Raw genomic sequence first — 144179 nt, 5'->3', positions numbered from 1 at the left:
GTAAAAGTCACTTGTGGCATTTAAACAAGCCTCTTCACATCTCTTTCTTCACGCAGCATCGGGGGAAAAAGTAATCACTGATTTATTCAGTCAACTCTTTTCTGTTGATTACATTTCTTGTCATTAATGTCTTCTGGAGGTTGTTGGCTCAGGTGAATTGCGGATATTGTGGCAGCTGTTATCTGATTACAAACTGAATTTATTAGACTCGTGCTTATTTTGCTGTGGCATGTAAATGGTAAATGGCGCACTTATATAGCGCTTTTATCCAAAGCGCTTTACACTGTCTCATTCACCCATTCACACACACACACACACACACTCACACACCAATGGTAGTAGAGCTGCCATGCAAGGTGGTAACTTGCCATTGGGAGAAACTTGTCGTTCAGTGTCTTGCCCAAGAATACTTTGGTATGTGGAGTCATGCGGGCCGGGAATCAATACGCCAACCCTACGATTAGTGGACAACCCACTCTACCATCTGAGCCACGGCCGCCGCATGTAACTATTCAAAACCTTGAACAAGGTTTTACACATCTTTTGGCAGACTGATTGCATTTACTAATGTTTGTTATCGGTGGTTCCTTACCAAACATGATTTGCAGGTAAGGCAAGGTTAGAAAGCAGCCTATATAAAATCAGTTCCCCATAGTTTTGGTGAAATTATACTACTGACATAAAAATACAGTTTGAAGTCAAAACCTGATTTTTATCATTTGTGGCGGTTTCCCAGAATGCTGTAGCGACTTCTGATGTTTTTTCCGAGCTTATATTTTCCTGTGAAATGTTTGGATTACTGTCTTAGGGCCACTTTACACCTGGTCACTTCATGCGTTCTCTGGTCAGACAGCTATCCGACTGTGAAAAGACCAGGGTGTAAATGCCTTACCAAAAGTATTTGAGATGGATATAATTCAGATCGCTCAAACCACATCAGGAGATGGTCTGGGACGCATTCCAGACAAAACTGGACAAGTCTAAATGCATCTGGTTGTAGAAACAACATACATCAGCGCTTTTCTCCTCCCAAACGGAAGTACGGACCGGAATAGCCTGACAGAGATGAGTGTGCCTCCTCATAAATTACTTTGCAGGCTGACACAAAGATAATTGAAGGTCCAGCTGGGCCTAGCCAGTCTTGTTCTGTAAAAGAAGCCAGCACTATATTTTCCCACCAGCGTTGACTCTGAGCTTTCATCCAGGTATCTCACTGGGTTTCAAAGTTTAATACTGCCGACAGCGAAAACACTGCCTTTTCTTGTGTAAGCGTTGTAGCAAGCATTTTCGTTTTCTTTTCGACTGCATTCGCAAACCCAAATAGAACAAAGATCGGATTCATATCCATTTAGCTAAAACGTGTTATGTGGCCAAGTGTAAACGGAACCGTTTTAACAAATCAGATAGCTATCCGATCAGATAAAACGCATGAAGTGACCAGCTGTAAACAGGCCCTTAGATCAATGCAGCAAAAGAGCTGCATTGACCATTTTCACACTTTAGCTAAGTTTTCTCATTTCAGTTAATATCCCTGAAAGTATTTAATTATGTAGGTTAATTATGTATGTTTTATAAGTTTCAGGCTGTTTTCAACTTTTAAAATTACTAAGAGAAAAAGCCTTTGTTTAATTGTTTGTACAGTGATTGTATTCTAAGTTCTGTGTACATTTCGGAAAGTGTGACTTAATGTGGAGTAAACAAAAGAGAAGAAGTGAGATCGGAATGAAAACATAATTACACTGAACTCCACCTAAAGCTTACTCAATCTGACAAGAGCACTTAAACACACAAAAGTGTACACACACACACACACACACACACACATACACACACAAACAATGAAGGCTGCTAACTAAACACTCCTAACGCAGCCCAAACGGAAGTTGCTGGTAGATCTCAAACACATGTGAATAATAAGCACTGTTAACATTCAAATGTGGCTTGCCTTTCTAATGCTATTTTGCCTTCAGGTTGTGGTGGGGTTTTTTGCTCAAAAGCTACCAGAGCAAAAAGAAGCTAATAACTTTTGAGCATCGTGCAAACTGCATGACTATACCACAGACTTGCCTGAAACCACCTTGTTTAGTATCTCAGGCTTAATTTTGTAGTTTCTGACACGGTACAGAGCAAATGTGCAATGTAAAGGCAGTGGCAATACCAGGTGCAGTCTGTGGTACGCTGGTAAGAAACAGTTCAGATCCGTTCTGTGTCTGCTTTGTTGTGGAAAGTCCCTCATGTATACTCTAAAGATTTGGACTTCTCTCTCTCAAAAACTAGATCATTCATGCCCAAACCTCACCCTTGTTTCAGTAGATAATCTCACCTGAATACTGTAGACTTGAGTTAAAGAATTGGCACTGCAATCATAAAGAAAGGCAAAAAGTATGCTGCTCATACTGAACATCCATTCAACACAGTATTTGACATTATAGTATACAGTTAAGAGTAATGATTTCTATAATTCCACTATTTGGTGTCACTCAGAAGAGCATGGGTTCTCATTCTCTCAGGGAGTTGTTCCTTGCCATTGCCGATTCTGGCTTGCTCCTCTGGGATCTAACTGCTTTAAAGTCTATTGTTAAATCACTACATATGGAAAAACTGCTGGAGGAGAAAATTCAGACCAGGCTGAAATTGTATAGGCTATGCATATAAATACATTTCAAGGACACCGTTAGGTTTTTACAACACATCTGGATTTATTAAGCTAGCTAAGTACCAGTCTGTTTCTGCTTCTAATTCTAGCCAAAAAAAAAAATCTTCAGACACCAAAAACATGTCTTTTCGCCCAAATCTGTGTACTGTTTTGTGTATTTTTCCTTTAAAGCCTTGTTCGAGTGGTGTTTATGGGTTTATACGAACACATTCACACTTTTTTATGTCATTTGTACGTTAACCTGATGAGGAAGTTGAACCTGAATCTGACTCACCGATGGTGGTGACCAAAGTGTTGGAGAAGAACAAAGCAGACGCCAGGTCCCAGTTGGAGTTCTCGGAGGAGTTTTGCATTAGTGACACTCCGTATTTGTTAGCGTTTATGAGTACCTCTAAGAGTTGCTCAAGTGTGGATATGTTAATGCAGCTCATATTACTGATAAGCTGCTGTTTGAGAAGATTCAGCTCGGCCTGAACTTTCTCCTCCAGCGGCTTCTCCAGTGCCGAAAACACCAAAGCTCCGAGCACCAGGTACACCACATATATACACACCAGAGCCAGCACCACAAAACACGACCTGGACGAAGTGGACATCTTGGCAATATGACGCTCAGATGATACACACAAAGCGTATCCAGCCTCTTACTTCTACGTCTACGTCTACGTCTACTTCTTCCGCTTCTTTTTCTTCTTCTTCTTTGTACACGCACACGCAAACTTCTGATCTCTCGCCTTGTTGTGAAACTTAGCAACAGGGTTGCCAGATTGGAGAGTATCGTGTTGTTGTCTATTTTTTTAAAAGTGACTCAGAGCGAATCGGCTCACAATAAGATTTTTATTTTATTTTATTTTTATGTGTAACTCCACATTTAAAAATGTCCATCCTTGGCGTATAATTCTTGTGTGATAAAAACAAAACAAACAAAAAAAAAAAAAATCTGCTTCAACGATTCAAGAAAATCAACGATTCAAAACCACCCATTCTGATTCACTTAACTCGAATCAGTAAAGTGAATCTTAATGCCACAGCAAGGTTTAAAAGTTCACCACAGCAGAACGATCTTCACTCTTATGTTTATTATCACACTGTCGAACTATCATAGTATTTGTTTAAAAATATATATATATAGGAAAATACTACATTTTAACATATTTAAAGTGTGTTTTCACAGGAGTTCACCCCTTTTCTCAAAATTTTAAGAGAATAACCTCTCAGTGTTGAATTAACATTCACTGGATTGAATAGACTCGCACTGCTGAAAACAAACAAAATAAACTATCACAGTAATTCTAATGGTTTCCTCTACAAATACCACTACAAACCATCAACTAACCATTAAAACCATTATTGGTGCTTAATGGTATCAAGTGGACATAACATACCACCAATAGAAGGCAACAAATTACCAGTAAAGACCCAGAGGGTCTATTAGAGTTTCCATTAAAACCAATACAATTCCCATTATAACCATTAAAACCATTACATATTCTATGAGGGTTTCTATTGCTTTTTTGTTTGTATGTTTTTTCAGCAGGAGGAACTGACAGTTTTAGCCTTCATCACAGACAGGATTTGCTCTGGAGTACACCCTTGACAGGGTGCCAATCCATTGCAGGGCACAATCACATACACATTCACACACCGATTCACACACTACGGACACTCTGGACATGCCAATCAGCCTACCACGCATGTCTTTGGGCTGGGGGAGGAAACCCCCGCAGCACAGGGAGAAGATGCAAACCCCACACACAGGGTCGTGGCAGGAATTGAACCCCCAAGGTGTGAGGCGAATGTGCTAACCCCAATTTTTTTTTTTCCTGTCAGGATTTTGTAATTTTTCTACTTTTTCTTCTTCTTCTTCTTCTTACTACTACTACTACTACTACTACTACTACTACTACTACTAATAATAATAATAATAATAATAATAATAATAATGTTGTAGTTGTTATACTGTCTGTCTTAATTCAACACTGGGAGATTGTACAGTGTATAAAGTTAGCTTTTTATAATTATTATTTTTATACAAATCCCATCTCTAAGTCCAGGCCTTAAAACAGAACAACTGAAGAGGGTTTTCCACTGACTGCCAGCTTAAACCTGAAACTCCTTAAACCTTTCTCCATTTTGCAGAGACACTTTTGAGTTTTGAAGGATTTCCTTATTCTTGCCCTATCTATCTATCTATCTATCTATCTATCTATCTATCTATCTATCTGTCTATCTCTGCTTCTTTTGTTGCAGTAGCAACTGGAGCTCTATGTCTTTCCGATGATGTCACTGTGATCTAGAGGTTTGTTATTAGCTCATCCCTAGACCACCTTACATGTTTTTTTCCCCAGAATTTCACAGGAGGAAGTAAGTGCATGATCACATGTTTGTCTGAGGTTTATGCACTGTCATGGTTAGGAGGCTTTAGAGGTTAATCAGAACGAGTCAGTGTTATCATGGATTATGGAGATCAGAATTTCATAAATTGGATGCAAGGGTCCTTTTCACAAGAAACACAACTCACAATGATGATGCAAACAAGAACATGAAAATAGTGTAAATAGAATGGAGCAAAAATAAGAGAGGGAGCTTAAGTCACAAAGGCTGTTGAGTGTTTCAGTAGGAACAGTGACTAGAGTTACATCTGTATTTAGATGTATGGGAAGGAAATTCATAAATAGAGTGAGAAGCTTGTTGAAAGTGCACATTCAATGACTTTGATGTTCATGCGTTAGTGTGATATGTAAGGGAAAACAAGACAGAAGGATTTTTCAGGAGAATGAAAATGTCAATGCAGGACATGATCTAATTGTCAACAAGAACAGTCTGTCCACAACTACATAGAGATATATTATAATATGATTGCAGTGCGTAAATGCCTCGTTATGAGAATGAAGTGATTTAATTTGTGAAACCACAGGCCCTGGTCTACAGAGATGTGGGTGAGTAGGTGCTTTACCCCTACAGCAAGGGCCCACTTGTCCCCTTAGGCCTGGTTTATACTTCTGCGTCTGTGTATTTAACGAACAAATGAGGATGTTGTGTGTGGTTGTAACAGTTCCCAGGTTATGGTAGGGAATGAGGAAGCTGGAGGCAGGCTTGGAGGAACTCAAAAGGTGCTTTATTCTTTATCTTTTACTTTTGCTTTCCAGCTGTTTTATTTTATAAGCACATACACATATGCACAAACACACACGGCTCTGTGCTGGTTGGTTTGCTCTCTCTCACTCTCACTGTGGCTTCTATGGGAGGCAACTGAAAGCAAAAAGAAAGACAAACAAATTAACTTTCACTCATTACACACAGGTGAGAATCATTACCTGACCGTTCGACCTGCCTCCTCTCTGTCCACAGCCAACTCTCTGTGCGGGGGACAAGCCTTTCATACTTGTTCATAACAGTGAAGCTGTTCTAGCAGCCCAACACCTTAATTCCCAGTTAGTCAAAAACTTTATGGAACATTATGAAAGCATTGGTATTAACATTAGTTAAAATGTTGTAGTAACACTGAAGGAACATTTATGATACAAACATTACTTAAAATCTGCTCAGTACATCCAGAAAACATCACAGATTTAATATTTAAAAAACAAAGGTATTAAGAACCTGTTAGCTGGGATGACGCATCAGAAGCAGGGGGATAAATGTGTGAGATGGAGTGTAAGATGACTGATAGAGGCTAGGGAATCATCTGTCTTCTGATGACAAAAATGTGGATTTGTAGGAAGGTAAAGTCAATGTTGATGTTCTATAGAAGCATGAGATCTTGAGCAGTACAGCTACCAATCCATACCGTGATGCACCCAGTAATGCTACACTTTCTATAGTACAGCAAGAGAAGATGTAAAATTAATTCCAGAGTACAGGATTCTATAGTCTCCTCAGAAAGAACATACAATGCTGAGTCATTTTAGATACTGCTGGTGTTCAGAGACCAAGAGAGATAGAAACATTCAAGAGCTGAGCAATGTCCACAGGTAAGCAATCACCGTTAATAGAAATGTGAGCACCTCAAGTCCACAATGAGCTTGTTAGTCTAGGGACTGTTACGGCCCAGTCTACGTTAGGCCGCACAGAGTAACCAGCTCGGGAGTCAATGGAATTTGACCTTTAAAAATGAGGGAGCCAGGAATAAAAACACAACAAGGCTGTTAAAATAAAAAATTGTGGTATATTGTAAAACACAGAATTACATACATACAACTCTACAAAGAACTGAACCAGGCATAACTTCAAGGTGGGCCAAAGCCAAAATAATAAACAAAAGGATTCTATTGTTAGCTAGCTAGCTTACCTAAAAAGCAAATAACAAAGAAAATACAAATACTTTCCTAACTCCCTAAGCCAAAAACAGAGACAAAAGGACCATCTCCCAAAAGAAATGGCAGCCACACCCCTACCGCCAGTGAACCAAGCAAATGTGTATACACTGGTGAAGAGTATACACAACCAGATACAGGAACAACCAAAATCACAGTCCAAAGCCCAGAACAGCAGTCAGAATATAGAGTTGTGAATATAGAATATAGAATTTTGAATAAAGAATATTTCTTTATTTCTTTTTGTTTTTAATGGCGGTTGGCAAACCACTAAAGATGCATTACCACCACTTACTGGACTGGAGTGTGGGCAATAGATTGGCAGGAAAAAAATAAAAATATAATAATAATAGTTATAAAAAAATTAAATAAATAATAATAATAATAATAAAATAGGAATATAGAATATATCTTCTTCCTCTTCAGATATGGCCGCCGCTCAGTGATGTCGTGATGTCATGATGTCAGCAAGGCAGGCTAGGGCAGGCTGAAAACTCTGGGCGGGAGTCCGGACCTGCACACAAAATATGGCACACACACACACACACACACACACACACACACACACACACACACACACACAAACACACACACACACACACACACACACACACACACACACACACACACACACACACACACACACACACACACACACACACTTCCCATCCCAAAGCTAGTGGGCTGTAACAGGACATTCATGGCAAAGATCTGCCACACCACTGCAGAAGGGATGGTTGGAGCAAAGGCACAGAATACAGGTATATATTATACAGTCAGGTGAAAAAATAGGTATACCTGATGGAAATTGTTGGATTTTTTTGACATACTTGCAAAAGCAAACATTTGATCCTCTTTAAAACAGTGCTTATTAATGAGGTTGATACACTCTTATCAAATGACACATAAAACTGAAATTTTGTAAAACATACATTGTAAATTTCACGATCTCCCCTTTAGTCAGAGCTGCAGCCTGCCACACGCCTTGAGTGCCGGAGGGTGCGCACGTGCACGAGCAAGATTCGTGAGTGCTCAGCGAGCGCATGCTCATCGTATGTTGATAACGGAGACAGTGTTTATTATGGACACGTGCGTTTGTTTTGTTTCTGTTCTGTCTCCTGTCTGTTCTGTCATTGGTTGTTGTTCGAGGGTGTCTTCATTGTTTTCAGCTGCCAGCACTTAACGCTGATTATGTTTGGGATATATACCGGTCGCTTCCCTGTACACCTTGTGGAGTATTATGTTAGTTTAGTTCCCTTTGTTCATACTGGTGGTTTCCGCCCCCAGTTCTGTGCTTTTGACCTCGTTTTCTGTGACCTTGATTTTCAATTCCTGCCTAGCCCAGTATATGTCTGTTTGCCGAGTGCGCGACCCATTGCCTGTTTCATGTTTTGGATTTGTCTGCCTGCTGCCTTCTGAATAAAAGCTCTTAACTGCAATTGCTTCCGCCTCCATTCCCGATTCGTGACAGCAATTATCACAGTTTAAATTAGCACAAAAATCAGATCAGTCACATGGAAAAAGTAAGTATACCCCTATATTTATCACACCTTAAAATTAAATCCATAAAATTAGAATCAGGTGTTCAAGAATTGGTGTTGGTGATGAGAACCTGCTTAAGAAGTGCAGGTGGAACCTGTCTTATTTATACCCCTCTCATATCTAGTGTCTGGTGTTTCCTTTGCTATTGAGGTGTGTGGTGTCATCATGCCAAGATCTAAAGAGTTCTGTAAGGCTTTCATTAAAAAAAGGTTGTGGATTCCTATGAGTCTGGCAAGGGATTTAAAAAGAGCTCCAAATTATTTGAAATACATCATTCCACTGTAAGGAAAATCATTTACAAGTGGCACAGATTTTAAACAATGGCCACTTTGTCCAGGACTGGCTGTCCCAGCAAATTCAGCCCAAGAGCAGATCATCTGATGCAAAAAGAAGTCTCCAAGAACCCCCAAATTTAATCACAGGATCTGCTAGAAGGTTTTGTAACTGTTGGTGTCACAGTGCATGCTTCTGCAATCAGAAAGATATTGCACAAATTTGACTTGCATGGGAGACGTGCCAGGAAAAAGCCTTTGCTGTCTAAATAGAACATTAGACCAAGACAACAGTTTGCCAATGAGCATATAGGCAAAGACCAGTACTTAGGATACATTAGGAATAATGTGCTCTGGAAGGACGAATCAAAGATAGTTGTTTGGCCACAGTAACAGCAGACATGTTTGGTGCTGACCAAAGACAGCTTTTCAGGAGAAGTACCTCATACCAACTGTGAAGCACGGTGGTGGAAATGTTAAAGTTTGGGGTTGCTTTGCTGCCTCAGGGACCGGACAGCTTGCCTTAATTGCTTCAAATATGAATTCTGCATCATATGTGCTTCAAAGAGTTCTTAAAGATAATGTGTGGCCATCTGTTTGAAAAGTGAAGTTAAACCGAAAGTAGCAAATCCACCAATGAATGGCTCAAAAAGAAGAATCCCATTAAAATCTTGTAGGGGGATTTGAAACAGGCAGCACATGCAAGAAAACTCTAACATATTGCATGGAAGAGTGGTCAAAAATTCTAGCAAGCCGATGTCAGAGACTGGTGGACAATAATGCAAAACACCTACAAGATATTATTTCCGCTAAAGGGGGCAATACTGCCTTCTAAGGCCAAGGGTGTACTTACCTTTTCCGCAGAAGAATGACATCTATTGATATTTCTGTTGAATATATGATTGAAAAAGCAAATTTTCCTTGTGAACTTTACTAATAGTCACAGTTTCAAAGATGATCAAATGTTTGCTAGTCCAAATGTGTTTTATATATATATATATATATATATATATATATATTACACATTTGGACTAGCAAACATTTGATCATCTTTATATCATTTTATATATATATATATATATATATATATATATATATATATATATATATATATATATAATTTACATGCGGTGTAATTATTTTTTCATATGACTGTAAAGCAAAAGCTAATACACATGTACATAATCTGACAGATTGAACCACATAAAAAAAGCAAATGATTCATGAAAAAGAAAACAGTGTGAGTCCAGTGCCGTAGAATTAGCCCCCTATAGCAGGTGTAACTTAATTTATGTTAGAAGTTATTTGAAAAATAATTATTAGATTTGATTTGATTTACAATATTTAATATGGACTTCTGAGTGGCACAGTGGTGCAGTGGGTAGCGTTGTTGGCTCCCAGCTCCAGGGTCCACAGTTTGATCCTGAGCTGTTAATGTCTGTGTGGAGTTTTACACATTGTCACCATGTCCATGTAGGTTTACTCCCACAGGTTTGAGGTGAATCTGGATTGGCTATGCTAAATTGCCTGCAAGGTGTGAATGAATGTGTGCATGGTGCCCTATAATGGACTCACATCCTATCCAGGGTCTATTCCCACTGCACACAAGCTCCACATTCACACCAACCCTGACCACGATAAACTGGCTACTGAAGATAAATTAATAAATATTGACTTTTTCTGTTATTTTATGAACCTGTTTATATACAAATTACTGAGCTGTAAAATATGTCTTTTGACATGATCGTGTAAAATTAAATAAGCAAGCTTGAAACACCAAGCAGACATTTCAGGACCAACTGTTCCTTTAACTCTGTAACACTTTACTGGGAAAAATCAGTATGTGATAAATAACCATAGCGTTATGTGTCTTTGCAACCACAATCAGCCATTTGCAGAAACAAGCTCAAATCCAATGATTACTTTTTTTTATTATCATCATCATTATTATTAACATGTTGACAGGAGTACATGATCATCAAACTGAGAAAATAGTTTTTATTCTTCAGAATTTCACATTTGGTAAAAATGGCACATTGTAATTGTCTGTTTCAAATGAAAAATAAAGAAAATAAAAGCAGTTAGATTTTAATGGTCTGAAAAAAAATCCAAATATTCATCATTCATTTCATTGAACAGTGAGCTAGGATGATAATTTGGACAACAAACATTTAATCTGAAACAAATGTAATTTGAGAGACAAGAACCAGAACAATTGAAACGTCATTACAAAGAAGAAAATGTAAAGTGTAACAGTATGGATCACGTTTTGGCACAGGACTAGTAAATTTTGTTTCAGCTCAATGTTATATAATTTTAATGTCCAAATATCCTTATTGTCCACACTGGGAGTAATAATAGGTTAAGGTTCCTTATTGATTACTTGAAAGCTAAGTTCAGAGTGATGCTACTGAGCCCTTAAAAATTATTTAATAATTATTAATAATATTAAATATTAAATAATTAATAATTAATAATTATTGTTCTTATTGTTGTTGTTATTGTTGCTCTTGTTCTTCTTCTATATCTATGCTTGCAATTTACTACAGATAAACGTATCTGCTAAATGAGAAAATGAATCCCTGGGTCAATAAGGGAGTAATATGTGAAATTATCCCTAACCTGTGCTTTCAATTGTCCAGGCATAATGTAATGACATAATACAGCATTTGTTACTGTTTGTGTAGAGTTTCTGTTCTTCCTGTGTCCACATGGTTTTCCTCTGGGTTTTCCAGTTTCCTCCCACCTTCCAAAAACATGCTGGTAGGTGGATTGGATATGCTAAATTGCCCATAGGTGTGAATGAATGTTTGAATGTGTGTGCAAGGTGTCCGGTGATGGATTCTTACCCAGTGCCCAGTGTTCTTGGGATCGGCTCCAAATCCACCATGACACCGGATATAGATGAATGAATGAATGAATGAATGAATGAATGAATGAATGAAAGAAATAATATTAGTCTGGCAACGTTCGATAAGTTAACCAGCTAAGTAGTTGGCCTAACTAACATCAGTGCTCCCTCCCCAGCATTAGATATCTGATGTTAAGTACTAGCAAGCTAACATTAGGTAAATGCTTTTATTGTGTAATCAAAACCAGTAGCAAAGTTCACTATATAGTTAATTAGTCTCAGGTAAATGTGGTAATGTCATATGATCAAGCTGATCCTTGTTGACCCAGGAATGTCTTTTAGCAACATCAGGATGCATGTGATGTGTTTTGATTTTAAATAGATTGTTGGGAAATGGACAAAAATACTAACAGAGATAAATATACAACAACTAATCTTCCGTGTGACTGCAGCGGGAACAGAGGGCACAGGCTTAAGGGGGAAAAAATCTGCTTGTTTTCATCTGAAGTTATTCTTTCTCCAGCTGTTGAAGAATAGAGTGATTTAAAGTTGGGAGAAACTATGACATGATGTTTCTGTTGATGTCATAAGAGAGTCTTCTTTTAGCATTAGCTGCTAACTGCTGGTTGGACGTGGGAAGGTTCGGTGAAAACCTTGCCATGTTTTGTTTACGGCCGCCTGCATGCTCCTGAAGGATGAAATCACAATTATAGCATAAATCTCCATATGACAACTTCATGCTTTCAGACCAAAACACAAATATCTCCAAAGCTACGTGTACCATTGTAGTGATAATTTTAGTATAAGTTTTAGTACAAGTATTTCGTTAAAATATGTAATTGGAAAGATTGTGTGTGGAGTGTTTTTTCCACTGTGCTAAAAATAAACAACAACTAAACTTACAGGGTTCAGGGTCCTCAGGTTCAGTGACTGCAGGAGAAGCTTTCGGGACAGAGACTCTGCCACCTTGTATTTCACACCAATCATGCGGTCCAGATCCTGAAGGCTGTCCAATAGACTCTGCCTACTTAAAGATTAAATAATTAATGGCATTCAGTAACAGAGAGGCAATGTGTAACTATCAGACAGAGACATCGCTGAATCACACTTTATTCAGCGTGAAACAGTGCATTTTATAATTTTTTTTGAAGCGACAGTCTTCAATTCCTGTTTTTGGCTGACAGGAGTGGAATCTGAGCTGATTTCCTGTTGTTTAACCAGATTTTTTTTCCCAGTAATAATTTTCCAAGAGAATTTATTGTGTATATACTCGCTATACTGTACTAGTAACATGATGCAAAACTGCAATATTATGACTTGCCACAAGAGGGCATTAACAATGTCACTCTAGAATAACTGACAAAAGCCACAATAGCACAACATACACCCAGTGTTCCCAGGATAGGCTCCAGAGCCACGATGATCCTGAACAGGATAAAGCAGTTACTGAATATGAATGAATGAGTGAATAATATTATATATGCTCAGGTCAGTTTCTCAAATCCAATCATATTTTAGTTACAGTTTAGTTATTTTTTTAATATGATGTTCAAATGATTTTGATCGTAAGGTTGTTGGTAATGTCAGCGGGCAAGAAGGTTGTTTGGAGCTGGGTTTCTAAAAGCACTGTTTATATTAATCATTATTCAAACAAAGAGAAGATGGATATAAAGGATTCAGTTGTATTCTTGTAAAATCTAAAGAGCTTGAATATAATAAGTAGTGAATACTACAGACACAATCAAAGACTAAGCTTTAGCTGATGTTTGCAATACTCAAATACTCCATATTATAAAATTCTATGCCAATCAAACCTAAAATAATCAAATTTACTCAGACGTACCCATTTTTTTCAGGTCTGTTTTCTGCTGCAGATCCTTGCAGTAGCTCTGTCAATGTGGGAATGCAGTCAGAATCTCCACAGGAGGGTTTTAGATTGGGAAAGGCCTCTAAAAACACATTTGGCTGCATACACACACACACACAAACCACAGCCATTAATAATTAGTTTCATAATTATTAATAAATGTGTGTGTCATTCATCAATAAAAGACCAACAGAATGATTAAATACTGAAAAATACTAAATAGTCATGTATATAGGTGCCTATTGAATAGTGGGTGATTTTTTATTTTTGAGACCAAGCCTCTATGGTATGTGTATACGTGTGTTATCATTTGAAATAAATATAGTCATGGGAAAAAGAAAGTACACCCACCTTCAGTTCTGTGTTTTTATTTATCAGGGCCTAAATAACAATTGTGTGGTCTTTACCAACCTCTATAAACAAATAACCTCAGAAGACAACAGATATCAATACGTAGTAACCCCCCCCAATAAATAAATAAATACACCAGCATCCACAAACCAGGTTAGAAATCAGTACACCCTAAAATTCAGTATAATTCACCCTATAAACATGTTAACCCACCTTTAGCAACAATAACTTTCATTGATGTTTGAGAGCATTTGTGCATGATGACGAAACATCTCCACCTTGGTCTCATCAGTCCAAAGGATACTGTACTTTTGTGTTTTGTTCAGCTGCAATTTTGCATGCAAATCATGCTGCCATATTAACTTTTTCCCCGGCCACCCTTCCCTGAAAGCCATACTTGTTCAGTCTTTTTCTAATTGTGCAGTTATGAACTATGAAATATTTTATGTGCTTACAGAGGCCTGTAGGTCACATGATGTAGTGCTTGGTTTTTCTTCATATCTCAGAGCATTAAATGGTCTGACCTTGGACAGAATTTGCTGGGATGCCCACTCCTGGGAAGATTGACAAATGTCTTGAAGCTCTCCATTTGTAAACAATCCTTCTCACTGTAGAATGGTGAATTTTCAATTGTTTGGAGATGGCCTTATAACCCTTCCCAAATTGATGAGCAGCAGCAACAACTGTTTCTGTCATGGCTGATGTCCTTTCTTGGCATGATATAGACACACACCTGAGTGGTCCAGGACACCAAACTGCCAGAAGTTCCATTTTTATAGAGGTAGTCACACTTCTTGATGATTAACTAATCTTGTGCATTTCATTAGTAACACATGGCTGCTAATTACTCTCTTAATGATCAGATTAATTTTTCAGAACACAAAGTGCATCAAAGCTTGTTGCGTCTGGGGCTGCATAGCCGCAGACCGGTCAGAGTGCCCATACTGACCCCTGTCCACTGCCAAAAGCACCTACATTGGGCATGTGAGCCTCAGAACTAGCCCATGGAGCAATGGAAGATGAATCACATTGACTTGACCTCCAAATTCTCCAGATCTCAATCCAATTGAGCATCTGTGGGATGTGATTGAAAAACAAACCTATCGATGGAGGCCCCACCTTGCAACTTACAGGACTTCAAGGATCTGCTGCTAACGTCTTGGTGCCAGATACCACAGCACACCTTCAGAGGTCTTGTGGAGTCCATGCCTCACAGGTCAGAGCTGTTTTGGTGACACAAGGAGGACCTACACAATATTAGGCAGGTGGTTTTAATGTTACTGCTAGGGTAAAATTAAAGGAGGGTGTGCTTTCTTTTTCCCCATGACTGTATATGGCAAGTAGTTCAACAGATTCACACATACCACAGTAACAAGAGATGAGTGTGTGAGGTGCATTTTTTCCACAGCAGTCGAAAACCAGCACTCCTCTGTTTCTCTACTGACAACTTCCTGCTTGAAGGCAGTCCATGTATCCTCTGATTGCTTGATTGACAGGCCTCTGGTCCAGTCAGAGGTCCAGGATGGGGGTTTATTTGAAACAGAGGAGTTTCTAATGTCTGTTGAAATAAACACAGGTGTGTGCAAATTTCTAAATAAAATTTCACTTGCTTTAAGACCTTAAGTAAAACACAACATCTATTAAAACTGGATTGTCCAAAGGGAGTGTTAATGTTGTTGTAAAGGTTTAAAATAAAAATAAACCTCTTTTGTGCTATATTTCTGTGTTATATTCCTGTGTAAGCAAACAGCTTAATGCTTGTTATTATGCTATTCTGATGTGTGTTGATATCCAATATTATAAAGACTGAATTTTTTTTTTTTTGCCAGTGGCCCAATTTTAATAACTGATCTACTTTAATGACCTTATTTCGAAACTGAACAAATCAGCCTACTTTTGTTTACTGCCTGTACATACCACCTGCCATATCTGGATCAGACTAAAGTAGCAGTAGTAGCCTAAAACAAACTAACAAACAAACAACCAAATACAGTCCTCTTACCTTAAATGTCAATTAGCCAGGACAATTGCTGTCTGAACTTTGCTACTTTAATTTCGCACAAGACCCATGAGGCCTATGGAAACCCATGGAAACTTATAGCTGCCACTTTAGCATTGTGCAAACTGTATGCCTAAATCATTACACTCTTTACTAAGTAGTTCCTTGAGGTATCTTGAACACTTGCTTATGTGGTTTTTGTCATTGTATGACATACTGGGCTCTATCTTTTGCCAATGCAAGCATAATTTGCTGGTTAAAACACTGGTGTGCTACTATTTTGGTTGGCTGCAAGGCAATTTTTTACATTTGCTCTCTGTTGCTATTTAAATAGTCATAAAATAACGGATTGTGCTGATGCAGTCTGCTTGTGCAGTTTGCACAGCAAAAGCGGGATAATCAAACTTTTAATTCTGGTTTTAAAAAATGTGATTGTTACTGAGTCTCGAAACCTTGAAAAAGTCTTGTCCCATTTCTTACAAACCAGCTTTGTGTATGCTTACTATTTATATCACCCCACTTCAAAATAAATAGGCCACTTCACCCAAAAAGTAACAACAGACATATTTGCTTTATCTGTAGACACACTGTAAAAACCATGAACTCATTCTTTTTATCATGCACTTAAGTGAAGACTAGAATCCATCCAAATCCATTATAGCTCCAAAATAACATTACTAAAATAACACATTTATATATGCAACAGTCAGCAATATCAGTGGTTAGAATACCAACAGTATTATCGGTCAGCTCTCCTGATTTTTTTTCTTTTGCATGTTTAAGTAAGTTAGATGTCAAAAGTTGATTAAAAATATCACTGAAGGCAAGATTTCCCCCTGACTCTTTTGAGCTGCACCCAGTATAAGGCTAACAGGTTCAAGTTTTCAAGTTCAATTAAAGACAAGAAATTAAATACAATATTTTTATAAGTACAGTAGCAGCAAAAATGCAATAGAGTCAATTCAGAAATGTGCAAATATTACAATGGGAGTGGGATGGTGTTCAGTTCAGTGTGTGTGCGTGTGTGTGTGTGTGTGTGTGTGTGTGTGTGTGTGTGTCAGTCCAGATTCTGAGCACTGAAGTCCAGTCTCTGAGTATTGAGTGTGATCACATGGTATTGATCACATATTGATATTGAGTGAGTGATCACATGGAGTGTATGTGGTTTTGTGTGTGTGTGTGTGTGTGTGTGTGTGTGTGTGTGTGTGTGTGTGTGTGAGGGAGGGAGCGAGAGAGAGAGAGATAGATAGATAGATAGATAGATAGATAGATAGATAGATAGATATGCATTCCCAGTGAAATTATGAGAAGTGAGGGAGCCTGTAGGCATCAAGGGCAGTCCAGATTCATGTCTTAACCTCTCTCACTGATTTACATTTAGCATTTGGAGTATTTAGTCTTATTGTGACTCAAAGCTTTGTCAGTTCAGGATAATAATATTTAAAATGTTATTAAACTATTTTACTTTTTCCCACTAAATGTATTAAATAATTATGCTAACCACAAATTATTAGCATACAGTCTTATTTAAGGTCACTGTTGTTTATACTGATTATCATTGGTATGGACAGCTTACAAATGCATTGCTATAAAATATTAAAGACAACCTAAAGCAGTGGGACAGAACAATTGTATCAGACAGACCAAGTAATGAACACTACAGGAGCTAGCCTACAATAAATTTGTTATACTCACTCACCAATGCCAGCATGCTTCTCACAAGGCACTTTTTTGAGTTTGTTGAATCCTTCATTCCAGACCTGCTCATCTCCTGCCTTCATAAAGACTCCAAACTCATCCCCATCTTCCTCATCCACCACATCAGGCCCATCGTCAGCCACTTTGTCCACTTCCTGGTCTCTCTCCTGCTTTTCTAACAGCTCCAATGCTGGTTTTAGTGCTAATCTCCTACCCTTGGTCCCCTCCTGTTGCTGCCTACTTATGGATCTGAGGGCAGCTGTGTTTGTGGTGGGGGCCGGATTAGGCAGGGATGTAATAGCATTAGCAACATTGAAAGAGCCAGAACCTTGTGATAAAGAATTAGCAAGCTCTTCAAAAGTCTCATTTGTGGAGTTTAATTTTTTTCCATCCTCAAATGTAATATTTTCTTCCATGATTATTTCCTCCTTATGATGAGAAGAACACGCAGGTGACCTCCAGTGCTCCTCTGCTTGTTCACTTAAGTGACCCACATACTGATTGGAGGCACTATCCATGTCTTTCTTCATTTCACCAAAATGGACAATCTTCTCCATATCATGATTAAAGGAACTGTCAACTGTTCTCTTCTTTATCTCCTGTTCCACTTGCATAATCGTTAATAAAGTATCATCTGAATGGATGCTGGATGCAGGGGTTATGATAGTCTCCTCAAAGTGGCTGTGACTAATGGTTAACGAAGTTCCATTTGTCTTACTGGTGTCCTCTGAAAGTACTTCAGACTGTAGACCATGCTGTTTAAATTTCACCAAAGCAAATTCATTGGATTTATTCAGATTTCTATCTGCTAAAATTTCAATGTCATATTTAATGGTGTCTGTGGTGTTGCAGTGGCTATGGCTAATGGTGGATGAGATTCCATTTTTGTTATGCATAACTACTCTAGATCCTGGACAATGCTCTTCAGAGTTTGGCATAGCAATTTCCTTGGATTTCAAAACATAATTCAGATTCACATCAGCTGTAAGATCACTTTCATGTTTACTGATTTCTGTGGTCTTATCGGTACAGTCACTGGTAGAAATGGGTGTGTCTTGTCCCACAAAAATCTCACAACCACTGAGTTTAGGGCAAGAGGTTAGTGTTGTGTCTTCCTTCACTTCTGTACTAGAATCATATTTGGTAGAGAGGCTGCACATGGCTGGTTCACACAACTCATGCAGAGTAGAAAACTCTGACCTTATGAATCTTAGATGATCTTCATCATTGTTAATCGCTGTCAGGGCACTTTTTGCCTGTAGGCACTGTGTTATGGAACATTTGTCCAAAAGCTCCAGTTTTGTAGAGGCCTCCCGCTCTTTATTCTCGACTACTGAGATGTTCTCCATGGATTTAGGTCTCTTGCTAGACTTTCTCCACTTTCTGACAGGTTTGCCATCACAAATTCCCACACCCTGACTCCCTTTTCCAGATTTTCTTCCATCCACTCTGGTCCCCATAGCACAGAGGTAATTACATCCTTCGGCTTTGAGAAAGAGGCATCGAGTCTGGGTTTGCCTGCCTCCATCTGAGTCCTTCAATGTGGCCACAGTCACTAGGGCGCCAAGTCCTCCTTGCCTGACCCCAGGTGTATGAAATGAATGTGTCTTCCTATGGTTGGTCCCAATTCTGCTCTCATGAGCTGTGTCAGATGCTTGAGAAGCAGCTGCAGCTTTTCTCTTACTTCTTGAATATCCTCCACTTACTGCCCAAGCCCTAAGACCTTTAATTAGTGGGATTGCACCAAATCCAAGGGCACTGCTGAACGTAGTACCATTTCGCCTGCAACCATGGAGCAGCTCTCTATGAGCCACGTCCAGGCAAGGGTAGTTATTGTTGTTGTTGTGCTGTAGCATTCTGGTTGTTATTGTTCTGAGGGGTCGGTTAAATGCTGTGGAAGAAAAAAAAGGAAAACTTCTGACATGCCCAATCAAATGTTCATTCATAATTATAATAATTTATTGTCAGTAATTGCAGTTTTACTGTTTATTTAGTTTTGCGTTTATTTAGCACCACAAACATCTATATCTTAAATGCCTGACAAATTCCTCAGCTTTTTTTCTGCAATGTTGAATTAACACCTAGTTTTTCATTAAATTGTTTAATTTTAAAAAAGTGTTTAAAAAACACACACACACACACACACACACACACACACACACACACACACTGTTAAATGATCTCTTACTGTGTTAAATTGATTTTTATATTGTTCAATTATTAAAGATTATTAATACAAAATGACATGTATTGTAAAATCAACATCAAAATGAATAATGAACTGAGTGTTTGAGATGTTTATATTATTTAAGACCCTCCTGAAAAATATTTTGATCTGAAATTTTAATAAAACGAAATTGGATGAAACAAAAAAAAATGTAAAAAGCAAAAATCCAAAGATCCAGGTTCAGAAAGCAAGAATTTACACATACAACATTGCACTTGCAATGTGTAAAGTGCAACATGCACTTAGACTACCTACAATGTTTATATAAGTGCAGATGGGCACTAAGGGTTTTTTGTAATGTGGCGCACACAAAAATATGGCATATAATTGTATATTTTTGGAATCTTTCTGACGATAAGCGCAGGTGGTAACATGGCACAGAGTGGTGCAAATAAATTTTGGCTTTTTAATGAATATAGTATTAAGAAGTATGGTAAGGTATCCAATCAAATCAGGTTCTCTAATGAGCATTCATTGCAGCAAACTGGCATTTCTGTAATAAGATACAATTATATTTCACTTAGCATAGATATTTTTATATCTACCGTGCATCCGGAAAGTATTCACAGCGCTTCGCTTTCCACATTTTTCATGTTACAGCCTTATTCCAAAATGGATTAAATTCATTATTTTCCTCAAAATTCTACATACAATACCCCATAATGACAACGTGAAAGAAGTTTGTTTGAAATCTTTGCAAATTTATTAAAAATAAAAAACAAAAAAAGCACACGTACATAAGTATTCACAGCCTTTGCCGTGACACTCAAAATTGAGCTCAGGTGCATCCTGTTTCCACTGATCATCCTTGAGATGTTTCTACAACTTGATTGGAGTCCACCTGTGGTAAATTCAGTTGATAGGACATGATTTCGAAAGGCACACACCTGTCTATATAAGGTCCCACAGTTAACAATGCATGTCGGAGCACAAACCAAGCCATGAAGTCCAAGGAATTGTCTGTAGACCTCCGAGACAGGATTGTATCGAGGCACAGATCTGGGGAAGGGTACAGGAACATTTTTGCAGCATTGACGGTCCCAATGAGCATAGTGGCCTCCATCATCCGTAAATGGACGAAGTTTGGAACCACCAGGACTCTTCCTAGAGCTGGCCGCACGGCCAAACTGAGCGATCAGGGGAGAAGGGCCTTAGTCAGGGAGGTGACCAAAAACCCGATGGTCACTCTGACAGAGCTCCAGCGTGTCTCTGTGGTGAGAGGAGAACCTTCCAGAAGAACAACCATCTCTCTGCAGCATTCCACCAATCAGGCCTGTATGTAGGAAGCCACTCCTCAGTAAAAGGCACATGACAGCCTGCCTGGAGTTTGCCAAAAGGCACCTGAAGGTGCTCACTCTCACATCAAGACCAAGACAAAGATTGAACTCTTTGGCCTGAAAGGCAAGCGTCATGTCTGGAGGAAACCAGGCACCACTCATCACCTGGCCAATACCACCCCTACAGTGAATCATGGTGGTGTGGGGATGTTTTTCAGCGGCAGGAACTGGGAGACTAGTCAGGATTGAGGGAAAGATGAATGTACAGAGACATCCTTGATGAAAACCTGCTCCAGAGCGCTCTGGACCTCAGACTGGGACGGAGGTTCATCTTCCAACAGGACAATGACCCTAAGCACACAGCCAAGATAACAAAGGAGTGGCTACAGGACAACTCTGTGAATGTCCTTGAGTGGCCCAGCCAGAGACCAGACTTGAACCCTATTTAACATCTCTGGAGTGATCTGAAAATGGCTGTGCACCGACACTCCCCATCCAACCTGATGGAGCTTGAGAAGTCCTGCAAAGAAGAATGGGAGAAACTGCCCAAAAATAGGTGTGCCAAGCTTGTAGCATCATACTCAAAAAGACTTGAGGCTGTAATTGGTGCCAAAGGTGCTTCAACAAAGTATTGAGCAAAGGCTGTGAATACTTATTACTTATCTGCATTTTTTGTTTTTTATTTTTAATAAATTTGCAAATATTTCAAACAAACGTCTTTCACATTGTCATTATGGGGTATTGTTTGTAGAATTTTGAGGAAAATAATGAATTTAATCCATTTTGGAATAACGCTGTAACATAACACAATGTGGAAAAAGTGAAGCGCTGTGAATACTTTCCGGATGCACTGTATGTCGAGAAATTGAAATGACTTGTCTCTGAGTCTGTCTCTGTCACTAGATTTTATGTAGATATTTAATTGGTGTAGTACACACAGGAGGTTTTAATCTAAATGTCCAGAGTTCAAAACAGTTTTCCGCTGTAAGAAACCCTATACAATATTCATGTTATACTCTGTAGTCTAACATTATATGTAAGGAATTGTTTGCAAAATATGGAAATGGCAAACTCTACATTTATGTTTTTATCAATGGTACTTAAAGCTCATGGGTGTCTGCATACTAATTATATGTGATCTCAATACAAGCAAACATGTTCAATAGACAAAAAAAATGTTTTGTGAAAGATTTTTAAAAAAAAAAGTTAAATATCTGGAAAGAATTTCATACTTTTACAGGTTTATATATGTAAATGTACACTGTATAAATTTGATCTGAATATTATGTAAATAAACTGGTTATTTTTACGCGTGCATGCTTTGATGGTGTGTTTCACAGCTGGATTTAAAGACTGGTTAAAACAAAAGCTTGTGCATGACTAAAAGATACACCATAAAAGCTTCAGGTGTGAACTGGTCTTTAGCAGTGACAGCTGTTTGTTCTAGTTAGTATTATAGTATTTGTGTAAAGTAGCCTATTTATGTTAAAACAAAGTGATATAAATAGTGAACATCTACAAGACTGCGTTGTTGTGAAATGTGCTTGAAATTAGGAAAATAACGTCTTATGTCAGGGTGCAATATGGCTTAGTGGTTAGCACGTTTGCCTCACACCTCCAGGGTTGAGGGTTCGATTCCCACCATGCCCCTGTGTGTGCGGAGTTTGCATGTTCTCCCCGTGCTGCAGGGGTTTCCTCCCCCAGTCCAAAGACGTGCATGGTAGGCTGATTGGCATGTCCAAAGTGTTCATGGTGTGTGAATGTGTATGTGATTGTGCCCTGTGATGGAGTGGCACCCTGTCCAGGGTGTACCCTGCCTTGTGCCTGGTGCTCCCTGGGATAATCTCCAGGTTCCCCCGTGACCCTGAAGAAGGATAAGTGGTATAGAAGATGGATGGATGGAAGTCTTATGTCTGCATTTGTGATTAAAGGGTCCCTTTAACAGGTGAGAACACATGAAAATAAGTTTGTAAATCTCATTAGATCCACTGATTTTAGAATGCCATGTCAGTTTTTGCGTCAATCCACCCACAACAGCACAGGACAAAATAGAAATCGCATAAAAAGCAAAAAAATAAAATATGTGCACCAAACCAAAATAGTATCCAATAAACATGCTGACATATATAAGGCCAGTGAGGGCAGAATATAGGCATTCACATTAGCCCATCTTGGGCAGCCCACATCGGGGAAAACCCCCATGGAGGATTTGCATAGCGGCACGACATTGGCTCCACAACAAAAGCCAGATATGGGCAACCTACAGTGGTCCTACGTGGGATTCATGTGGGCATGCCAAAGTGTGGGATGTCCACAGAAAACCCAAGTTGGACCATTTGGGGACTTGCATGGGTTAACCCTTGCCCATACAACCCACAACTTCATGTAAAGGGACAGGTAACACTGAACTTGACCACCAAATTAAGCTTGCTCTGGCATGAAAATAGTGCTCTGGTTAATTCAACACTACAGATGTTAATTCAAAAGATTTCCAGACTTTGAATCCCCAAACTTTTAAACACTGAAGGATTTAATTCAATTTAGCTTAATGGAATCCAACACGGTAAGATTTTATTTAATAGCATATTACTTTATTTAATATAGGCTAATAAGTATTAATTCAACACTGTGTATTTTATCTCAAGTTCATTAAAATGGCAGGTGTGTTAACTCAGCATCATAACAGTTCATTTAAAGATATATTGAACATGAATATGTTGCATTCTCATTCATCCATTGAAATAGCTTTCGAAATGAGTTAAATGAAACTGTAACCGTTAATTCACTGGGGATTTTGCTGCTTAACCTAGACCTAATTTTCCTCCCATACACAGAAATAATAATAGGATAACGCCTATTATGCGACATAGTTTTTGCTTTTGGGGTTTTGACATGTAAACTCCAATAAATAACGTTGTAAATAATAATAGAAATGAAACTGGCTTCAATGTGCAATTCAGACAATGGATTACTATTCCGTGTCTCACACACACGATGCCACATGATGATGAGAGAGGATGCTGCATCAGGATACAATAGGTGATGAAAGATTTCCCAGATATGCGCATCAGCATAAATCAAACCTAGGCACCCTGAGCTCAATATGAAAATCAACACAAATAATCGATTTATTTACGGATTTCGATGTCTTACCTCGATGCCGTGGCCATATATAATATATATTTATAGATATATATTTTTTTTCCTCCAGCAGAATCCGTGTCACGAATCCCTGTGATGATTCAGATTGCCGGGCGCGATGGACGGACGTCTACTCTGTCTGATCTACATCTTATTATTCGACACGTCCTAGTATTTAAACGATGACATATTAAAAGGCACATGTCCAAAAGCATAATCGTGTATAATCACGTCTTGATCAAGCAACACTGTCAAACCACCATCAGGTCTCGGTAGTAAGAGCCCTTGAGTCTCTATAGCGGCTGTCTGTAGCGCAGTATCGCCCCCTCTCTGATAAGGAGACACAAAGCTATCCTACTGCAACACACACACACACGCACACACACACACACACGCGCGCGCGCGCGCACGCGCAGAGTATATTCAAATATCCACCATGTGAGGGCCCACTGGTGGTGAATCCGTATTATATAAACCCTATGTGATTATATAGGAACCAATAATATGCACCGATGTTAATCGCCAACATGATGGTCAGTAGCCTAGTTTCAGGTTTTTAAATTTTTTTTTTTTTACAAAAAATACCTCTCACGTATTTAACATCCTGATATGTATGTATGTATGTATGTGTGTGTGTGTATATATATATATATATATATATATATATATATATATATATACTGTATACACTGTATGTACACTCACCTTCACATTTATGCAGTTAGCTAATGAACCAATCATGTGGCAGCAGCACAATGCATAAAATTATACAGATACAGGTCAAGAGCTTCAGCTAATGTTCACATCAAACATCAGATTGAGGAAAAAGTGTGATCTCTGTGACTTTGACTATGGCATGAATGTTGGTACCAGAAGGGCTGGTTTGAGTATTTCATAAACTGCTGATTTCCTGGGAATTTCCCCACACAGAAAGGTGTGGGGAAAAAACATTGAGTGAGCAGCAGTTCTGTGGATGGAAATGCCTTGTGGATAAGAGAGGTCAGAGGAAAATGGCCAGATTGGTTTGAGCTGCCAGGAAGGATATAGTAACTCATAGTGTATAATCACTCTTTACAACCCCGGTGAGCAGAAAAGCATCTTTCTGCATGTACAAAACATAGAACCTTGAGGTGGATGGGCTACAAATGCAGAAGACCACATTGGGTTCCACTTGGGTTCAGCCAAGAACAGGAGTCTGAGGCTATGACAGGCACAGTCTCACCCAAACTGGACAGTTGAGGATTTCTTTTAAAAAAAAAAAATCATGTTGTCTTTTTCCAGTCTTCAACTTTCCTGTTTCAGTGAGTCTCTGCCCATGATAGCTTCCGATTCTTGTTCTTGGTTTACAGGAGTGGAACCTGCCATGCTTTACTGCTCACCACAACTGTGCACCAGAGTGCTTATTTAAGCTATTATAGTCTTCTTGTCAGCTCAGACCAGTCTGGTCATTCTCCTCTGATCTCTCTCATCAAGAAGGTGTTTCAGCTCAGACCAGTCTGGTCATTCTCCTCTGATCTCTCTCATCAAGAAGGTGTTTCAAGAAGTGTCTCTCATCAAGAAGGTGTTTCAGACCCTGTGCTCACAGGATGTTTTTTTGTTTGTTTTTTTGCGCCATTCTGTGTATACTGTAGATACTGTTGTGTGTGAACATCCCAGAAGATCAGCAGTTTCTTAAAAACTAAAACCAGCCCATCTGGTACCAACAACCATGACATGGTTAAAGACAGAATAATCACACGATCTTTCTGTCTTTAACCATGATAGAATTGTGTCAGAACACACAGTGCATCGCAGCTTGCTGCATATGCGGCTGTGTGACCGCATACCGGTCCGAGTGACTATGCTGATTCCTGTCCACCTCCAAAAGCACCTGCAATGGGCATGTGAGCTTCAGAATTGGACCATGGAGTAATGGAATAAGGTGGCCTGGTCTGAAGAATCATGTTTTTTTTTTTCATCATGTGGACAGCCAGGTGTGTGTGAGTTGCTTACCTGATGAAGAGATGGCACCAGGATGCCCTATGGGAAGAAGGCAAGCTGGCAGAGTAAGTGTGATGCTCTGGCAAATGCTCTGCTTTGAAACCTTGGGTTCAAACTTTTGTGTGGATGTTACTTTGACACGTACCACCTACCTAAACATTATTGCAGACTGAGTAAACCTCTTTTTATTCCCCAATGGCAGTGGCCTCTTTCAGCAGGATAGTGTGCCCTGCAACACTGCAAAAACTGTTCAGGAATGGTTTGAGAAAAAGGGGAAAGAGTTCAAGGTGTTGACTTGGCCTCCAAATTCCCCAAAGCTCAGTCCAATTGAGCATCTGTGGGATGTGCTGGGCAAAATAAGTCTGATCCATGGAGGCCCCAGCTCGCTATTTACAGAATTTACAGGATCTGATGCTAACATCTTGGTGCCAGATACCACAGCACACCTTCAGAGGTCTTCTGCAGTCCATGCCTCGATGGGTCAGAGCTGGTTTGGTGGCACAAGGGGGACCTACACAATATTAGGGAGGTGAATTGAACATTATGGCTGATTGGTGTATATAGTTGTGCTCATAAATTTACATACCCATTGCAGAATCTGCAAAATGTTAATAAATTGAAAAAAGAGGGATCATAAAAATTGCATTTTGTTTTTTATTTAGTTCTGCCCTGAATGAGCTATTTCAAATAACAGATGTTTACATATAGTTCACAAGACACAATAATAACTGAATTTACACAAATGACTCAGATCAGCATTCTTGTAATTTGTTTCTATTTTATGTAAACCATTTGTGAGTTTGTTTCATAAATTAATTTGCCATTTCTATTATATATTAAATATTCAGTGGTTCTTCTGTAAGAAAGTATGTCGCATTAAAAGTGCAAGACTGTATTTATATTGTTATTAGAAATAGTTTCCTAAGCTAAAGTTGTTGTATGTTAGACGTTAAAATCGACCTCTGACAAGTTAATATAAAAGACTAATACTTGCAAGTTTAAATGACACCTCTGACAAGTAAATAGGAAAGGCCTAGGCTTGCACGTTGATATAAACCTCTGAGCTAACAAAAATAATTGTTTATTATAGGCTATATAAAAGCCTCTGAACATCATTTTATAATGAAGGCTTAGCTTGAAACTGTTTTAGACTAAATATAATCAGAACACTGAGATATAATACTTGGAGCACTAACTAGAAGATTACCTTTTGGAGTCAGATAATTAATTAAATGGAGTCAGAAATATAAATCATAAATGTAAACACGCATTTCCTTCGACTGCACCCATTTCTGTCTTTGGTCATAGGAGAGCAGTGGGCTAAGTAACTGACCCTTAATATTTTTGCCCTATATACTGTATTATGAATGAATGAATGAATGAATGAATGAATGCCTTTTATTGTCACTATACATATGTACAATGAAATTAAGTGCCACTCCTTTTTGTTCCATGCAAACATGTACATTCAATAAACAAGAAGAATAAACAGATAATACACAGATAAATAAACAAGATAAATAAACAAGATATACAAGATATGCAAGATAGATATGCAAGATAGATATTGGGGTGGATGGGGAGGTACTATGAAATGCACAGTTTTGAGACACTATATACATATGCTGTGGACTCAGTACATGTGTTTATTTATCATGGTAATAGCTTTCGGGAAGAAACTATTCTTAAATCTACTAGTCCTTGTTTTGATGCACCTGTAACGTCTCCCTGAGGGCAACAGATTGAACAGATCAAAGCCAGGGTGAGAACTGTCCTTAATGATGGTTTTTCCTCTGCTGAGGCAACGGGAAGTGTAAATATCCATCAGGGAGGGGAGAGGGCAGCCAATGATCTTCTGTGCTGCTCTTACTACTCTCTGAAGCCTCTCCCTGTCTGCTGCGCTGCAGCTACCGTACCACACCGTGATACAGTATGTTAGCAGGCTCTCGACGGACGAGCGGTAGAAGGTCAGCAGCAGATTGGAATTACAAAATTCCAATCCTGTACCTTATTACAAAAGGTACAGGGTGTAAACCTTTGAACAGGATGCTCATTGTAAATTGTTATTATTTTGTTTAAAGCTCTTATTTTTTTTCATTTAGTACTGCACTTCAGAGGCTACATATTTACATGTTTCCCAGAAGGCAAAATAATCACAATTCTAGAGCTGCAACAACTAATCAGTAAAATCGATAATAATCGCTTATGAAAATTGTTGTCAATGAATCTCATTATCGATTAGTTGATCTACGCACGGCATGGGGTACATTTACTCACTGCGTTACTTCTGTTCCAAAAACTTGCATCGGAGAATACAGACTAAAGTTGTGCCCCAAATGATGTACTATGCACTTACATATGCACGATGTACTCTAGTGTCTGGTGTGTGAATTTTAGAAAGTATCATCTCATCTCTCTAGCTCAATCAGTTTTGGATGGGGAGCATCTCTGAAGTTCCATCATCAAGTCTCTCCACAGATTTTCTTTGGAGTTCAAGTCTGGGCTTTGGTCGGGCTTGAAGCCACTCCAGCTCATCCTGGCTATATACTTTGGGTCATTGTCATGCTGAAACGAGAACCTTCACTCCAGTCTGAGGTCATGTGCACTCTGGAGGTTTCCTTCAAGGACCTCTCTGTATTTGGCTCAAATAGTGGGAAGCAACCTCATAGCATGATGCTGCCATCATGCTTCCCTGTAAGAACGGCATTAACAGTTGATGAGCAGTATTTGGTTTTGCCAGATGAAGTGCTTTGGGTTCAGCCCAAAGAGAAAATGTTTTGTCTGCTCAGACCAGATAATCTTTTTCCTCATGCTTTCACAGTCCTTTAAATGCCGGCCATATGCCTTTTACTCAGGAGTGAGTTCCGTCTAGTCACTATACCATAAAGCCCAGGAGAAGACTTCTTAATTTCTGTTAGAGTGACTACTTGGTTCTTGGTCACCTCTCTGACCATGGCCCTTCTAGCATGGTTAACGGGTTTGGCTTGATGGCCAGCTTTAGTAAGAGTCTTGGTCGTTCCAAACTTCTATTGCACTGTGATGGCCCACTGTGCACCTAGGAACATTCAAAACTTCAGAACAACTTTTGGCTTTGGTTTCTTGGACTTCATAGCTTGTTTATAGGTCTGACATGCACCATGAGGACCACATGCACACAAGTGCATGCCTTTTTTAAATCATATTCAATCAACTGAATTTACAGTAAATGTGCAATTGTGTGCAAATAGATCAATGACTTCCCACGCTTTGTTGTTATGGCTCCCATAGCTTGGACCTGCTCATAATGTTGCTGTGTCCATTGAATCTCCTGTTGTGGTAATTGTCTCCTTGAGGGCAAAATGTACCATGGTGTTTGATGTACACTGTCAAAGATATCATATGCTTTGCAAACCAGTGTGTCAGGTCTTTTATTTTTTAAATGTGTTCAGCTTGGATTTCAGCATAGTCTTTAGTTTGCTTGTACCACTAGAGAGGTCATCTGTCTCTTCACGGGTGGCACTGACTTTAGGTTTATAGTTTATACATCTGCAATTGTAGCCATTATGTGTGCTCTTATACCAGGTTGTGATTTCCATGTGCTCTCGACCTCATATGAGAGCTCAGGGTGGGTCCCAAGCTTAGAAAATGAGATGCAGCAACTGAAAGTATATCAGGGTCTGTCTCTGTGAGGAAGCTCCACCAAGATCTGCACTTCATGGTGAAGTTGCATTGCTGCTAACAGATGTTGCAATTGGCCCATGTCTGTGTTGTAACACAGTAAGGGCACTCCTTCTCTTCTCTCCACAGGGCTGAGCAGTTGAACCCCCCGTCAGCTGCCATTCTTCTTTTGATTGCACTACAGAGCAGCTCAAGTTTCATTTTCTAATGGGTCCTGTGGTTTCCCACTTCAATCCCTGCTACACTCCTGTATTGTTAGAGAGAACTTGCTGAATAGGCCACAGTTCTTCCATAGCCTGCAAGGTACACTTCCTGTGCCACAATTGGCATTATGCTGCATTTAGGGCAAGGCTGTATAAGTGATTGTTGAAGATAATCCAGTCTAGGTCTGTGCCATATCATATTGTCCATGATATACTGGTACAATTGGTCCCCATGATAAGAATTTGTCATCCTGTGATACTGACTATATAGTTGATGACTTGTTTACATGCCGCAGCATGGGCATCGTACATGTACAACGAGAGCAAGCATGGCGGAGGGCAGAGTTCAAACCCTAGACAAGGAAAATGAATTAATCCCCCCAAAAGGAGCTTCCGCCATAATACAGAAGTGGTTCAGATAAAGAAGATCAGATGTGAATCAAACGGCTGTGATTTGTAAAGTGTGTCAAAAACCCATATCAACAAAGGGTGGAAAACACATCAAATTTTTGCCACCACCTCAAGCAAAAACACAGACCACTGTGTGCTATATACATAGTGCTATATAGATAGTGTTGAATGTTACTATTTTCATATTGGAATTTATATCATGAAATATCATTGTCACAAATCGTGACGGAGCAGAGATAGGACGGATGCAAGTGCTGGATGAACAGTTGTTTATTAGAAAGAGAGACAGGCAGACAAATCCAAAACGTGATCCAAAACGTAATCCACAAACATGCAAGAGGTCAGGTGATTGGCAAACAGGCATACACGGGGCAAGGCAGGAATCTAGGTCGATAAACAAAACAAGAAACGAACTATGACGAGGGACTGGAAGCGGATAATCCAGCGCGAACTGACTCTGACTCTGACTCTGACTCTGACTCTGACTCTGACTCTGACTCTGACTCTGACTCTGACTCTGACTCTGACTCTGACTCTGACTCTGACTCTGACTCTGACTCTGACTCTGACTCTGACTCTGACTAAAGTATTAATCTTCCGCGTTGTGTGCTGGGAGGCGCGCGGTATATATGCGGACATGATCAGCGTCTAAACCGCTAGCAGCTGAGAGCAATTCAGACCCACGTGAAATCCCAGCCAATGACAGAACAGGGAGGAGACATGACAGAAACATAAACAAAACCCACGTGTCCAGATGTCATTACAGTCAACGGAAAAGCAGGTGCTCGCGCATTCGCGCTTAGAGCACGCTGCTTCAAGGGAGAATCGTGACAATCATGATATAGTTTTAAGTAAATCGGCCATCCCTACTCCAGTCCCAAGGAATTTAATCCAAGTCCTTCGAGGATATGAACTTTGTTAACTGACCTCAAGTAATTTATCACACTAATTAGTCTTGGTTCACAGCACCACATGCAGCAGGCATGCCAACACACCAATGATAAGCCACATTTTTTGCTCTCTGAGGCTACCTGAGACTCTCTTATTTTGACATGGTGTTATGACTGTAAATTATTTTAGTTTTCCCTCACATAATGGAATATTATGGAGCCCCTGAAGTGACCTGTGCAAAAAAAATAAAAAATCGCAGAGCCTTTCGCATGTGCACAAGAAACTGTTCGCATTACAGTTTCCGGTTATTCGGAGAGTTCAGTTCCCCTGTTTCCCAAATCATGATGTCTTCTAATGTTGCTGCATTAGTGTGGGCTTTATAATTGCGTGTGTTAGTTTATAGTGTTATTACCTACTTTCTATCAGCATAAGGTTCATTTCACATTGTTTGTTAGATAATTTGCATTTAAATACAGGCTTTAAAGTAGAGAAGGTATTGTTTTCAGAGGTTTTATTGCTAAGTCTAGCAGGTTTTACCTGCTAAGTCTAGTTTTCATCCTGTTTTCAGAGTCTCTATTTAACAGCTGACGTGTCAAGTTTAATTGACTAATATGTCACAAGTAGAACTGTAAATGCCATAATTAGACCTTCTGGAGTCCCCACTTGCATGTTGATAAAAATGTATTGATTTGAACTGAATACTGAATACTTTACAAAGGGATCTCTCCTCCTCATCTTATTCAAAGGTGTGCTGCAGGAATTCTGTGCTTAGCATCATCAGGCACTTACAGGGATAATGTTGCCTCTCAGTGGTGTGTAGGAAATAAACATGGCTGTATGATAGATGTTCAGTGGATATAAAAAGTACACACACCTCTGTTAAAATGGCAGGTTTCTGTGATGTTGAAAAATAAAGATAAATCATGTGATATCTTTTCCACCTTTATTGTGACATAGCAAACAACAAAATTCAAGTGAAAACAAATAGAAATATTTTACAAAAAAGAAAAAGAAAAAATGTGTTCACACCAGGTGTCTCACCCTTCACCAACTTATGATTGTTAAAAGCACATCACTGGAGATCAGTTTCCTACAGAAAATGCAAAGTCAATTACTATTCCTTTGTTGTACAGCCTACCTAAGTTAATGAAAAGTCCGTTTATAATAATATATTTCAAGTTGTTCCGGCTAGTGAATGTATGCAGTGCTGTGTCACGACACCAATCAATGGCAAACCACTTACGTTTCTATGGTAACCTCTCACCCTCAGAGTCAAGCATCTACCTAGCTAGTTTGTGGAGATGGCGAAAAGAAAGTATTCAGAGGAGCATCAAACATTTCAAAGTGGATGGACTGAAACATATGCTTTTATTGAAAGCTCTGGTGCTCTGCTGTGTCTGATTTACATAGAACGTATTGCCTCGTTTTAAAAAAATCAACTGTTAAGAGACATTTTGCATTTGCAGCAAAGTAGCCGGTGGGTGAAAGCCAAAGGAAGGTGCAGAGCTCCAGCGTAAACTGCAAGCCAGACAGCATCAGACATAAGCGGCAACTGGAAGCCCGAATGCTGTCAGCTTTGCTGGCTCATTGGCAATTGTAAGACAAGGAAAACCTTTTACTGACGGAGGATATGTGATAAGTTTACTGTGAACACTCTCTGCTCTCTGTTAGCTTGTTAACACTTTCTTTGTTCCTGTGTTAACACCTTTTTCTCTTTGTTCCTCTGTTAACTCTTCCCAACCATGTACAGAGAGATAAAGTCCCTCACCGTTTGCGAATTCCTTTGTCTCCCTGAATACCGTTGTACATTTACATACCTTCCTGAATAACATTTGCTCGTACTAATATGACTTCCTGAAAACCACATACAGTATGGAGTTGTTCCTGTCTTACATTGATATGCTTCCTATTTTATACATGTATACATGTTGATTATGTCAACTGAACTGTCTGTTGAATTGAACTGATTTCCAGAAGAAGGAGAAAATAAAAGACTGTTATTAAAATGCTCTAACCCCAAAAGAATGAGCACTGTATTACAAGCAAAAAGTGCTTCAAAAATATAAATAAATATGAGCACACTTGTGTATCCAAGTAATTATAAGTTTTTCACTTTTTTCCCTAAAAAGGTTATATTTATTTTTTACCTTTTTTATTTTTAATTTTATTGGTAGAAAAAGGTGAATGATGAATCTTGGTTTCGTTGTTTACATGACAAATACATGCAATTTTAACAAGGCGTGTGTAGAGTTATTATATCCATGGTGTTTATTGCAAATAATGCATCACACAGTATGTTACTACATTACTTTGATGGAAGTTCTTGACATGTCTGCATACATGCACATGGAGTTTTATAATTTCCTAGCATTATTTTGCATACGCATATATTTTACCTTTATCTACTATAGAAATTCAAAGATTCTTTTTTATATGGATTTAAAAAACAAACATTTATCATTTACTATCTTTTCACTTAGTTTCTTGAAGTTATTAATATAATATGTTATATAATACAAAATATACATATTTTGAACTGAAAGTATTCAGTTACACTTTCCCTTTAAATAGCCATATTATTGTTGCCTATAATTGTATGCTAATTTCCCTTCTGTTATGTCTGGACTTATGGTTAAAAGAATAACCATTCTATTGTTGCTTTAAGCTAGTCACTTTTATTTCTGAATATCTGAGCAGAAATTATAATGACTGTACAAAACATATATATATATATATATATATATATATATATATATATATATATATATATATATATATATATATATATATATATATGAAAAAGGGCACTGGAATGATAAAGAAACTTGGAACTCATTTGCTCATTTTCTTTCTTTCTTTTTTTGTATTTAATTTTTTTACAGTCAACTGAGCAGGAGAGTGGAGTGCATACAGTATGTGAGCTTTGGGCTTTACACTGGGTGGTGCAATTAATGTTTTTTTTTTTGTATGTGCATATGTATATATGCACTGAGACTATTAATTTTACATTAAATGCATATGGCATTGCTATTACTTTATTCCAGTTGTTAAACCACAAATAATGTAAAAACAAACAAACAAACAAAAAAACAAACAAAGAAACCCACAGCTTAAGTCCTCATTCAAATTCAGAAATGTTGATTTTCAATTCCACAAGGACCCAGTTAGACATTATTTATAATGTTATTTATGATTAATGTTTATTATTTGCATAATACTATATACACTACATGAACAGCAAAAGGCACTGTCTTATCTAACAGTAAAGACTGCAGAAATTCAGAGTAATGAAAGAGCAGGTAAAATATTTTATTTAATATTTCATCAAGCTGAGAAATTGTGCTTTAAAAATGAAATGTAAAGGACATGCTAAAAACTATACAGTAATAATGGTCTGCATTTTATATTAATTTCATACTCAGATCATGATTGAAATTATGAAAAATTATGCGCCAAAGAATTTCACAATGCACACTCAATCAAGACCAAAATCAAGAACACAAACCATTCCCACACAGACACATCAACATCATTGTACACATCATTGCATCACATTTTAATGCATTTAAATATTACTAAAAGTCATTATATTATATTATATTATATTATATTATATTATATTATATTATATTATATTATATTATATTATGTGTCTTTAAATTTTTTATTAATTTTCATGTTAAATCAATTCATGGCACTAAAAATAATTTTTATTTAAAAAATATTTAAATATATACAGTTCATTCTTCTACAGTTTAGGTGTTATTTATTAAAACAATATTCCTCTTATATAAGGGAAGAAACACATGTTCAGCTTCAATAATAATAATAATTAAAAAAAAAAAGTTAACACGAACATATGAAGCTTCAAAAACTATTATGTTTCCAATAAAAAAAAATTCTACCTCAAATTCCACTCACCTTGTGATTAATTTTCACCTATGTGTTTATACGATCTAATGCATGACTTGCAGGTATGAGAAGTAGTACTAATAATCTAATTGAAGAAAGTAATTATTTGCATAAAGAATAATATTGACTGGTCAGTGCAAGTATATGAAATAAAATGTGTGCTACATTATATAGTGACTGTATTTATGTAAATACATTCATTCTGTATAGCACCGAAAAAGCAACAACAATATAAAAATATTCCACTATACTTCGATTTACCCCTAATTTACTGATTCCATTGTGTACTTGAGCTGCTACTTGCTGATTCTGTTACCACAGTGAAAGTCCCTTCTTTTGTTGTGGTGACTGTGTGTTTTGGAGAAACATCCTGAGTAGAAAATTCAGTATTTGGCATCCTCCTGTAGAAACCTCCAGAAATCTCTTCACTGGAGTACTGTAAAGATGACTTGCTGTCCTTTGGAGATCCCTCTGGTGTGATCTGCAGGATGCCAGTGGAATGGGGCCTAAGAGTGACTTTGGGGATTTTAAACCAAGATATCTCCTCTTTTTCTTCCAACTCTTGACTGCTTCTAATATCTTCTATGGATCCAACCTCTTTTTGTGTTCTGTTCTTTCCTGAGGCAGATCCAATTGAAATATTTGGTACTGGAGACTCAGAGCCTTGCTTTTCTTTTAACATTTCCACCCTGGCTTTTGAGGACACTACACAGCCATTTTCACTCTCCTCATCACCTTTTACAGATTTCTTCTTGAAACCCGGAAATGATATTTTTCCTGATTTATCTTTAGTGCCTTTGCTAACTTCTGTGCTATTCTTATTCTCAGGTTCCATGCCCATCTCCAATTTCTCCTCTTCTCCCACATTTTTTGAGAATAGTGAAGAAAGCTCAGGTTTTGGCAACCTAAATTCTCCTGTTTTTAACTCTTCATCATTTTCCTCCTCCTCCCCAGAATTTGTTCCTTTACCCTTTGAATGTGACTTTTCAAAGCTTTGCTTCTTTATGATTTTTGGCACTTTAATTTTCTTATCTACAGTCTCAGCACTTGCTTTGCTAGTTATGGTAACATAGCTTTCTGTTTGGGAATTAACCAAAACAAAAACTGCTTTTGTTACTTTAGGGATATGAGGGCCCTCATACTGTATTTCAGGATTTGTGGTCAGGGAAGATCCTTTTGGTGATTTAATGTTGACTTTGGCTTCAGGTGAAGTTAAAGAACCAGCATCTGTAGGGGTACATTCTGTTGACACCAGTTTTCTTTGACATTTGCTTTTTACATTAGATTCAAAAATTTCTATTTCAGGCAGTTTGATATTAGACAACTTTGAGGATAAATGCTGACCTGCATTCACATTACTAGACTTACTTACATCTGTCTCCAATGTAGAAGTTTTTACTTTAGACATTCCAATATTGAACTTGGTACCTTTTACTTTTGGTCCCTTGACTTTCTCCTCTGAATACAAGGGGCTGAGGTCAATACTGGGAAGCTCAAACTTTTTTTCCTTTTTACCATCTTTTGATAATCCGATATCCAATTCAAGATGTTTCACTGGGCCCTGTGTATCTATTGTTGGAATCTTTAATTTTTGCCATCCTTCTGTGTCCATTTCTTGAACTTCATTCCCTTTTAGCAGGGATATATCCACAGTTGGCTGAGTAATATTTGGCAACTTTGCATTTTGTCCTTCTGTTTTCAAATCTGGAGATTCAATGTCTATTCTACCATGGGGTACTGAAACATCTATGTAGGGCACTTTGACATCAGATATCTTACATTTCCCACTGTGTAGGTTGATGTCCAAATCTGAAGAATACACAACCGTTTTTCGATGTGGTAATGATATTTCCACTGCTGGCATTCTAATTTTTGGCATCTTGAATTTCCCATATTTGCCTTTCAGTTCTACATCTGGTGTGTCAGTGCCAGCTGTTTTGTATTGAGGTAGTAATATATCAACTTTTGGCATTTTGATATGTGGTAACTTTAGGTTATCTCTTTCAAGGTTGAGGTTAGAAGAGCTGGGGTCAACTAATGCATCTTGCTTTACTTTTGGTAGGACAACATCCAAATCTACTTTTGGTACTGATATATCAACAGTTGGCATCTTTGGGATTTTTAAACCTCCCTCATAAGCGTTGATATCTGCCTCAGATACATCAATCTCAGATTTTGGCAGCAATGCCTCTCTCTCTGGTATGTATGGGGCTGTCAGGGCTATCTCCACTGAGGGCATTTTGACCTTTGCCTTTGTATCTAATGTTGGAGCCTTAAAATGCTCCTTGCTTTCTGCTCCCAAATCAAGCGAAGCATTCACATCTCCTTCAGGTTGTAGCTTCTTTATTTTGCCTTTTACTTTTCCATCAGCATTTATCCCTACAGATGGCATATTTTGTTCTATATCCAAATTAGCAGATGAGCTAAGTGCTTCTACTTGGGTGTCTTCACTTTTACATTTTCCCCCAAATTTAGGCAGTGGAATTTTAGGCATTTTTAGAGTCACATCTGGGATGTCAAAACTTGCTCCAGATGATGGCCTGCTGCCCTCAGCTTTGAGAAGTTCAATATCCTCTCTATCAGTGCCTTTACCTTTGGAAATACCAAAGTCAAGATCAACCTTAGGTGCTGATATATCAACACTTGGTAGCTTTACGGTTGACAATTTTAAATTACCACCTTTGCTTCCACAAACGCTGGCATCAGGCATATTTATATCATTTATGTCTGGTCTGTGAATTTTTGACTCACTATTTGGTGATTTAATTTTCGGTAATGAAAGTTCAAGGTCAGGCATATGTAGCTTTCCCCACATAGCAATATCACTTTCAAAATTACCAAATCCCTCAGCTTTTCCTTTTGGAAGTGATTGATCAATAGCTGGCATAGTGACTTTTCCACCATCAGGTCCCTCAATATTTGGAGATTTCAATTTCGGTATAGAAAAATCAACCTTGGGCATATGGAACTTTCCACCTTTATCAGCCTCACCATCAAGATCAACACCCCCTTTTCCTTTTGGCAAGGAGATATCAATACCAGGAATGTGAAACTGTCCATCCTTTATCTCAGGGCCTTTACCACTGTTATCAACCTTAGGCAGTGTTACTTTTGGTAAAGAAATGTCAATCTTTGGCAAATCAATATTTCCTCCTTTTCCAGAAGGTCCTTCAATGTCAATTTCTCCTTTAGCCTGTACTTTTGGTAATGATATATCAAGGGATGGCATGTCAACTTTTCCAACTTTGATATCAGGGAGGTTACTTTCCAAAGTAACCTTCCCCTCTGGCAATAACATTCCTGGTAGTGAAAGATCAACCATGGGCATTTGAAACATCTCCCCTTTATCAGGCATAACTTCAAAATTAGCACCCCCTTTTCCTTTTCCTTTTGGCAAGTGGATGTCAATATCTGGTATGTGAAACTTGCCACCTTTGATATCTGGACCCTCAACACTGACATTAAGCGTATGTGGTTTTACTTTTGGTAAGCAAATGTCAAGTTTTGGCAAGTCAAGCTTTGCTCTTTTTCCAGACAAACCTTCAATGTCAATTTCAACTTTAGCTTTCCCTTTTGGTAAAGAAATGTCAGTGTATGGCATGTAAACTTTCCCTTCTTTGATATCAGGACCTTCCACCTTAATCTTTCCCTTGGGTAACTTCACTCTTGGTAGAGAAAAATCAACATTGGGCATTTTAAACTTCCCCCCTTCACCATCCTCACCTTCATGATTGACACCCCCTTTTACTTTTACTTTTGGTAGTGAGAAGTCAATATCTGGCACATGAAACTTGCCACCCTTCATCTCTCCACCCTCAACACTGACATCAAGCTCAGCAGGTTTTACTTTTGGTAAGGAAAAGTCTATCTTTGGTAAGTCAATCTTTCCTCTTTTTCCAGACTGTCCTTCAATGTCAATTTCTCCTTTAGCCTTCCCTTTTGGTAATGAAACATCAATGGATGGCATGTCAACGTTCCCTTTAGGTAATGAAATGTCAATTGACGGCATGTCAAATTTCCCAACTTTGATATCAGGGTCTTCCACGTTAATATTACCCTCTGGTAACTTCATTCTTGGTAGTGACAGATCAACCTTTGGCATTTGAAACCTCCCTCCTTTATCTGTCTCAGCTTTGACATCAACACCCCCTTTTATTTTTCCTTTTGGCAGTGAGAAGTCAATATCTGGCATGTGAATCTTTCCACCTTTGATCTCGGGACCCTCCACTCTGACATCAAGGTCAGGGGGTTTTACTATTGGTAAGGAAATGTCCATCTTTGGTAAGTCAATCGTTCCTTGATTTCCAGACTGTCTTTCAATATCAATTTCTCCTTTAACCTTCCCTTTTGGTAATGAAATGTCAATTGATGGCATGTCAATTTTCCCAACTTTGATATCAGGGCCTTCGACATTAATCTTACCCTCTGGTAACTTCATTCTTGGTAGTGAAAGATCAACCTTTGGCATTTTAAACTTCCCCCCTTTACCACCCTCGCCTTCAAAATCGGCGCCTCCTTTTACATTTCCTTTTGGCATAGAGATGTCAATATCTGGCATGTGAAACTTTCTGCCCTTGATCTCAGGACCACCAACACTGATATCAACCATGGTTGGTTTTACATTTGGTAAGGAAATGTCAAGATTTGGCAAGTCTATCTTTCCTCCTTTTCCAGACAGTCCTTCAATGTCAATTTCTCCTTTACCAATCGCTGTTGGTAATGAAATGTCAATTGATGGCATGTCAATTTTCCCAACTTTGATATCAGGGCCTTCCACATTAATATTACTCTCTGGTAACTTCATTCTTGGTAGTGAAAGATCAACCTTTGGCAGTTGAAACCTCCCTCCTTTATCTCCCTCACCTTTGACATCAACACCCCCTTTTACTTTTCCTTTTGGCAGTGAGAAGTCAATATCTGGCATGTGAAACTTTCCACCTTTGATCTCGGGACCCTCCACTCTGACATCAAGGTCAGGGGGTTTTACTACTGGTAAGGAAATGTCCATCTTTGGTAAGTCTATCTTTCCTCCTTTTCCAGACAGTCCATCAATGTCAATTTCTCCTTTACCCATCCCTTTTGGTAATGAAATGTCAATTGATGGCATGTCAATTTTCCCAACTTTGATATCAGGGCCTTCGACATTAATCTTACCCTCTGGTAACTTCATTCTTGGTAGTGAAAGATCAACCTTTGGCAGTTGAAACCGTCCTCCTTTATCTGCCTCACCTTTGAGATCAACACCCCCTTTTATTTTTCCTTTTGGCAGTGAGAAGTCAATATCTGGCATGTGAAACTTTCCATCTTTGATCTCTGGAACCTCAACACTGATATCAAGGTAAGGGGGTTTTACTGTTGGTAAGGAAATGTCCATCTTTGGTAAATCAATCGTTCCTTGATTTCCAGATGGTCTTTCGATATCAATTTCTCCTTTAGCCTTCCCTGTTGGTAATGAAATGTCAATTGATGGCATGTAAACTTTCCTGACGTTGATATCAGGGCCTTCCACATTAATCTTGCCCTCTGGTAACTTCATTCCTGGTAGGGAAAAATCATCCTTTGGCATTTTAAACTCACCCCTGTTACCACACTCACCTTCAAGATTGACACCTCCTTTTACTTTTACTTTTGGCAGTGAGATGTCAATATCTGGCACATGAAATTTGCCACCCTTCATCTCTCGACCATCAACACTGACATCAAGCTCAGCAGGTTTTACTTTTGGTAAGGAAACGTCTATCTTTGGTAAGTCAATCTTTCCTCTTTTTCCAGACTGTCCTTCAATGTCAATTTCTCCTTTAGCCTTCCCTTTTGGTAATGAAACATCAATGGATGGCATGTCAACGTTCCCTTTTGGTAATGAAATGTCAATTGACGGCATGTCAAATTTCCCAACTTTGATATCAGGGCCTTCCAGGTTAATCTTACCCTCTGGTAACTTCATTCTTGGTAGTGAAAGATCAACCTTTGGCAGTTGAAACCTCCCTCCTTTATCTGCCTCACCTTTGACATCAACACCCCCTTTTACTTTTCCTTTTGGCAGTGAGAAGTCAAGATCTGGCATGTGAAACTTTCCACCTTTGATCTCGGGACCCTCCACTCTGACATCAAGGTCAGGGGGTTTTACTACTGGTAAGGAAATGTCCATCTTTGGTAAGTCAATCGTTCCTTGATTTCCAGACTGTCTTTCAATATCAATTTCTCCTTTAACCTTCCCTTTTGGTAATGAAATGTCAATTGCAGGCATGTCAATTTTCCCGACTTTGATATCAGCACCTTCCACATTAATCTTACCCTCTGGTAACTTCATTCTTGGTAGTGAAAGATCAACCTTTGGCATTTTAAACTTCCCCCCTTTACCACCCTCGCCTTCAAAATCGGCGCCTCCTTTTACATTTCCTTTTGGCATAGAGATGTCAATATCTGGCATGTGAAACTTTCTGCCCTTGATCTCAGGACCACCAACACTGATATCAACCATGGTTGGTTTTACATTTGGTAAGGAAATGTCAAGATTTGGCAAGTCTATCTTTCCTCCTTTTCCAGACAGTCCTTCAATGTCAATTTCTCCTTTACCCATCGCTGTTGGTAATGAAATGTCAATTGATGGCATGTCAATTTTCCCAACTTTGATATCAGGGCCTTCCACATTAATATTACCCTCTGGTAACTTCATTCTTGGTAGTGAAAGATCAACCTTTGGCAGTTGAAACCTCCCTCCTTTATCTCCCTCACCTTTGACATCAACACCCCCTTTTACTTTTCCTTTTGGCAGTGAGAAGTCAATATCTGGCATGTGAAACTTTCCACCTTTGATCTCGGGACCCTCCACTCTGACATCAAGGTCAGGGGGTTTTACTACTGGTAAGGAAATGTCCATCTTTGGTAAGTCTATCTTTCCTCCTTTTCCAGACAGTCCATCAATGTCAATTTCTCCTTTACCCATCCCTTTTGGTAATGAAATGTCAATTGATGGCATGTCAATTTTCCCAACTTTGATATCAGGGCCTTCGACATTAATCTTACCCTCTGGTAACTTCATTCTTGGTAGTGAAAGATCAACCTTTGGCAGTTGAAACCGTCCTCCTTTATCTGCCTCACCTTTGAGATCAACACCCCCTTTTATTTTTCCTTTTGGCAGTGAGAAGTCAATATCTGGCATGTGAAACTTTCCATCTTTGATCTCTGGAACCTCAACACTGATATCAAGGTAAGGGGGTTTTACTGTTGGTAAGGAAATGTCCATCTTTGGTAAATCAATCGTTCCTTGATTTCCAGATGGTCTTTCGATATCAATTTCTCCTTTAGCCTTCCCTGTTGGTAATGAAATGTCAATTGATGGCATGTAAACTTTCCTGATGTTGATATCAGGGCCTTCCACATTAATCTTGCCCTCTGGTAACTTCATTCCTGGTAGGGAAAAATCATCCTTTGGCATTTTAAACTCACCCCTGTTACCACACTCACCTTCAAGATTGACACCTCCTTTTACTTTTACTTTTGGCAGTGAGATGTCAATATCTGGCACATGAAATTTGCCACCCTTCATCTCTCGACCATCAACACTGACATCAAGCTCAGCAGGTTTTACTTTTGGTAAGGAAACGTCTATCTTTGGTAAGTCAATCTTTCCTCTTTTTCCAGACTGTCCTTCAATGTCAATTTCTCCTTTAGCCTTCCCTTTTGGTAATGAAACATCAATGGATGGCATGTCAACTTTCCCTTTTGGTAATGAAATGTCAATTGACGGCATGTCAAATTTCCCAACTTTGATATCAGGGCCTTCCAGGTTAATCTTACCCTCTGGTAACTTCATTCTTGGTAGTGAAAGATCAACCTTTGGCAGTTGAAACCTCCCTCCTTTATCTGCCTCACCTTTGACATCAACACCCCCTTTTACTTTTCCTTTTGGCAGTGAGAAGTCAAGATCTGGCATGTGAAACTTTCCACCTTTGATCTCGGGACCCTCCACTCTGACATCAAGGTCAGGGGGTTTTACTACTGGTAAGGAAATGTCCATCTTTGGTAAGTCTATCTTTCCTTGATTTCCAGACTGTCTTTCAATATCAATTTCTCCTTTAACCTTCCCTTTTGGTAATGAAATGTCAATTGCAGGCATGTCAATTTTCCCGACTTTGATATCAGCACCTTCCACATTAATCTTACCCTCTGGTAACTTCATTCTTGGTAGTGAAAGATCAACCTTTGGCATTTTAAACTTCCCCCCTTTACCACCCTCGCCTTCAAAATCGGCGCCTCCTTTTACATTTCCTTTTGGCATAGAGATGTCAATATCTGGCATGTGAAACTTTCTGCCCTTGATCTCAGGACCACCAACACTGATATCAACCATGGTTGGTTTTACATTTGGTAAGGAAATGTCAAGATTTGGCAAGTCTATCTTTCCTCCTTTTCCAGACAGTCCTTCAATATCAATTTCTCCTTTACCCATCGCTGTTGGTAATGAAATGTCAATTGATGGCATGTCAATTTTCCCAACTTTGATATCAGGGCCTTCCACATTAATATTACCCTCTGGTAACTTCATTCTTGGTAGTGAAAGATCAACCTTTGGCAGTTGAAACCTCCCTCCTTTATCTCCCTCACCTTTGACATCAACACCCCCTTTTACTTTTCCTTTTGGCAGTGAGAAGTCAATATCTGGCATGTGAAACTTTCCACCTTTGATCTCGGGACCCTCCACTCTGACATCAAGGTCAGGGGGTTTTACTACTGGTAAGGAAATGTCCATCTTTGGTAAGTCTATCTTTCCTCCTTTTCCAGACAGTCCATCAATGTCAATTTCTCCTTTACCCATCCCTTTTGGTAATGAAATGTCAATTGATGGCATGTCAATTTTCCCAACTTTGATATCAGGGCCTTCGACATTAATCTTACCCTCTGGTAACTTCATTCTTGGTAGTGAAAGATCAACCTTTGGCAGTTGAAACCGTCCTCCTTTATCTGCCTCACCTTTGAGATCAACACACCCTTTTATTTTTCCTTTTGGCAGTGAGAAGTCAATATCTGGCATGTGAAACTTTCCATCTTTGATCTCTGGAACCTCAACACTGATATCAAGGTAAGGGGGTTTTACTGTTGGTAAGGAAATGTCCATCTTTGGTAAATCAATCGTTCCTTGATTTCCAGATGGTCTTTCGATATCAATTTCTCCTTTAGCCTTCCCTGTTGGTAATGAAATGTCAATTGATGGCATGTAAACTTTCCTGACGTTGATATCAGGGCCTTCCACATTAATCTTGCCCTCTGGTAACTTCATTCTTGGTAGGGAAAAATCATCCTTTGGCATTTTAAACTCACCCCTGTTACCACACTCACCTTCAAGATTGACACCTCCTTTTACTTTTACTTTTGGCAGTGAGATGTCAATATCTGGCACATGAAATTTGCCACCCTTCATCTCTCGACCATCAACACTGACATCAAGCTCAGCAGGTTTTACTTTTGGTAAGGAAACGTCTATCTTTGGTAAGTCAATCTTTCCTCTTTTTCCAGACTGTCCTTCAATGTCAATTTCTCCTTTAGCCTTCCCTTTTGGTAATGAAACATCAATGGATGGCATGTCAACTTTCCCTTTTGGTAATGAAATGTCAATTGACGGCATGTCAAATTTCCCAACTTTGATATCAGGGCCTTCCAGGTTAATCTTACCCTCTGGTAACTTCATTCTTGGTAGTGAAAGATCAACCTTTGGCAGTTGAAACCTCCCTCCTTTATCTGCCTCACCTTTGACATCAACACCCCCTTTTATTTTTCCTTTTGGCAGTGAGAAGTCAATATCTGGCATGTGAAACTTTCCACCTTTGATCTCGGGACCCTCCACTCTGACATCAAGGTCAGGGGGTTTTACTACTGGTAAGGAAATGTCCATCTTTGGTAAGTCAGTCGTTCCTTGATTTCCAGACTGTCTTTCAATATCAATTCCTCCTTTAACCTTCCCTTTGGGTAATGAAATGTCAATTGACGGCATGTCAAATTTCCCAACTTTGATATCAGGGCCTTCCACGTTAATCTTACCCTCTGGTAACTTCATTCTTGGTAGTGAAAGATCAACCTTTGGCATTTTAAACTTCCCCCCTTTACCACCCTCGCCTTCAAGATTGGCGCCTCCTTTTACATTTCCTTTTGGCATAGCGATGTCAATATCTGGCATGTGAACCTTTATGCCCTTGATCTTAGGACCACCACCACTGATATCAACCATGGTTGGTTTTACATTTGGTAAGGAAATGTCAAGATTTGGCAAGTCTATCTTTCCTCCTTTTCCAGACAGTCCTTCAATGTCAATTTCTCCTTTACCCATCCCTTTTGGTAATGAAATGTCAGTGGATGACATATCAACTTTCCCTTTTGGTAATGAAATGTCCATTGCAGGCATGTCAATTTTCCCGACTTTGATATCAGGGCCTTCCGCATTAATCTTACCCTCTGGTAACTTCATTCTTGGTAGTGAAAGATCAACCTTTGGCAGTTGAAACCTCCCTCCTTTATCTGCCTCACCTTTGACATCAACACCCCCTTTTATTTTTCCTTTTGGCAGTGAGAAGTCAATATCTGGCATGTGAAACTTTCCACCTTTGATCTCGGGACCCTCCACTCTGACATCAAGGTCAGGGGGTTTTACTACTGGTAAGGAAATGTCCATCTTTGGTAAGTCTATCTTTCCTCCTTTTCCAGACAGTCCATCAATGTCAATTTCTCCTTTACCCATCCCTTTTGGTAATGAAATGTCAATTGACGGCATGTCAAATTTCCCAACTTCGATATCAGGGCCTTCCACGTTAATCTTACCCTCTGGTAACTTCATTCTTGGTAGTGAAAGATCAACCTTTGGCATTTTAAACTTCCCCCCTTTACCACCCTCGCCTTCAAGATTGGCGCCTCCTTTTACATTTCCTTTTGGCATAGAGATGTCAATATCTGGCATGTGAACCTTTATGCCCTTGATCTCAGGACCCTCAACACTGATGTCAACCTTGGGTGATGTTCCTTTTGGTAAGGAAATGTCAAGCTTTGACAAGTCACTTTTATCTGCTTTTCCAGAATGTCCTTCAAAGTCAATTTCTCCTTTAGCCATCCCTTTTGGTAATGATATGTCCATGGAATATATTCCAACATGACCTGTTTTCACATCAGGGCCTTGCACTTTAATATTCCCCTCGGGTAACTTCATTGTTGGTAAGGAAAGATCAGTCATAGGAATCTGATACTTCCCCCCTTTACTGTCCTCACCTTTAAGCTCAACATTTTTAACTTTTATTTTTGGCAGTGATATGTCAATATCTGGCACATGAAAATTGCCATTGTTGATCTCAGGCCCATGTATGTTAATATCAACTTCAGGTGATTTTATTTCTGGCATGGAAATGTCAATCTTAGGCATTTTAATCTTTTCTCCTTTTCCAGAATGTCTTTCTAGGACAATTTCTCTTTCATCTTTACTTTTTACTAATGATATCTCAGTGGATGGCATCCTAATGTCCCCACATTTGACACCAGTGCCTTCAAAGTTAATAAACAGCACATTTGCCCCTTTAGCCATGAATCCATCAGCTTCATCTTCAGGTCTTTGTTTTGTGTCTAGATTTAGATTTGGTACTGATATGTCAGTTGCCATGCTGATTTTCTTTCCTTGCACACATTCATTAATATCTTTCATTTGCGAATTTGGGCTTTTTCCTTTGTCCTTTTGCATCTCTATTTCTCCTTTTGGTGTTGAAAGTTGTGTACCTTCTATGGATGATTTTATTTTACTCTTTGGAAATTTAATATTTCTTGTCTCCTCATCATTAAGCTTCATACTTTCTAAATGTCCCGAACGCTCTGCAGTGACTTTTCCATGTTTTTTTTTCAGTTTAAACTTTGGAAGTGCAAACTCCACATCAACTGGAGTAAAGTCCAATCTACCTGATGGTCCCTCAATGTCCATTTCTGCTTCAGCGCTTGTTCTCTTTTTTAGCCTTTTCAATCCAAATCTTCCTCCTCTTTTCTTCTTGGCTTTGAATTGTTTCACACTTCTCACACTCTGAAAGGAAACATAATGTTTTAACAGGTGCCCTTATGGCTGTATATTAGGTAGAAGTTCTATAAGTAAAATATACAAGTAACATTGAAAAAAAAAAACTGTTTTCTTAGAACATTTTGCCATTTACCATTTTTTGCATCTTAGCCTTAGGTCCTCTTTGCTCAATATGCGGTGCATCTAGATGACCAGTCACTTCAGTTTGAGCCACAGTCCTCTTCAAGAAGAATGACACTTTATAAGGTTCTGCACACTGGAGGATCTTCAGAGCATCTTCATATTTCACATTATCAAAATACACTCTGGCACTAAGCAGCTGATCTCCTATAGAAGCACATCATTATTCAAACACTCAGAGATCAATCAAAATGCAGCCAAACTCCTTAAATCTGTAAGTAAACAAACAAACAAATAAGGATTTCGGCAGTGCATAAATGCACAAACATAACAGAAGTCATTTTAGGATATGATGTATGGGATATTTTATGAAAATGATAAAGAAACATCTTGAAGAGATGAGGAAGTGCTACTACAAATTGTGGAACTGAATATTAAGGTCTCACCTTTCTGGAGGCTGAGATGTTTTGCTGCAGGTGAGTCTTTCAAGACATCTTTGATAAAGATCCCCTTTGTTCCTCCACCCGTGACACTGTAACCACTGGCTCCTACCTCAGCGTCTGTCTCTACCACCACCTCCACTACCTCTGATAGATGGCTCTTCTCCTGCTTCTGTAAAGATTTTTAAAACTCATTACACAACTTATGTACACACAGACATGTGAAAAAGCACACCCCTTAGAAATGGTTGGCTTTTTTGACATATTTGGAGAAACAAACATTTGATCATCTTTGAAACAGTATCTATTAGAGATACTAAATTTCTCAGCCGATACAATAACCGATTATTCAGAGTGATATCGGCCGATACGATGACCAATACCGATAGTTTTGCCTTTCATGCATTCTTTTAAATTAATAATAATTAATTCCACAACTCTGAAAGAAATGCAAATAAAAACTTTATTCTCTCCATTTCAACAGGTTGTTTCACAGTTACTGCTCTCATAAACAGAAAACACATTACTCAAATTAACATTAACACATTTCTAAATTCTGAAGATTAAACTAAGATTTTTAATTTATTGAATGTTATTAATTCATATTAACAGAAGTAATTGACTTAATTTTAAAATACCTCCTGTTAGTCTCACATTCAATCACGACAAACAAAAGCATTTCAACTTCATCACTGACACCAAACTGGTAATATAAAGGTCTAATACAAACTTTTTTTGATGATATTAACTCATATTAACATTAACTGCATATGAAATATACTACTCTACAAATATTTTTCTGTGAAATATATACATTTTTTTTGTCACTCACTTAAATCTACGGTGTATTGCCCCTTTAAATTCTATGGTGAACTGGCCCTTTAGTTCAGTGCGAGGTTGGGAGGGAATCTCGTAAAATGTTAGCAGTGCAGAGATTACAGAGCTTACAAACTGCAGTTTTGTCATCATTCCACACAAGAGACATCTTCTTTACTCACAGCATGAAATCGATGTGTTTTCCCGCCCTCTTTTGATTTACAGGATAGAATCGGCCCTGATCATTGGATGTTTTTAAATTATCGGCCAATAGCCCATAGCGGGAAAAATAGCCTTTATCAGCCGATACCGTTTATTGGCCGATACATCAGTGCATCTCTAATATCTATTAATGAAATTGAACAAAACCACAACCAAAATGAACTTTTTCAATCATTTATTCAACAGAAATATCAATAGATATAATATTTGTCTGTGTAAAAAGTAAGTACACCTTTGGCCTCAGAAACTAGTATTGCCCCCAGAAATAACTTCTTATAGGCATGCAATATTCTTTCAGTTGCAAGATGTTTGTGGGTTTTCTTGCACGTACTGCCCGTTTCGAATCCCCCACAACATTGCACTGGTATTCAAAGCTGGGCTTTGACTTGGCCATTCCAAACATCCATTTCTTCTTTTTGAGACATTCCTTGGTGGATTTGCTATTGTGCTTAGGATCATTATCCTGTTGAAAGGTCCAGTTTAAGTTTTACTTCAACAGATGGCCTCACATTATCTTCAAGCACTCTTTGATATGATGCAGAATTCATAGTTGAATCAATGAATGCAAGCTGTCCAGTCCCTGAGGGAGTGAAGCAACCCCAAACCATAACATTTCCACCACTGTGCTTCACAGTTGGTATGAGGTGCTTCTCCTGAAAAGCTGTCTTTGGTCAGCACCAAACATGTCTTCTGTTACTGTGGCCAAACAACTCTATCTTTGATTCGTCTGTCCAGAGCACATTATTCCAGAAGGCCTGGTCTTTGTCTATATGCTCAGTGATTAACTGTAGTCTTGCAAAGGCTTTTTCCAGGCACACCTCACATGGAGGTCAAATTTGTGCAACCTCTTTCTGATTGTAGAAGCATGCACTTTGACACCAACAGTTGCAAGAATTACTAGCAGATCCTGTGATGAAATGACTTATTTTTGCATCAGATGGTCTGCTCTTGGGCTGAATTACTTGGGACGGCCAGTCCTGGACAAATTGGCAGTCATTTGAAATCATTTGAAAAACATGACAAATTGTATCATGAATGCTTTTTAAGACATTAGCCCCTGATGTTTTCAAATCCTACAAAATGCCCCTGACTGAAGTGTAGACTTTCAGCTTTAATTCAAGGGGTTTAACAAAAATATTGCATTAACCTTTTAGGAATTACAGCCATTTTTTACAGAGGCCCTGCATTTTCACAGGCTCAAAAGTAATCGGACAATTGCTTGATAAACAGTTTCATGGCCAGGTGTGGCCTGTTTCCTCATTATATCATGACAAATTAAGGAGATACAAGGTCTGGAGTTGATTCTAAGCATTGAATTTTCATTTGGTAAGTGTTTATGGGAACTCTCAATATGTGGTCCAAAGAGGTGTCGATGTAACTGAAGGAGGCCATCATTAGACTAAAAAAAACAAAAAAGACCTATCAGAGAGATAGAAGAAACTTGTGGCAAAATCACCAATTTGGTACATTCGTAAAAAGAAGGAATGCACTAGTGAGCTCAGCAATACCCACAGGTCTGAAGTCCACAGAAGAGAACTAAAGTGGTTGATTGCAGAATTCTTTCCTTGTTGAAGAAAAACCCCTTCACAACATCTAGCCAAGTCAAGAACACTCTGGAGGAGGTAGGCATACAATCAAGTCTACATTCAAGAGACACATTCATGAATGTAAATACAGATGGTGTACCTCAAGATACAAACCACTGGTAACACTCAAGAAGAGAAAGGCCAAATTTGACTTTGCTAACAAACCTCTAAAAAATGCCTGAGCAGTTCTGATGCAAGATTAACCTGTACCAGAATGATGGGGAAAGTATGGAAAAGGAAAGGAAGGGCCCATGATCTAAAGCATTCGACATCACCTGTCAAACATGTCTAGGCAGTGTTATGGTATGGGCATGCATGGCTGCCAATGGAACTGGGTCACTGGCGTTTATTGATGATGTGACTGCTAATAGAAGTAGCAGGGTGAATTCTGAATGTATAGAGCTGTAGTTTCTGCTTAGATTCAGTCAAATGCTGCAAAACTGATAGGACAGCGCTTCACATTACAGATGGATAATGACTAGAGATGCACAGATGAGAGATGCACTGAGAGAATAAAATTTTTACTTGCATTTCTTTCAGAATTGTGGAATTAATTGTTATTAATTTAAAAGACGGCATAAAAGGCAGAACTATCGCTTATTGGTATCGGCCAATAAAGGCTATTTTTCATGCTATCGGCTATCGGCCAATAGTTTAAAAACATCTGATGATCAGCGCCGATTATATCCTGTCAATCAAAAGAGGGCGGGAAAACACATTGATTTCGTGCTATGTGTAAAGAAGATGTCTCTTGTGTGGAATGATGACAAAACTGCAGTTTGTAAGCCCTGTTATCTCTGCATTGCTAACATTTTACACCGGAAGTGAGCAGCAGCGAAACGGGAAACGGGAGTTTTAGCATCAAGTATAATTCCCCCAGCGCTAATCGCGCACTGTTTCCGTGCTGCATTAAAGTGCCAGTACACCGTTGAAAGATTTAAATAAAGATGAGTTGACAAAAAAGTATATATTGCACAGAAAAATATTTGTAGAGTAGTATATTTCATGTCCAATTAATGTTATTGTTACAGTTAATTGTAACCCGCAATGAATTATCAAAAATAAATAATTTATAAAATGCATAAATAAGCTAATCAGTTAAAACACATACATGTAAGAAACAATTAAGAATGGTTAAAAACAGTTTGACAGTGATTTAATGTAAACAAATAGAAGTATGGCTGTAAGGAATTGTGGTGACGCTTCCCCTTTAAGAGGGGCCTTGGCCCATTTTGAAGCAGCACTGAGCAGTGAGTGGAGAGGAGAAGCAGACAGACTAACAAGCTAAAAAGTTAAAAGCTTTTGTGAAATGTTGATTTAGAAGCTCAAAAACAATACTTACCTGTTTGGGCATTTATGAAGATTAAATACAAGAAAACCACAACGTTTTTGGTGAATTTCAACCCCTTTTACTTGAAGTGTTGTGAATGCTGTTGTGAAGTGAATGCTGTAAACGCGAGCAAAGAGCTAACAATGTAACTCTGGAGAAAGCTGCAAACACTACTTACCAGTAATAACTTTGAGTTAGTTAAAGAAGTAAAGTGTGAATTTATATTGTGTTAAGTGATTAAATGTGAGTTTTAGCTTATGTAAAGGAAAAAGATGTTATGGCCTGACGGCAGGAGAGAGGTACTTAGTAGCTATTCTGAGGCCTAATTAAACATGTACAGTAATGTAGCAATAATGTTACGTTTCACAGAAATTGTAAAGGGGTATTTGCATTATTCAAGTGGTTAGAATAATTTATGTCTTTTATGGCCTGGTTCAGTTTTTTTTTTGGTTATTTTTTTATGTTTCTGTTTGAAATTGGACTTTGGTCTGCTGCGTATGGGGACTACGCGCGCGCGCGCACACACAAACACAGACACGGGATACAAGATGGCGAGCCAAACCCATGGACAAAGTTTCTAGAGACAACTTGGCTTCTTCGTGCCAGAGAGGATCTGCTGTGTACGATGGGACTCCGGTAAACTCGCTGCCAGAGCGGTAGGAGTGTTTGGACTAATTTTTTCCCTTGGAACTGAACTGAACTTTTCTGATCTTAATTGAATTTGAAGGTATAAGTGAAACTGAACTTGAGCTGGATCTGAAGTGTTACTTCACATTGTATTCTGTTTCATCATTGTGAATATTATGATTCAAGGTTTAAGAGTGTTTTACTTGCATTGACTTTGATTTGGAAACCACATAAATGTTTCCTCACCTGTAAGGAAAGAAAAAAAGTTAATTCAAGGGATAAAAAAAGAGAGAGAAAATAGGGACACCCTGTTAACCTAAAACAAGATACTTAGACCGGTCTAATCTAATAAAACAAGCTAGGTAAACCAAATTATTTGTGACCTACATGAAGGAAAGGGAAAGAGGGGAAAAAAGGATTAAAGTGGGTTCTACCTACCTTTTGCTACTTGCAGGACAATTCATTGGTTCTGATGTCTGTTTAATATATTGTCTTTGTTGACCTTCAGTAAACTGCCGGCTTTTGTATTTAAAGTACCTGGTGTCTGGTCTAATTCTTTCACCGTTACCCCACTCCATCTGAACCTAGAACTGGCCCAGTAGCTCAATAAAGTTGTATCAGAGCATATGAGTGCTACATAATGTTAAAAAAAGAAGTTCATATTAGGCCTATACATTACCATTTTGATGTTCACTGATGAAGTAGAAATGCTTTTGTTTGTGGTGAGTGAATGTGAGTCTAACAGGAGGTTTTTTAGAATTCACTTAATGTTAATAAGTAATTAATAATGAATTAATAACATTCAATAAGTTAAGAAATCTTTAATCTTCAGAATTTAGTTCATGTGTTAATGTTAATTTGAGTAATGTGTTTTCTGTTTATGAGACCAGTTACTGTGAAACACCTTATTGAAATGGAGAGAATAAAGTTTTTATTTGCATTTTTTCAGAATTGTGGTTATTACAAATTTATAAGAAGGTTTAAAAGGCAGAACTATCGGTATTGGCCCGATATCACTCTGAATAATCGGTTATCGGTATCAGCTCAGAAATTTAGTATCGGTGCATCTCTAATAATGACCCAAAATGTACACTTCAGTGACATCTTAATTGCTTAATTTAAAATCCATTGTGGTGGTGTAAAAAAGGGAAAATTACAAAAATTGTGTCCCTGTCCAAATGCTTATGGACCAGACTGTATGTGATGTAGTGGGGGCCTTTTATATGCTACATTCATCTAAGAAAACCAGCACACAACTCCCCTAGTTCTGGATGAAAATTGCTCTGATGGTCCTCCACTCTAATAACCTTTAACCCTATTCAAAATCTCTAATGAAATACTTTTCAAAATTAATCTAAAGAAAAGTTTTTGATACATTTCTTATACTTAAAGTATCTTGTTTTGTCCTAAATATGAACAACTGAGTACACTCACCTTAGGTATTTAGTATATCTAGTTGTGTCTTTAATGGTATAACAATTATACTACTTGCAACTCACTTCCCGTGTGAGCTCAGCCTCAATTTAACTGTACTTGTACTATACCAGGCTGAACTACCTACTACAATGTTGACGTCAATCTCTCTTATTGGATAATTCTGACCCTTTTGCATTTAGTCTTCCAACAAGCTGCACTGTTGTGAGAAATTAATCATGCACTAACTTTGATTATTATGGTTCTAGCTTACCACAGACTCACTCCTCTCCTTTGAAGGATCCATGCTTGTGAGATTTGAGTGACTCTGTTTCAGGTGTCTTCTTTTTCTACTTAGAACTTGTTTTAGTTCTGCATGTAGTTTCTCCTTCTGAACCTGAAAAAAGTTGTGCAGTATTCTAAGTGCTCTCGTGTCAACTTGTAAGTCTTGGGCCTGGTCCACACTGACACAGGAAATTGTGAAAGTGTTATGCTTTGCTTAAACTAGCATTTTCAGTCCGTTTCCCATAGCATTCACTTCTACAAAGAATTAAAAAGAGATGCTGGGCATAAGCAGTATGTGCCTATGACCTTAACATAATATCTGCCATTTTTATTTGTTTTGACAACTTTAAAAATGCTTTCTTGCACACCCCAATGACTATGTTTACACAGACAGCAATAATCTAATTATTGACCGTATTCTGAATAAGACAATATTGTGATTTAAGGTGTTTACATGAGTCGCTTTTAGAATATTCCTTTCATGTTTCCGTTTTACATGTTATAGAACATAAAGCGATTAACAGCACACGTCATTACGTCCCCTCGCCACGCCGTCCAATGTTCCCTCCAGAATTTCACGTATCTACATACAGTTTTGGATGTTTCATTTTTAATTTTACAAAAGCTTCAAGTGCAGTTAATTATTTGTCATGCTAAATGTGCAAATAGACGATTGCTTGAAGTTGTGGGCTGCATCAGAAACCGCATACTTACCTAATATACAGTGTCTCACAAAAGTGAGTACACCCCTCACATTTTTGTAAATATTTGATTACATCTTTTCATGTGACAACACTGAAGAAATGACACTTTGTTACAATGTAAAGTAGTGAGTGTACAGCTTGTATAACAGTGTAAATACAGTGAGGGAAAAAAGTATTTGATCCCCTGCTGATTTTGTACGTTTGCCCACTGACAAAGAAATGATCAGTCTACAATTTTAATGGCAGGTTTATTTGAACAGTGAGAGACAGAATAACAACAAAAAAAATCCAGAAAAACGCATGTCAAAAATGTTATAAATTGATTTGCATTTTAATGAGGGAAATAAGTATTTGACCCCCTCTCAATCAGAAAGATTTCTGGCTCCCAGGTGTCTTTTATACAGGTAATGAGCTGAGATTAGGAGCACACTCTTAAAGGAAGTGCTCCTAATCTCAGCTTGTTACCTGTATAAAAGACACCTGTCCACAGAAGCAGTCAATCAATCAGATTCCAAACTCTCCACCATGGCCAAGACCAAAGAGCTCTCCAAGGATGTCAGGGACAAGATTGTAGACCTACATAAGTCTGGAATGGGCTACAAGACCATTGCCAAGCAGCTTGGTGAGAAGGTGACAACAGTTGGTGCGATTATTCGCAAATGGAAGAAACACAAAAGAACTGTCAATCTTCCTCGGCCTGGGGCTCCATGCAAGATCTCACCTCGTGGAGTTGCAACGATCATGAGAACAGTGAGGAATCAGCCCAGAACTACACGGGAGGATCTTGTCAATGATCTCAAGGCAGCTGGGACCATAGTCACCACGAAAACAATTGGTAACACACTACGCCGTGAAGGACTGAAATCCTGCAGCGCCCGCAAGTCCCCCTGCTCAAGAAAGCACATATACATGCCCGTCTGAAGTTTGCCAATGAACATCTGAATGATTCAGAGGACAACTGGGTGAAAGTGTTGTGGTCAGATGAGACCAAAATGGAGCTCTTTGGCATCAACTCAACTCGCCGTGTTTGGAGGAGGAGGAATGCTGCCTATGACCCCAAGAACACCATCCCCACCGTCAAACATGGAGGTGGAAACATTATGCTTTGGGGGTGTTTTCCTGCTAAGGGGACAGGACAACTTCACCGTATCAAAGGGACGATGGACGGGGCCATGTACCGTAAAAATCTTGGGTGAAAACCTCCTTCCCTCAGCCAGGGCTTTGAAAATGGGTCGTGGATGGGTATTCCAGCATGACAATGACCCAAAACACTCGGCCAAGGCAACAAAAGAGTGGCTCAAGAAGAAGCACATTAAGGTCCTGGAGTGGCCTAGCCAGTCTCCAGACCTTAATCCCATAGAAAATCTGTGGAGGGTGCTGAAGGTTCGAGTTGGCAAACGTCAGTCTCGAAACCTTAATGACTTGGAGAAGATCTGCAAAGAGGAGTGGGACAAAATCCCTCCTGAGATGTGTGCAAACCTGGTGGCCAACTACAAGAAACGTCTGACCTCTGTGACTGCCAACAAGGGTTTTGCCACCAAGTACTAAGTCATGTTTTGCAGAGGGGTCAAATACATATTTCCCTCATTAAAATGCAAATCAATTTATAACTTTTTTGACATGCGTTTTTCTGGATTTTCTTGTTGTTATTCTGTCTCTCACTGTTCAAATAAATCTACCATTAAAATTATAGACTGATCATTTCTTTGTCAGTGGGCAAACGTACAAAATCAGCAGGGGATCAAATACTTTTTTCCCTCACTGTATGCTGTCCCCTCAAAATAACTCAACACACATCCATTAATGTCTAAACCGCTGGCAACAAAAGTGAGTACACCCCCAAGTGAAAATGTCCAAATTGGGCCCAAAGTGTCTATTTTGTGTGGCCACCATTATTTTCCAGCACTGCCTTAACCCTCTTGGGCATGGAGTTCACCAGAGCTTCACAGCTTGCCACTGGAGTCCTCTTCCACTCCTCCATGACAGCATCACGGAGCTGGTGGATGTTAGAGACCTTGTGCTCCTCCACTTTCCGTTTGAGGATGCCCCACAGATGCTCAATAGGGTTTAGGTCTTGAGACATGCTTGGCCAGTCCATCACCTTCACCCTCAGCTTCTTTAGCAAAGCATTGGTCGTCTTGGAGGTGTGTTTGGGGTCGTTATCATGCTGGAATACTGCATACTGATCATGCTCTGCTTCAGTATGTCACAGTACATGTTGGCATTCATGGTTCCCTCAATGAACTGTAGCTCCCCAGTGCCGGCAGCACTCATGCAGCCCCAGACCATGACACTCCCACCACCATGCTTGAGTGTAGGCAAGACACACTTGTCTTTGTACTCCTCACCTGGTTGCCGCCACACATGCTTGACACCATCTGAACCAAATAAGCTTATCTTGGTCTCATCAGACCACAGGACATGGTTCCAGTAATCCATGTCCTTAGTCTGCTTGTCTTCAGCAAATTGTGCAGGCTTTCTTGTGCATCATCTTTAGAAGAGGCTTCCTTTTGGGATGACAGCCATGCAGACCAATTTGATGCAGTGTGCGGCGTATGGTCTGAGCACTGACAGGCTGACCCCCCCCCCCCCACCCCTTCAACCTCTGCAGCAATGCTGGCAGCACTCATATGTCTATTTGCCAAAGACAACCTCTGGATATGACACTGAGCAGGTGCACTCAACTTCTTTGGTCGACCATGGCGAGGCCTGTTCTGAGTGGAACCTGTCCTGTTAAACCGCTGTATGGTCTTGGCCACCGTGCTGCAGCTCAGTGTCAGGGTCTTGGCAATCTTCTTATAGCCTAGGCCATCTTTATGTAGAGCAACAATTCTTTTTTTTCAGATCCTCAGAGAGTTCTTTGCCATGAGGTGCCATGTTGAACTTCCAGTGACCAGTATGGAGTGTGAGAGCAATGACACCAAATTTAACACACCTGCTCCCCATTCACACCTGAGACCTTGTAACACTAACAAGTCACATGACACCGGGGAGGGAAAATGGCTAATTGGGCCCAATTTGGACATTTTCACTTAGGGGTGTACTCACTTTTGTTGCCAGCGGTTTAGACATTAAAGGCTGTGTGTGAGTTATTTTGAGGGGACAGCAAATTTACACTGTAACACAAGCTGTACACTCACTACCTTACATTGTAGCAAATTGTCATTTCTTCAGTGTTGTCACATGAAAAGATATAATCAAATATTTACAAAAATGTGAGGGGTGTACTCACTTTTGTGAGATACTGTATATTAGCTGAAGTACATGTATTACACCTACTATATAGCAGGTAAGTACACGGTTTCGGATGCAGCCGTGCTCTCTTGTTGGCCATCAACCAGTTGAGCACTGCCATGAGTGTATGTGTCCTGTCTCACAATGCGTTGAAAACTCCCACACAACGTTAACAGTGTGATTAAGGTGTGTACATGTTTTAATTCGATTTGTGTTTACTTCGAGTATGACTTTAGTCGGATTAAGGTAATCAGAAATTTCTGTTTACATGGTAGTTTCTTAATCAGAGTATTGTCTTCATCGGGTTATTATCGGATTATTGTTGTCCATGTAAACGTACTGAGTGTCACTCATATTCTATACAAAGCAGTCAAATGTGAAATTAAAATTTTATTAAAATGCAATACTGAAAACTGTCTCCAAATATGTTGAGCAGTCTTCAAATTATGGAGATCACATGACAATCATACATCAGCTAAAAAAAAAAAAAAGCTACGTTTTCTCTTATTCTCATTACATTGTTAAAATGGCATTTTCTAATTTATGCACTTTTGAAGAGTGGTTTTGAGGAGATGCATAGTTGGTGGTCAAAATCTGTTTTAGTGAGGATGAAAAGGCAACGTGTAAATTTACCTGTACTAGTGTGGACTACGCCTTTTTACTAATTAAAAAATTACAGAATTTGCTGACATAACCATTATACCTTTTAATAACTTAAACATTTGTCACTAATTTGCTCAATTTCTTATCTATTAAAATGCTGTGGAAATATTTAGTTATAGTAGAATTTGAGACTCTTATAACTGACACTCACAACTCTTTCTGGGCTGTCCTGATCTTCTGTGGAGATGCAGAGGCGCTGCCTGATTTGAGGAACAGAGTGAGGCCTGTCCAGTGGAGGTGACTGTCTTCTGTCTTTTACCTGCTCACACAAAGACGTAACAAAGAATAGATGTTCTTGTATAATACTTGTGGATCACAAACCAGACAGTATTTTTGTTCTATTCCAGTTTCTAAACAAGACAGAATACTCAATGTTGCTCAGCCATGTTAGGTACAAGAGTGGAACCAAAATATTCCTAATAGCCGAATTCCTAATAGCTGACTTGAGTACAGAATACTTGAGTACTGATTATTGTATATGGATTATATGTAGCATATACCTTTTGAGTTGTGGCATGACAGGTAAAGCAAATAATAGTTATTGTGTATTTATTATGATGACACTTTACTAGCAGTATGGTGCAACAAATGTGACATAATGGCTAATAAAAATAATAGGTGTGTGAACTCACAGGTGGATTAGATTGGCTGTCCTCCAATTCTCTGTCGGAGTCTGAAAACAAATCAAGTCATATAAAGATATGCAGTATAATCATCAGGAAATAATCAGTTCTACAGAGCCACAAGAAAAAATGTTATTGACCAATTTCAACTAATTTTAATTGTGTAATTTTGCTTGCACACTCTAGTGCAAAAAACACATATTACTACTCCTTGACCAAGAGCTCCCTCTGTTCCATTAAAATCTCAGTGAAAACTTTGTCATTTAAGTCAGACTCCATTTCAAACACAGTTCTCTGAGACACATGATGGCACCAAATCTTCTACAAGTACTATAATATAAAACGGAAACATGCCTGAAATAACTGTTCCTTTTATTAAACTTCAAATTTGACTTTTATAAAGACCAACTTATGTATGACTTGAAGTATAGCTCTGCCACAAGATTTATTAAGGATCACCATTCATTTTCTATTATCCAATGGTTGTTTAGATATTGTTCACATTTTTCCAAACAAGAGAGAGGTATCAAAGCTGTCATGGGTGATCTCAGGGGTTATGTTTCTCTATATGATTATGAAATATGGTTTCTTGTGGTTCCTCATGGTTGAGTTCCAGTGTTGGGTTACTAAGTTACTCAAAAAAAGTAATCCACTACAGACTACTAATTATTACTTTAAAATTATAATTGGATTACATTTCTGATTGCTACATGTAAAAAGTAATCAGATTTCTAATTAGTTTATGTTCACGTTACTTTTAAATCCTAGCAAATCTATAAAATACACTACAAAGTGAAACTTGGTTCTTTCAGTAATTTTAGTGCATGTCCATGTGTGACATGATCAGAAAAAGTTGGATTTATAATAAAACTTGCCTCGGGTGTTACTGTTTGTAGGATTACCACACCGATAAAATATAAAACTTTTCTAACTAGTTTGGTGTTGCTAGCTAAGGAGAGGCACAACTAAGCTATCCCTGTATGGTTTTAGCTGCTACAGAGCCATGGAAAGTACATTATCTTTCCTTATGACATTTGTTGGTTTCCTGGCCCTGACTCAACTTTTAAGCACAGTCCAGAAATTTTCGATATGGTTGAGATCAGGACTTTGGGAAGGCCATTTCATAAGGTTAATGTTAGCCTGCTTTTTCCATTCCACAACCAGCTTTGATGTGTGTTCGGGTTTATTTTCCTGCTGCAACACCCAATTGTGTCCAAGTTTCATCCGTCTGGCTGATGGTTTTTGCTTAATGATTCTAAGGTAATCCTCCTTCATTATTCCATCCACTGGCAGCAAAACAGCCCCAGAGCATAATGTTACTACCACCATGCTTAACAGTTGGTACAGTGTTCTTGGGAACGCCTCACTTTTATTCCTCCAAACATACCTCTGGTCATTTTGGCCAAACAACTCAATCTTTGTCTCATCTGACCATAAAGCTTTCCTCCAGAAGGCTTCTTCTTTGTTCATATGGTCAATTTCCATGCAGCTGAGGGTGACAGTTTGGGTCTTCTTCCAGACCTTTACAAAGTGGCCACACTTCCCAATAACTTGTACAATTGTTTGAACTGATGATCTTGGAATCTGCAATTGGTTAGAAATGGCTCCAAGAGACATTCCTGACTTGTGTAAATCCACCATCCTCTTTTTCAGATCTGCACTGTGCTCCTTGGACTTCCCATAGTACTGTGTGTTGGTCAATCATCCAATGAGTGCTGTCAAACAAACCTTTTTTATGTTGGCACAGAGAAGCTGCCAGCTGTAGTCAATGTAGTCATGATCACTAACAAGAAATAAAGAGGCCTTGGTCTTGGCAAATTAAAGAAAATTTTGGAACTTTCAGCACCACTGAAGTAATAATCTTTGATTACAGAAAACCCCAAATGAATAAAAATTTGTCAACCAAATTCATTTTATTTTTATTAAAGATGTTTGTTGTGCAGTCACAAACCTACATATAAATAATGACATATTTTTAATGGAGCAATATGTTTACTTACTAATAATAGCTGTACAGAAATGAAAATGTTAGGCTTGTTGACTTGACTATTTAATTTATCATGACAGACATTGCTATAGTTAACGGACACCATTCAGATTCTTTCCGTGGTGCTTTTTACTCTCAGCAGTAAGTAAGTATGCAGTGCCACACCCTTCTCTGGTTGCTATCAAGCATTCCAATGGTGTTCACCTTCAAACTGCTTATTTCTCATTCCTCTTCAAGAGGCAGAGCCAAGTGGCTATCCCACTTATATAAAGTCATTATTCTGTTAACCACAATGTGGGCCAGACACTAGTACAGTGAGTATTTTAATTACAGTTACACACCAGGTAACCTGTCACTGAAGCTAGTCAAACATTGTATAAAGATAAATACCAGTAACGGATAGCAATATATGAGTGCAAATATACATTAAAACCATGGCCATGACTAGCTATGAGGGCACTGATACCTGGACCTTTGTAATTTTGCATGGTTTTGTACTTTGGTTCTTTTGTTCTTCATACTGTATACAGTGTTCAAAAGTAACATCTTATTTTCTAGAATCGAATGCATTGCATTTTGCATAAGTTTGTCATCTTTATGTAAATAGTCTATAATATGAAAAAAATTATAATTTCAGTTATCTAATTTGTAATAATTTGATAAATTAGACAATTTATTAATTTTAAGAGTTCCACACTATTGTTCTTTAATAGTAAATCACAGTGACAATTGTTAAAAATATGTAAGGGAAAATACAGAACATACACTGTAAGAAATACTGATATGTCTTTGTCTTAGATCTTATGGCTGACAAAATGTTACATTTGAATAAGTAGACAAAATTAATCGTATGCTCATGCTAATATACCATTCACTGTATAATTTTTAATGAAATATGAATTAAGAATTGTGAAATTTCCTATATTTGGAGGCTGAAATAAATAGGCTGTCTTGTAAATAAAAACATTTCAATCAATAAAAATTAAATGGTCCGATTGGAGTCAGAGCAGTTTATGGATTATGGAAGTATAACATAACGGAGATTTTTAAAATAGCAGTTGATGTACAATAGTACACATTCTGCATTGTGCTGCAGTATATTAACTGATGCATTTCCATAATGAGGACCTAACTAAAATTTTTATTTTGATTATAGAAATTTTTAGAATGGACATTGTCTCAAAGCAGCTTTACAGAAATATATAAACACAGGATACAGATTTTAAGTGTGTGAATTTATCCCTATTGAGTGAGCCGGTGGTGACAGTGGTGAGGAAGAAACCTTGAGAGAAACCAGACTCAGAACGGAACCCGTCCTCATCTGTGTAACAACAAATAGTATGAAAGTAAAAGAAAGTTCATTACGGTTTGCACATGAAGTCTTTGTTGAACTAGTCCACTGTTCACTAAAGGAGACCCGAGTGCAAATCTACATGTAAGATATATGGTTAAAAATGTAAATCCCAGTGCTATTTACAGAATGTTATTAGGTTTGTTTACGTGCACAAATTAACTAAACTACATGAGCCAATGTGTCTTTGAGTGGGACTGGTGGGCCCTTCATGATTTGTGAGTGGGTACATGGCACTCAAATATTCTCATAGATATCCTGTTCTGTTAACTAGCTAGCTAGCATTAGCTGTGAAGATTATAAATGAGTAAGACTTAAAATCCTCTAAAGCTTGTTATCTCATGTTAGCTAGTGAGACTATAAATACATGTATATGTATAAATGTGTATCTATAAATGTATAAAAGTCCTTCTCGACCCCATCCCCACACCCAGAGCTGTTCTATGGACTCAACATAATATAGTGATCAATCTGCAGATAGCAGACATAATATACTGTTGCAGAAAGTCAGACTGAAGGTGGAGGATTTGAATGGTCAGCTGTCTGACTGCACTATTTTAATTTAGAGTAATATTTAACAATTGGAATGCATGCAAAAGAGGACAGGAGTTGTAGTCACAGGGTTGAACATTAGTTTGTTAGCATTGAACATTAGTTTGTTAGCAGAAGTTTGTCCAGTGGAGTGACTGCCTGCATTCTGCTGTATATGTGTATGCATATGTGTGTGTTATATAACTAATTGACTGAAATAAGCAGCTGCACTCATGTGATGCTATACCCCTAGGAGCGGTCTGCAGGAATGTTGTTGCTCAAACTTGATCTTTATTTAGATGCACAATGCTGTGACACATCTGCCTCCATAATCAACAGATTAGCATCTGGTTGTGTAAACAGGCTGAGTGTGTCTATTGCGCACACTCAAAGTAGACTGACTGACAGATAAAACTGCACTAGCTTGGGTACATTTAGTATATAATGTCCTGTAACAATTATGTGACAAATTACTTTTGTCACATTATTTAATGAGTTGCAGTAAATTTGTTTATGTTTATAAGGCTATAAATAACAATTTTTTTTGTGTGTAGGGCAGTACTACTGGCCAATGTAACATCCTGTTACACTGCTGGATTCTTTTCTGGGTATCTTAATTATTTTGGCAAGAGCCTTTCCACTCATTGTATTCTCATAAACAGTGAATTGACAACAGCCAACACTGACCTTTAGTCTAAGACTGATGTGAGATTTTTCCACTTAAAGCTATGCAATACACCTCCTATGCACCTCTTTAATTTTTCTTCTGCCAGTGTGGGACAGCAGCTTTTGTTTATAGTCTGCTGTGTCTGGTGACATACACTGTATGGTTTTGTATGTTTTAGGTAGGATGCATTATGATGCATTTTCACATAAGCAGTATTAAAAGGTGCTATTTCTCACTGGTCTGATGACTGTACTGAGATGGTGAGAAAACATCTGTCTGTCTGTCTGTCTGTCTGTCTATCTATCTCTCTCCCTCTCTCTCTCTCAACTCTCCCTGCTGGAAGTGACATCTCACCCATTCTCCTGAATGGAAACAGGAAATGGTGCATTGTAAACAAAAAACTGAAATGTTTCTGGAAATACATGATACAGGCAAACTATCCTTTTTCGCTGAAGGTTTAGTTTCAAAGTGAATAAAAATTGATCCAAAGATGTATTTCTCCAACACAACTCTATTACTCTTCATTATCAGTTGAGTACAGGGTATACTTATTGAGTGAAAGCATAGGTCTGATGATGCACAACACATTGACAGCTCTAACTGAGTCACACTCTAAAAAACACTGGGTTAAAAACAACCCCAATTGGGTTATTTTTAGTCCAACAGCTGGGTAAATATAGGACAGAACACATTTTGGGCTAAACTAACCATCAAGTTGGGTTGTTGATTTTAACCCAGCATATAGGCTAATGTAAAGGCTAGGTTAATGTTTTCAGGGTTATTTTTACCATTAAGAAAATGCCAAATATACAGTCATTATAAACAAATATGTCAGCATGGTATCTCCTTTATTTATACACAAGAAGGTGTTCAGAAATGTAATGCTAGAGCTGCTAAAGTTGTGTTTATATGTAGACTTTGTAGTATATGACTCAAATAAGTCATATTTAAGAGGAAAACATCAGACTCTGATCAAAGGAGACATTTAAAACATCCACACACACACACACAAAAAAAACCCCTGAGTAACCAACTTACGATCCAGTGGGCATTACAAACAAGATAGTGGTGCATTAAATGTCATGTAAACTGGACTGTTGTCACACATTTTTGCTTTTTCTAGCGTACAATAATAGTTTTATGGAAAATATATTGATACAAATATTATTTATCCAAATAAATCTAACAGTCTCTGTGTAAACCGTTACCTCCACCTGAGGTGAAGTCAAAGTTGATTTGACCCAAGGAGCTGGGCTGTTGTGTTGGGGTGGGGGACTTAGAAAATAACCCAATGTAACCCAATAAATGACCCATATTCCCAACACAGTGTTTGGATAGAAAAAATAACCCAGCATTTTTGGAATGCAGGAGCAGGTATTATGGTACATTCCAATAAAGTTGTGTTCACCACATTTACAAAAATATTTGAATAAAAGTGTGGCTAAACTTACTATTGTTCAAATGACACAATCTATAAATTCGCATGCAAAAGAGTACTACAAAAGCGTTAACATCACTGCTCTCAATACTCTTTGGTCAAATGGTCCTCCCTACATACTTGTCCTGATATTCATTGGTTAATTTTAATTTACACGACTCCCCCCAGTGAATTTTCTCTAAATTTATGTCACTTGCTACAGCCAATGTCTGTTAAAGTATAACAGCAGGTATCTCTCCATATTCAATTAAATACCACTTTAGTTTCCTAATCATTTCAGACTGTTGCTGCAAAGGAGTAGTTCTGTAGAAGAACGTCTTACAAAAACATCAAAGCTGGATAAATGAACCCCATTTCTGTTTATAAGTAATATATTTATAAGGACCGTTTTACTGAAACAGGTTCCTGTTGTCTCTCTAAGTAAGCACTTTTATAAATGAAAACATTTCTGTGTGTTGTGTTGTTATGAGTGTGTGTGTGTGTGTGTGTGTGTGTGTGTTAGCATTTGAATGACGTATGTGTGTGAATCAAATGCTAAACACTGGATCTCTCTCAGTGTTAAATTATGTACCGTTAAATAATAAAGAGCTGAGAGAATGCGAGTTTAGTTCATTACAGCTAACGAAATTAAAACATCCTTGGAATGAAATAAATAGTTGTATTTTTTAGCACAAAATAAATGGAAGACCATTGATTTTCAGACTGCTTTGTGGAGAAACAAAAGATTTATTCATTATTTTAAAAGGTAGGGATCACTATGAGGCATTCCTACACTGCATTGAGACCTATCTTTAGACTGTCAACATGTTTCACACGCATTTCTTACTCTCACTGCTGGAGACACTCTGCAGTATTGCACCATTAAAAGGAATACCTTCATTTTACCTAAGTAAACAAGTTGGCTAAAGTAAAAGTAAAATATTTGTATGATATTTCATGCAAGGTATGCTGTTATTTCAACATTTCAAAATAGTCTCCTGTTTTGTGTAGTGGGGCTTCTTTTACGTGATGTACTTTTATTTTGAAAAAGCATTTGTTTCAATTTCTGCCCAGTTAATCAGAAATCTATTTCTACTCACTAAATCTGGATGGATTAAATAGACTAGTTTTCACAGCTATCTCCAAATTAGGTACACTGATCTGCATATAAATGAGCTCTGCCACACGGTGAGCTGTATTTCACCAAGGTACAAGTGGTAACTGAGCCCATAAGTCATACAGTGCTCTAAAGCTCACCGCCAAGACTGCATGACACAACCGAAGAACTGGATGCCGTTTGAGGCAGATATTTATGGACAAAAAATGTGGGTGTGATAGATTATCATTACTCATTACCTACGTAAGCCTTATAGCAAAACTAAAAAAACAAGCTTTGCACATGTCTCACTGTTATATACTACATTTACCTGTAGTGTGTGTGTGTGTGTGTGTGTGTGTGAGAAAGAGAGAGAGAGAGAGAGAGTTTTTACAATCAATTTAAAAAATCCCAATCAGCAACACACAAACAACTATGCTGTTTTTATAATCAATATTCTGTTTACTCACTTTGTCCTCCACTAGGAATCAGATTTTAGTCTGCATTTCCATTCTACACTGACACTTTGAATAAAAACCAGTGTATAAGACCAAATTGAAAACAAAGAGCTCCTATTATGTGTGTTCAAAAATAATAAACACCACCAAGATTTCACTACACAGTGCTATCTAAGTTATGGCATGCAGAGACTTGGGTCTTATGACTGGAGACTGCAGCTGTTGCCTCTCTGTAAAACTAATTTAGAGACAGCTCCAACACACACGGACACACACACGGACACACAAACACACACGCCTGCATACTTCATAGCTCAGGTCAAGTGTATATGGCAGTACCAGTCTACAAATAAATCTCACATGCTCATGAGGACCACCGGCTGCAAATTATATCAACAATGCACTGCATAAAGAAAGTAGCACACACACATAAAGTTGTTTAATTATAATTAATAACAAACTGAACACAGATAAATGTTTATTTAGCATCAGTTTGCAAACACAGGTCATGCAGTGCAGCTAAAATAACTCTGGCCATTGTACATTTGTTCCCAGAGTTCTGTTTCTGTGCCTATAGGACCTGACTGATTGCACAGATAAATATGTTTTTAAGGAGTTTAGAATAAAAAATATAAATAAATAAAAACTTTTCAGGTTTTAAGCAGGAAAGCAGCAACCTTTTTAAGATAGATAGCATTGCTGAATTGCATCATGCTAGGAGAGTGTTTTTAAGTGAAGCTTTCCAACAAACCACCCCTTATTCTGCTTCATGCGACACAAGCGTTTATTTATACAGTACCTTTTAAAGGCCTTAGAAAATAGAGAACTGTCAACACTAAATCATTTACACTTTGGCCCTCACTAATACAAATGTAATCTCTAACTAACAGACAAAAAGCAGTTACATAGTATTACATCTGGAAATAATACCAAATCCAAATTCGAGATTGTGAAAACACAAGACTGTACACAACTTTAAATTACAGCTTAACAATTTTAAAAGCTTTTTCACTTTTGCTATAGATAGTTTATGGGTTTATACTTCCATAACACAGTTATTACACATTTGTTTACTTAATATAATGCAATTTCAAAGACTACACTGTTATATATATATATATATATATATATATATATATATATATATATATATATATATAAAATATACACACACACACACATATATATCACCAGCACACTGGTAGAAGGTTTTGAGTCACATACACATTTTTATATTGCATTATAAAACTGCTTTCTGCATGTTTTCATTATTTATTGAGTGTACTCTGTATAAACGTTCATTGCTGACGTTCGCAAATAGATATCAATATATCTGCTGTTGCATCTATTCAGCACCCTAAAGAGCACACTTTGGTGACCAGTTTAAGGAGAGAGAAAGAGCCTTGTACCTACCGTAATCAATGACTCCTTTTGAAACTGTGCATGACTAAAAATCTCAAATGATTATTAATACCAACACAGACAGACACATTCACTCACTGCCCTCTGACAGCCAGCCTTCTGCCCTGACTGAGCTTGGCTAATTTAGAAAATGGGACTACATTTGTAGAAAAGCAGTTGGGTGAAGCCCACAGGATGGCCCATGTAGGGAGGGAGTAAGGGCAACAGGCCGAAGCCCAAGGGATGGCCCATGTAGGGAGCGAGGAAGGGAGGGAGGAAGGGAGGGAGGAAGGGAGGGAGGAAGAGGTGGATGGCAACTGGACAAAGCCCAAGGGATGCTCATTGTAGGGTGGTAGGAAGAAAGCAAGGAACAGTAAGGTAGATATGGTTGATTTGTACTAGTAGTTTCCCCAGCATGATGCAAATATTCATCTATGTTCACAATGCTAATGTGCTATAAAGTTAATAATGCATTCTTTAAATATTTTCTTCTGTACACGTTTAAACCAGACACACTGAGTTACATTCAATAATAGGGCATGTTTAATTAGGTCTCAGATCTGTCATCCTGAAACCAGGACCAAATGAATAACAGACAGATATTATTTGAGTTGTTTTGCATGACATGTGTTGGTGATCCAGTACTAATTAACAATTAGTCTGTGTGAGCTGCGCAAAGGCCTACATTGTTGTGAGTTATAACAGTTGGATTTAGGCATGGAGTTAAGTGTCAGCAGAATGAAGTTCCGATACCATTCAAGTGTAGGGAGTAGACCGGGAGACAGTGTCACATGACTTGGCAAATTGGTTGGAGCACATACCTTAAAGCACACTCATACTAGTATAATGTGATTTATTTTTTTGAGATTACTACTTAGTTTTACACACACACATACACACGATAAGCAACTCAGATAGCATTAGATATAACATTAAAAATAGCAATTTTATCATAAACTAGTGATTGTATCTGATGTGAATCTCTTCCATGGGCACATTCAGGAAGTCTGTGCTACACCCAAGCAGATAAACACACTTGTACACATAATTCCTTCTCAGATAAAACAAGTGTGGCAGCAGAACAATGCAGACGGCCTTCCCTGTTCACCTCGACCACCACATTTAACATTATTTACAAAAAGGAAAGACAGCTCAGGAAACAGGCTAGAGACAACCTAAATAGACACTTAACCTTCCTGTAGTGTTTAATTCTTAACATTGTTGGGTCCCATTGCCAATTTTAATTTTACTATCTGTTGTGTTATAAAATACCTAATATATCTGATATGACATATGTGGAATGAGAGCCTTCTAGGTTCTACATTCTACAACCATAAAAGTGAACCATAACAGTGTCTATTTTTATATTAAATTTTTCATAATATTGTACCATGATAATAAAATTCAAAATAGTTATAGTTAATGTTATGCTATACAGTAACATTATAATAACATATAGCCCTGATTACAGAGCTGAAAGTGGAAAAAATGCAAGAAGTCTGCTTAAAACAATGTTATAACTTCAGATGAACATACGTACTCACCTGTGCTGGAAGATGGTGTCCAGTTGACACAAAAAATCCCTCTCAGACACTCACACATAATTGATAGTGATACAAAACACACTCTCAAACACTGCACACACAAACTAAACAGAAATAGGGGTGCACTTAGCCCTGTTCTTCTCAGGTTGCTGGATTAGTCTGCTGGACAGGGTCAGAGAGAAGATCTGTGCTAGACCCCAATATATATGCTGTCTTCAAACATTATAGTCCAGTCAGGGTATTCCATATCCATCAGGGTACATCAACTGGATGCTATCCTGTTGTGGTGCATTGTGGAACTTCATGAGTGCAGGATATTATAATGCTAAGTAACATTAAAAAGGCTGCAGTCATGAAATTGGGAACTATATAGTGAACAGGGTGTGGTTAGAGAGAGAGAGAGAGAGAGAGAGAGAGAGAGAGAGAGAGAGAGAGAGAGAGAGAGAGAGAGAGAGAGGGGGGGAATCGTGGATGGAGAGAACCAGGCCTAGAGTGATAGAAGATGAGGGTGAACAACACAGAATGGAGCGTTAGCGGTTTGAGTCAGCAGAATGTGGTGTGCTGAAGCCACCAGCCTTTTGTTCCCTATGTTAACTTGGATTAGTGAAATAAACAGCCCTCAATGTCAGACAGAGATCAACATTAGTGATAAAAACAGAGCAAAGAAAAACATTCAACCATGCACACGGGCAAAAACAAATCCACATTTTTACCTCATTGTATTAGTTGTAGTTCAAAATGATTCTGAACATGTCTAGAAAATACTTTAAAATAAAATCTGACTTTACAAAAAGAGTAGAAAAAAATTATCCTTAGCAAAACAAAGCCACCAAAAAAACTTAATATTATTTCAATTGTAATAAAAATTTCAAATAGGACCAAAAAACAATAGAATACAATGAAAATATTGCATGTTTTCAGCATTTCTTATTAATATTTTACACACAAAATAAACCAATATATCAGCTTTGCTTAAAGGTGTTTGTGTGCTATCCAAAGCTATTCAGACCAGCTTAATTCCTGACACTTCTTTCATTAATTTCAGCACATGATTTCATGATGTAACCAACTCTAAATAAACATATTTTTCATACGAATCCAAAGGGAAAACTGTAAGCAGATATTTTGTGATATACTAAAATACTATACTGTATATATCAGAAATGGATCATAACTCAGGAATGTGTTTGTCACAGCTCTAACAGCAACGTGGTTCACTTATATATTCTATAATCCTACAACATAATAAGTTATTACACAAACTAAAGAGTTACACTGAAACTGCAAAGACAAAAGAATAATGTCATTACTACAGATGCAATTATATACAGAGGTGTGAGAAACGGAAAACACCTATGGGAGACTTTAGACAGTGCTCTCTACCACAATCATCAAAACATCAATTAAGGGAATATCTTTTGGAAGAATGGTGTACAAGATCAAAAATCTTATAGAATCAATGGCAAGGCACAGTCTGTGTCACCTGTCTGTGTGTATACATTTCTATAAAAACTAAACAGGTAGGTAGATAGGTAGGGTAAGTAGATTTTGTCTCACCTTAAAATTAAAGTGAAAAACAAATAAAAATATTTTAGGGAAACATGGATTATAAATTATGGCTGCATAAGTGTGCATGCCCTTTTATAATGAGGCAAGTGACTATGTTCAGAATTAACCAATCACATTTCAACTCATGCTCAAAAGTAAATAAATAAATCTCTCATCAATTACATGATTCTGATTAAAGATCACCTGTTTCTGTAGGGTTTTCTTGACATCTTCTTGGTTTCATCTGTCATAGACCACAAAGAGCTTACAAAGCATGCACTTGATCTCAGTGTTGAAAGCTATCAATCATGAGTGTGGTACAAAAAAAAATCCAAAAAAATTAGATGTACCATGGACCACCGTGAAGGCCATCATCATATGGAGAAAATGAGAAGCCACAGTGACATTACCAAGAACAGGACGTCCCTCCAAAACTGATGAAAGGGGGAAAAACTATCACGGAGGCTGCCAAGAGACCTACAGCAACATTAAAGGAGCTTCAGCAATATCTGTGCTGGTCACTCCCTGCACATGACAGCAAACTACTGTATTCTTCAAATGTCTGGGCTATAAGGTAGGGTGGCCAGACAAAAGCCCATTCTTGTGAAAAAGCCCACCTAAGCCATCCTACATTTTGATAAACCATGAAGGGAAATGTGTTATGGTCTGATAAGACCAAGGTAAAACTCTTTTGGTATAATTCTAAAAGATATATTTGGCACAAAAACAAGCGAGCTTATCAACCAGAGAACACCATGCCAATGGTGAAGCATGGTGGTGGCAACATTATACTATGGGGCTGCTTCTCTTCAGCTGGAACTAGGGCACTAGTCAAGATAGAAGGTAACTTTATACTAGATGATAGAAGATAATTATTTCACAAAACTGGCAAGCCTCTGTTGGACATGTGAAGAAAAATCCAAATCAACAAAGGAATAGCTTCAGAAGAAGAAAATTGATGTTTTGGAATGGTCCAGTCAGAGCCCAGATTGAAGTCCTATCAAAAGCCTATGTAATGGCTATGCACAAGAGAACTCCTCACAATTTGATAGATCTGGAGTATTTCTGCAAGAAGCAGTGGAATAAGACTCTTAACCAAAATATATTACAGAGGTGTTTACACTTATGCAACCAGGTTATTGTAAGTTTTTTTTTTTCTTGGTTGCTATAAGGTGGAAAAAGATGACGATTTATTTTAGCATCATTATTTACATAAAAAAAGCACATTTTCGTGGGGTTTGCAATATTGTGGCAAATCAGAGCTCATCATCTTAATATTCTTAAAAATTCATATACCCAACATTAATATAAACACAATCCAGGAATAAAAAAAAACAAGTAGGGGAAAAATATTTTATGATTTGAGGTACATTTGTAAAGAATATAGGACTACATCTTTCTCATTTTGTAATAAATTAACCAACCATCAACTATTTTTTATAACTAATTTTATTTGTTTCAGCACACAATTCAACAAATTACAAAGAAATTTGACACATTTAAATAATAGCACAAGAAGCTCAGAGTGTGACAAAATCAAATGCAATGGCTAAAGGCCTGTTCACACCGGGAAGTTTTTCCCAATGGCCGTCAATGGGAGTGTTCACACCCACGCATAAAACACGTGGTGTTAAGGCGTCAAATTCTTTTAATGTTGAGGGGTTAATTTTTTTATGTGCCGCATTAAAAACTGGCCAACCAATGAGATTCGCACTTTTGTTCACGTGCCTGGAGCTGCTGAAGTTACATAAAACTACGACTTGGTGCTGCTCAAGTACAAAACTGTCTTGCAGACAAAGAAGAAGACGAAAAAAAAGATGCAAGCAAGTAGCTTGCATCTTGAATGTTGAGAAAGAATGTTGAGCTGCTGGTGTCTTTATGATAAACACCACATTGGCTATAAGAATAAAGAGAGAAAGAGGAGCGAAGAGATCAATGAAGAGAGCAATAGAGAAAGTTAAAGAAAGATGACATTTACTTTTTTGTTCATGGCTTGGTATCTGCAGTAAAGAGATTGTCCCCACCCCAGCTATCTTCAGTCAAACTTACAACAACAACTATTGCATGATGCTGAGTTTGGTCAGTTCTCCTTTTCTCAGTTTCACCAATTGCCTGTCCTACCAGCAAGTCACCCCGCAGACCTCTACAAATTGTGAGTGCCACAACATTCGCTATTGGCAACTGTATATATATTGTGTGCTCCGCCCTTCCCTGGGCTAATTCCCTTACAATATATATACAGTATATATATGCAACCTTGTTGTTGCAAAACATATTGATGGAATCGGATACAGACATATTTCAAAACTTCTGAATCTTCCAGTAATCACCATTGGGGCCATTATCCGCAAGTGGAAGCAACATCACTCCATCATCAACCGGGCATGCACAGGAGCTCCTCACAAGATTTCTGACCAGGGAGTCAGAAGAATAGTCAGAAGAGTAGCTCAAGAGCCAAGGACCACTCGGAAAGAGCTCCAGAAACACTTGGAGGCAGCAGGTGCCTTCGACACAGAGAAAACAATAGGCATTGCACTCCACTGCTCATAACCCCCCCCCCCCCCCCCCCCCCCAAAGACAAGAGCTAAATTGAACATTTTGGCTGTAATACTACACACCATGTTTGGAGAAAAAATGGCACTGCACATCACGCTAAAAACAATATACCACCAGTGAAGTTTGGAGGTGGAAACATCATGGTGTGGGGCTGTTTGTCATTGCATGATAATGGCATACTTCATATAACTGAAGGAACAATGAATGGAGCCCTTTACCGGGAGATTCTTCAGAAGAATCTGCTGCCATCCACCATGATGATGAAGATGAGACGTGGATGGACCTTCCAGCAGGACAACGATCCAAAACATACAGCAAAAGAAACTCTCAATTGATTTCATAGGGAAAACAAACAAAGGTGTTAGAATGGCCCAGTCAATCACCTGACATGAATCCAATTAAACAAGATTTAAAGACAATATGTTTAAAAGAATGGGCCAAAATCACACCTGAATACTGCTGTCCATTAATTTCTTCATACAGGATGCATATTGAAGCCGTCATTACAAACAAAGGCTTCTCCACTAAGTACATGTCTATTTTTTGACGACACTGAAATGCAAGCATATATTCCAAGTGATCCATTTAATTCTTTGAGTGTTGCTTTCTACACTTAATAGCATTGTTTGTTTCTTTGTCTCTTCCCTGCAGATATGCAAATGTTAACCCGCTTATTGATAGTCCATTGTATTTATTTTGCACCTGGCATATATATATATATATATATATATATATATATATATATATATATATATATATGCCAGGTGCAAAATAAATACAATGGACTATATATATATATATATATATATATATATATATATATATATATATATATATATATAAAGTATTCTTGACCTCTTATTCAAATAGCTAGCTGCCCCATTATTGCATCATTGTATTAACATATTGACCACAAAAAAAGACTATTCATATTCAACACTTCAACAATTTGCAGGAACATTAACATTTTTGGGCACAACAATATTTGCCTTATACCCAACCCCTCCTCCCAAAAAAAATAAAAAAAAAATAATAATAATCTGGGTCCTCCCATAAGTATGAATGCGATTGCTGTGACTTTGATATAATTCAAATCATTACTTATTTATAGAGAGTATACTGTTTAAAATGATAACTTTAAGGATTTAGCTTTAAAGAAGTGAACGGGCCTTAAGCTGTACATCACATGTTTTCACAAACCAGTCAAATTCCAATGGATAAAACCAATGCTCCAGAGGGTCTCCCCTTAGCCAGAAAAGCACTCTCCGCAGATATCCAACAGCAGCTGGTCTGAATTAAATACAAAAGAGAGAGAGAGAGAGAGAGAGAGAGAGAGAGAGACAGACAGAGACAGACAGACAGACACTACACTCATACTATCACACTTTGCATTAACATTAAATTTTAAAATACTTGATAACCAATCAACAAGTTCTCTTTTGGTTTAGAACACAAGATTTCTTTATGTGAAATTGTACTAAGAATTATCTCCAGAGTGAAATCAAGGGTGGGTTACAAATTGGACCACATTGAGATATAATCTTATTGAATGTAATTTGCATGTAGTTTAACAAAACAACACTTCCAGTCTCAACTCATATGGGTGGTTATTCCTGCAACACTTGGATTATTCCTGCACCACCTCTGGGATTATTCCTGCACCACCTCTGCACTGTCAGTAATTAATTTCACGGGAGAAGAGGCGACGGAGCTCCAGGAGGAAGAGCCTCAGCCTGGATGGAGTGGACTGTACGACCCCTGGAACAGTGAGTTAGTGTGTTTTCTCGTTTTCAGTTAAACAAGTGTTTAAACACCGCATTATTACAATAAAGTGTCACATTCACACTAAACAGGCGGAAACATGATCAGGAATATCATTAACAGTGATAAGAGAGTTTTGGTAAAAGCGATGTGTATGTTATTGTTCGGCTAATCGGTTCACACCCATGATAATTATCCTAAAGTTAGCGGGTTTTTCAGAAAGTTTGGATAAAGTGAAATAATTATGCTGAGGAATACCTCTAGCTAAGCTAACTAGCTGTTAGCATTAGCACATAGCTGTTTGAGTATTATAGCTATAATGGGCACAAAACTGCAGACAGTTTTAAGAGTGTTAAAAACAGGCAAACACGCTTAAAATGTTATTAAATGTGTTAATGTACAAGCAGCAAACTAAAGGGAAATGAACAGAAAAGAGGAAAACAGTGTTAATGTGTTTAGAAATGTTAATGTGGGCAGAAATGAACCATTCCGCTAATGGTTTAAGATACAAAATAATTAGCCTAATGTTAGCTGGCTTGTTAGCGCTTGTTTTGTGTTTTCTATCTTGTTAGAAAAAGTCCGATATTTTTCTTAAAGTTTACTAAAGTCAAATAGTTATGCTGAGGAGGAACATTAGCAAAGGTAAGATTAGCTAGCCGGCTAGTTAGCATATGGCTCATGTTGCTAAATAATTGTTTTTCAGTGTTGAGGATTTTTGTGTGATTTTTATCGGCCTGTAAATAGTGAATAGAGACTCGAGAAAGTAATAACCGTGTTAAAACAGGTATATATACTCACAATAACATGAAATGTGTCCTAGCTTGTTATCTAGTTGTTCAACGTTGTGGTTCAGCAATCGCTGTACCACTAATAGGAAAGAAAACTGTGTTCAAGTGGGCAAGAATTAAATTATAAACAGTGTTACAATAGGCAAGAGAGTTAAAACATTTAGTAAAACCTCGTATTCATCACCTCACACTCATCACCTCACACTCACCACTCAGCACAGGTGTAAGGAAGCAGTAAGGAGACACTGACCTAATACACACACCTAATGTGTGTGTGTGTGTGTGTGTGTGTTTTAAAGAATGAGGAAATCTAAAGGCTAGTCATTTGAACCTTTAATAAAAATGTCTTTCCATTACACTGCGTTAAATCGTCTTGTCTTAGTTCTTTTGGTAACTCAGTCATGTGATAAATTTCTTAATGCGCATTGCTGTACGAATTTTACAGCCTTTAACACAATTTTGCTTCTCTACTATTACAGTGCCCTCCACTAATATTCGCACCCTTGGTAAATATGAGCAAAAAAGCCTGTGAAAAATTGTCTTTATTGTTTAACCTTTTGAACGTTTGTTTAAAAAAAATCACAAAAATACTCTGCTCTCATGGATATCACAGGTTTATCAAAAAAAAACAAACTGTTAAATGTGTGCAACAATTATTGGCACCCCTATGAATTCATATGAGAAACATATTAGAAGTATATTCTCACTGATATTAAAAAAAAATATATATACACCTGGGTGACTAGGAACAGGAAATTGTTCAACCATGACTTCCTGTTTCACAAGGTTATAAATATGAGGTAACACATAGGCCACATTACCTAGTCATTCATAACAATGGGTAAGACCAAGGACTATAGCTGTGATGTGCAGTAAAAGGTTGTTGAGCTTCACAAAATGGGAAGTAGCTATAAAAAAAAATAGCACAAGCCTTGGAAATGCCCATTTCCACCATCAAGGCAATAATTAAGAAGTTCCAGTCAAATAGAAATGTTATGAATCAACCTGGAATTGGATGTGGGTCTACATCTAAAAAAAAAAATACAGTAAAGGGCAGTATATAGTAGTAAATGAAACAAAGTCAATATTTGGTGTGACAAACAAATAAATAAAAATAGTGGTCTCCAGTACAATTAGTGCAGTTTTATAAGGAAATGAGCTGTAAGTTTTATTGAGCATCTTGCAGAATCAGCCACAGTTCTTCTGGAGACTTTGACTGTCGCACTTGCTTCTTATTTTTGCAGCAAAATCCAGCAGCCTTCTTTATGTTTTTTATCTGAAAAGTGTCTCTTACCATTTAATATGTTGCTTTCTTTAGCAACATACAAAAATTTTTCTGTAACATTTAATGTTGTGCTGGAAAACTAATGGTTTGTAATCTAAAATGTTTTTGTACTAATTTGATAATGTAGTTTGTACTAAAACTTTTGCACAGTATTGTACTTTTTAGGAAGCAAAAATACACATACACAGAGATACACACAAAAAACACAAATTCAGGTTTAAAAAAAAGGGTAAGCCATGTTAATATATATATATATATATATATATATATATATATATATATATATATATATATATATATATAATGTGTGTGTGTGTGTGTGTGTGTGTGTGTGTGTGTGTGTGTGTGTGGGAGCTTGTACTGTATTAACAGTAAAATATGTCAACATTTATAAACATGTCTCCGAAAAAAATTGTTCTATGAAATGACTCCAACACAAGGAGTATGCCTTGTAATGCATGGAGAAATCTTAATGGAAACTGAAACACTGGCACTTACATGAATAAATGGGTAAAACAGGATTTTATTAAATAACACATTAAATAGTTTAAAATGACATTGGAAATGGAAACACCAATGAATGCACCCACAGGATTTACCTGCTGTGAGTAAACAAATCAGCAGTATAAATATGACACATGTATGAGCTTTGATTCTTATTGAACACAGGGGGAAACGTATCTGACAGTACCATTCCCAGCTGATGGGATGCGTTCCCCCTGCTATGATGGACAAATTTGCTATGATGGAGGTGGTGTTAAGGCAAAGATAAAAGCTAAAACTTGTATGGTTTTGTTTTAATCTTCAATTTCTTTTGACCTTTTCTCAGTAAATTGCAGTGAAAGTGTACTTGGGACAGAAAACCATCCGATTTAGTTCACTCTAAACAGCTAAACTAAAGTGGACAATGGAGCCCTCTTGTGGTAAAGTCACACAATTGCATTTCTAAACAAAACTGTACTAAGGGGAAAAACGAGAAATATGATCAACATGTCCAGGTATTGTGAATTTTGAGAACGGTCAGATATTTAGCCTAGAAAATCAGTCATATGTGAGTGAGCACACAATTCTTCCAGAAGTCTACAAGATTAAAATAGAAAACACTCTCACAAATATAACATTATTTATTGATTGAAATAACAGTATGTGTTTGTGTTAAAGACATAAAAAAAAAAAAAACGCAACAAAGATAAGTTCTGTTATCCCCTTTTCAAAAACAAGTGCTTCTTTTGTGCTGGTTTGTGCCGCTAAAGGCTTCGCTTTTGTGACTGTTTTTTTTTATTTTTATTTATTTTTTTTTTAATACAGTTGAACTACACTGTAAAAACTGAGACTGGGGTTAATTAATATTTAGTAAAGAAATGATAGTAACCTATACATAATAAAGACTTTGTGCAGTTTTAAATCACATTGAGTGGATTTAAACAAATTGTCATTAATTATTAATTGCATTTTACTCTGTTTTTTGCCAGGGTCAGCTTCGATTCCCACGGCTCTGTGTGTGCGGAGTTTGTATGCCCCCCCCTGCTGCGGGGGTTTCCTCCCATGCATGGTAGGCTGATTGGTGTGTCTAAAGTGTAGTAGTGTGTGAATGTGTGCCCTGCGATGGACTGGCACCCTGTCCAGGGTGTACCCCGCCTCGTGTACCCCGATGCTCCTGGGATAGGCTCCAGGTTCCCCTGCGACCCTGAAAAGGATAAAGCGGTTGAATGGATGCGATGGATGGTTTTAATTACCTTCCAATTCTGCCCAAGGCATTTTGCGCCACATGGACTTCAATCATCGTCTGCTACACATTTAATCAACTGCCATTTCCCCAAAGGTAATTAACCAACTATTTATAACCAAGTTGCTGTAGCAGTTAAATATTGTTAGCTACTGCAAGTTATCAAACCAAACATGACAACTTTACTGCACTGTAAGTTAAAATAAAGCTATGTAGTCTAGTGAAGTTGGTCTATCTTGTCTTTAATTCGACTAAAAGCATCGCAAGGACTGAAAAATGGTCAGCTAAATGTCACAATTTCATGTGATTTTCTCAATGAGTGTTATACCTTAGGCTGTATAGCCTAATGCACCCTCTAATCTACTTTTACCAATTTTCCTGGCCTCAGCCTGAGCTTCCATCCCTCCACCACCTTCAAAAGCTAGCTACCAAGCATGCACATATGTAGGAACATTTGCTCTCAGAGGTGAGTAATTCCGAGTTAGATTTAGACCCACTGCATTTCGTTTTCTCAAGTAAATTTTACTCGGGAACATTTTTTACTCCAGTAACCTAACAAGCTGTTAAAAGCAGTAGACTATTTCTCAGCTTTCGTAGGTTTCGGGAGAAAGGTCAGTATGTTTTGTGTCTTTTAATTTTTTTAAACAAAGTGCGCTATTTACTCTTTTTTATTTGGCTTTATTTTAAAATTTGGTTTGGTTTGAGGTCAGTAAATCTTTGTGAAAGCTGGTTTGAGGTCGGTAAATGTTTGTGAAAGCTGGTTTGAGGTCAGTAAATGTTTGTGAAAGCTGGTTTGAGGTCGGTAAATGTTTGTGAAAGCTGGTTTGAGGTCGGTAAATGTTTGTGAAAGCTGGTTTGAGGTCGGTAAATGTTTGTGAAAGCTGGTTTGAGGTCAGTAAATTACAGTAGAGCATGGTGCAGACTGCCAAAGAGAGGCTTTATTAGTCCGTCTTTTTGAGATTACCGTTACATGTTTACACTGTAGACTACATATTATGTTAGCTTGTCATGCTCAGTAGCCTAGATCCAAATGCTACGCGATATCGTTCTATTGTTCATATAAGTGATTTGCGTGATAATGTTTCAGCCAGTGAAGAAGGGAGGTTTACATTTAGCCTCATTCTTATTTGCATATGATACGTTTCAGTGTTCCTGCTATTAGCATACCCTTAAAGGATCTACAAATATTTAATACGCTTTAATAATTATTGTTGCACGCCACAGGTTTTATGATTTGCCATATTTTTTATGGAAGTTAATCAACTGTGTGTGCGACTAGTTTAAGTGGAGTTTAAGAAGCTACGAGGTTATTTAAATGCAGTTCTGTACTCAATTGAATAGGAAAGGCAGACAAATGATTAAAAGTAATGATAAAAAGATGCATTTAAATACTTTTATAAAAAATAATTGTCATTTTTAATTACAATGACTACAACAATTTGTGATTACATTTTACATCAGTTCAGTTTTTCATTTATCATTTAAAGACTAAGGAAATATAGTTATAATTGGCAAATTGAGTTACCATTAATATTCTCTGAGTTTATTAATTATTTAAATGTCTTTTAATGCTTTAATCTTGTGTCACACTCCAGGCTCTTCATCACATTATTCACTGTATATCTGAACTCATATATAAACTTTTGTCTATTCACAGTCTTGTCAGGCTGGCAGAGATGGAGGAAAAGCTCCGAGTAATAGTTGATGACTGAATTGCGCAGTTGGTCCTTCCATCAGGAATCCCACCCACTGTGGAGGAACTGCAAACTGTTGTGGAGGAGATTGGAATTTCTGATGAGTTCAGTCTCCAGTATTTGGACTCGGAATTTGAAGAATACTTTGCTCTTCATCAAAGTGACCAAATTAAACACAAAGACACCATAAAGGTTGTTCACGCCGCCCCGATTCTTCTTAACTTGCTTCCTCTTGATGAAAGTTTGGACAGTTCATTTGGTCAAAAGTCAACTGACTGAGTCTGCATCAAATGCAGAGTCATCTGCTGGAACATCATCTTCACAGGACACCATTATTCTGCCTAGGCGAAGTACCTCAGAACGATGCCAACAAGGCCAATGCAGTTCCCTATTCCACAGTTTGCATATGAAACCAAGATGTACCTTGAAAGAGCCACTGAAGAATACAAGAAGAATGGAACACTTCTGACTACCTCAAAGGTCAAGGCAGACATACTTGAGAAGCTGTCTGAAACTATATACACATTTACAGCTTATCCATCACGTGCACAGATAAGTGATGTTGCTGAGGCACTTGTCAAGAAATATCTTTTTCACAAAGAACCTGGCTCCTTCTCAGGTTGCTATGGCTGGCAACAAAGCATAAAATACAAGATACAAGGTGTTCCTGAGGTGATATGCGATGCACTCAAACACGAGAGCCCTGAGGTCCAGAAGTCTGCAAAGAGTGTAAAAAAAACCTAGAAAGGCAGAGGAAAACTACCTCCCCCCTCACCCAGCAGAATGTCAAGAACAAGAGAGGATTCAGTTGCTTACTGAAGTAAGGAAGAGGGACAACAAGAAGTTGATAAAAGAAAAATGGCCAAAACATTTGCACACAGAAGAAACGAAATAGGTTGACAATCACCCAGCATAGAGGACATCAAAGCCAGATGGCCTGCTCTATTTGAGGCATCTCATGTGAGTTACTAATGCTAAATTACAAATATTCCTAGTCCATTGTGAAGGACTGCACTGTTGGTTTTGCATATTTAGCTCTTAGATACAAAACATATGTTATGTTACTGTCAACTATTTTCTAAATCATATATTCAAGATCAAATTCCAGAGTCAGAATTAGGTTGATTCTCGCTTTTAAAAATGTTGTAAGAACAATTTGTACACTGGTTTCGTTATTTATCTTTCAGATCCAGGATGAGTTTCACAGAATCACAATGATGCACCTTGAATCAAAGTTCATGTCCAATCTGGATAAATACACTCCCAGGCTTCTGAAACTCTTCCAGTCCAAGGGTGGAACCATGGGGTTAAGGTTACAGGCCATCCTACTCAAGGTATCCTTCAATGAGTATTATGTTTGCTAATGTTTTATTTTAGGGATTTCGTGGTCAAACTGCTGGAATATCATTTGCTTATTACTTAAATCTTCAGGAAGTAATGTTAGCGATTTTCTCTACAAAAAGAATGAAATAACTGCATTCCTTTTTAAAATAGTTTGCATACACTCCATGGCCACCTTCTTAGATTTTCAGCTCTGTATATTTGCTTCTTAAAGGAATAGGTCAGCATTATGGGAAATAGGTTTATTGGCATTCTCTCTAAGAGGAAGATTTTCAGATTAATGCTAGTGTCTGTTCTATAAATGTGAAGCTACAACCAGCAGCATAGCTTATCATAAAAACTGGAAATGGGGAAATAGCTAGTCTGGCTCTGTCCAAAGTTAGCTAAATTGTCCTACCAGCACATCTAAAGTGCACTGATAAACATGTTATGTCTTGTTTGTTTAATCCATACAAGGTGTAAAATGTTGTGGTTTTATGGGAGTTTATGTGCTATGCACTATTTCTTTGCTGGGACTAGTGCCTTCCTGGAGACACAGCTGGTTCCCTGGAAACCTCAGAAATGACTGTTTCATTAGATCGGTCCCTGAGACAGCACATGAAGAATAACTGATGGAGGATTGTTTAACCATGTGGTGTTAAAAATGGCAACTTTAAAGGTCAGTGGATGATTTTTACACTATGAACTTGAATAATGTTAATTGTTATTTCAGGCTTCATGCAATCCTAGCATCAACATGATGGGGTGGCTATGGATCAGGTGATAGAGCCGGTTGTCCACTAATCGTAGGGTTGGCGGTTCGATTCCCGCCCCACATGACTCCACATGCCGAAGTGTCTTTGGGCAAGACACTAAACCCCAAGTTGCTCCCGATGGCAAGTTTGCGCCTTGCGTGGCAGCTCTGCTACCATTGGTGTGTGAGTGTGTGTGTGTGTGAATAGGTGAATGAGACACAGTGTAAAGTGCTTTGGATAAAAGCGCTATATAAGTGCGCCATTTACCATTTACATGATCAGAGATGTTGTCATTCGGTGTTTGGTGGTGTACCTTGGGGAAGCTACAGATCAACTCTTGAGAGTATGATGTAAGTTAAAGTAAATGTTAAAATATGAAGGTGATCTCACTCTCTTGTCACTCTGTATACTATATTTCTCACCATAATTCTTGGCAAGCCACAGAGTTTTGTAGTTTTGTTCAAGTCTTGTAAATAATCATTGTCCTTTTATGTGTGAACACTTTTTTTTGTTTTTCATTAAGGAATGTCTAAGTACTACTGCAGAAATAGGTGGTGTTACTAAATGCTTGCCATCTCAGTCTGATTTCACCAAAAGGCAGAATTCAAAAGTTATTAGTAGTTTACTTATTCTCTTTCTCCCAAGAAATGCACTAGGAACAGCTGTATTTAATGTCTTTAACCTAGGAACTTTTATGGTCAAATTATAGAGTTTCTTCCTAAGAGCTATACACTTTTACAGAGACTGAGGTAACTTCTAAAATAAGCGAAGGAGCAGAGTTGATCCAGTTGCTGTGGATTTAGGTATGAGCTTACAGTGCCATAGAGAGAGAGAGAGAAACTAATTTATATAGCAATGGATTAATTTCATTTAAATTTCATTTACAAATATTTACATCTGAGACTCAGTTCTGACTATCATCTCTGGTGTCACTGAACTGTTTTTCTTTGTTAGTGAGCTGATTGCATCCTTTTTAACTTGCCTGCCATGAAAATATGCTTTTACAAGTAAATGATCTCTTTCTAAATGTCTGACGTAAATGGGGTGCATTACAGGCAACAGCTATGTCAGCCCCAGGTTTTCTCGTCCGAAGGGTTGGAAGCAATTTGGGAGATGTTTAATTAGGACCTTATCCTTTGGCTGTACAGTCTGAAATAAACAATGTTCTTGCTATTTCAGGATGCTGATGAAGACAGTGTATTGCAGGACCTTACTGTACAAAGGATTAAAATCTACATCAAGAGTAATATGTCGGAGGTTCCTGATAACATCAGTATCGTGGTAGAGGACATGAAAGTTCTGACAGCTCTTGGTAACTTTCCAAGGGCTTGCTCCATGCTCCTTGGGTTGACCTATGCAGTGAATCTTGCCTATCCCAAGGAGCTCAGGTATATGTTCGAAGTCTTCCAGAAACTCCTCCTTGAGCTGGATTGTTCAAAGCTGTCCCCAAAACTGAACAGCCTCAAGAATAAGCTACTAGCTTAAGAAAATGGACCTTTGCAGGATGAAAGGGAATTGTTGCGGCACTGTCACATGGTTACCTTCAAGGCTTTGTTAAATGCTTGAGTTTCATTGATGCAGGTGGTTGTTCAGATTTGAGGGGCGTGGCCCTCAGCCAACTATATTTGTACCTTCTGAGTCCACTGTGTACACCAGGGATTCAGGGATTTTTTGACATGTTTTAATTGAGGCTTTTGAATTTGCACAAATACAAAATGTAATTGTTCAAGTGAATCCCATTTTTGCAAGTGAAGAAGCAAGGCAAATTGAAGTACTTCTGTCTGTTTTCTTAAAATACAAAATGCATTTTATTCTTGTACTGATATTTTATTGTTTTATTTTGGCATTTTGCACTTGAAAAATGTTGGGTAAACATGTTGAGACAAAGTTTCACAAATAAATGTTTACCTTCTGTTATTTTTATGCATGGTGATCTGGTGACCCAACTTAAGTAAACTATGGCACCACGAAGGCATGATATTGGTTGGATTAGAAATAGAGAAATGAAAGTGACATTAAATATATTTAAAGTCATGTGACCAATGAAGACTTTAAACAGTTAATTAAGGTACAGATAAATAAGAGTAGCATTGTAAGTGTGTTGAATTATGCAACAATGTGCTCAAATGAGTTATATATATATTTTTTATTTAGTGAACCGAAGTCAATTTCACCCAGGTTATTAGTAAATATAAATCAATTTCCATAAGATATTCAGTAAAATATAAATCAGTTTTCCCCAAATACTTAGTATATTTAGATTACTTTTGCTCAGATACTTAGTAAATATTAATCAGTTTTCCTTGTGAAATTAATTTGGATTTACTCAATATTTTTGGGCTATATAACTCCTTTGGCACGCTATTACTAAACTCAACATATTAATTGTTGCTTTTATTACCATTGACTTAATTTTTTTTTGTTTAAATTTAGTTAATTCAATACTTTTTAATCAAAGTTGTAGTAATTAAAATCTATTCAGTTATATTATGTGTCACTTTGTTCCCATATTTTTTTTAAGTAAGCATTGGTCACATTTTTTTTTACAATGTATTAAATTCATATTATTCATAGTATAATATTCAGCTGAGTTCAGCTGAGATGAAAAGGAATTTTCCCTTTTGGCAAGACAATGACCCAAAGCATACATTCAAACCAACAAAGGAACGGGTTAACAAAAAGATCAATGTTTTTGAATTACCTAGTCAGAGTCCAGACCTGAATCCCTCTAAAAATCAGCCTGTGTACAGGAGAAGCCCTTACAAATTGATGGACCTAAAATGTTTTCAGAAGAAAGAGCTGGAAAATATTGCCAAGTTCAAGATGTGCCATGCTGATAGACTCTTACCCAAAATTACTGAGTGCTGTAATAAAATTAAAAGGTGCTTCAACAAAGTATTAGTTTAGGGGTGTGCACACTTATGCAACCAGGCTATTGTAAGTTTTTTCTTTTTCTTTTTTTCTCTAAAAAGTTTCTGATTGTTTTTCACTTTATTTGTATACTTTGCAATTTCACATTAAAGGTGGGAAAAGTTTTGACATGATTTATCTTAGTTTCATTCTTTTACTTCACAAAAACCTGCCATTTTAACAGGGGTGTGTAGACTTTTTATGTTCACTGTAAATCCTCTCACAGTGGCGTCTCTAATCGGCTTTGTGGAGGTGTTTAGTGTCTCTGATGATGTTTCTGACTGTATCACACTCAAGTAAGAGGTGTGGCCTAAAATATGAAGGTGATTCAGATGAAACTATACTTCAAATGTAGTGTGGTTAATATTCTACTATTTTAATGAACTGTTTATGAATATTTGTCTTTGTTGTCTCATTAGAGGTTTATCACTTGTTCATTTAATCACTGTTATTTATTCATCCAGCTAAGAGTGGAACACTAGAGGGCGCACTGACTCCATCTCTCACTGTCTGTGATTACACACACACACACACATTCACGTCTCAGGGCAATTTATCACAGCCATATCATCTGCCATACCTGCATGTTTTTGTAAAGTGGGAGGAAACCCACATAGATACCGGAAGAAACTGGGGACTCTCTACCAGCTCTACCCACTGTACCACTGTGTCCCTTAGAAATTTGTCTTTTTTCATATTCTGAACAGCTCATTATGACTTTATGATTTGTGTGTGTGTAGTTCCTGCTCCTCTTACATCTGTGTTTATATAAAGTGGAGTGTGTGTGTGTGTGTGTGTGTGTGAGAGAGAGAGAGAGAGAGAGAGAGAGAGAGAGAGAGAGAGAGATTTTACACTCTTAAGAAGTTGTAGTTGAAACTCCACCTTTTCTGCTCCTGACTGTGGTCATATCAGGTGAGAGTGAAAGCAGGTAATTTTTGTGACGAGAAAAACATGAAGCTCTTTGGAACAGAATCGCAGTGAGTACATGAATATAAATCTGTAATATGTGAGTGTTAGGATTATTTACTAAATGAAGATCTTTTCTGTCTAAACTTACACACTTTACTCTTTATTCAGTAACGCGGTGTGACGCAGTAACTTAACCTGAGGGAAGTTAACGGACCTGTGTCTCCGTTATTTGTTAGAGAATTAATCATTTTAATATTCATTATAACAATTCCTGACATATTTCCACTATATTTTCTTCTTTCTCTCGAACAAACACAATAAGCAGCAATAAAGACAAACACAACGCTGTTTCCCAAGGGGGTTGCCATCATTCCAGATGTGGGAGGGATGGGGGGCAACAGAATTCCTGAACACACACACACGCACACACACACACACACACACACACACAGAGCGCCATTTTAGACTGAAATGCTGAAATGTCGGAGGATCTCTAAACCATTCGTGTCAGATCGGAGAATGTAATATATTTTAATGTATATTGGATTGGACTGATAAAAACCATTTCCTGAAACCGTTCATTTAGCTGAAAAGTTTTACGGTGTCCGCGAGCTCCTACACAACCAAAACAACTTAACTTATAAATAAAGTAACAAAACGAGCAAACAGCAGTTCACAGTATTTATAAGTTTACAGTTTAAATGGTTTTATATTTACACTATAAAGCATTAAGCCAAATAAAAACACATTTATTAAAAACATTTTAATAAATTATTATTATTATTATTATTATTATTATTATTATTATTATTATTATTATATGCACACACACACATCTTGGAGAGAAGAGAAGAGCTCACGTTGTTCTGGTGAGGTTCTTTGAAACAAGCCGGGTGTGTACGGCGTGGCCAACAACAGCCTTGCATCCTCGTCGAAGAACGCTACAAATGGTGTCAGAAGTAAAATAATTGAAGACAGTTGTGAGGTACACTCGCTGATTTAAGTTTGAGCATTAGCCACGCAGCTGCTATCTGCCGCTGGAGAGGATGGATAATTCAGTTCGTGGTAAGATGGAGGAAGATGATGAATATGCCGGAGTGAGTGCAGCAAGTAATCTGGGTCATGCCACTGTAGCCGGTCCATCCTGCTTAGCCCTGTTACACCACGATCAGTGGTATCTGTTACACCACGATCAGTTCATCAGAGCCCTTTCCCCAGCAGAGCTGCGCATTCATACACAGCTTGCATGCCCACATGATTTGTCTGAGGCCCTGGAGTTAACACTGGAGAGGAAAATGTCAGTTGAGATGACCATGCAGGGTGGACAAAGGACTCCACCACCAACGTCAGGGAAGTTGTAAGCAGTGAAATGGCAACACAAAAACCAGAGTGGCTGGATGAGATTACAGAGATGATTCGGGGGTTGGCTGTGCCTCTGCCCAAGTGACAGAAAACACAAACCTGTCTTTGCTGGGGTGTGGTCAGCTGGGTCACCTGGTTAGAGAATGCCCTGACCAGGCTAAAGTAGTGGGAAACAGAAATGGGGTGCAGTAGGTGGGACACTGCAGACCTAAAAACCAATGTCCCGCGCATCACCAGAACTCACTGCCAGGCCTGATGAACATGTGATAGTGGTGGTGGGCAGAATGGCATATCAGACTTTTGCCACATTCCCATCTGTATTGAGGGAATTTCATGCAAGCTCTAGTAGACACAGGGTGTGCAGTTACAGTGGTTCACTCAGATGTGGTGCCAGAAGGGACACAGTTGAAGGGCACGATGGTTCAGCTCTGCACAGTGGCTGGTGAGCTAGCTCCCATGAAAGGGAGAGGTTTGTTGACATTGACTGTGGGGGGCAAGAACATTCAGCATCTCGTGTGGATAACTGAAGTGCAGGGCAGTTGTATTCTGGGCTTGGACTTTCTGAGAGACCATGGCTGTCAGTTAGACCTAGCCAATACCACATTGAGTTGCAACAGTGATCAGCTGGTAAGGATGAGGCCACCTGAAGTCTGTCACGCAGATGGACTGACAGCTGGGTCCTGGATATGCCAACTGGGGGACAGAGAAAGACAGAGTAGAGTCACCCATTACGTCCCAACCAAAGCCACTGTCACCACACACATGGCCAAAAGACTGTGGGGAAAAGGGGCTGGGGTCTTCGCCTGGGGGAGAGGGGAGGAACATGGCAGCTCTGCAGGAGATAATGCAAAGGAGCTCCGGGGACCTGACATGGGGCAGCAGGCACAATTGTGGCAGCTGTTGATGGAATTTCAGTATTGCTTTGCATGTGATGACAGGGAGCTGGGGCAAACCCACTTGGTGCAGCATGACATTGACACAGGGGATGCTGTGCCCATATGTCAGCGGGATGCTATGCCCATATGTCAGCAGCCAAAACGTCTGCCCCTGAGGTGACAGGAGGTGGTGGAGCAGGCTCTGGTAAAGTTGCAGAGTGCTGGTATAATAGATCCTTCAAAGAGCTCCTGGGCATTCCCAGTGGTCATGGTTCCTAAGAAGAGGGGTGAGTGGCATTTTTGTGTCAACTGTTGGAGGCTTGATGCAGTTACTCGGAAAGACTAATACCCTAACCCTATTCCACATGTGGATGAATGCTTGGATCTTGTGGCTGGCTCTTGCTGGTTGTCCTCATTAGACTTGAAGAGAGGGTATTGGCAGGTTCTGAAGACAGCTTTCTGTATGGATAAAGATCTGTGACAATTTAAAGTCGTTTGGTTCTGCTGTTGTAATGCACCTGCCACATTTGAATGCTTAATGGAAAGAGTGCTGGAGGGCATTCCGTGACATCAATGTCTTGTCTGTCTGGATGACATACTGGCACATGGGAGCTCATTCCACTCAGTGGTAACAGCCTTGAGAGTAGTGCTGGAGAGAATCAGGGCAGCAGGTTTGAAGCTAGATCCTAATAAGTGCTGGTTTTTGAGCATGGAAGTGACATTCTTGGGGCATCAGATAGGGAGTGACCAGATACATCAGCAAGTGCATTGATGATGTCACGTTCTGCTGATGACTGTGGAGGTGCGTACACTGCTGAGGACCTGAGACTCCACCTTCAGGGCAGTTGACAATGCGGCCCTAAGAACAGTAAGGGCCAAACTGTCCCTGGCCATCAGAGAGGCAAAGCGCGCACATGCCCATAAAATCCACAGTCACTTCACGGTTAGCGGTGACTCGTAGTGCATGTGACAAGGCATTCAGGCAATCAGCAACTACAGGACATCACCCACCTGTGACTGTGATGCCTCCCTTCCAGATCCACTGAACAGCTTCTACGCTCGGTTCGAGGCACAGAATGATGTGGCAGCGAGGAAGACCACCCCTCCTCCCAATCACCAGGTGCTGTGTCTAACCACGGCTGATGTGAAGAAAACTCTACACCGAGCCAACCCACGGAAGGCTGCTGGACCAGACAACATTCCTGGCAGAGTGCTCAGAGCTGTGCAGATCAGCTGGCAAATGTTCTCACTAACATCTTCAACATCTCCTTGAGCAGCGCTGTCGTTCCAACATGCTTCAAGGCTACCACCATTGTCCCCATGCCAAATAAGTCTTCAGTGTCCTGCCGCAATGACTACCGTCCCATTGTACTCATATCTGTCATCATGAAGTGCTTCGAGAGGCTCGTCATGAGGCACATCAAGACCCTGCAGTCGCACTCACTGGACCCGCTGCAGTTCGCGTATTGCCCCAACCACTCAATGGATGATGCCATCGCCACCATCCTACATCTGGCCCTCATCCACCTGGACAAAAAGAACACCTATGTACAAATGCCGTTCATAGACTTCAGTTCAGCCTTCAACACAATCATTACTCAGCACCTGACTGGAAAGCTGAACCTACTGGACCTGAACACTGCTGGCTCAAATTTAGCCTATTACCCAAAAACACTTAAAATTCAACATAGAAGCAAATACTCACATCTACCTCTGAACCCAGTTGGAGATAGAAAAAAGACACCAGCCGTGAGTGAGAAGAAGCAAGGGTCCAGATTTATTGGTTCCATTCCACCACACGAGATCCACACCGATGAGAATTCTCAGAGGTGATCTGACACCCGGAGCTCAAGCTCCAGTATTTATACTGTATTTACACAGTGGATAACCAATATATTTCAAAAAGACTATGATATCAATACCAATAGGGTTAAAAAAGAGCTCATCTACATTACCATTATGTTTTGAAAAAGGCCTTTCCAATTTACCATTAGGTTCTGAAAAAGGGCTTTCCAAGTTACCATTATGTTTTGGAAAAGGGCTTTCCAAGTTACCATTAGATTCAAAAGTGGAGAGACAAAACAATTTAGAGTGACCTTGGTCTCACTATTATCTCGCGAGGCGGGGGCAGCTTGACTCAGCTACCCTTATAAATGGCTCCTCATGGGTTTCTCTTAAAATTAAGGCCTTCCTTGCGAGACAAGAATCTTCACCATCTGAATTATGAGTAAGTTACATTTTTCTGTATTTCTAGTTTATAATTTATTTTCATATTTGCCCTATATCTCTATTTTATATATAGTTATACTGCTTGCAAAATGGTTTACTGTACTTCCTACTTCAATATCATTATATTACCCTTCTACTATCCTACATATCCTACTACTCTTTATTTTTATATTTTATTATTCTAAGATATTACCCTTATAATATCTTAATACTCCTTTTTATTATTCTTATAAAGTTATAATGTTATGTGTGTGAGAGAGAGAGACAGAGAGAGTGTGTGTGTGTGTTATGTCTACATGCCCACCCTTGACTGTATGAGTGTGTGTGTGTGTTAGCACTCCTCAGCTATTAATAAACCATAGTGTGTTACTCTTAAAAGATCTTAAAGTGTGAATCCAATTCGTCAATATCTGCCTAATACCGCTTCTGTGTGTCTAGGTGCCCGTCGTCTTTTCTTCTTCTCCCCTTTACTGGATACTAGGTCTCCTTCATGTTTATTTCATGTCATTTTTATCCACAACATTTCCCCCCTCTGAGGCTATAAAGCCTCATACACTGCCTTAATTAAGCGGGTATCTGTGGAGAAACTGGTTCTGCCGCACCCCATGGCCCCGCTAGCTGTCGGAGGATTACTCTAACGAAGCCATAATCCCTGCGCTCGTCCTCGTAATCAAATGGGTCCCTTACAGTAACCACTTCTACGCTACACAGATCAGAATAGGAACTGAGGAGGTTTTGTAGACCTGGTGGGAGACGTGCTAGCGTTGTGCGCCCCGGGGCTTCATAGTAGATTGGCAGCTGGAGAATGAGCCTTAGGACCCCCCTACGTCCACTTTGCACCGGACCCATGTAGATGTACCTAGCCATAACTCTTAACCCTTAACTTACTTCTCCTTTCAACTATATATATATATATATATATATATATTATTTCGAATCTAGCTACCTTGATTATACGTTTGTTTGCCTACATCGATTATAAGCGTGATTAACTGAGTTCCCCTAATCATTCATTACTACTACTACTGCCATCGCTAGTTTAAGTATGAGTGGCCACTACAGTAACTACTTGATTGGATCTTTCTCAACTAGGCCTGTCAGCCCACAGTTTTGTATTTGTCGGGACCTGCAGAGTCTTGCTTCCTCCCAAAAAACAAACCCCAATCCTTCGCAGTCAGGGGTGGGTGAAAAAACCTCCTATGAGGAAAAATTCCCACCCTGCCAGCACTATGTGCTCGACAGCACCATTATACTTTTCTCGTGCCTGATTACGTCACACTTTGTTGCACATCACAGGTCATACCCCATCACATATCATATCACATATCACAACATTTTATAACAATCGACATGACAGTCTCTATCGGCAGTATCTCTCTGTATTCTGGTTGTCTTCGGCTCAAGCACTTTACGTAGTGTAGAGAACCACCCTTTGGGGAGAGGTTAGGCTAGCACTTACACCCAGGGTATGGATCATCACATCTTCTTCTCACCCCTCAGGGTTCAGTAGATCTGCAACACAGATGAACACATACAAAACACCAATAGGTCCCGTTTTTCTCGGATAGGCCCAGTTGGCCACTACCTTGTACAAACGGGTCCTTGCACTCCCTTGCACTGTCCTCGTCAGTCCTGGCTCATGTCCCGTCTCATGTTCTCGTAGACCCCCCCGGTCTCGCTGGTGTTGCTGCTGTCGCTGCTCATTGTCTCCCGTCGCATGGTCTCGATCACCACCCCCCGTTGAGTTGGTAACTCCTCACCCTTAACAATGTACTGGCCAGAAAAGGAGGCGGAGGACATCACCATCCACCGTGCGCAGGGGATCACACAGCAGGCCACCAGACCCACAAGGAGAAGGAGGGCGAGCAGGGACACTCCCAAGCAGGTCAGGGCAGCAGTCCAATCTCCAGAAAGAAACCAGGAGAGACACGGCGGGAGGCGGAGACTAGACCCAAAGCCGGAGTTAGCCGCTTGCTCCGCCTGGAGGGCCTGTAGTTGACCCAGGACCTTGGAGAGAGCACCCTTGTGAACCAGTGTGCAAAGGGATTGCAGCACAGCACTCGGGACCAATCATTGCACTGACACCCTCCTCAGGGGCACGCATCTGGTCCAGGACAAAACGGTTCTGAGCAGCCATGAGGGAAGTGGCATGGAGCTGATCACGGACCAGTCCGAGAGCACTCACCGAGTAGTTAATGAAGCGTTGCTCGTTGTACCACACGTAATTAATCCATGCCACGTTGCGGTTGATCTGCACGGCCAGGAGCAAAATAGATGCTACATCACTGCCAATGGCCTCCATGGCTCTGTAGCGAGCAGGAACGCCAACGGGGGTGCCCCCAAAGTCAAGATGGACGGTCTCATCAGCGGCCCAGTCAGAATAGCTCGCTGCACCAGCGTCACGAACATACTGAGTCCACAGGGCCACGTCACGGCATGAACGGGACCGGCTGGATGACGGCTGGTCAGCCACCAACAAAACACGGGTCTTACCGTCCAACCTAACCGGGGCGCAGCACCCCTGCCATTCCGCAGGCAAAGTCTGGCGTACACGTTGGCCCCCACAAAACCAGAAAACATCCGCAAGGGGAACAGTACCAACACTAAGATCAGGTAGGGGAATTGTCACACTGGGGGTGCATGGGGATGAATCACAAACAGAGAGGGTCTCAATTTGCAAATCATTAGTGAATAGGGAGACATTACATCGGGCAGACACGTTTCCCACAGGATATACGCCAACAGAGGAGCAGAGGCAGATGGGAAAGAACAAGGGCAGAGACGGTTGGACGCGGACAAAAGTCGACACTTGAGTGGAAACAGGGTGAAACAGGCATGAGGAGCTTGCATTGTACATCCACGATGGGCCAAAGTCAGCAGAAAGGGCCCCAAGGAGGCACACAGTAGGACACAAAAAATCAACATAATAGGGGGTGGTGAGGCATTCCGTGAGGTTCCCCATAGCCAGCATAAAATGGGGGGTGAGGCTACGATCATGACATACGAGACACGAGCGATCCGTCACAGATCAAGCAGTATGGACCATCCATGCCAGATACATGTTACTCTGCTCCTCCGTAAGCGAGGTGTTATCGGTGGAGATTGAATAGTATTGTAATTTCATTAATTTATGTGCGATCGGAGTTGACACTGGGGCAATGAGGAGGGGGTGGAGAGCCCGGGATGCGAAAGGTGACCCTGTACTATCATGGTAAGAATACGCCGTAGCTGAGCAAAGGAACGGTAGCCACAGGTGGCCAATAGTGGGCAGCTCAAAGGAGCACCTACTCGTCTGTGCCCTACCAGTAATTCTAAGATGTCCCACGTGAATCTCCACAGATCGAGCTTGGGAGAAAGTGAATGAGGCCAAATAGGGACTTCTGCCAATCAGGGACTCTTCATGGGCGAGTCTAAGGAGAGCTAATGTGCACATCGAGCTACGTGAACCTACAGTTAAGCCAGGGGCCGTCCAGGATCGAACATGCCTAATACGGGGATAGGGGGCTGTGCGGGAAATAGCAGCCAATTATGGGCGTAACGTGTTATAGGAATCCAGGGCATTATTGAAGGTATGAATAGTCCTTCTGGACATTGGGTCGTAGAAAAAGAAAAAGAGTGCTATTAGTCCTGCTGCAAAAATCACCCTACCCCCATATGTGCTACTATTCTGCGGAGCTCGTGCCACCGGTCCCCTCCGGAACCGGTGGTAGGGGAGTGTGCAAGGATTCATGCGGAGACTGAAGTTCAGGAGTAAGCCCAGGTAAGCTCAACTGTGCTTCTAGGGACTGCAGCGTATCCAAGTCAAGCAAAGCGGGGTCGTCAAGGTCCTGACAGAGAGTGGCAAGCGTAGACAGAAAATCCTCCTCCGTTAGGGTTACAAATTCCTGTGGGCTGGTAACTACGACACCCGTCACTTCTACTCGGGGCGAGAGAACAAGGTCCATATCATAGTACGGAGGGGAGAGAAGCGGAGAGCCGGTTGGGCTAATGGTATCAGACTGAGCCGGTCTATCTAGTTTTTCCACAGCCCGCCGCTTAGTCTGGGCTCGAGTGCCGTAGGCAGGGCTCAGGGATGCATCCGAATCACTGTCACTATCGGTGAACACCGCTGCCCCAATGGGCTGCCTTGTACTGACTAGACCTGAGCTCTATGGTTGTTCATCGGTAGTGTCTTGCAGTAGCGGTCCCTTACCTGGTTCGGCGCGGCTGCAGTGGTTCAAGTGATACCAGTAATTCCTCCCCTCAACTTTCACAGCCGTGGGGGTTGCAGCAACCAGGGTGAAGGGTCCTTCCCGACGACCCGCAAGGGGGCTCTTCCTCTTGAAAACACATATACCTGGTCCCTGGGTGCCACTAGATGCACGTCCTCCCGTACCTTGTTCTCTCCATGGACTGCCTCACGAACCTGTGAATACAAATGTCTATGGATTTGGGTGAGGGTTCACACATAATCCTGCATTTCGTCTTCCAATTGTGCCAAAGACGGCCCTGTGTATGGACCTCGGGTGAACGCCATGGGCATTGGGCGCCCAGTAAGCATTTCATGAGGAGTCAAGTGCGTCATACGATTGGTCTGTGAACGCATCTTCATCAGTGCCAGTGGTAAGGCTTGGACCCAGTTTAGGCGAGAGCTCTCGCATATTTTTGCCAGTTTACTTAGTAGGGTACCATTCACTCGTTCCACCATGCTCTGGGATTGAGGATGATATACGCAACCTAGCTTATGATCTACCCCCAAGGCAGATGGAACATTGTCGATGACGTTATTCACAAAGTGGGTGCCGTTGTCCGAACTCAGAAAATCTGGAATACCGAACTGGGGAATGACCTCGCGACATAAATATTTAGCCGTGGCCATCGTGTCTTCCTTGGAAGTCGCACTTGCTTCCACCCACCTGCTGAAGAGGTCTACTATTACTAGAATGTAATGCTTCCCTTCTTACCGGTTGTCTGCTCCCATGTCTACATAGTCCATCATTATATGCCAGAAAGGTCCCGTCGGCGGTGGAATATGTCCTAAAGGGGCAGTAAAGTTCTTTCGCACATTGTTCTTGATACACACATTACATCTTTTCAACGCATAGTCCACCATACTGGCCAGAAATGGGGACCACCATTCCTGGCGGATTTTTCAGATAGTTTCGGTCCTATGGGCGTGATCCAAGCCATGGGCTTCTTTGATCAAGAGCGGGAGGTAACAGGCTGGGGCTATACACAACCCCTCTATGCTGCGACACAATCCAGTACCCGCCTCTTTTTTCGCCCCCCGTTTTATCCACACCAATATTTCAGCCACACCTGCGGTGTTCTGTAGCTCCACTAAGTGGGCCACATTGTCTTCCTGTGGATGCCGCAGCTGACTCTCCCCGGGCTGAGTTAGGGCCATCATCTGCGCAGGCACTACGGCAGCTTTCTTTGCTGCCTCATCCGCCAGTGCGTTCCATTTAGTGATAAAGGAATCATCAGTCTTATGTGCCCTGCATTTTACTATAGCTAATTTTGTGGGCAATGTCATAGCATATACTAAATCTGAAATCGCTTCCCCGTGGGTCACGGGGGACGCTGCCCGCTGGAATCCCCTTTGAGCCCATATTGGTCCAAACACATGGCAGACTCCATGAGCATAGGCCGAATCCGTATACATAGTGCAACTATCATTACGGCCCAAATTACATGCAGCTGTCAACGCCCGTAGTTCAGCTAGCTGGGCCGAGCAGGGTTGGGGAAGGGGAACACTCATCACCACCTCAAACGTCGCCGGGTTTCGTCGTGCTTCTACTACTGCCAACCCAGCCTTATTGCCCATATCGGTACGATAACAGGAACCATCCACAAAATACGTATGCTTAGCATTATCAATAGGGCAGTTCTCCAAATCCGAACGCGCTTTCAAAAATTTCTCTGATTCCGCTACGCACTCATGGGGTACACCATCTATCGGGGTTACCAGTTTATCGGCCGGATTCACCGTGGTGCACCGTTCTATAGTGAGCTCTGGGGCTAACAGAATGGAGTCATACCCCGTTCGACGGGAGTTCGTTATCACAAAGGTCTGACTCGTTAGGAGCGCATGCAGTGCATGGGTCGTATATAATGTAACTGGGTACCCCATGGTGATTGAGGACACTTTCTGATATGCAAATGCGGCCGCTGCCAAAGAACGATAACAGGGTGGCATCCCTTTTTCTACGTTATCAAGAGCCGTGCTGTAATAGGCGATGGCCTGTTTTTCCATCCCTTGTTGCTGCTGAGTTAGGACGGCCGATGCGTACCCCTTTCTTTTGGATACATAGAGGTGAAACGGTTTGCTATAGTCTGGGTTAGCCAATGCAGGAGCGGTCATTAAGGCCATTTTAATATCTGCGAGTGCGGCTAGAGCTTCAGGAGTCCAGACGAGGGGGGCACTTGGCTGTGATTGGTCTCCTGCCTTAATCATGTCCCGTAATGTTTGAACCCTTAGTGCGAACTCACATATCCATGGGCGACTGAACCCCGCCATTCCAAAAATGCCAACATCTGTCGTACGGTGGCTGGCTGTGGGGCCTTGCGTATGGCCTCTACATGCTTTGGCGCTATAGTACGGCTTTCTCCCTCTAACACACGACCTAGGTATTCCACTTTTTGTCTACAAAATTGCAACTTTTCTTTACTCACTTTGTGGCCATTTTCGGCCAACATTCTTAGGACCTTTAGTGAGTCGTGCTGGCATTGTTCTTTGGACGCACTACAAATCAAAAGGTCGTCGACATATTGCAAGATGGTGCTACGGCACTCCAGGGCTGAGAGGTCTTGAGCCAGTACCTGATTAAATATGGATGGGCTTTCACAGTATCCCTGCGGAAGTCTAGTGTATGTGTACTTCATACGTGAAAGCAAACAAATGCTGTGAGTCTGGGTGCAGTGGCATGCTAAAAAATGCTGAGCATAGGTCTATGACAGTATACCATTTGGTCCCTTCTGGAATGTTCGACAATAGGGTGTGTGGGTCTGGCACTACTGGTGTTTCAGGTATCACGATTTGGTTAATAGCACGCAAATCATGTACTAGCCTCCACTTCTCTGAGTCAGGTTTTCTAACTGGAAAAATGGGGGTATTGCACTGACTTCGCATGGAGATTAGCACTCCGGCCTCTGCCAATCCATGTATTGTGGGCCGTATGCCTTCTCTAGCTTGCGCTGACAACGGATACTGTTTCTGGTAGGGCAACCTTGCATTCTCTTTTACCTTAATCTGAGCTAGGTCGGCGGATTTAACAAGCCCTACGTCGGTCGGATGTTTTGTCCATAGCTGTTCTGGAACAGTTTTCAGTATTTCCTCATTTTCCTGATCTTTTGCTGCCTTAACTGCCATTTGCAAACCACTTCGGTCCGTGCTCGTGCATATGCAGACACTAGTGGCCACGGCGGTGTCAACTGCTGTTATTGAGATTCGCACAAACTTTCCATCAGGCGACTTGTGCAAAGATGGATTGGTAGTTGGCTTCCACTCTTTTACTTCTTTCGCCTGCCTTACCATTGGCCCTACATCTTCCGGTTCAAGGCCTTTGGTGACAATGAGTGTGACATGGGGCGCTGTCCCTTCCAGCTGATACCAGTTTGTGATTCTCTCTGGGAGCTTGATCATAGCCGCCACTCCCTGTGGGCCGCTTATTATTTCCATGGTTTTAATGTCCATTACTTGTCCCTATTCCATGTCTTCCCAAAGCTGAGCATATTCCTGGTCTCGTCCACCGTCATCATATTTAATAGTGCAATGTAAAGGGGCCTCCATCTCTATGCAATCAGGCCGCATGTACTGTAACCATGGTTTCCATTCTGCGTATCTGAGTCCCGGGTTAGATGGATCGGACATCACCAACCAGTATACCATCCTCACATTACGGGCGGTGCTAGGTGGCTCGTGCAACAGTAGGTATTGTGTGGATATTGATTTAGGGAATGTCACCCAAATCCCAGTCGCCTCGCACTGTATCTGAGCTCCCAACTTACACAGGGCATCACGTCCCAGTAGGTTAACAGGCGCTCCTGGCGAATATAACAGGGGTGCTTGTATTGTCACGCCATCCAGAGTTAATTCTTGAGGCTCGGTGAATCGTAAGGTCTGTATTTTTCCTGAGAAGCCCATAGTTTTAATTGCCTTACAGGTGAGGGGGAGCTGTGAACCTTCTTTCCCTATGCTTGAATATGGAGCTCCAGTGTCGATCATAAAGGGCGCTCGCAAGGTATTTCCGATCATCACTGTAACAGTTGGCTCTTGTTCTGGGTGCAGTGTGGTGACGGACTGCATCAGCTCCCCCCCGGGCTTCTCTAGGCCTCCTCAACTCTGGCTGGGTCCCGGCTCCCCATAGGGGCCATACATGGGGCCACCTGGGGGTACTGGGGGTAGCGGTTGACACCGAGGTGGCATTCCATAGCTCTCCGGCGCTTTCGGTCCAAGCACCTGACCTCTTCTTTCAGCCCTATCCACGCGGTCTCCCCAAGTTGGTCGTTGGACACGTGGACAATTTCTCCTGAAGTGGCTAGGGTCACCGCATCCCCAACACCCTTCAGCTGCCATATTTGGTCTTTGCAAAACTCGACCCCGTCTGTATCCTCGTCCCCTCCCCCAGGCGGGTTGCGTCCCCGGGTACATGGGGGTCCTCATTTGATATATGTAATCCATCTGGGTGGGGTGCAGCATAGTAGTTATGTGTGGGACTTGTGGTTGTGGGTGGGCCTGGTATCCACTGGCCAGCAGCAAAGGGTCAGCTGTGCTGAGGCTGCCGCTTGTGGATGGGGCACCATTACTGCCGCTTGTTTAATGTGTTCCTTCCTCCGTTCCTTCTCTTCCTGTTTAGTCCTGGTCAGTTCGCCGAGCTGTGCTTTATAGAGTTGGGTCATTAAGGTTTCAGTGGCATCTTTAGCTTCTTTTTTCAGCTTTCTGTGTTGCTCCACGTGATGGGTCACATGTGCCAGAAATGAGCCCCATTCCATTGCGTTGAGCCCCACCACTTCCTCTAATTTCTGCTGTAGCTCGCCAGGGAGAGCCTTCTTCAACAGCAGTTTGAACAGTCCCACACTTGCCACCGAATCGTCCCATTTGGCACCCGTTTCATCCCACCATTTGTCTTGAAACTCTTGTATGAAGGTTATCACGTTTTCTTCGTCTTTCAGTTTTATATTTTCGAGCTTCCCAGGGTCCATCTTAGCCAGAAACATATTCCTTACAGCGTCCCATATTTCTTGTCGGTACAGGCCAAACGGGATGCCGTCAGCCTTGGGGTCGTCCATCAAATCCCTGTGTTCTGCCCTATCGGAAATCTCTTCAGCCCGTCCCTTGCCCACTGTTTGGCAGAGAATGGCTTTGATATCGCCAATCGCCAGGTGCTGTCCTGATGTTTTTTCCTCAAACTGTGTAATCCTTTTCTGCCCCCCTTCACACATGTTGGGTAGTCGTTGGATCAGGCCTGTTAGGTCCATGAAACTCCAGGGTGCATAATGTAGGGCTTTTCCTTTAACCATGAGGGGCATCTGACCTGGGGGTGACCACCCAACCTGATTAAGGCTGAGCTCCGACTGGGAGCGGGAATGCGCTAAGTACGCTGTGATACCAGGTTGGAATCTCACTGGGGGCCTCAGGCTTGCCCTGCTCCGTAGTGCTCTAGCTTCACTAGGCTCCATCTTCATCAGGTGGGAGTCCTCCTCTTCACTGACGTCTTGTTCAACTTTTCCTTCGTTCTCTGTTTCAGTCCCCTCGCTCTCAGTCCCCCCGTGTTCGTCCAGATCCATGTCTGAACTCACTTGCTTCTTCTTCTGCTGGTGGTATATTAGGACCTTTGAGGCCTTACTCAGGCTCTTCACATGTTTCCTACTGACTGGTTCAGTGCTCTTCTCGACCTCTGTGATTTTGATGATTCTCCCAAATGGGGCTTGTGCGCATACTTATTTTTCACAGCCGTCGCCATTTGGAATGCTTGACCTGCAAGATTTTCCAATTCATCCATTTTACCCATGCCATATGATATGCCCTCCAATTCCTTATCCTCCTCGATAGCATATGGGGAGAGCACCATAACCCCCTCTATATGGACCACCCGCCCCACATTGTCTCTCGGCTCCCCTTTTTCTCCTCCTCTGGTATGTGTAGCCCCTCGTGCTCCGTTTTCACCCTCGTGCCCTCTCTCACTCCTACGACCTTCTTGACTTTCACTGGTCCTATGCTCCTCCTGCTCCTATATTTCCTCCAGTTTCTTGTTTCTCTGCTTGTGCACCATCGGCCGTGACCCTGGCCTCGGGGTGCTAGTGCTGGTGGGAATCTCCCCGTGCTCCGGCCACCCCGGAGTGTGGGTCCAGTTTTTCATATACTCCTGTAGTTCCCTGTCCCTCTCTTTGTTGCCTATGTGTGGGAGGTCCAGCCGTGGGCTTTCGCTCTTGACCGGGGTTCTATCCTCGTATCCGGGGTTCTATCCTTTGGTAGGTTCTCCATCCTCCCACATGCGATGCCTCATTCTTTGGTATCCGGTGAATGTTCCCTGTATGTCCACCTCGGTTTCCTTCCATTCATCTTCTCTGTCCTCCAGGTCTTGCATCATGTAGAGCCCGGCAAGTGGGGCACCACTTCCGACAGGTCTCACTGGAGGGCGGTACTGAGGGTTATATGGGGGCGGGGCCTCGGCCCATTCTTTCTGAATGGCCTCTTTTATCTTTTTTCCTAGACTTGCTTCCCTTTCTTCTTTCTTCCGTACCATCGCCTCTACTCGTTCTCTCTGCCGTCTATCCTTCTCCTTCTCCTCCTTCCCTGCGTTCACAAACCAGTCCACTATCTTCTCTGTCTTCACACATTTCTCCCTCACTCTCAAGCCTTTTTTCTGTTCATTCCATACAGCTAATCTCTCTTTCATTATCTGGCATAGCTGTCCATCAAGAGTACCTTCCTCGGGCCATTTCCACTCACCACTGGTCTTCTCACTCCATTTTTTACAATAATGCCTAATGTCCTTCTCATCTGTACAGTGTTTGCTTATCACCCTCTCTATCGGGCTCATCTCTTTCTTACATTCAGCCATAACTCTGGTCATGTCTCACACCTCTCAGCCCTTAGAGTCTTTTGTACATGCCCCCCCAAATCCCCTAAGTTATCCCTCACAGCCAAATGTTTTCCTCCTACCTTGTCCTGCTGTTCCGGCCTGCTTAGCCTATCTGGTACCGATTTATGCCTGCTTTTCCCTTCCGTCCGTACTCGGTCCAGCCAGCTGCCCTAGGGACTCACATACACTCAGAGTACATACATTCAATTAATTAAGATGATTAATTAATCAATTAAGATGATTCAATTAATCTTATGATTCTTAAGTTTAACTTTAGGTAATTCACACAGCCTCACACAACGGCCAATCTGGCAATTCTTACATGTTTACAATGTTCTTAGACATAATATTTACAACCCCTATTCAATATTACCCAATTTTGGGGCCTGTACTTTTTCACTTATCATAAGTGTTTTCGGGAAGGAATACAACAGGGGAAAAATTATTTTAAATTAAATTATATTATTATTATTTGTCATTTAACTGACCAACACATTCATAATTTATGGAATATAAATAAAAGGTCCCAATAGACTGACTCACTCATTTCTCAACAATTTTGTTATATATTACAGGTCTAGAAGTTCTTATTTACACAATGGGCAGTCTGACAGATGTCTAAAATATTTACAATGTTCTTGCATGCTCCCCCAATTTTTAAAACACTCAAAGAGCAGTTATTGATACCAAAGAAATTATAATACACACAGTCACACCCGACTCACAGAAAGTCTGTACCAGATTAAAAAATTTTTTTTTTAAAAATCTCACAATGTTCTGTGTTACCCAGCTCAATCTGAAGAGCGCACACACACACACATTTTTTTCCCCCCTTCCACACAGACGGCAGGCCTGCCGCGCAGATGATAACAGATAGGAACACACACACACCACTCCTTTTTATAAACAACGCCCGCAAGCTCACATACACATATTATATTCACACACTATTACACATATTTATTTTATTACATACACACAATTGTGGTCTCAGAGTATAAAGCGCCTTCACACCAGCTCCGTATGTATGAAGCTTACAGTCATATAAATTAAATGCAACTTTCTCCAAAACTAATTTTTTTAAGGCTTATCCAACACACACATTTTCTTATGTATGGAGCTCATGTTCAGAGGACTAATGAATACATTTTTCCCTGTCTCCAAATCTAAGTATCAGAGCTTATCGCACATGCATGCACGCTCTCACACCACACTCATATTATAAGCACACACGTTTGTTATTACACATTCCATTCATACACCAGGCACGCTGTTTTGCGCGACCCGGACTTATACCCCTCTCTATCCAGACCTGGACTGACTCAATCCAGCGGTATTAGGGGTCCCCCACCAATGCAGCCGCCACTTCTAATCTAGTAGCCGGCATCTGGGGTTTGAGGCCTCATATCCACCTAATTCCTATCCAGCCCTGGAATTTTTAACCAGCGGTATTGCAGGACTTTCACTCACACAACACATACAATTTCATTAAACAGTCTTATGAACCTTATTCATAGCCCCTATACAATTACAATTGGTTCACACTTCTCTTACCTCTTCTCACTCACCCAAGGTTCTTTTGGAGACCAACTTTAGTCTTTCTTCCCACCCTGGGGCTTCCCAATCGTAACAACAGACCACTACAACAGAGCTTTGAAATAACAGGCGTCTGCAATGCCTTCTTCCTACACGGCCTATCTGTTGCTTAGAGAGTGAAGTCCCACGGGAGAGATTACAGACATATAGATCTTAGCCCAGTCCCATCTGGGGTGCCAAATGCTGGCTCAAATTTAGCCTATTACCCAAAAACACTTAAAATTCAACATAGATGCAAATACTCACATCTACCTCTGAACCCAGTTGGAGATAGAAAAAAAGACACCAGCCGTGAGTGCAAAGAAGCAAGGGTCCAGATTTATTGGTTCCGTTCCACCACACGAGATCCACACCGATGAGAATTCTCAGAAGTGATCTGACACCCGGAGCTCAAGCTCCAGTATTTATACTGTATTTACACAGTAGATAACCAATATATTTCAAAAAGACTATGATATCAATATCAATAGGGTTAAAAAAGAGCTCATCTACATTACCATTATGTTTTGAAAAAGGCCTTTCCAATTTACCATTAGGTTCTGAAAAAGGGCTTTCCAAGTTACCATCAGATTCAAAAGTGGAGAGACAAAACAATTTAGAGTGACCTTGGTCTCACCATTATCTCGCGGGGCGGGGGCAGCTTGACTCAGCTACCCTTATAAATGGCTCCTCATGGTTTTCTCTTAAAATTAAGGCCTTCCTTGCGAGACAAGAATCTTCACCATCTGAATTATGAGTAAGTTACATTTTTCTGTATTTCTAGTTTATAATTTATTTTCATATTTGCCCTATATCTCTATTTTATATATAGTTATGCTGCTTGCAAAATGGTTTACTGTACTTCCTACTTCATAATATCATTATATTACCCTTCTACTATCCTACATATCCTACTACTCTTTATTTTTATATTTTATTATTCTAAGATATTACCCTTATAATATCTTAATACTCCTTTTTATTATTCTTATAAAGTTATAATGTTATGTGTGTGAGAGAGAGAGACAGAGAGAGTGTGTGTGTGTGCGTTATGTCTACATGCCCACCCTTGACTGTACAAGAGTGTATGTGTGTGTGTGTTAGCACTCCTCAGCTATTATACTTCTTTTTGACTTTTTGACTAATAAACCATAGTGTGTTACTCTTAAAAGATCTTAAAGTGTGAATCCAATTCGTCAATATCCGCCTAATACCGCTTCTGTGTGTCTAGGTGCCCGTCGTCTTTTCTTCTTCTCCCCTTTACTGGATACTGGGTCTCCCTCATGTTTATTTCATGTCATTTTTATCCACAACAACACCTCCATCTGCAACTTGATCCTGGACTTCCTGATCGGGAGACCTCAGTCAGTGCGGATTGCAGGATGCACCTGAGCTCAATTTTGAGTGTCAAGGCAAAGGCTGTGAATACTTATGTACATGTGCTTTTTTTGTTTTTTATTTTTAATAAATTTGCAAAGATTTCAAAAAACTTCTTTCACATTGTCATTATGGGGTATTGTTTGTAAAATTTTGAGGAAAATAATTAATTTAATCCATTTTGGATTAAGGCAGTAACATAACAAAATGTGGAAATAGTGAAGCGCTGTGAATACTTTCCGGATGCACTGTAAATTAGAACAGTAATTTGGTACACTGTAATTATTAAAGAAATTATTTAATAAAAGTGGTACTACAGTGGTCCTTGAAAATTTAGATTTTTCTATATTTCTGCATAAATACAACCTAAAATATCATCCGATTTAGTCCTAAAAGTAGATAAAGACAACCCAAATAAACAAAAGAGACAAAAAATACTATACGTGGTAATTTATTTATTGAGGAAAAGGATCCAATATTACATATCTGTGAGTGGCAAAAGTATGTGAACCTTTGTTTCAATATGAGGTGTGACCCCCTTGTGCAGCAATAACTGCAGATAAACCTTTGGGGTAACTGTTGATCAGTCCTAAACATTGGCTTGGAGGAATTTTAGCCTGTTCCTCAATACAGCACAGCTTCAACTCTGGGATGTTGGTGGGTTTCCTCAAATGAACTGCTTGCTTCAGGTCCTTCTACAGCATTTCTATTGGATTGAGGTCAGGACTTTGACTTGGCCATTCCAAAACATTAACTTTAACCATTCTTTGGTAGAACAACTTTTGTGCTTATGGTTGTTGTCTTGCTGCATGACCCACTATCTCTTTAGAAATGGCAGATGTCCTGACATTTTCCTTTAGAATTCGCTGGTATCATTCAGAATTAATTGTTCCATCAATGATGGCAAGTCGTCCTGGCCCAAATGCAGAAAAACAGGCCCAAACCATGATACTACCACCACCATGTTTCACAGATGGGATAAGGTTAGAATGCATATGCTGGAATGCAGTGTTTTCCTTTCTTGAAACATAACGGTTATTATTTAAACCAAAAAGTTTTAAGAGTAACAATGGTGTTGAATTTTCTCCATTTGTACATAGTCTGTGGATTGGTGGAGTCAAAACTCAATATAGATTTTTTTGTGACCTTTTCCATAATGATCAACAACAGCAACTCTTTTTCTGAGATCCTCAGAAATCTACTTTGTTCATGCCATGAAACACTTCCACAAACATGTGTTGTGAAGATCAGACTCTGATAGATCCCTGTTCTTTAAATAAAACAGGGCGCTCACTTACTCACACCTGATCATCATCCCATTGATTGAAAACAGCTGACTCTAATTTCACCTTCAAATTAACTGCTAATCCTAGATGTTCACATACTTTTGCCACTCACAGATATGTAATATTGGATCATTTTCCTCAATAAATGAATAAATTACTAAGTATAATTTATTTGCCTCATTTGTTTAATAGGGTTCTCTTTATCTACTTTTAGGACTTGTGTGAAAATCTGATGATGTTTTAGGTCATATTTATGCAGAAATATAGAAAATGGTTCACAAAGGTTCACAAACTTTCAAGCACCACTGTTTGCACACAACGGCTAGTAACAGGTGAATTCTTGCATTCTTTGCAATTCTTGCAAATTTTGTGCACTGTGAATGTCTCATTGAATTATTTACTCAACATATTTGTTAAAACGCTGAGTCGTTCACAAATAAAACGTCTTCTTATCCTAAAATGAGTATACCTACATATTTACTAAAAGACTTCAAAAAGAGTGCTTAAGCAGCGGTTTTTATCCCCTCTCATAACAGATCTACCATTTTTTAAATTTATTTTATCAACTACATAACCTACAGAATTAATTTTTCATTTAAAGGAAATAAGTTGTCCTGCAGGATAGATTAAGTACTTGGGAGCTTTTATTTTGGCAGGATGTGTGCAGGACTTTCCCCCTTGTGCAGCGAGTGTACTGGAAATTCTGGCATGTTTCTATTGTACTGAAGGCTCCATGCTAAACCCTATAGGAACATCCTGTAGAAAAAATAAAATCCTGCAGGATTCCTGTAGGGTTTCTTTTCGTAAGGGCATAAATACTGTGAATTGTTGTCGGTTTTGTTACTTATTTATTTAAAATGATCATTTTGAATAAAAGTTAAATTGCTGTGGTTGTGTAGGAGATTGCAGACGCTCGTTTTCCACTTTCGGCGGTGTTTCAAGGAAGGTTTCAAGGAGAATGGCCAGTTTACGTGAATTTATTGTGATTGTGATTTTTTTTTTTTTTTAAAGGGGAGGCGTGATGAGTGAAGTGGTTTCAAATTCGCAGAAGGTGATCAACATGTGTAAATTATGATTATTGATAACTGACACAATTAGCTACAACTTTTAACTTTTTCCCCCCAGAGTAGCCTACAGTTGGATCAGGGTTGGACATAATACACTGGTATCAATACAGTTAATACAAACACATGACTCTGATGACTTTCTTCACTCCTGTATTGTAACAAGTGTTTTCTTCAACACAGAGCTGAAATACTTTATCAGAGTCCTGTTACATTAATACATAAATATGTTACATTATCAGATCAATAATGCAAAATATAGGAAATCTTCCATATATACCATTTTCACTAATTTAGTCAAATGTTTTACATGTTCATTTAAACATTCATTGTATTGGTACAAGTGTATTTTTTAACATAGGAATGAAATAGGATTATTAATAGGTTTATTAATTTGATTAGTGCGATGTACAATACTTTTATTTTGAAATGTAATGTGCAGCCTTGACTCGCTTGTGGACCTGCTCTCTCCCCCTGCAAAGCAAATACATATCTTTATACATTTTCTGTCAATACTGTCAATAAGGAAGCTCATTGTTTGTGTGATTTATGTCAAACAACATAGATGTTTTGTGATATTCTTTATAGAGGGTATATTTTTACTCATTTTCTTAAAGTGAATATCACATGCCGAGATTTAGTTATCAGTTACTGATTCCCAAAAGCTTTTGATTCAAATAAAAAAATTCCAGGTTACTGTGTGGTGGTTAGGTTTTCTTTCTCTGTTTATACAAGTTTAATTCACTTAAACTGCCATGTAATTTAAGCTCATATTCAACTAAAGCATAGGCTGTTGGAGAAAGAAAGTAAATGTCAGTACTTAAATGATACTTTACAGACGTTTAAAGGAATTTACAGCCAAATAAAAATAACTTTTATATACCAGAAAGATAATTTCATATTCTTCTGTTCTTTTCTCACCAGGATCAAGCTAAGTTCATACTATAAAAACATCTGACTTTTTGATATAATGTTGGAGGAGTGTGAGAAACTCAGAATCTCTGAAATGAGTCTACAGGAGGAGCAGCACAAGATACAAAGGTAAGCATTAATAATGCAAACATATGATAAAATATTTCTGTATCTAGTATCTTTGCTGCATTTAAATGTTCTAACGGAGATAAATGTTATACATGGAGAAATGCCAAGTATCTTCAACTTTGTTACACATTACAGAACTTAATATTTTGACTTTATTTACATTTTGAAGCGTGTTTTTAGAAAAACATATTGAGAGACATTAAAAAAAATTGTTATTGTGAGACGCTTACTAAATTGTCAAATGTCAAAGCTAATACTGAGCTAGCAACATACAGTGGTAATGATCAAATGTGAGGGTTTTACATGTTATGTTCACATGCATGCTAACAGGAAATATAATATAATATAACTAGCTAGGAAAGGTGAGTTAATAAAACACAAGCAGACAGATGGTACACTGTAAAAACTGGTCAGAAATTCTGTGTGACAAAAACAGCAAGAGCCAAGATGTGTAAAGTTAAAAGAGAAAGACTAATAACTGAAAAAGGGAAGAGGTGAAACAGAGACCTCTGGTGGCAGTAATACAAATAATGGGGTGTGATGTGACCTATTCTTTATTTTTAATCTATATCTATTTATCTTTTATCTCAAAGCATAGTGGAAAAGATGTTACTGTGTTTCAGAAAGGGCAAATTATTGGCCCGTATTAAGCAAAAAAAAAAAAACAGCAACAAAAAAAAAACAACTAGGGAGATTGCTGAAATTCCTGGAATTGGATTAAGAACTGTCTAACGCATTATTAAAACCTGGAAGGAGAGTGGTGAATTGTAAACTTTGAGGAAGAAATGTGGTCGGAAAAATGAATGTTCGATATCTTGAATGATTGTGGTCTGAGATCTTTAAAATGGTTGGTTACATCATAAACTCGTAATGTTTAATAGTGAAAGTAAGAGCATTTCCACATGCACAATGCAACGAGAACTTTCAGGATTTGGACTAAACAGCTGTGAGGCCTGTGAGGCTAATCATATATATATATAAAAAAAAAGACTTAAATTATCTAGGAAGCATAAAGATTGGACCGTAGAGCAATGGAAAACGTCATGTGATCTGATGAGTCCAGATGTTTTATAGCAAATAATCTGAATGAAACTTAATAATCTTTTTCACACCAAGTGTAAGTGCAGACAGTGTGTCTAGATATTTCTTCGTTTTCCAGTGCCTTTTGGCTAGTTTCAGGACTTATCTGTGGTTTTTGTGACACAGGTGGGATGTAGTAAAATATGTGTGCTTTGTTTGTTTTGTTTCCCTGTGTCGGTGTAATGCTAGTATCATATAAACAATTTGCCGTGCAGCTACAGGTTATAAAATCATGACATCTTTGTAGATTATGATTTTGAATGAAGTACACAATGTATATAAAGAGTGTATTCGTGATTTCAGTGGATTTCTTTGGAGTTAATGCTTCACTCACAAAGTCCTTTGCATCAAATCACTGAGGAAGTTTTGTTTGTATGGATTTTTAAAGGTGTTATCAGAGGGGAATCTAAAAGCATCATCACTCTGTTTTATAAATAAATTGCTAAAACACATTTCTCTTTACTATTTAGTGAAACTGTGGAAAGGTCAAATTCTCCTGAACCCAGCTGTGTGTCCTTGAAGAGTGACCGGTCAATGCTGGAGCCACTCACCATTAAAGATGGAACAGCCTCAACAGAAAGGTATTCCTCTCTCTTGCTCATATCTAACTTAGGATTTGAGAAGTTTAAATAGAGTGTGAGAGAGAAGTATTTTACAGAAGAAACTCCTGAATTATATCCTACAGAATGTTATCTTCAGTTTGCTTTCTCAGGACCACGGTACACTGGACTATATAAAGTACAAACACACAACTTTGTGTTTTATTTATCTTTTTTTTATTAGTAAAATCTATGTAAATTTTTGCATAAACTAAATTGAACACTTTTTTAGATATGTGCCCTCTCATATCTAGTGCCTGGTGTTCCCTTTGGTATCGAGGTGTGTGGTGTCATCATGCCAAGATCTAAAGAGTTCTGTAATGCCTTCACTAAAAAGATTGTGGATGCCTATGAATCTGGCAAGGGATTTAAAAATATCTCCAAATTATTTGAAATACATCATTCCATTGTAAGGAAAATCATCTACAAGTGGCGTAGATTTCAAACGACTGCCAGATTGTGCAGGACTGACCGTCCCAGCAAATTCAGCCCAAAAGTAGACCATCTGATGCAAAAAGAAGTCTCCAAGAACCCCCAAATTTTATCACAGGATCTGCTAGTAAGTCTTGCAACTGGAGTCAAAGTGCATGCTTCTACAATCAGAAAGAGATTGCAAAAATTTGACCTGCATGGGAGGCGTGCCAGGAAAAAGCGTTTGTAAGACTACAATTTGCCAATGAGTATATAGGCAAAGACCAGACCTTTTGGAATAATGTGCTCTGGACAGACGAATCAAAGACAGAGTTGTTTGGCCACAGTAACAGCAGACATGTTTGGCACAGACCAAAGACAGCTTTTCAGGAGAATCAAATCATACCAACTGTGAAACACGGTGGTGGAAATGTTATGGTTTGGGGTTGCTTCACTGCCTCAGGGACTGGACAGCTTGCATTCATTCATTCAACTATGAATTCTTCTCTACAGAGATGGGGGACATCTTGGTGAATGAAGCAGATGTCCTACTGATGATCAGAGAATACCTGAAGTTCTGTGAGCTGGAGGAAACAGTAACGACCTTTGAGAAGGAATGCAAGAGCAAAGCAAAACCTGTTACAAAAGAACGCAGCTGTTTAGCTGAAGACTCCAAAATGCTAACCATACAGAAAGATCGTCTGCAGAAAGATCTGCTCAGCTTGTTTGATGATGGAGAGATGAAGGTTTTCTTCACGCTTTGGACAAAAAACATACCCGCACACATCCTTGACAGTGACTTCACAGTGCAGAAGCTGGAGTTCTACCTGCACGTTTACTTCACCATCTATCCACTGAAGAACTCTGTTGGAAAGCAGGATAAAGCTGAGTGTGATGAGCAGATAAGGCATTTTAAGCACTTCTTGGAGACAAGAGGCGCAACACTGAGCCAAACCACAGAGTTCCTGCCGTTTTACGCTCTGCCTTTTGTTCCCAACCATGTAGCACATCTATCATTCAAGGAGCTCTTCCAGGACTCAAGATTTAAGAAAAAAGCTTGAAAAGGTTTTGGTCTCAACCCTGAAAGCATCCACTATTCCGAGGCTGCTCGCATTATTTAGAGAGAGCACAAACAGCAACAGAGAGCACATGAAGCAGCTAGCTGAAGCAAAGAAGCAGGTTTCAGCGTACATAAAGAAGTTCAATAAGATCCAGTTTGATTATTACAACCTCATCAGTGCAGCTGACCTGGTGGATACACTTGAGGCTACCATTAATCGGAAAATTATTTCCCCTGAGTATCTGCAGAGTTTGTATGCGTGCCTCTTCGGTGGACAGATTAGCAAGAGTTTCGCTCAGAGCATCGATTTTACACGGCCTGGGACAGCCTCGTTCATGTTACGAGCGTCCATTGCAGCACAGGGGAGTAATGATGTCCCACTGCTGCCTTCACTGGACTACGACAAGCTGAAGAGAGATCTGATTAATGGATCGGACAGGCTGAAAGCTCTGCTGCTGCAGGCCCTGCGCTAGAGGTTGACCCGCTCAGTACAGGGTGAGCAGAGAGATACGGTTCTCCAGGCTTTCATCAGTAATGACCTGTTAAACTACTACAGCACTAAATAGAAATCTGTGGTTCACCTCATCAAATCGAAGAATGAGACAGTGAGGCAGTACACAGCTCGCCTCATTAACACCTTCGCCTCCCTGTTTGAGGGTTGTGTGTGTCTGTCTCAGTGTTCCTCTCTGCTGAAGCTGTTAGCTGTGCTCACCTGTGTGTCCTTGAAGAGTGATCGGTCAATACCACTTTTTATCAACTTTAAAGATGGAACAGCCTCAACAGAAAGGTATTCCTCTCTCTTGCGCTTATCTAACTTAGGATTTGAGAAGTTTAAATAGAGTGTGAGAGAGAACTATTTTACAGAATCAACTCCTGAATTATATCTTACAGAATGTTATCTTCAGTTTGCTTTCTCAGGACCACGGTACACTGGACTATATAAAGTACAAACACACAACATTGTGTTTTATTTATCAGTCTTTTATTAAATTCTATGTAAATTTTTGCATAAAACAAATTGAACACTTTTTTGCCGGATTTACAAAGGTTTTGGAAACGCTGATTTGCAATACCTCATGCTGAATCTAAACAGACTCAGGAGTGACTTAGCAAAACCGCTAAATTAGAGGTCACAGGTTTAAATAGAGCTTATTTTTTTAGCTGTGTAGGATTTATCACTTTGTTGTTTTGGTATCCTAGAACATAAACTTCCATCTACCAAAGCAGATGAATTCGATCATCATCTAAAATGTTACAGTTTTTCTGAACATGATTAAATTAAGAATATCTACAATACATTTTTGTCATTGTTTGATGTATTCTGGTTTATTTGTGTCTAGTGTACAGAGAGACTCATACAGAAAGCTCTAAAACACAGAGTTTAAGTTCCTGCAGACAGGGCCATAACCACCATAGACACTGAGGGGGACACGTCCCCCCAATAATCAGATATGGCCAAATTATCCCCCCAATATTAGATTTTGATAATATTCTGCTCTGCTGCACTCAATTATGCACTGCAACATATGTTGTTAGGATGACAGAAAAATACAAAATAAATTCAGGCTGGACTTCTTCGGCAGTCTAGCAGCGCTTGTCAATGTCAGAATGTTTGAAATGACAAATCAAATCAAAGAGGGCAGAAGTCATGAGATGCTTCAGTTTTAACGGTGAAAGAGTGCGAGGTAAGATGTAAGCTAAGTAGCTAAAGTTTAATATTTGTTATTGCATAGAAAGGTGTATTAAATAAATTTCAGTCAGCGTGTTCTACTCTCTTTTCCCTGTGTCATTCCACTTTATTGAACATATCTTTTTTATGGATTGGAATATTGCAAAGTTTTTCTTCCTGTATTCCAGTTTCCTCCCCCAGTCCAAAGACATGCATTGTAGACTGATGGGCGTTTCCAAATTGTCCGTTGTGTGTGTGTGTGTGTGTGTGTGTGTGTGTGTGTGTGTGTGTGTGTGTGTGTGTGTGTGTGTGTGTGTGTGTGTGTGTGTGTGATTGTACCCTGTGATAGATTGGGACCCTGACCAGGGTGTCCCCTGCCTTGTGTCCTGAGTTCCCTGGGTTAGGCTCCGTTCTCCCCCACGACCCTGTGTAGGATAAGCGAAACAGAAAATGGATGGAATTTTACAATTTCTTTAGCTGTGTAGTTTTATTAAGTTTTTTTTTTAAAAAAAGAAGAAGAAGAAGTCACAGTTTTACAGTGACCCTCTGCAGAACTGATCTGAAACAGGCATGTACACCATCAAGAAGAACGAGCAAAGACATCTGACAGACATAGAACAGTAAGAATGATAACTGAGTGTAGAAGAGCTGTACAGTGTGTGCGGTTATAAATGCAAACAAAAAGTAATTTACAATGTTTGTTTATCCACAGAACCGAAAATCAGAAATCCAAAGTCTGTGGAAATTCTTTGAAGTCCATATTCAAGGTGTGTGTGTGTGTGTCTGTGTGAGTGAGTGTGTGTGTGTGTGTGTGTGTGTGTGTGTGTGTGTGTGTGTGTGTGTGTGTGTGTGTGTGAGAGAGAGAGAGAGAGAGAGAGAGAGAGAGAGAGAGAGAGAGAGAGAGAGAGAGAGAGAGAGAGAGAGAGAGAGAGAGAATGAGAATGAATGAATGAATATGAATGAGAATGAGAATGAAAGAGTTAACACAACACATATTTTCCTTGATATTTAGTTATGGTGCAATATTTTATTAAATATATATATTATGTCATAATTCACTATCTATGTCAAAAATAGTTTTTAAATAAATTACGGTATTGTACAGTTCTCCACACTAGCAGCAGGATTATGGGTAGGATAAACATACAAAACTGCAACTGATCTGCTCTCATTTATGGCATAAACTCCTCTGTGCTGAAGACTTTAAACATGTAGCATGTAGCATGACTTTAAACATGTAGGAAAACTTATAGATACTGACACTGGAGACTCCTTCCATAAATGTTAAATTAATATCTCCTTACAGAAAACTTACCAATGATTACACACATTTAAAATCTATTAATATGAAGCGCATGATCCCCTGTGAATGAGCTGTGATTACAGAAACAAGAACATATTAGAACAAGTGCAGATTTGCAGCTGCACTACTGTCAGAGCTGCTGTTATAGAAAAGCAATCATCTCCTTCTGACCAATCAGAACTCTACAGTAATTTAATATAAAATCAACAGAATAATCTACTCAGGTAGCATTATAATGCTTAGTCATTTTTTATTATTCTATTTTTAAATCAGGAGCTGGAGGACAAAGTCATCACTCTGTTGAAGAATGAGCTGAACAGGTTCAAGGAGCTACTGAGTGCTGATTCCCCAGCATGCTCTGAGGAGGAGGAGGAGGAGGAGGATCTGCACTGTTTCAGAGAGGGTGTGCTGAAGATCACACTGCACATCCTGAAGAACATGAAGCAGAAAGATCTCGCTCACACACTGCAAATCAGTAAGAGCTTTAGATTATTACAATATTCTATCACTTTAAATAACACACTGGGCCACTGGTCTATATTTTCATACTGATTTTTATCCTGATGAATACAGGTTTTTTTTTTTTTTTTTTACAAATAAATGACCCAGTGATAATCCTAACATTTTGGTTCTTTTACATCATCCATCCATCTTCAACCGCTTACTCCTTTTCGGGGTACACCCTGGACAGGGTGCCAGTCCATCACAGGGCACAATCACATACACACTTACACACCCATTCATACTCTACGGACACTTTAGACACACCAATCAGCCTACCATGCATGTCTTTGGACTGGGGGAGGAAACCGGAGTACCCAGAGGAAACCCCCGCAGCACGGGGAGAACATGCAAACTCCACACACACAGAGCCGCGGGAATCGAACCCAGACGCTGGCGGTGTGAGGAGAACGTGCTAACCACTAAGCCACCGTGCGCCCCTCTTTTACATCATATTTATGTATTTATTAGGAATGAATTCCAGTTTTTGACTAATATTGATCTTCACACTGTAGATAGTATCCATACATTAAAACAATGACCATCACATTTTTCCTGTTTGTTAGAGCTGGCCTCTGTGTATCAGCGAAAGCTCAAATCCAGACTTCTAGATAAATGTAAAAGAATTAATGAAGGAATCTCACAGCATGGGACATTAACACTTCTGAATCAGATCTACACAGAGCTCTACGTCACAGAGGGTGGGAGTGGAGACGTCAATAATGAACATGAGGTGAGACAGATTGAGAAAGCGTCCAGGAGACCAGCAGCAGAGGAAACACCCATCAAATGTAACGATCTCTTTAAAGACAAGTCCATCAGAAGTGTGCTGATTAAAGGAGTAGCTGGAATTGGAAAAACAGTCTCTGTGCAGAAGTTCTGGATTGGGCTGAAGGGAAAGTGAATCAGGACGTCATCTTCATGTTTCCACTTCCCTTTAGAGAGCTGAATCTGATGAAGCAGGAAACCTTCAGTATGATGAGCCTTCTTCATCAGTTTTTCCCTGAAATTAAGGACTTGGAAGTAATAGACAGTGATACCTACAAAGTCCTGTTAATCTTTGATGGTCTGGATGAGTGTCGACTTCCTCTAAATTTCCAGAAGAATGAGTTGTTGTGTGATGTGACAGAGTCAGTCTCAGTGGATGTGCTGCTGACAAACCTCATCAAGGGAAATCTGCTTCCCTCTGCTCTCCTCTGGATAACCACTCGACCAGCAGCAGCCAATCAGATCCCTCCTGAGTGTGTAGACCAGGTAACAGAGGTACGAGGGTTCAATGATCCTCAGAAAGAGGAGTACTTCAGGAAGAGGATCAGTGATTAGAGCCTGTTCAATAAAATCATCTCACACATGAAGTCTTCCAGAAGCCTCTACATCATGTGCCACATCCCTGTCTTCTGCTGGATCTCAGCCACTGTTCTAGAGAGAATGTTGGGTGAAGCAAAGATTAGAGAGATCCCCAAGACTCTGACTCAATTGTTCACACACTTCCTGATCTTTCAGATCAAACACAAGGACCAAAAGTACCATCAGAAATGTGACCTTGATCTTCCCCAAACCAGAGAGAGTATCCTGGCACTGGGAAAACTGGCTTTCCAACAGCTGGAGAAAGGAAACCTGATGTTCTATGAGGAAGACCTGAGAGAGTGTCGCATTGATGTCAGAGAAGTGGCAGTGTACTCAGGAGTGTGTACCCAAATCTTCAGAACAGAGTCTGGACTCCACCTGGGGAAGATGTTCAGCTTTGTGCATCTGAGTGTTCAGGAGTTTTTGGCTACATTATATGCATTTCTCTGCTTCCTTGACCAAAACCCAACAAAAGATCAAACCACTGATCTTACTGGTCTTTTCAACATATCAGAAATGTCTGACTTCCTCAAGAGTGCAGTGGATCAGGCCTTACAGAGTGATAACGGACACTTGGATGTTTTCCTCTGCTTCCTTCTTGGCCTTTCAGTGGAGTCTAATCAGAAGCTCATTCGAGGTCTGCTGACACAAAAAGGAAACAGCTCTAACTGCCAAAAGGACATAGTTAAGTACATCAAGTACAAGTTTGAACACAATCCATCTCCAGAGAGATCCATCAATCTGTTCTACTGTCTGAACGAGTTACATGATGATTCACTAGTGAAAGAGATCCAAAGCTACATGAGCTCAGGACGTCTCTCTGAAGCTGAACTCTCACCTGTGCAGTGGTCTGCTCTGGTCTTTGTGTTGCTGACATCAGAGGAGGATCTGGAAGTGTTTGAGCTACAGAAGTCCATAAAGTCAGATGAATGCTTTAAGAGACTGCTACCAGTCGTCTAGGAAGCCACAAGAGTTTTGTAAGTAAAACCTGTTTCTCTATTAAACTCAGTGTTTAGGAATGAGAGGAGCTGTTCTGAGTGGATTTCACAGCAATACACCTAACTACTGTTTATAATTTATTCATCCTAAATAGGGATGCGTTGTTACTGATTCTGGTACCGATACCAACATCTGATACATTTTCTGATGTGACATTTTCTCCTTTCAGGCTCAGTGAGTGTAACGTGACAGAGAAAAGCTGCTCGGCTTTACACACAGTTCTCAGCTCAGAATCGTCCAAGCTGACTGAGGTGGATCTGAGCAGTAATCCTCTGGAGGACTCAGGAGTGAAGGTGCTTTTTGCTGGACTGAAGATTCCAAACTGTAACGTGGAGAAACTGCGGTCAGTTTATCTCTCCTATTGAGTAGACTTTATCTGAAACTTTGATTATTGCTTACTTTAATACACAAAGAATAAAGAGGAAAAATAATTTCAGAAATGTTTATTTTTAGATCTGTATAGCGGTATTCTACATGTAAATGCCAAATTTGGCAGGTTTTTATGTTAGATCAAAGTTGTGGAGGCACTTCCAGCCACTCCTTTATCGCTCTTTCCCACTGATTAGAAAACTCAGGGCCAGGCGTGCATCTTCACAGCCTGGTCCCTCCCTCGTCCTCATCTTACTTCTCTGTAGCCAGATTCAGTCTTCCGGCCTTCATTCACAAACCGGCACTCGCCTCTCAAACATGCCCTTGCCTCCACATTGAGATATTTATATATGATATGCCAGTTTCAAATGCCCCCACAACCTTTCAGTGGAATTCAAATCCGGGCTTTGTCTAGCAGGGCTCTACAGTACGACAATTTCACTCGTATTTGTGACCGAAAGGTACTTTGTGTGACTGTGAATTAATATTTATTCACACCGGTGCGAGCGACCTGTTCGGAGTTGTATAATACAATCGGGATAAAAACTACAGGAAGTCCAAAATGCATCTACACCGCGCAACAGTTACTTTCACACTGCTTTTCATCACCTCAGTCAACCAAACAAGTGTGTAAATACTGCAGAGAAGCCATTATGATGACAAGAGTAACTCTGTACATCATCTGCTTCAACTCTTCGATCTCACAAACCACCGTCTTTTATTGATCCCGCAAAATGACTTGAACTTGCACCTGCTCGTGTAGACACAGCGGCTTCGCGCGGAGTAAATGAATAATAATGTTAATGCTACAAGGTGGGTTTAATTCAAACTTCTTTATTAAATAATTCCTCACCAATCATAATCAAGAGTAGCAACTGTTTGGTCTGTAAACATACAGTACACTTCCGCTCTCCTTCACTAACTCTAATTCACTTCATTTAAACTCACGGTTGCCAGATATCACTAGAAAAGTCAACTCCAGTTTCCATGATTTATTTACCCCCCCCAAAAACATAATATTATCAGCAGACATGGAAACATTGTACTGGGGAACCAATCTAAAACTGATAAACAAAGATAAAACTAATAAAATGTAAAGACAGAAAATGTGCTTAGTTATAAATAAATCATTTAATATAAAAAATAGATATTATAATAACTTCATAAAATATAAATATAATGAGAAATGAAATAATGTTTAATTACTATGGGTTGCATTTAATATCAATTTGACATTAAGCTTAGTTTGCTATTTCTGTAGAAGGCTATTATAATTTTTCCCAATATGGATCATTTTTGTGCTAGTCTACTTTTAATTAGGACTCTTTATTGTTTAAGATATTTAAAAATAAATATATGATGCTGTTTATTTATCAATTAACCAACAGTATTTCTCATTGCTATTATTTTAACTCAATTAACAGTGATCATGAGCAGAGAGCTTACATTTAACTGTTTATGATAGACCTCCTGATTAAAGCTTAAACACTTTCGGTTCAGCTTCAACCTTCAGACAGATGACCTCACGTTATCTTCACAAACTCTTTGATATGATGCAGAATTCAATGAATGCAAACTGTTCAGTCCCTGAGGCAGTGAAGCAACCCCAAACCATGGCATTTCCACCACTGTGCTTCACAGTTGGTATGAGGTGCTTCTCCTGAAAATCTGTCTTTGGTCTGCACCAAACATTTTTGCTGTTACTGTGACCAAACAACTCTATCTTTGATTCTTCTGTCCAGAGCAGATTATTTCAAAAGGCCTGGTTTTTGCCTGTATGCTCATTGGCAAACTGTAGTCTTACAAAGGCTTTTTCCTGGCATGTCCCATGCAGGTCAAATTTGTTGTAAGAAAAAAAAATGAAGAGGATGTCGAAGTCCTCAAGGAAGACTAAAGTTATTACAGCGGAGCAGTGACAACGTACATGAAGCACTTTGGGTTCATTGGAGTCAAAGTGAACCCCGAATAATATCTGCACAGACATTTTATACTGTGTTTCAAACCAGGTTTTGTGTATGTAATGTAAATGTTTAATTCTGATTGTAAATTAAGGATAGTATTTGATGTGATCACTTTCCGTTCTCATAGAACGGATGTTGTTACAGGTGTGACCCCAAATGGTGAGGTGATAGGATTATCAAGACAAATGTCTTTCTGAATGCTAAATACAGTCACGTAGCCCTTTGTTCAGGGATTGTTCTTGATGTTCCACTACCGCTCCTGTGCTATAACTGTGTAAATGTCACTTTAGGTGGTATTATACACATATTGCTGAGATTCAGTTTAATTGTCCCTTTGATCATTTTGCCTTTTTGGGGATCAAGCTCATCCTAACACAGTTCAGGGTGGAATCTGCTGAGAGGCAGTCTGAAATTTCTTACATTGTGCAATCTCTTTCTGATTGTAGAAACATGCACTTTGACACCAACAGTTAAGAGACTTACTAGCAGATCCTATGATGAAATTTTGGAGTTCTTGGAGACTTCTTTTTGCATCAGATGGTCTGCTCTTGGGCTGAATTTGCTGGGACGGTCAGTCCTGGACAAACTGGCAGTCATTTGAAATCTGCACCATTTGTAGAGGATTTTCCTTACAGTGGATTGATGTATTTCAAATAATCTTTTTAAACCCCCACCAGACTCATAGGCATTCACAGCCTTTTTTCTGAAGGCCTTACAGAACTCTTTAGATCTTGGCATGAAGAATAAGGCTTCACCTGCACTTCCTAAGCAGGTTCTAATCGCTGGCACCTGTAGGTCTACCTGCTGGTCTAACGATGGTATCCAACGGCGTGGCAGAAGGCCTTTCCTTTGTGATGTATCAACATTTAAATTAGCTATTTGTCAACATTAAATATGATCCTCTTTTTACTTTATCTGACTCCAATTATGAATGATTCTAAGAAATATAGAAATTCCAATCCTTATCATTAAATATATTTCGACATTTGATTATCCTATTTAATGCTTTACTTAGATTGTGCTCATTCATTTGGATGCCATGTTGCTCAGAGTCTCACGCTGGCCCTGTACACTGTCACGGTCACAAACTCGCCAGTCTTGGTCATTAGACAGAGGTAATTGACTAATCCTATTTAGATGGCTGCCCATGCTTTCACGTTTTCTAAAAAGTACTTTCTTTAGTCCCCATAGATTACACATTACATTACAGACATTGCAGTTTATTGCTCTGGTCACATCTGCAGTCCTCATGCCTCCCTGCAGCAGGTCTATGGCATGTTCACACAGGTGAGCAGGCACCCTGGGCATTTATGTTATCATCTGTTTATGGTTCATTGAAAAAGCATGAAAAACATAGTTTAAACCCTTTCTGATAAAGAACTGTAAAGCTTATTTGGAATTTAAGATACATAAAAATAATTCTGGTGAAACTCTCTCTTTCTCTCTCTTTATTAAGTCTTCAGTCAGATGAATGATAAGTTTACTGTATATGATGATTTTGTCCTTTGTTTAGACTTTAATGTGCATTATGCCAAATGCTTAATTTTGACCATCTAATCTTCAATATATAAATAAAAACATTATCACTTAATTGATATTAATATTCTTCTATGAACAAGGACAATAATATAACTATTAAACATAAAGCCAGTGGTGGCAGTTAATGGTTGTGGAGTAAAGCTCTGGGTTACTGATTAGAAGGCCAGGGGTTCAAGCCCCAGCACTGCCAAGCTGCTGCTGTTGGCCTTTGAGCAAGGCCCTTATCATTATACTGTTCTTGTTAATATGGGTCTCTTATTCTGGAAACACTAAATACTATTTTTTATTTATTTATGTATTTTTGCAGTTTGTTGAAAAGTCCTACTGCACAAGAGGCCTGTACTTGGCTAGATTTTGTTTTAGGTGAAAATTCTTTACTCCAAAAAGAGCTGGATCTGAGCATGATGGAAACAGGAGGAGACTCCGGAGTGAAGAACCTCTCGGCTCTACTGGAAGACTCACGTATGTATTTTTAATTAAAAATTTTTTTTTTCTATAATTGATGAAACAACATTATAGAAATACCTGGGTCCTGTTACATCACTGGAAAGTGTTAAGCTACTGGAACTAGAAAGTAACAGAAGAATAGAAACGATCAACATGTTTGACATTTTCAATTAAAACAAGATTTAACTACTAAGACATAACAGAGAAAACGAATTAAAAGAGGAATAAATTAATAAAATTTTGTTAGAAATAACCCTTAATGACCACTAATGACCCAGATGAACCCAGAATACATACTTTGGTGCACATGATAATAAAATGACTTGCAGAATGAAGATGGAGTGTGTAGATCTGCTAACACAATATCTCATATTTAGGCTGAATGAATGTAATCTGACTGAGGAGAGCTGTTCAGCTTTAGCCAGCGTTTTCAACTTAAAGTCCTGTAGTGTGAGAGAGCTGGACCTGAGCAACAATAGTCTGCATGTTTCAGGAGTCACTCAGCTTTCTGCTGGACTGAAAAGTCCTAAGTGTCAACTGGAGATTCTGAGGTAAGTTCATTTCTCATAGACTGATAAAGATGTAAAACAATTACTCAGTAAATGCTTGTGATTAAAGTTCTTAAATATTAAAATTGTGTCTTCCTTCCTGATTTTATATTTAGGCTTAGCATGTGTGATTTAATGGAGGAAAGCTGTTCAGCTCTAGCTGAAGTTCTAAAATATTCCCAGCTGAGAGAGCTGGACCTGAGCAACAACAGTCTGCAGGATTCAGGAGTCACTGAGCTTTCTGCTGGACTGAAGAGTCCTCAGTGTAAACTGGAGATTCTGATGTAAGTTCAGTTCTGTTATAAATATTTATTCAGGTCAGATAAAAAAAAAAGTAAAATAAAAAGAAGTAAAATATGGGTGAATTTTGGTATATAGTATATTTAGGTATATAGCGTTTATTGTGCTGAATTTGTAAGTTTATTGTTGGACGTCCTTCCTCTGATTTCATGTTTAGGCTCAAAACATGTCTCATAACTGCTGGAAGCTGTTCAGCTCTTGCTGAATTTCTCAACTCTGAGTTTTGCCAGCTGAGAGAGCTGGACCTGAGCAACAGCAGTCTGCAGGATTCAGGAGTCACTCAGCTTTCTGCTGGACTGAAGAATTCACAGTCTCGACTCACAATAATCAGGTGAAGTAACATCTGAAATGATCCCTTATCCTTCAGTAATTCTAAATTTATTGAATACCCACAATGAAGTGTAAATTAAATATTTTTAATATACCAGTTTAAATGACTGCAGAATTACGTGTAATAAAAATAAGTATGTGTTCTGCAGACTTTAATGCTGTTAATACATTTCTGAGTTTCCATATTCTCCACGTTCAAGTCTGATAAAGAGATCAGGAAAAACTGACTAAACTAGAACACAATATAATTAAACAGCAGGTTTTGATAAAAAAAAAATTAGACTTTATATTTATATTTAACTAAAAGCTGTTTAAGTGTGTATGCAAAATGTAAACATTATATTCCAAAGTAAATGTCATATTGATGTAATTATAAGATATCTGTTAAAGAAATTAATTCAAATATTACATTCTTATTTACCAAATGAGATGAAATCTGTTGTATTTCCTTCCTTCCCTCTGCAGACTGTGTAACTGCAGTGTAGAAGCTGAAGGCTGTGCTGCTTTGGCTACAGCTCTGGAAGAAAACCCCTCACATCTCTTGGAGCTGGATCTGAGTGAGAATAAAGCAGGAGACTCGGGAATAAAGCAGATCTCTAATCTACTACAGAATTCACACTGTGTCCTAGAAAAACTCAAGTATGTCATTTTTAAAAATATGACCATTAAAATGTGCTTAAATGCTTTTTAATGCTTTTTACTTCGTGTTTAATTATATAATCTTATATAATATAATCATTAAACTGAGAGGTGAAGTAATTAAACATAAATTATGCAGTATGTTAAATGCAATATTTTTAGATGTTGATAAAGTTTTTAGTAACATTCAACTATATATCATCATAAATGTCAGAATATTGACCATGTGAAGGCTTTTCCCAGATTCCCACATATATGAAAAATACTAAAACTAAACTTTTTATTCTTCTTCTTCAGAGTAAATGATGATAATATCACAGAGGAAGGATACACGCCTCTGGCTTCAGCATTGAATTCAAACCGCTCATCACACCTGATAGAGCTGGATCTCAGAGGGAACGACCCTGGAGCATCAGGAGTGAAGCTGCTCACTGAGGTACTACAGGATCCACACTGTACACTGGAGACACTGAGGTGAGCTGATATTATTAAATTAATAATGTATAGTAATAGATCCAATATAACAATCCCGGGTGGAGTCAATGAGAAGAGAACAATTTATCACCTGCCACCTGAAAATGACTTTAGGAACCCAGATTGTTTGTAAGTAATTTAAGACAACTGAAGGGCACGTACTTAATTCAGAAGATTGTTTCTACCATTTGAAGAGAAAATTAAACTAATATTTCATTAAAATTTCTGTAAATTATGGGAAAACATTTAAAAGTTGAATTATGATGTAATATTACTGCAGTTTTGTATTTGTTGTTAGCTAGACAGTCACATTTTTAATTACTTTGGTCTGTCACTATATTGCAGCAGTTATTAACCTTTTTGCAGGTGTGACACACTTGTAGTAGCTCCTTAGCTCCCCGCCCCCACCCCAGCCTGATCTCCCCCAGAAACCACCCACCCCGCCCAATGTTTCGAATGATATTAATAAAAAGCTACCACAAATTTGTGCACCACTGTGCATGAAAGTAACATTAAAGTGAAAGCATTTTGCACTTACAGTTGTCACTGTAATTAAAATGAAATAAAGCAGATTTTGTGTAATACACTGACTGATGAACCAAGCTTCATGCCAAAGTAGAGTAGTGATAGTCTGTCAACAGTCCATCTTATTTCTTAAAGACAGCTCTTTATCTATTTTAGTGTGCAGTATTTTATAAGTAACAGCAAGGGCATGGTGAGAATTACTTTTGTCTTTCTTCTGATTGGCAGCGTGAAGATAAATAATTAAAATAAATTTTATTTCAGGAACAACTGAACCTTAACCAAAAAACCCAAAATCTAGGAATATGTGATATGATTGTAGTTAACCAAGTATTCTCTTTAAAACACACAGAAGCTTCTCAGTAAAGGTTTTAATGTCCTCATCCCTGTTCATGCATATCCTGAATTAAAATGAGTTTTTACCATATATAAAATATTCTTCCTTTCTTTCTCTGCAGGTTGTTGAAAAGTCCTGCTGCACAGGAAGGCTATGAGTTACTTTATAGAGTTCTGTATAAGAACTCCTTACTGCAGAGAGAACTCGATGTGAGTGAGAAAATAAATGGAGACTCTCAGGTGAAGCAGCTCTCTGCTCTACTGGAGGATTCACACTGCAGACCTGAGATACACAAGTTAGTGTTTATTTTTACCTTTATTGAACTAGCATGGTCACTTTGAGATGAAATCTTATTTTTCTAGTGAACCCTGGCCAAAAAGGCACCACAAGTTATTAATAATAACATTCCAACACAGGACACAACAAGTAATACTTAAAACAAGAACTAAAGAAACTCTACTAAAGAAATTCTCTTTATAATTAGTTAAAATCTGATAATAGAATTAATTTTTACATTTTCAGATGTTAGGTCATTTCATGCTGAGGTTCAATAACTAAAAGCTGTCTTGTTATCTCAAATTCGGTTCTCACTGACTGAAATATTTAAATAAATACAACTGTATGTTGTATGTAAATTACAGGACATGCTTTTTGTTTGTGACATTAATGTATTGTCTTGTATACAAAATTACTTTAGTGTATCTGTCTTTGCCTTAGACTAATCTAGTGACTTAAATGCAGGTTTGCATGTACAAATATCACCATAATCCTAAACAGCTAAAGAGGTGGCTTCCACAATTTTATTTCTAAAATATTCAATAAAACAAAAACTTTTACAGTAAAAAAAAGTCTTATTTTCACTTTCGTTTTTTTTTTTTTTTTTGTCATTGGTTCAATGTGAAGATTAAAAGAAAGATCTTTGTTTACAAAAGAACCTACACTCACTGTCCACTTTAATAAGGAATTCTCACACTTTAACACTTTAATCTCTCTCTCTCTCTCTCTCTCTCTCTCTCTCTCTCTCTCTCTCTCTCCCCATCTGTGTCTCTCTCTCTCTCTCTCTCTCTCTCTCTCTCTCTCTCTCACTCTCTCTCTCTCCATCTGTCTCTCTCTCTCTCTCTCTCTCTCTCTCTCTCTCTCTCTCTCTCTCTCTCTCTGCAGGTTGTGTAAGTGCAGTCTCACTGAGGAAGGTTGTGCTGCTGTTGTATCAGCTCTGAGAACAAACCCCTTACTCCTCAAGGAGCTGGACCTGAGTGAGAACACAATTGGAAACACAGGAGTGAAGGAGCTCTCGGATCTACTGCAGAACCCAAACTGCACTCTGGAGATACTGAAGTAAATTACACCGTTTGTTGAAAGAATGAATATAAGATATATTAAAATGGAATTATTGAGTTATAAAAAGAAAAGTATGGATGGATAAAAAGTTGTAAGAAAGGTTTATAGTAAATTATGAATTTGTGAATAATAAATGAAACTTTGAAGTATGTTGACAAAACCGAACTATAATGTTACTCTACTATGAGTGATCAAATGATGTATTCAAAAGAAATTTAACTGAATCCTTAAGTTATATAAAAAATCCTCTGTAGCATAACACACTTCATTATTTATTTTATGTTCATTAATCTAATTATATATAATCTCATGTGAAATGTGACAGTACCTGTGCTTCCCTTAAATAATGTTTATAAATGTTGGCTACTGAAATGACTGTTAATTTCAAACCCCTCAAAGATGTTACTGTCACTGTCATGTCACTGTCTCACCATGAAATGTGATTTATTGTCATTTTCTTTCAGACTGAGTAAATGTAGTCTCACCCAAACACAGTGTGGTGACCTGGCTAAGGCTCTGGAATGTAACTCCTCATCACATCTGAAAGAGCTGGACCTCAGAGAGAACTACAGTGTGTCAGGATTTAATATTTTTAGTTATTTTCTAGGGAATTCAAACTCTAAACTGTTTGTGAGGTGCGTTATTATTGTACAAAAAATGTAAATGTAAAGGTTCAGAATGATAAAGAATCGGTCGGACGAAAAACAAAGAAAACCAGGACAAGCTCACAAAAACATGACTCAGATATGCTTTCAAAAGATTAAATTAAATTTACAACCAAATTCCTAAAAAGTTGGTACGCTGTGCAATATGCAAATAAAAACAGAATGAAATGATTTGCAAATCTCATAAACCCATATTTTATTTACATTAGAACATAGAAACATATCAAATGATTAAACTGAGGAAATGTAGCATTTAAAATGGAAACTGCAGCACAAGAGCATCATTGACATTTTTACAGTCTGTATCTGAATCCAAACTAAGCTGACTAGGCTTATGTCTGTTTCATTACAGCACACAACTGTCCAAAACCTTCATCTGATATTCACTGTATCTCAGTTTCTTCTCCTTCTAGTTAGCTAGGTTTCATCATTAGACAGACTGACTACACTCACTGGTTAGACACCAAGGCAATTTTAGACAATAACCTAAATAAAGTATTAATGCTTACATACATTACAATGCTTACAAAGTTTACATACATGAGACAAATCTCAAATATCAACAAAGAAAATAAAAGCCAGCCACATGATTCACATAATTTAATAACGGGGGAGCCTGTGGGAAAAGATGTTGGTTACTAAGAGAATGTCAGTATTAGAACAGTATTATTAATAGTATCTGTCCAAACTCAGAGCTCTGATATTAGTACCATATTGATTTTCTTTTCTCTCTGCAGGATCTTGAAAACTCCTGAAGCAGACGAGGCCTGTGATTTTCTGACTAAAGTTCTGGGTATAAACCCCTTACTGCAGAGAGAACTGGATCTGAGTGGGAAAATATCTGGAGACTCAGGAGTGAAGCAACTCTCTGTTCTTCTGAAGTATCTGCAGTGTAGAACTGAGAAACTCAGGTATGTGGTCTGACTTCCTCACCTGGTACTTTTGTTTGTGTTCACATTAAATCTTTAAAGATATTAGTGTAGTGTATACACTGTTTAGCCCAATCAATACTGCTGCAGAATCTACTGTGGTTCTGAGAGTGTGGGTGAACAGTCCACTCTACACGTTCTCATCACTCCATTATAACTCTATTATTTCTTCTACATTGGTATTATTTTGGATGGTTGATCCTGTGGGTTGTTTAGAGATGTTTATCTCAGCTGCAGGCCGAGTAAGAGCGGTATTACAGAGAGAGACTGTACTGATCTGATATCAGCTCTTATTGCAAACCCTTCACACCTGACAGATCTGGACCTGAGTGAGAATACACTGGGAAATCCAGGAGTGAAGATTTCTACTCTACTAAATAATTCATCCTGCAAACTCCAGAAACTTGTGTAAGTAATTTAATAGTATACATTGCTAGATCACTGATGTTTTTACTTCACTATAAGTATATTTGTAGCATGTAGGAATAGATTAGTCAGTAACTCATTCAGGGGTGTGTTTCCCAATAACAGTGAATCGTATTCAGTAATGAACAACTTAACAAAGTACAATACATGTGAGTCTGTTTGTCGAATGTTTCTCAAAAGCCTTCATTATCAGATATTTAGGCCAAATTTGCAATCTTGCAAACAAAATTTCTTAGTGGATAACAACATTAAAAACCTTTTATAATAAAACCATCAACACTATATTATACTTGAAGAAAATATGAAGGAATTATAGATATTGTGTGCTTATTTATCATGCATCAGATAGTGAACAAAATAATGAAAGCCTGAAACCTGGGCACTCCACTGCTGACTGTCACTGAGATGGACAGTGGGTTTATAATCAATCACACAGCATTAGGACAAAAATAAAAAATATGTTTTTATTTGAGTGATCGAAATGTGTATTAATTGGTAAAGTCGTAATTTGGCCAAGTGGACTAATTAATGTGCCTGGATAATTAATTAACTGCCTGAATAACATCTGTTCATGAAAATGGATCGGTGAGTATTTATTTGTACTGAAATTACTGACTGTTGTATTTTTGAGGTAGAACTGCGTGCAAGCTCCAGATAAATTCTAAGTGAATAAAACTTGTTAGGTGCATGTCATTTACAAACTGTCACCGATCGGAGGTTGAGCCAGAAGCAGATGCAGATGCAGATAAAGACATTTATTTAAAGAAACGTACTAAGAAACAAATACACTATGACAACCTTGAAACACACTGTGGCAAGAAACAAACATCGAGCCATGAACACCGTGAGTCAAACATGGAACACAGGGTCTAAGACAACGAAAGACAAACTAATGGTGCAGACAAGGACTATTTATACCCATGAGTGCTCATTAACCAAAACATGAATCAGGTGCAGGTGGTCATGTGACAACTAGAGCATTGCAGTGGCTGATGGGAAGTGGAGTCCAGAGTTTTTTGATACGTGACACAAACAAGTTTATGTACGTCATTAGTTATGAAGGGTTTCTGGAAATTAAAGAATTTAAATGAAAGAACATTCTCATGAACAACTTAACAAAGCATTTAGAATATTTCCCAAAGCCCACCCGAGAATGATGAACTTTATTCTCCTTCTCCAGACTTTCAGACTGTAATATAACAGAGAAAGGATACACTGCTCTGACTAAAGCTCTGAAGTCAAACTGCTCATCACACCTGATAAACCTGGACCTCAGAGGGAACAACCCTGGAGCATCAGGAATCATGGAGATTAGGAGTTTGATGAATGATACAAAATGTAAACTGACACTGAGGTGAGAGCTTTCCCCCAGTTCATGTAAAATACAGCCTTAATTCTGAGTAATTAGTAAAGTTTTCCACCACGGACCAAACAATTACTGAAAAGTAACACTGCATTGGTGTAAATATAATTAGTGTTAGCATTTCTCTGTTCTTTCTCTCTCTATACAGGTTGCTGAAAAGTCCTGATGCACAGAAAGCTTATGATCATCTGAGTGAAGTTCTGGGTATAAACCCGATACTGCAGACAGGTCTGGATCTGAGGAACAAGACACCTGAAGACGTCAAAGTGAAACATCTCTCGGCTCTGCTGCAGGATCCACATTACAGACTGCAGAAACGTACGTAAGGAACAACTATAAACACATACAGTGCATCCGGAAAGTATTCACAGCACTTCACTTTTTCCACATTTTGTTATGTTACAGCCTTATTCCAGTATGGATTAAATTCATTATTTTTCTCAAAATTCTACAAACAATACCCCATAATGACAACATGAAAGAAGTTTGTTTGAAATCTTTGCAAATTTATTAAAAATAAAAAAACAAAAAAAAAGCACATGTATATAAGTATTCACGGACACTCAAAATTGAGCTCAGGTGCATCCTGTTTCCACTGATCATCCTTGAGATGTTTCTACAACTCGAGTAGAATCCACCTGTGGTAAATTCAGTTGATTGGACATGATTTGGAAAGGCACCCACCTGTCTATATAAGGTCCCACAGTTAACAATGCATGTCAGAGCACAAACCAAGCCATGAAGTCCAAGGAACTGTCTGTAGACCTCCAAGACAGGATTGTATCAAGGCACAGATCTGGGGAAGGGTACAGAAACATTTCTGCAGCATTGAAGGTCCCAATGAGCACAGTGGCCTCCATCATCTGTAAATGGAAGAAGTTTGGAAATACCAGGATTCTTCCTAGAGCTGGCCACCTGGCCAAACTGAGCAATTGGGGGAGAAGGGCCTTAGTCGGGGAGGTGACCAAAAACCCGATGGTCACTCTGACAGAGGTCCAGTCTGTCTCTGTGGAGAGAGGAGAATCTTCCAAAAGAACAACCATCTCTGCAACACTCCACCAATCAGGCCTGTATGGTAGAGTGGCCAGACAGAAGCCACTCCTCAGTAAAAGGCACATGACAGCCCTTCTGGAGTTTACCAAAAGGCATCTGAAGGACTCTCAGACCATGATGAAACAAAGATTGAGTTCTTTGGCCTGAACGGCAAGCGTCATGTCTGGAGGAAACCAGGCACCACTCATCACCTGGCCAATACCATCCCTACAGTGAAGCATGGTGGTGGCAGCATCATGCTGTGGGGATGTTTTTCAGCGGCAGGGACTGGGAGACTAGTCAGGATCGAGGGAAAGATGAATGCAGCAATGTACAGAGACATCCTTGATGAAAACTTGTTCCAGAGCGCTCTGGATCTCAGACTAGGGCGAAGGTTCATCTTCCAACGGGACAACAACCCTAAGCACATAGCCAGGATAATAAAGGAGTGGCTACAGGACAAGTCTGTGAATGTCCTTGAGGGGCCCAGCCAGAGCCCAGACTTGAACACGATTGAACATCTCTGGAGAGATCTGAAAATGGCTGTGCACCGATGTGCCCCATCCAACCTGATGGAGCTTGAGAGATCCTGCAAAGACGAATGGGAAAAACTGCCCAAAAATAGGTGTGCCAAGCTTGTAGCATCATACTCAAAAAGCCTTGAGGCTGTAATTGGTGCCAAAGGTGCTTCAACAAAGTATTGAGCAAAGGCTGTGAATACTTATTACTTATCTGCTTTTTTTGTTTTTTATTTTTAATAAATTTGCAAATATTTCAAACAAACCTCTTTCATGTTGTCATTATGGGGTATTGTTTATAGAATTTTGAGGAAAATAATGAATTTAATCCATTTTGGAATAAGGCTGTAACATAACAAAATGTGGGAAAAGTGAACCGTTGTGAATACTTTCCGGATGCACTGTAGATCTCTATTTACATGCATTATTGTAATTAGCTGGTGTGTATAGCCCTATTTGAATGGGATTAAATGTACATGAGGTCCTGAGGTAATTTCCTCTTTTACAGGAGCTCCTCTGTGACTTTATTTCCGTCCGGATCGGCCATGTCAGTGTTTTTCTCCGTCCTCCTCTGAGAAAACTACAGACTGAATTACCCATTGTACTGTTTCTCACCAAACTCAGCACTCATTTTAGTCCAGATACACGTCTGTGATTTTCTATGCAGATGTCACCTCATATTGGAAATAAAAGCTGTTGGACTGCTGCTACTTGCTGTATTTAGTGTATCAGAGCCCCTCCCTGAGATATCAAACACTGCCCGAGTCATCGAATGGAAAATGCTTCTCATATACTTTGTGATTATTGTTTTATTGTATTTTCAAATTGCTGCTGAACTTTGGTTCATCCCAAACTGAAATAAGAGCCAGCGTGTCTTTTCCACTTCAGCACCTCCCTGACTGCTTGGACACCATGTTGTGAACGGAGCGTGATCTTATGACCATGTCTGTGTCACGTTTCGTGATGCAACGGAGATATGACGGATGCAAGTGCAGTATGAACAGTTTTATTTAAGAGAGACAAGGGCAGGAAAATCCAAATCGTAATCTGTAAATGCAATCCAAAACACGCAAAGGTCAGACGATCAGCAAACAGGCATAAACTGGGCAAGGCAGGGATCAAAGTCGCGGTCACGGGATACAGGGTCGATATACCAAACATGAAACATAAACAACACTGGTAGCGGAGAAACCAGCGTGGACTAAATCTAATGTTTAACCTAACTAACTTTAACAAGGAACCTAACATGGACATAAACTAGGACTATGATTAACTATGGAAACGAATCGAGTCTAAACTAAACTTCTCTATTCTATTCTATTCTATGTAATATTCCGCGCCGTGTGCTGGGACGCGCTATATATATATACAAACATAATCAGCGTTGTAATGGCTGACGGCTGAGGGCGATTCAGACCCACGTGAAACAACAACCAATGACAGAACGGGGAGGAGACATAACAGAAACATAAACAAATGCACGTGTCGAAATGTCACGATTGTCAACAAGGGAAAAGCAGGTGCTCGCGCACCTTGCTTGTCCATGCGCGCTCACATGCTCTCCCGTGTGCTGCTTAAAGGGGAAACCGTGACACCCCCCCGGGCCATGAAACATCCATCTCCATTGGCGGCCCCGGCCCCCTGGGCAGAATGTCCCAAGCAGAGCCAGGAGACCGCCTGGCGTTTTTGGCGAAACAAAAAAGCACAGCGACGTACACGGCCGAGCAGGAAAGCAGAGCGACATCCTCGGTGGAGCAGGGAAGCAGAGCAGGAAAGCAGAGCGATGTCCTCGGTGGTGCATGAAGGCATAGCGACGTCCTTGGTGGAACAGGAAAGCATAGCGACATCCTTGGCTGAACAGGAAGGCAGAGCGACGTCCTCGGCTGAACAGGAAGGCAGAGCGACGTCCTCGGCTGAACAGGAAGGCAGAGCGACATCCTCGGCTGAACAGGAAAGCAGAGGGATGTCCTCGGTTGAACAGGAAGGCAGAGCGACGTCCTCGGCTGAGCAGGAAGGCAGAGCGAAGTCCTCGGCTGAGCAGGAAAGCAGAACGACATACTCAGTGGAGCCTGCAGGCTGAACTTGGCTGATCATGTCAGCAGACTGGGACGTGAGCAGAGCTTGGTTGTCAGTGTCAACAGACACTTGGTTGTGCATGTCAGCAGACGTGGACGTGAGCAGAGCTTGGTTGTCTGTTTCAGCAAATTTAGGCGTGAGCAGAACTTGGCCGTCGGTGTCGGCGGACTCGGGCGTGAGCAGAACTTGGCCGTCGGTGTCGGCGGACTCGGACGTGAGCAGAACTTGGCCGTCAGTGTCGGCGGACTCGGGCCTGAGCAGAACTTGGCCGTCAGTGTCGGCGGACTCGGGCCTGAGCAGAACTTGGCCGTCGTTGTCGGCGGACTCGGGCTTGAGCATAATTTGGCCGTCGGTGTCGGCGGACTCGGGCATGAGCAGAACTTGGCGTTCGGTGTCGGCGGACTTGGGCATGAGCAGAACTTGGCCGTCGGTGTCAGCGGACTCGGGCGTGAGCAGAACTTGGCCGTCCTTGTCGGCGGACTCGGGCGCGAGCAGAACTTGGCCGTCCTTGTCGGTGGACTCGGGCACGAGCAGAACTTGGCCGTCGCTGTCGGCGGACTCGGGTGCGAGCAGAACTTGGCCGTCGGTGTCGGCGGACACGGGCGTGAGCAGAACGTGGTCGGCCGTGTCGGCGGACTCGGGCTTGAGCTGAACGTGGTCGGCCATGTCGGCTGACTTGGATGTGAGCAGGGATTGGTCGGTCGTGTCGGCTGACTTGGACGTGAGCAGGACTTGGCTGTACGTGTTAACAGACACTTGGGAGAGTAACTGGGTTTTACAGTGGATCTGTGGAGCTGAGACCCCCTCCTGAACCTGGAGCTCTGGTGCTGGAGCCTCCCTGTTGACCTCTAGCTGGAGCTCGGCAGGTGAGCCCACCTCGTGGGTCTCAGGTTCGAACTCTGAGGTCACCAGGTTAACCTCAGGCTGTAGATCTGGCGCTGAGACCTCCTCATAGGTCTCGTGCTGGAGCTCTGAGGCCACCATGTGGACCTCTGGCTGGAGCTCGGCGGGTGAGATCTCCTCGTGGGTCTCAGGTTCGAGCTCTGGTTCTGAGGTCGCTACGATGACTTCTGGCTGTAGTGTCATAGGGGCTTTTCTGTGTAGACGCTTGTGCTTACGCCAGCTGCTCTTGAAGCATTCCTTTGAGCAGGCAGGTGGGACATTGGAGCTGAGTCTCTTTACCGCAGCCCTCAGTCATACATCTCGGAGAAACCTTCCCCGCATTGGCCGGAACCTGAAGCAGCTCGGTGGAGACTGCCCTGTCAATCTCCTCATAATAGAGGTTGAATGGTGGGCCAGCCTGGGGCTCTCCATTGACTCTCCACCCCAGTAAATCCAGCGTGGACTAAATCTAATGTTTAACCTAACTAACTTTAACAAGGAACCTAACATGGACCTAAACTAGGACTATGATTAACTATGGTAACAAATTGAATCTAAACTAAACTTCTCTGTTCTATTCTATCTAATATTCCGTGCCGTGTGCTGGGAGGCGCGCGGTATATATACAAACATAATCATCGTTGTAATGGCTGACAGCTGAGGGCGATTCAGACACACGTGAAACAACAACCAATGACAGAACGGGGAGGAGACATAACAGAAACATAAACAAATGCACTTGTCGAAATGTCATGATTGTCAACAAGGGAAAAGCAGGTGCTCGCGCACCTTGCTTGTCCATGTGTGCTCACATGCTCTCCCGCACGCTGCTTAAAGGGGAAACTGTGACAGTCTGGGTTTGTAGAAAATAAAACCTGCTAGAATCTCACTCCTCCTGTAGTCAGTATAAAACTGTATTACAGGCGTCCCCCTGATAAACTAATCCAATCTGAATAGGGCTTATGTGCTGCTGTTATTGTCTTCTTCTCAGTAGTCCACAAGTGTTATGAGACTGCTAGTTCTGCTAAAATATCAGAATGAAATATAATATTTTATTATGCAGATGTGACTGCACTGCTGATCTGATTGTATAACCCAGCTGCAAACTCTCCATAATCTATTCCTTTTAATTCTGCCTCATGTTACAAATACATTTATTTACATTTACATTTATTCATTTAGCAGATGCTTTTACAGAGACGTACAAATGAGGAAATACAAGCAAAGCGATATATCAAGTGGAGAACAATACAAGTAATGCTACTGTACAAGATTTTTCATTAAATACACCTGTAATGAGTATAGACTAATTTTCTACACGGACTGGCCTTGAAATAAATGACCGTGTCCATAACTCAGGTGGAACTCGTACAGACTACAGTAAGGTACTAATAATATAAAACATGCCTTATCACTGATCACTTTATTAGGAGCACCTATATACTTGTTCATTCATGTAATTTTCCAATCAGCCAATCATGTGGCAGCAGCACAATGCATAAATTCCTACTGATACAGATCATGAGCTTCAGTTAATGTTCACATCAAAGTTCAGAATGGAGGAACGTGTGATCTCTGTGACTTTGACTGTTGCATGGTCGTTGGTTTGAGTATTTCTGAAACTGCTGGGAGATCACACACAACCGTCTCTAGGGTTTATACAGAATGGTACAGAAAACAAAAAACATCCAGTGAGCGTCAGTTATGTGGGTGGAAATGCCATGTTGATGAGAGAGGTCAGAGGAGAATGACCAGAAACTGACAGGTGTTGTAAATAATTTAGTATACCGGATAAAGAAAATAAACCACAGGACACGAAGAGTAGTAAGCTGTCACCACATTTATTGGGAATAAGGAGGACTAGTAGAAGAATAAGAGGGACTGGTAGGAGAGTAGGAGGGAGAAAAGGACGGATGGTAAGGAGTATGCCCTGTTAAGGAAATTGGGCTCAGCGGGTCGTCAGAATAGTCAGTACTGGGGGAATCCATTGCCTCGTAGTCATCAGCAGAAAGCAGAGAAGGCGTACTGACAACAGGACCCATCTGAGTAGAGGCGTGAACAAGGGTAGCAGCTGGGCTCAACCGATATCGTAGAGGAGGAGGGAAAGTGGACGTTGTAGAGGGAGTGCGCAAGACGTCAACCAAAAGAGCGAGGTCTGCAAACAGGTGGGACAGCTTGTATCTAGTGTTGAGATCAAAGCCCTCCAGTCCCTCTAGAGCAGCGAATAGGAAACCAAGTCCCACGTTGTGAGCTGCATACCAAGAGACACAGAGAGGCATGTAAAGAAGGGCATTCACCATGTGCACCTGGTCACTAGTAGCCAAAATAACAGGCAGCATTAAGCAGCAAATGGACCACCAAAAAAGGAAGGGAATGAGGTAAAAGCAGAGCGCTATCTATAGGTCTATGGAAACACACACACACACAGAAGGCAAGGGACAAAAGATGTATGGAAGCAACACAGGGACAAAGAATATGTAAAAATGAACAAGTCACAGTTAAAAGTAGATAATCTAAAACACTCACCCATATTCAAATAAACGGAAAAATATCCAAGGTGCAGCAACAGAGATCCTCTTTGTCCAACGACCGGAAGCCAAGTGTTGAACAAAACGGGAAGTACGGTTTTAAAAAACCCAAACTGGGCTAGGTCGAATTTAAGGGGATTGGGAAAAGACTGAAATAGGAACCTAAGGGGTTAGGGAAATGAATAAAACACGATTATAAGGGTTGCTGAAAAAGAGTAATGATGTAATATAAGGGTTGTCAGAATCTGTACAAATATGGACATGAGGGGAATGGGAGGCAAGAATAGCTAAACATATTGGTATTTGAAAATAGATCAAGGGGCGGAGGCTCATAGGACAATTGTATAAAAGGGGAGCCCCGCTCCAGGCTAGTCAGATCACTCTTTGGGATGTCTCAAACGGTTTGGATCTCATGTGCTTGGGCTAAATAAAATTGGACCTTTGCTTTTCCTCACTCACTGAATCTGTGTGGTATTTTTTGAAACCTGAATGAAGAGTCAACTGAATTAGCGTGAGTATATCTTTGCTGGAAAATTCTTAACTTGTGTTATATGTACTGTATAGTGGACAGAGAATTGTTCCACATTTTGGCGACCCAGATGGGACTAGGCTAAGATCCGAATATCCTGAATCCGGGTTGTGGGACTTGGTTCCGAGGGACAGCAAAAAGGCTGTATAGGGAAAAGGTATGACAGGCACCCGTTTAAACAAAGTCCTGGCTTAGATACTCTGCTGTCACTCGGGTCAGGCCCCACAGGATGGAGGAAGGATAGAGTTGGTCTCCAAAAGAGCCCACTTTAAGTGTACTGTATTGTAATTGGGACACAGTTTAAGGAAGTGAGTGAGAAAAGGCAAAAGATGATATGTCATGAAAAAGTGCTTGATTTGCTGTAACACAGAGAAAAAAGTGAAATGAGTGATTAAAGTGCAGGTGTGAAAGTCCTGCGATACCACTGAATTAATAGATTCAGGTCTGCAATAGAGGCAGGTGGTGAGGCCTCACAACCCCAGATACCGGCCACGTAAAAGGGTGGTGACTGCTTGGTGGGGACCCCTGATACCGCTGGAGTGAGTCCAGGTCTGCTTAGAGGGGTATAAATCCTGGGCCCAGGTCTGGGTAGAGTAATACCCGATGAGTGTATGAGTAAAAATAAGTAAAAAGTGTTTTGAAATTAGGGAAAGTCAGGAGAAAAATGTGAAATGTGTTATGTGTAAAATGTATAATAACGTGTGAGCATTGTAGTATACAGTCAAGAGAAAACAAAAAGCTGGGCCGAAAAGACGAAGAGGAAGGGGAAAAGGAAAAAAGGACGCATAAAAAGAAGGGTGGAACAGGAGCAGCTAGGTAAGAGAAACGCATTTGGTTGCCAAGTATGGCTGCTGAAACAGAAAAGGGAAGGACGGCGTTGGACATTATTCTGGAAAAACATAAGACGGATGAAAAAGATATTAGACATTATTGCAAAAAATGGAATGAGAAGACATGTGGACTATGGAAATGCCCTAAGACAGGCACGTTTGAAGAGAAAGAGTGTCAAAAGATGAAGGACCGAATTGTCATTTGGGGAGAACAAAAGAAGGGAAAAAAAGCGAGAGAGAAACAAGTTAAACAAGAAAAGATAGCAGACTGGTTTTACCGAGAAGGAAGAGTAAGAAGGGACCGAGAAAAGGCGTGGAAGGAGAAAGAGGAAGCGGACGAAAGGGAGAGAAAAGAAAGAATGGAGAAAGAGATAGCAAGAAAGGTGCAGGAGACAGTGGAGAAAGAAAGATCCAAGATTGAAAAAGAAGCAGAAAGGAAAAAAGGGGATGTGGTACCCCAAGCCGAAAAGCAGGGAGAGAGAGGACCCTCGCCCCCATACAACCCCCAATTTAAACCCGAGATAAAACCTAGGAAAAAGAACCCGCCGACGGGAATATACCCACTGTTGGAAGCAGGATTACGGGAAGAGGAGGAATGGGAAGAAGCGGAAGTAGAAATGCAAGGAGTTTTCAAAGGATTGCAAAAGAAAACTACGTCAACCCAAGGAGATCAAATGGTTGCTGAAAAGGTGGAAGGCAGAAGAAACTTACACGGAGCCACTTGTGTAGGAGAGTGGAGTATGGACTTTAGCATACCAGACGTTGAGGACAGAGAGAGGCAGAAAATGGTGGAAGATTACGTCAAGAGCCAACAAGGGAGGCAAGGGGAACAAGAACAAAGGGACAGGTGTGAGCAGTATCTATGGGAGGCAAAGCAACACGAACAAGCGCAAAAGAAAAGGGTGGAATGGTACCTAAAAGAAGTGAAAAATGAGGGCACCCCTAGGCCAGGAATGGGCTATGGGGGAGGGCCTACCAGCACCCCGAAGCCTAGTGTTCAGATTAAAAGAAGGGAAAAGGGACAACAGGAAAGAGAAGAAAGAGAAGGGGACCAAGGGGGAAAAGAAGTCAGAAGACATGAGGGACGACAGGACTTTGTGGATGGAGCATGGGATAGAGTAGTAGACAAAAGATGGATGAAAGGAAAAGGAAGGAAGGTGAGGCTGGAGGGGGATGTTATGATAAATCCCTACCTGGGATCAGATGACGAGGAAATGGAAGACCGGATGAACAGAATGGAAGAAGTGATCATATATGATGAAGGAACGATGAACAGAATGGAAGAACTGGCCAATCAGTCTAAGCAGGTGGCGGAAGTGGTCGCAGGGTTAAGGGCCCAACAAGAAGAAGAATTCAAGAAGTTACAGGAAATGGAGCAGGTGCTGAGCCGATCTATGGCCCAGCAAAAGGAAGGCCTAGAGGTATCGGTAGGGGGAAGTGAAGAGAGGGACCGATTTCAGCCAGTGGCAGAATTGGATGCGGAAAATAGAAGGAATGCCGAACGAGAGAGTATGGCGGAAAACAACAAGAGCGATAAAGACGAGTATGAGGGGACCCAGGGAGAAACATCAGAGGGAGAGGAGGATAAAAAAGGGAGGCAACTGAGAGACCGAAAAAGCCTGAAACCTCCACTCAAATACCGCAGGTATCTTACCAAAGGGGAATACGTGAGCAACAGACCAGGAGAGTCATTAATAACGCAATATCCCTTGATGGTTAAGGGAAAAACATTATAGTACACTCCATGGAATTTCATGGATCTGACTGGACTAATGCAAAGGTTACCCAGTATGTGTGAAGGAGGTCAGAAATGGATCACACAGTTTGAAGAAAAAACAGCGGGGCAACACCTGGCTGTGGGGGACATTAAAGCCATTCTGTGTCAAACAGTGGGAAAAGGACGCACTGAAGAGATTCTGAAAACAGCCGGTATAGACGACTCCCTGGATGACCCGGCAATAGATCCTGTACCTTTCAGTGGATTGCGGACAATGATATGGGATGCTATTTGAGCAATATATCCGGCCAAAATGGATCCGGGGAGACTAGAAGTGATCAAGCTAAAAGAAGACGAAAACGTTTTAGCCTTTGTCCAAAGTTTCCAAGACAAATGGAGAGATGAGACGGGAGCAAAATCGGATTCCTCGGTAGCGAGTGTAGGGCTGTTCAAAATGCTGTTAAAGAAAGCCCTGCCAGATGAGGTACAGAAGAAGCTGGAAGAAGTAGTAGGGTTAAGTTCAATGGAATGGAACACATTCATGGCACACGTAAAGCACCACGTAGAGCAGCATAGAAAGATGAAAAAGGAGGCTAAGGATGCCGCAGAGACCCTGCTGACTCAATTATACAAGGCACAACTAGGAGAAATAGCCAGGACCAAACAGGAGGAGAAAGCAAAAAGAAAAGAGAGTGCTAAGCAAGCGGCCATGATGGTGCCTGCACAGCCCTCAAGCCTTGCTGGAACAGCCGCAGAAGCGAAGGGAGCGGACACCCAGGGGTATCCCCAAGTGCAAGTGACGCAAGGGCCTGTGATGATGCACCCAACCCCCTACAACCAGACGTATCAAATGGGTCCCCCCGTGTATTCTGGACAGCCATATTGGAACAAGGGGAGGGGATATGGCAGGGGCAGGCTCGTGCCCCGAGGAAGTAACCAGACTGAGGGATGCTGGGAGTGTGGGGACCCTAGCCATTTGAGAAGAAACTGCCCGCTAGACCGACATGGGGTGAAAGGGTGGACAGGGCTGAAAGGCGAGGGCAGATGTTGGGACCTAGAGTTCCCCAACCAATGCCTGAAGTCGGCAGAACACAGCTACCTTGGCAGCCTCAGATCCCAGTACCTCCGGGAGGCCACATGTATGGCCCCTGTGAAGGACAAAGACCGAACCAAAGTTGAAGATGCCCAGAGAAGCCGACGGGGGAGCTGATGCAGTATGCCACCACACTGCACCCCGAACAGGAACCCACAATAACGGTAAGAATAGGAGACATGTTTAGCACATCTTTCATGATCGATACAGGGGCTACCTACTCAAGCATCGGGAAAGAAGGCTCCCAGCTCCCCCTTTCACGTAAGGCAATACAAACGATGGGCTTCTCAGGGAAAACACAAACCTTACGATTTACTGAGCCCAGGAACTAACACTGGATGGGGTAACAATTCAGGCCCCGCTTCTGTATGCCCCAGACGCACCTGTCAATTTATTGGGAAGAGACACTTTGTGTAAGCTAGGGGCACAAATACAGTGCGAAGCAAATGGCATGTGGGTCACGTTTCCAAAAGCTAAGGCTATGCAGTGCCTCATTGTATTTGAAGGAAAAACTACAGTACGGGAAGTGGACAAGGTGTACTGGTTGGAAATACCAGACTTATGTTGACTCAAATTTAGCCTATTACCCAAAAACATTTGAAATTCAACTTAGAAGCCAATACTCACATCTACCTCTGAGCCCAGTTGGAGATAGAAAAAATACACCAGCCGTGAGTGAGAAGAAGCAAGGGTCCAGCTTTATTGTTCCGTTCCACCACACGAGATCCACACCGATGAGAATTCTCAGAGGTGATCCCAATACCCTGAGCTTAAGCTCCAGTATTTATACTGTATTTACACACTAAATAACCCATATGTTTCAAGAAGACTATGATCTCACTACCAATAGGGTTAAAAAAGAGCTCATCTACCTTACTCTCATGTTCCAGAAAAGGGCTATTTCACTTACACATAGAATTGAAACCAGGGGTTTTAATTTACACATAAAATCAGAACCCAGGCATTTCTAATAACACAGAAAATAAAAACCCAGAGTTTTTAGTTACTCAGAGAATCAGAAACCAGAGTTTTGAATTACACAGAGAATCAGAAACCAGAGTTTTCAGTTACCCAGAGAATCAGAAACTTCAGTTTTGATTTACCTAGAGAATAGAAAGTGGAGGACACTAAACAATGTAATGGGACCTTGGTCTTATTGTTATCTCGAGGGGGGGCAGTTTGACCCAGCCACCCTTATAACTGGCTCCTCATGGTTCTCTTAAAATTAAGGCCTTCCTTGCGAGACGAGAATTTTAATCTACAAGAATCTTCACCATTTGAATCATGAGTAAGTTATATTTTCCTGTATTCCTAATTTATATTTTATTTTCATATTTGCTCTATATCTCTTAATATATATATACTGCTTGAAAAACCGGTTTACTGTACTTCCTACTTCTTAATATCATTATATTACCCTTCTACTGTCCCACATATCCTATGATTCTGGTTTTCATAAAGAGTATATATATTATTATTATAAGATATTACCCTTAAAATATCTTAATATTCCTTTTTATTATTCTTATAAAGTTATTGTAGTATGTGTGTGAGAGGGCGAGTGTGTGTGTGTGTGTGTTATGTCTACTTGCCCGCCCTTGACTGTACGAGAGTGTGTGGGTATGTGTGTGTGTGTGTGTGTGTGTGTGTGTGTGTGTGGTAGCACTCCTCAGCTCGTATACTTATACTTCTTTTTGACTTTTTTGACTCTATCAACCATAGTGTATTACTCATTACTCTTAAAGATCTTTAAAGTGTTTTTCCAATTTATCCACATCTGACTAATACCGCTTCTGTATGTCTAGGTGCCCGTCGTCAGTCCCTCCTCTCCCCGTTACTGGACCTGGATCTGGATCTCGATCTGGACACTCATTACCAGCTTGTGCATCTCACTGCTGATATCATGGTGCTACTCAACTATCTTCGCAGCACCCCCCCTAGGAATGGAAATGCGGGGTTCCCCCCCTTCGATACAGAATCTGCCCCGTGAACGTGCGTGTTGACGCCTCTGCACAGTCAGAGCCCTCCTCCAGCTTCCAGTCCGAGGATGATGTCGTTTTCTCTGATCCGGGCCCCGACCATTCGTCCCTCTTCTCACCTACCAGTCCGCCCAACTCTCAGTGGTCTTCTCACTTCACCTATGCTGAACTCCCCATGTCCCCAGGACGCACCCCATTTTCTTCCCCCTCTCGCTCTCCTCCAGACTATGCACCCACCCGTCCTGTGAATTACCAATAAAATTACTTTTTACTCATACTAAGTCTCCCTCATGTTTATTTCATGTCATTTTTATCCACAACATTTTCCCCCTCTGAGGCTATGAAGCCTCATACAATACCTTAATTAAGCGGGTATATCTGTGGAGGAACTGGTTCTGCCATAGCCGTGCCCGCTAGCTGTCGGAGGATTACTCTAACGAAGCCATAGTCCCTGCACCCGTCCCGGTACTCAAATGGGTCCCTTACATTAACCACTTCTACGCACCACTGATCCGAATAGGAGCTGAGGAGGTTTTGTAGACCTGGTGGGTGGGAGTCGTGCTAGCGTTGTGCGCCCCGGGGTCTCATAGTAGATTGGCAGCTGGAGAATGGGCCTTAGGACCCCCCTACATCCACTTGCCGGACATGTGTAGATGTACCTAGCCATAACTCTTAACCCTTAACTTACTTCTCCTTTCAACTATATATATATATATATCTTATTTCGAATCTAACTACCTTGATTATACGTTTGTTTGCCTACATCGATTATAAGTGTGATTAACTGAGTTCCCCTAATCATTCATTACTACTACTACTACTGCCGTACGTATGAGTGGCCACTACAGTAACTAACTACTTAATTAGATCTACACGTCCCTATCTTTCTCAACTAGGCCTGTCAGTCCA

At 39.8% G+C, this 144179-nt stretch overlaps 3 protein-coding genes, 3 long non-coding RNA genes and 1 pseudogene across 9 annotated transcripts in view; 3 read left to right on the top strand and 4 right to left on the bottom strand.

Moving 5' to 3' along the window:
- The window catches only part of kcnk6 (potassium channel, subfamily K, member 6), a 13563-nt gene extending 10147 nt beyond the window's left edge, over window positions 1–3416 (bottom strand). Inside the window, exon 1 of the mRNA XM_017466275.2 lies at window positions 2931–3416. Coding sequence (XP_017321764.1) covers window positions 2931–3249 — 319 coding nt within the window. The 5' untranslated portion in view covers window positions 3250–3416. The remainder of the gene's footprint in view (window positions 1–2930) is intronic.
- A 7273-nt stretch (window positions 3417–10689) lies between these two features.
- si:ch211-14c7.2 (uncharacterized) lies at window positions 10690–24549 on the bottom strand. Of its 2 annotated transcripts, none has more exons than XM_017465321.3 (6): window positions 24207–24549; window positions 17551–19440; window positions 15217–15410; window positions 13478–13599; window positions 12538–12661; window positions 10690–12322 (listed from the first exon to the last, which is right to left on the bottom strand). In XM_017465321.3, exons 2-6 carry the CDS (start codon window positions 19403–19405, stop codon window positions 12194–12196), a joined length of 2424 nt encoding a protein of 807 aa, XP_017320810.1. In that variant the 5' UTR covers window positions 19406–19440; window positions 24207–24549; the 3' UTR covers window positions 10690–12193. The 2 variants fall into 2 exon arrangements, with proteins under 2 accessions (XP_017320810.1, XP_017320811.1); XM_017465322.3 differs by having other exon boundaries at window positions 12538–12658.
- A 10072-nt stretch (window positions 24550–34621) lies between these two features.
- prx (periaxin) lies at window positions 34622–68430 on the bottom strand. Its single transcript, XM_047153179.2, has 7 exons — window positions 68272–68430; window positions 59361–59401; window positions 58880–58987; window positions 54117–54239; window positions 47855–48020; window positions 47422–47615; window positions 34622–47294 (listed from the first exon to the last, which is right to left on the bottom strand). The coding sequence occupies exons 4-7, from the start codon at window positions 54147–54149 to the stop codon at window positions 35517–35519; spliced, it is 12171 nt and encodes a 4056-aa protein (XP_047009135.2). The 5' UTR covers window positions 54150–54239; window positions 58880–58987; window positions 59361–59401; window positions 68272–68430; the 3' UTR covers window positions 34622–35516.
- On the top strand, window positions 50452–52965 carry LOC124628031 (uncharacterized). The gene is made up of 2 exons (XR_006982416.2): window positions 50452–51864; window positions 52337–52965. It is a non-coding gene; the product is annotated as an uncharacterized LOC124628031 (long non-coding RNA).
- A 3231-nt stretch (window positions 68431–71661) lies between the features above and the next one.
- LOC124626952 (uncharacterized) lies at window positions 71662–77043 on the bottom strand. Of its 3 annotated transcripts, none has more exons than XR_008393910.1 (5): window positions 76641–77043; window positions 76467–76535; window positions 75108–75665; window positions 74126–74459; window positions 71662–73855 (listed from the first exon to the last, which is right to left on the bottom strand). It is a non-coding gene; the product is annotated as an uncharacterized LOC124626952 (long non-coding RNA). The 3 variants fall into 3 exon arrangements; XR_008393909.1 differs by having other exon boundaries at window positions 76666–77043; XR_006981573.2 differs by having other exon boundaries at window positions 76467–77043.
- LOC108264345 (uncharacterized) lies at window positions 75555–86275 on the top strand. The gene is made up of 6 exons (XR_001812390.3): window positions 75555–75673; window positions 79214–79563; window positions 81125–82121; window positions 82349–82495; window positions 83022–83160; window positions 84416–86275. It is a non-coding gene; the product is annotated as an uncharacterized LOC108264345 (long non-coding RNA).
- Window positions 86276–86846: 571 nt separating this feature from the next.
- Window positions 86847–132342, top strand: LOC108264342 (uncharacterized; annotated as a pseudogene).
- The last annotated feature ends 11837 nt before the right edge of the window (window positions 132343–144179 follow it).

Source organism: Ictalurus punctatus, chromosome 4 (assembly GCF_001660625.3).
Source record: "Ictalurus punctatus breed USDA103 chromosome 4, Coco_2.0, whole genome shotgun sequence".
Lineage (NCBI taxonomy): Eukaryota > Metazoa > Chordata > Actinopteri > Siluriformes > Ictaluridae > Ictalurus > Ictalurus punctatus.
Note: the sequence above shows the minus strand (reverse complement) of the source record. Positions and strands in the feature narration are given on the sequence as shown.

Coding starts and splice junctions, on each gene's coding strand:
- prx (XM_047153179.2), bottom strand. CDS start 54,149: ATGGATCCTTCAAAGGAGAGGAGTGAGTCTGTG. Junction 48,021..54,116: donor AGGAGAGGAGTGAGTCTGTG/GTAAGCTAGAAC, acceptor AAATCTTTACAG/AAGCAGGAGAAGAGCCATCT. Junction 47,295..47,421: donor AGGCTAAGATGCAAAAAATG/GTAAATGGCAAA, acceptor GTTTCCTTTCAG/AGTGTGAGAAGTGTGAAACA.
- si:ch211-14c7.2 (XM_017465321.3), bottom strand. CDS start 19,405: ATGCTACAGCACAACAACAACAATAACTACCCTTGCCTGGACGTGGCT. Junction 15,411..17,550: donor TGAGAAGCATGCTGGCATTG/GTGAGTGAGTAT, acceptor TTATTTCAACAG/ACATTAGAAACTCCTCTGTT. Junction 12,662..13,477: donor AACAGACCTGAAAAAAATGG/GTACGTCTGAGT, acceptor TTAATCTTTAAG/TAGGCAGAGTCTATTGGACA.